Source organism: Salvelinus alpinus, chromosome 1 (genome assembly GCF_045679555.1).
Source record: "Salvelinus alpinus chromosome 1, SLU_Salpinus.1, whole genome shotgun sequence".
Lineage (NCBI taxonomy): Eukaryota > Metazoa > Chordata > Actinopteri > Salmoniformes > Salmonidae > Salvelinus > Salvelinus alpinus.
Genome location: NC_092086.1, coordinates 98,493,542 through 98,602,544, shown reverse-complemented (window position 1 = coordinate 98,602,544; position 109,003 = coordinate 98,493,542). Strand labels below are relative to the sequence as shown.

The following is a 109,003-nucleotide window of genomic DNA, read 5'->3' as shown; positions in this document are numbered from 1 at the left end:
CTACCTCATCCCCATACTGTATTTTTATTTTATTTATCTTGCTCCTTTGCACCCCAGTATCTCTACTTGCACATTCATCTTCTGCACACCCTACCATTCCAGTGTTTAATTGCTATATTGTAATTACTTCGCCACCATGGCCTATTTATTGCCTTACCTCTCTTATACTACCTCATTTGCACATGCTGTATATAGATTTTTCTACTGTATTATTGATTGTATGTTTGTTTATTCCATGTGTAACTCTGTGTTGTTGTATGTGTTGAACTGCTTTGCTTTATCTTGGCCAGGCTGCAGTTGTAAATTAGTTGTTCTCAACTAGCCTACCTGGTTAAATAAAGGTGAAATAAAACAAATAAAATAAACCTATGACCATTACCAAATGTGATATTTTAAAACATTTCCTAATTGATTTACAATGTTATATAACACAACTAAAATATATAAATACCAAAGTATTAAAGAAGTGGCTACAGTATGTCAAAATGTAACTTATCTATAGCATAATATACTTTTTTGTGTCTCTCTGCATTTATTTATTATTTGTATTGTTTTTGTTATGTGTGATATCTGTACATTGTTTTGTACAATGTTTGTGTAATGCATTAAAAAAATTAATACAAAACTCCCCCAAAAACAACGGGCAGACATCTTGGATGCAGTCTCCAGTTCTTAATATACCTCGGTTGTTCGAGAGGATCAAAACCACAATGTATCAAGGGTAAAATGTGACTGACTGATCTACCAATAATAATTAGTCATTATTTATGATGCAAGGTGATTTGTAGATTAGTCCGTTGGCAGCCTCTCTGCAGTCATTTTGATGCTCTCGTACACAGCCACCTTTGGGACTTTTGGGTCGCCTTGGTAACGGCCAAAAGCACAGTTTAGGACGAGATTTACCATTGAACTACCTGCTTTATGTATCTTTTTGGGGATCTGACAAAATTCACATGGAAATGTGAGTTATAAATCTGTCACTCTCATTGAAAGCAAGTCTGAACGATAGATCTGTGTTTCCTGTTTTTACGTTTTGCTCTTGTATATTTTACTTTCGGTTTTGTTCACCAGCTTCAAACAGCTGAAAATATAATATTTGGGATTATGGAAAAGATAATTCACAGCGGTTTAGATGGTACAAGTATTCTCTACACTATACTTGCTTGTTTTGTCACATAAACTGAAATTAGACGAACTATTCGAATTTTAGCAACTAGGAAATGCCGGAGCGATTTCTGCATTGGTCAGCTTTAATCATAGTTATCCTATCATGTAATCGCTTTTGCCACATTCCAATGGAGGCGGGAAATAAACTACAATGTAGGAAATTCATATTATTTGTAAATCAGTCAGTCACAATTTACCCATGATACATTGCGGTTTTGAGCCTCTCGAACACGGCCATTGGTAACCAATCGGCGTAGCAGCAGATACACAAGTAATCACCAAACAACTTCTGGACGCTAACTATAGTGATGATATCCGCTGAAACTTGAATTTAACTTGGTAACGTGAACGAATAGGTGGCTTTCTATCTAGATATCTGTACCCACGACACCGAAGATTTGTTTGAAAACGCAAGGAGGTAGTCAATTATGTGATTTGATGTTACGCCGATGACAGCTATGTAGCTCGCTAAACTAGTAGCAACATTTATTCTACCTAACGTGCAACGTTAGCATAAACGTTTTGTTTATCTTGTTAACGTTAGCAAGCTAAATTAGCCACACTGGATCTAGCTGCTACGTTAGTTCATGTGATAACTTTTCTAACGCCACTGGAGCATTGTTAAGCAACATTTATTGTAAATCATAACGCAAGTTTGACTTTGGTATATCTCGATTCTCATCTGTTTGGATTCATTTACACATACTAATCTACAGGCAAGGGGGGCGGCTAGATACATCACCCCACTCTACCTCCTGATCTGTGGAAACAATGGCTAGTGCTGCCCCTCCACCATCCGCTGTCTCGACCGCCACTGAGAACCCCAGCAGCTCGACTGCTGCTGGGGAGGGTGGCAATCAGGACAGCGCCTTCGAATGCAACATCTGCCTGGACACCTCCAAGGATGCGGTGATCAGTCTGTGTGGGCATCTCTTTTGGTAAACACCCTCTTGTCTTGAGACTGTTCTGTATTTGTGATTGATTGAGGGACATTCTTCCTTATCTGGTACTCAGGAGAGGGTTGTGCACATAATTCAATATAGTAATTTAATATCTGGTCTATCTCCCATCCTTTACATTCCCTGTATCATCTAGTTGGCCCTGTTTACATCAGGTAAGTCAATTGATACGTCATTTATTTTACACAACCACTGTCATCAGCTGCCACCTGACCCTGATGTTTTACTGCTACTCTGAATGTATCATGCAATCTTAACCCCCCTATGTTTATGCAGTGGTTAGAGACCAGACCTAACAGACAAGTGTGTCCAGTGTGCAAGGCAGGCATCAGTCGAGACAAAGTCATCCCACTATATGGCAGGGGGAGCACAAGCCAGCAGGACCCACGGTGGGTTGATGTACTCAACATGAAAGCAGGGAGCTCAGTTTGCATACAATCCTCAGTTATTTACTCTGAATTCCACATCCCAAACTACTGTTGTCAACAACCTGTCTCTCATTGTTAGGGAGCGAACTCCTCCTCGACCACAAGGACAGAGGCCAGAGCCTGAAAATCGTGTAAGTATTGTGTAATACAACCACTATCACCAAGCCATTACTCTCACTTTTCAGACTGTCCACAATTATTTAGCAAGGATGTTATTAGCAAAGCTCAATACAGATGGTTCTACTGTGTACCACCTGTGTTTGCAATGTTGGCTGCTGTATTGCACTACCCATTCATGATGAAACTATGACACGGGATGCTGTAGTGAACCTGCCCATAGCTGAATTCATTAGCAGAATTAACTGTCTCACTGGGACCTATTAAGCACTGCCTGAAGAGCTATATTTGACCCCTTGAGAAGGACGAAACTTATAGCACTAGTGATTGCGTCACATCATCTCTCCCTCGATACACCTGTTAAAGTCAAGTTTTTTGTACATATGGAATAGTCATGTTATAACCCTGGGTTGGTGCAATGTTATTGTACGGTTCTCTTTCTTCCCATCACAGGGATTTCAGAGGTTCGGCTTTGGAGATGGAGGATTCCAGATGTCTTTTGGCATTGGTGCCTTTCCATTTGGCATTTTCTCTACAGCTTTTAACATCAATGATGGAAGACCACACCCAGGTACTTTAGCTGTGCAGGTTGAGCATTGTGTATTGTAACAATGTTTCATCAAAAATGTATTGTGAATGGCCCCCTCTAGCTTGAAAAGCGTTGATTCATTCTCCACTGGTTACCCCACACAGCTGCCCCTGGGACCCCCCAGCACATGGATGAACAGTTCTTGTCCCAACTCTTTCTATTTGTGGCTCTGGTGATTGTGTTTTGGCTACTAATCGCATAAATGTCTGGCTGGCCAGGACTACGGCTCAAGTTGGACAGTTCTTAATAGTCTGTTTCCAGATACTTGTTTGATTTTGTACTTTTAAACTGTTTGATTACATCTGTACTATGAATCCTACAGAAGTCTTAAAATGGCCCTACCTCTTCATTTCCATCAATGTTGTGTTTTTTAATAGACATTAAGTTTCCTTGGTTGGCAATATAGAACCAGATTTTAAAAGAAAAAATGGCAAATCAGTAAATGTAAGGTATCGGATCTACCCTCTGTGTTTGTATGGATGTAGATTAGGAGCAGTATGTCCTGTTTCTGAACTGAATCTATCAATTCAGGAATAGATGTATCATTGGCGATAGACTTTTAAATTGTTGACACAATTGCCTTTTGAGTACCATTACCAGTATGCAGCCATATTAACAATACAGTAAGTAGTACATTGTGTGGTGTCAGCAAGGGAATAGTCCAAAAGAGCAGTATTGATATGGGTTTAGTTATTGAATGACATTAACTGGTATGTCCTCAGTTGCCATAGGAGTTATTTTGTTAAGACTATTTCTCATGTTTCAGAAAATTAGGTTACAATTTAAAGGAGCTATTTTTGGTTCAATGATACTGTCATTATCTGCCACTAGTAAGACTATTTTAGTACAAATGGAAATGTAGAATTCTAATGCATATGCTTATAAAATAAAGAACTTGGGGGGATGTGCAAAAGGTATAAAAGATTGATTTCTTCAACCTGACAACTATCAAGATGAATGTCATGAGTAACAAAAGCTGTTATTTTTGATAGTGTTCTCCCTCACTAATTGATTTTGTTTACTTCAACTTTCTCACTAAAAAAATGTATAATAAATGTATTATTAAAATAGCATAAGCATCTGTAATAGACTGCTTCATATCCTACTGAGAACTTTAAACAAACACCTTCATATGGGTAGTCAATGTTTTTCTAATCAGGCTGCAACCACTTAATGCCATTCAAAGAAACATTCAACATTAGAAACAGAATAACAGCCCATTGTATTTTCAATTTGGTTAACTTGGATTCATAAAAGCAAATGTTTTAAGATAATCTAGTAAAATAATTGATTTGGTTGTTAATCAACTATTCTGAAAAATATAAAAGTATACCTCTCAATATGACACCACCAAAAATGTGATTATTCTAAAAACATGATGAATAACTTGGCTCTTCATGTTTTAGGAGAGAGAAAAATATATTTTACAAAAAATACTTTCAGTCCAAAGAACAATATAACTTCCACTGAGAACAACCCCTGTAGACCCTACAAAAATGAATGAGTTATGTCTCTGGCTCTTGTGACTCTTGGTCTTCTTGAGGCACGGGCTCTAGCAGTTCATTGGACACTGTCACCAGTGGGTCTTTGACAGTCAATGGCTGAGCTACACTAAACTCTGCCTCATACATTATCTGTTGGATCTTAATTTTGGTCTCACATCTTTTTTGTGGAGCTAGCCTCTTCAAGGCAGGAACAAAGCTGAGAAGAAACATCTCATCCTCGTCACACTGTCGGTTAGGGATCATGGAATCTGATCTGTGATCTTTCTCTTTGGCCAGCAGCCTCCTGTTCTTTGTGGAGAGCTTGGCAGGAGTACTTGAGGAACATGGTGAAGCAGGGGACTCTTGTCGTGTCTGAGGCCTCTTCCTGGTTGTGTATGTTGATAGCTGGGGAGCTGAGGATGGCTGGGGCGCTGGGGATATCTGGGCACCTGGTGGTAGCTTGGCCAGGAAAGCCAGCTGGGCCATCTGGGTGCCTTGTTGCGCTGGGGACAGCTGGGTCACAAAGGCTAGCTGCGACATGGTCCCAACCTGGGTTGTAGGGGTTTTCATGTTGTTTACCAGGGCTGTATTGAGTGTTTTGATCTCACTCTGTGTGCTTTTATTGATTGTATCAGGGCTCTCCTGGTTGTCATGGTCTGCATTGCCATTTCTAGGTTTAATGAATGGTTGAAGAAAGTTCAGAAGTTGTCTGTATTTCCATCGACTGGTGGTGCGCTCCCCTGTCTCTTCCTTACTCCTTTTCTCCTGTCGTACTTCCTTGAAGTATCGGTCTCTTAGATTCTTCCATTTCCTTTTGCACTCTTCAGCTAAAGGGATAAATCAATGATATCGATTATGCAATATGGATTCATCATACTCAAGACTTAATTTGATGTATTTCATATTGAACAAGCTAAACATGGAGAATATTTGACTAAATGGAAGGAAACAAATATTTATAAGTAGCTAGAATGATTAACAATGTATTTTTGGCCATTGAGTCAGAAAAAAATGGGAGCATTCAAATTTTAGAGGTGATTGAACACATCTCTCCATCCCAATGAGGGGGTTCGATTAATCTCACCGGGGAGCCAGGGCTGCCTCCCGGGCTTGAGGTACGTGCCTCGCTCTGTCCGACCGCAAAGTCGGCAAAAAAATGGACGTGAGTAATTAGTAGGATTGTGTTTTCCCGTGCAAAAGTTATTGCTTTGGATAAAAACGCTTTATCTGCCTAAGTAACGAAAACGAGTTAATCATTTTATGGAAAATATGTTTCTGGACGATGTAACATATACTGCCCTGTTGAAAACATGACCAAGCCGACCCCGCTTTCGCACGATGATGTGACCGGCCATTGACCGGTCCAACCCCGGCCAACGTATAATAAATAACTCCCTAATTGATGGAACCTAATCAGGTTCCTACTTATAAACTGTAAATGTGAGGCTCTACCATTGAGTTGATCGGCAAAAAAGTGTGCAGTGCTCTCCATTTGATGGCATTTGTTAGTTAATTTCATTAATGCGTGGAAGATGTGATGCCAAGCTACTCGTGGCTCATTGCGCGGGTGGGGAACGGAACATTTTTTTCCCCTCGTGCCGCGGTGTCTGCAGTCTGCGCTGCGCTCACGAATTCGTCTGCCTCCCCATTGACGTAAATATGTTTCACGCGGTTCTTGCGGCGAGGTGCTATTAAAACTCACCGTATACAGATGCTATTCACGTGATAAAAAAAATACAACAAACGCCATAATTTCTAAACTTGCCCCATTTCGACAAACAAGTCAGATTGCTTACAACTAGCTAGCTCGCTAAGATTAGCTCAAACATTTGTATCAACGCAACTTGATGATTTGTAGAAATACCATAGCTTACCTGGAAGAGCTGTCAATGCGCTGATTCTCCGCCAAGCAAGGGATCTTGTCTCACCATTGCGGTAATCTGGCAAAGTTGTATTATACAGCTCAGGAAAATTAAAAACGGACAATATCAACTTTTCGTCCATCTTGACTTGAGAATGCAGTCGGTCGCGCGCGGAAGCGACGGTTCCCCGCCTTTCCGCGTGGTTACGTCAAAGCGGTATGTACAGACTATCGCGAGCCGATCCGCTACCGCATGCGTGTCCGTGCGCTGCCCGTCCTACTTATTCTGTCATATCCCTACTCATCACAAGAGGGCAGTACAATCCCGTGTTCTGAATAACCATCTCTGGAACACCTGTTCTGAAGGAGTGCTCATCAGGAACAACCTAACTCATAAATATATATAATATATACCAGACATTAGGCTATAGCTAAGCAAATGGGGATTATACATTAAGTGCAAACAAACTATGGAAAAAATCTGTGCAAATGCTGTGTCTCATTTCAAGTAGTACTGTTATTTGAATTTTCTAAATATCTGATTGTGTGACATGACAACTGGCATATCAGCCCAGACATTAGCGGAGCTACTGGAAAATTATATAAAATATAATGCGATGGGATGTTTAATTGATTAAGAAAGTATAGTTTTGTCAAAATCACAGGCACAAAAAGTAACAGTTGACCTAATATTGTAGGCCTCTACTAGCATTTATTCAACATATAGTAATAGCTATACCGCTGAAGAACCATAATTACACTCTGCGTAGATACATCTTCCATTGCTCCTACAACTCTTCATTGTGTGTAGTCAGTCCACTGCTGTCCTGAGACCTTTTCTGTACCATTCCCATTATTTGAGTCTCCACACATGGCATTTTAGTTTTTACATGCTGTGTTCAAAAACAGCATTTGAAAATGAAAGAGAAAGGGCATCATTCCACAAGACATCTATTTGTCCTGCTCCTCTCACACCTCTGGGGTACCTGCCAGGTCCATTAGGGGGTCCACACCCAACCTCCCTGTCCCCCTCCCCTTTCTTCTGCACCCTGTCCTCCTCTTCAGCAGGTGTCTGTTGGACACCACCGTATTCTCATCCATTATTTCACATGCCTGGTTGGAGAAACCAGAGAGAGGTAGGCAACTTTCGCTCACTTGCTTCTTGTTCCTGCTGCCTCTTGAGCTTCTGGTCCTTGGGTATAAAGACACAAGTCAGGCCGCTGTTTAATATCCATTCACATAATTGTTGAATAGATCATCTCAATTTGCTTAATTTGGCTCCAAACTGATGTTCACTGCCAATCCCTCTCTGAACTAATTGAATGATAACAACTGAATCCTTGTATATGAAATGCTGAACTACTAAACTTTGATGACCTAAGATCATAAACATGCAAACGGCTAATCAGATTGGCTGGCTAAATATAGATCTCCATGAACCGTGCAGTGATATCTTATAGCATAAAAATGTGCACTGGGACCGCCTCTATACCTGCTCAGTCGCAGTCATTTGTATCTCTGATTCCTTCCTTGTTCCTCTCCATTGCTATGCATGTGGAATGTCTGAGAAATTAATTTCCTGCCTTCTGCTGACCTCTTATAGAAGTAACCGGCTATTATGCCTGATCCCAGCTGTACGATGATTGCCATTAGGATGTTTGCTAAGACAACCTGGAATTTTGAGATACACATACACTAAATATCACGGTGAAAGACATTATCACTAAGACATATCTTACCAAGACTATGATCTATTCTAATATTAGATGTTGAAAGTGTATTTCTGTGCATTTTGACCAAGGAGAGTGATTGAGTGCTGCATCAGATGACCTGGCCTCCCCAATCACCTGACGTCAACCCAACTGAGATGGTTTAGGATGAGTTGGACCGCAGAGTGAAGGAAAAGCAGCCACTAGTGCTCAGAATATGTGGGAACTCCTTCAAGACTGTTGGAAAAGCATTCCAGGTGAAGCTAGTTGAGAGAATGCCAAGAGTGCGCAAAGCTGTCAAGGCAAAAGGTGACTACTTTGAAGAATCTAAAATATATTTTGATTTGTTTAACACTTTTTTTGTTACTACATGATTCCATACAGTTGTTGTCGGAAGTTTACATACACTTAGGTTGGAGTAATTGAAACTCATTTTTCAACCACTCCACAAATTCCTTCTTAACAAACTATAGTTTTGGCAAGTCGCTTAGGACATCTACTTTGTGCATGACAAGTCGTTTTCACGACAATTGTTTACAGACAGATTATTTCACTTATAATTCACTGTATCACAATTCCAGTGGGTCAGAAGTTTACATACACTAATTTGACTGTGCTTTTAAACAGCTTGGAAAATTCCAGAAAATGATGTCATGGCTTTAGAAGCTTCTGATAGGCTAATTGACATCATTTGAGTCAATTGGAGGTGTACCTGTGGATGTATTTCAAGGCATACAGTGAGGGAAAAAAGTATTTGATCCCCTGCTGATTTTGTACGTTTGCCCACTGACAAAGAAATTATCAGTCTATAATTTTAATGGAAGGTTTATTTGAACAGTGAGAGACAGAATAACAACAAAAAAATCCAGAAAAACGCATGTCAAAAATGTTATACATTTATTTGCATTTTAATGAGGGAAATAAGTATTTGACCCCCTCTCAATCAGAAAGATTTCTGTCTCCCAGGTGTCTTTTATACAGGTAACGAGCTGATTTTAGGAGCACACTCTTAAAGGGAGTGCTCCTAATCTCAGCTTGTTACCTGTATAAAAGACACCTGTCCACAGAAGCAATCAATCAATCAGATTCTAAACTCTCCACCATGGCCAAGACCAAAGAGCTCTCCAAGGATATCAGGGACAAGATTGTAGACCTACACAGGGCTGGAATGGGCTACAAGACCATCGCCAAGCAGCTTGGTGAGAAGGTGACAACAGTTGGTGCGATTATTCGCAAATGGAAGAATCACAAAAGAACTGTCAATCTCCCTCTGCCTGGGGCTCCATGCAAGAGCTCACCTCGTGGAGTTGCAATGGTCATGATTTTTTTGTTGTTATTCTGTCTCTCACTGTTCAAATAAACCTACCATTAAAATTATAGAATGATCATTTCTTTGTCAGTGGGCAAACGTACAAAATCAGCAGGGGATCAAATACTTTTTTCCCCTCACTGTACCTTCAAACTCAGTGCCTCTTTGCTTGACATCATGGGAAAATCTAAAGAAATCAGCAAAGACCTCCGGGAAAAAATTGTAGACCTCCACAAGTCTGGTTCATCCTTGGGAGCAATTTCCAAACGCCTGAAGGTACCACGTTCATCTGTACAAACAATAGTACGCAAGTATAAACACCATGGGATCACACAGCTATCATACCGCTTAGGAAGGAGACGCGTTCTGACTCCTGGAGATGAATGTACTTTGGTGGAAAAGTGCAAATCAATCACAGAACAGCAGCAAAGGACCTTGTGAAGATGCTGAAGGAAACAGGTACAAAAGTATCTATATCCACAGTAAAACAAGTCCTATATCGACATAACTTGAAAGGCTGCTCAGCAAGGAATAAGCCACTGCTCCAAAACCACCATTAAAAAAGCCAGACTATGGTTTGCAACTGCACAGGGGGACAAAGATCGTACTTTTTGGAGAAATGTCCTCTGGTCTGATAAAACAAAAATAGAACTGTTTGGCCATAATGACCATCGTTATGCTTGGAGGAAAAAGGGGGAGGCTTGCAAGCCCGAAGAACACCATGCCAACCGTGAAACACGGGGGTGGCAGCATAATGTTGTGGGGGTGCTTTACTGCAAGAGGGACTGGTGCACTTCACAAAATAGATGGCATCATGAGGCAGGGAAATTATATGGATATATTGAAGCAACATCTCAAGACATCAGTCAGGAAGTTAAAGCTTGGTCACAAATGGGTCTTCCAAATGGACAATGACCCCAAGCTTACTTCCAAAGTTGTGACAAAATGGCTTAAGGACAACAAAGTCAAGGTATTGGAGTGGCCATCACAAAGCCCTGACCTCGTACCTGTAGAAAATTTGTGGGCAGAACTGAAAAAGCGTGTGTGAGCAAGGAGGCCTACAAACCTGACTCAGTTACACCAGCTCTGTCACGAGGAATGGGCCAAAATTCACCCAACTTATTGTGAGAAGCTTGTGGAAGGCTACCCGAAACGTTTGACCCAAGTTAAACAATTTAAAGGCAATGCTACCAAGTACTAATTGAGTGTATGTAAACTCTGACCCACTGGGAATGTGATGAAAGAAATAAAAGCTGAAATAAATAATTCTCTCTACTATTATTCTGACATTTCACATTCTTAAAATAAAGTGGTGATCCAACTGACCTAAGACGGAATTTTTACTAGGATTAAATATCAGGAATTGTGAAAAACTGAGTTTAAATGTATTTGGCTAAGGTGTATGTAAACTTCAGACTTCAACTGTATGTGTTATTTCATAGTTTTGATGTCTTCACTATTATTCTACAATGTAGAAAATAGTAAAAATAAAGAAAAAATAGGTGTCCAAACTTTTGACTGGTACTGTAAGTTAATTTGTCCCAGTACATTTGCTACCCTAAAATGGGGGAACTATGTACACAAAGTGTTGTAATTTCTAAACAGTTCATCCGATATGGATGAAAATACCCTCAAATTAAAGCTGACCGCCTGCACCTTAACCTCATAGTCATTGTTTGATTTAGAGCCAAAAGAAGAAAAAATGCTTCACCGTCTCAATAATTACGGAGGGAACTGTACAACAGACATGACAGTTATTAGCTTATTTTTTTATTTTTTTTATTTAACCTTTATTTAACCAGGTAGGCAAATTGAGAACACGTTCTCATTTACAATTGCGACCTGGCCAAGATAAAGCAAAGCAGTTCGACACATACAACAACACATAGTTACACATGGAGTAAAACAAACATATAGTCAATGATACAGTGAAAAAAAATAAGTCTATATACAATGTGAGCAAGTGAGGTGAGATAAGGGAGGTGAAGGCAAACAAATATATGTATAAATAAATAAAAATATAAAAAGGCCATGGTGGCGAAGTAAATACAACACAGCAAGTAAAATAAAAACTAAAAAACACTGGAATGGTTGGTTTGCAGTGGAAGAAAGCGCAAAGTAGAGACAGAAATAATGGGGTGCAAAGGAGCAAAATAAATAAATAAATACAGTAGGTAAAGAGGTAGTTGTTTGGGCTAAATTATAGATGGGCTATGTACAGGTGCAGTAATCTATGAGCTGCTCTGAGAGCTGGTGCTTAAAGCTAGTGAGGGAGATAAGTGTTTCCAGTTTCAGAGATTTTTGTAGTTCGTTCCAGTCATTGGCAGCAGAGAACTGGAAGGAGAGGCGGCCAAAGGAAGAATTGGTTTTGGGGGTGACCAGAGAGATATACCTGCTGGAGCGCGTGCTACAGGTAGGTGTTGCTATGGTGACCAGCGAGCTGAGATAAGGGGGGACTTTACCTAGCAGGGTCTTGTAGATGACCTGGAACCAGTGGGTTTGGCGACGAGTATGAAGCGAGGGCCAGCCAACGAGAGTGTACAGGTCGCAGTGGTGGGTAGTATATGGGGCTTTGGTGACAAAACGGATGGCACTGTGATAGACTGCATCCAATTTATTGAGTAGGGTTTTGGAGGCTATTTTGTAAATGACATCACCGAAGTCGAGGATTGGTAGGATGGTCAGTTTTACAAGGGTATGTTTGGCAGCATGAGTGAAGGATGCTTTGTTGCGGAATAGGAAGCCAATTCTAGATTTAACTTTGGATTGGAGATGTTTGATGTGAGTCTGGAAGGAGAGTTTACAGTCTAACCAGACACCTAGGTATTTGTAGTTGTCCACATATTCTAAGTCAGAGCCGTCCAGAGTAGTGATGTTGGACAGGCGGGCAGGTGCAGGCAGCGATCGGTTGAAGAGCATGCATTTAGTTTTACTTGTATTTAAGAGCAATTGGAGGCCACGGAAGGAGAGTTGTATGGAATTGAAGCTCGCCTGGAGGGTTGTTAACACAGTGTCAAAAGAAGGGCCAGAAGTATACAGAATAGTGTCGTCTGCGTAGAGGTGGATCAGAGAATCACCAGCAGCAAGAGCGACATCATTGATGTATACAGAGAAGAGAGTCGGTCCAAGAATTGAACCCTGTGGCACCCCCATGGAGACTGCCAGAGGCCCTGACAACAGACCCTCCGATTTGACACACTGAACTCGATCAGAGAAGTAGTTGGTGAACCAGGCGAGGCAATCATTAGAGAAACCAAGGCTGTCGAGTCTGCCGATGAGGATGTGGTGATTGACAGAGTCAAAAGCCTTGGCCAGGTCAATGAATACGGCTGCACAGTATTGTTTCCTATCGATGGCGGTTAAGATATCGTTTATGACCTTGAGCGTGGCTGAGGTGCACCCATGACCAGCTCTGAAACCAGATTGCATAGCGGAGAAGGTATGGTGGGATTCGAAATGGTCGGTAATCTGTTTGTTGACTTGGCTTTCGAAGACCTTAGAAAGGCAGGGTAGGATAGATATAGGTCTGTAGCTGTTAGGGTCAAGAGTGTCCCCCCCTTTGAAGAGGGGGATAACCGCAGCTGCTTTCCAATCTTTGGGAATCTCAGACGACACGAAAGAGAGGTTGAAAAGGCTAGTAATAGGGGTGGCAACAATCTCAGCAGATAGTTTTAGAAAGAAAGGGTCCAGATTATCTAGCCCGGCTGATTTGTAAGGGTCCAGATTTTGCAGCTCTTTTAGAACATCAGCTGACTGTATTTGGGAGAAAGAGAAATGGGGAAGGCTTGGGCGAGTAGCAGAGGGGAGGGCAGTGCTGTTGTCTGGGGTAGGGGTAGCCAGGTGGAAAGCATGGCCAGCCGTAGAAAAATGCTTATTGAAATTCTCAATTATAGTGGATTTGTCGGTGGTGACAGTGTTTCCTATCTTCAGAGCAGTTGGAAGCTGGGAGGAGGTGTTCTTATTCTCCATGGACTTTACAGTGTCCCAGAACTTTTTTGAATTTGTGTTGCAGGAAGCAAATTTCTGCTTGAAAAAGCTAGCCTTGGCTTTTCTAACTGCCTGTGTATATTGGTTTCTAGCTTCCCTGAAAAGTTGCATATCACGGGGGCTGTTCGATGCTAATGCGGTGGCCCGTTCCTGTAGGTTCATGCTCTACAACATCCGCAGAGTACGACCCTGCCTCACACAGGAAGCGGCGCAGGTCCTAATCCAGGCACTTGTCATCTCCCGTCTGGATTACTGCAACTCGCTGTTGGCTGGGCTCCCTGCCTGTGCCATTAAACCCCTACAACTCATCCAGAACGCCGCAGCCCGTCTGGTGTTCAACCTTCCCAAGTTCTCTCACGTCACCCCGCTCCTCCGCTCTCTCCACTGGCTTCCAGTTGAAGCTCGCATCCGCTACAAGACCATGGTGCTTGCCTACGGAGCTGTGAGGGGAACGGCACCTCAGTACCTTCAGGCTCTGATCAGGCCCTACACCCAAACAAGGGCACTGCGTTCATCCACCTCTGGCCTGCTCGCCTCCCTACCACTGAGGAAGTACAGTTCCCGCTCAGCCCAGTCAAAACTGTTCGCTGCTCTGGCACCCCAATGGTGGAACAAACTCCCTCACGACGCCAGGACAGCGGAGTCAATCACCACCTTCCGGAGACACCTGAAACCCCACCTCTTCAAGGAATACCTAGGATAGGATAAAGTAATCCTTCTGACCCCCCCCCCCCCCCTTAAAAGATTTTGATGCACTATTGTAAAGTGGTTGTTCCACTGGATGTCATAAGGTGAATGCACCAATTTGTAAGTCGCTCTGGATAAGAGCGTCTGCTAAATGACTTAAATGTAAATGTAAATGTAATGCAGAACGCCATAGGATGTTTTTCTGTTGGTTAAGGGCAGTCAGGTCAGGAGAGAACCAAGGGCTATATCTGTTCCTGGTTCTAAATTTCTTGAATGGGGCATGCTTATTCAAGATGGTGAGGAAGGCATTTTAAAAAAATGTCCAGGCATCCTCTACTGACGGGATGAGATCAATATCCTTCCAGGATACCTCGGCCAGGTCGATTAGAAAGGCCTGCTCGCTGAAGTGTTTCAGGGAGCGTTTGACAGTGATGAGTGGAGGTCGTTTGACCGCTGACCCATTACGGATGCAGGCAATGAGGCAGTGATCGCTGAGATCTTGGTTGAAAACAGCAGAGGTGTATTTGGAGGGCAAGTTTGTTAGGATGATATCTATGAGGGTACCCGTGTTTACGGAATTGGGGTGGTACCTGGTAGGTTCATTGATAATTTGTGTGAGATTGAGGGCATCAAGCTTAGATTGTAGGGTGGCTGGGGTGTTAAGCATGTTCAAATTTAGGTCGCCTAGCAGCACGAGCTCTGAAGATAGATGGGGGGCAATCAGTTCACATATAGTGTCCAGAGCACAGCTGGGGGCAGAGGGTGGTCTATAGCAGGCGGCAACGGTGAGAGACTTGTTTTTAGAGAGGTGGATTTTTAAAAGTAGAAGTTCAAATTGTTTGGGAACAGACCTGGATAGTAAAACAGAACTCTGCAGGCAATCTTTGCAGTAGATTGCAACACCGCCCCCTTTGGCCGTTCTATCTTGTCTGAAAATCTTGTAGTTGGGGATGAAAATGTCAGAATTTTTGGTGGTCTTTCTAAGCCAGGATTCAGACACGGCTAAAACATCCGGGTTGGCAGAGTGTGCTAAAGCAGTGAACAAAACAAACTTAGGGAGGAGGCTTCTAATGTTAACATGCATGAAGCCAAGGCTATTACGGTTACAGAAGTCATCAAAAGAGAGCGCCTGGGGAATAGGAGTGGAGCTAGGTACTGCAGGGCCTGGATTCACCTCTACATCACCAGAGGAACAGAGGAGGAGTAGGATAAGGGTACGGCTAAAAGCTATGAGAATTGGTCGTCTAGAACTTCTAGAGCAGAGAGTAAAAGGAAGTTTCTGGGGGCGATAAAATAGCTTAAAGGAATAATGTACAGACAAAGGTATGGTAGGATGTGAATACAGTGGAGGTAAACCTAGGTATTGAGTGATGATGAGAGAGATATTGTCTCTAGAAACATCATTGAAACCAGGTGATGTCATCGCATATGTGGGTGGTGGAACTGAGAGGTTGGATATGGTATAGTGAGCAGGGCTAGAGGCTCTACAGTGAAATAAGCCAATAAACACTAACCAGAACAGCAATGGACAAGGCATATTTACATTAAGGAGAGGCATGCTTAATCGAGTGATCAATAAGGGTCCAGTGAGTAGAGGTTGGTTGGGGTCACGGCGATCCAGACAGCTGGCCGGGTAGATGGCTATCGGTAGCAAGATAGCATAGGATGGAGGTCTATTTGTAGATACCTCGTGCGTTTCCGTCGGTAGGTTAGTGGGGTTCCGTGTGGTAGAGGGGATCAAATCAAATTGGCAAAATAGATATAGTGACCCAAGAAAAAATAAAATAAATAAATAATAATGATAATTGTCCGATATACTTATTCAGATAGCAGCCGATAAGACAGCTAACGATTAGCGGGCCCCAGATGAGCGTTCAGGTAAAGTCGGGACGGAGGTGCCAGTTGGATAACTCCCTCGGGCAGATAACGTCGGCAGTCAGTCGTGAAGGCCCGGTGGGGCTCCGTATCTGCGGCAACAACAAAAAAAAAACGGGTCCGGATAGGTGACTGTAGCCCAGGAATGGCTGATGGAACTCCTCAGCTGGCTAGCTCCGGAATGATTTGAGTTTGCTCCGGGATCGACGTAAGCCAATAGTCACACGGTTTGCAGCTAGCTGGTGCTATCAAGGTGCAAATGTCCAGAGCCTGCAGCTGAAATCCGGGGAAACTGAGAGAAAAAAAGTCCCGGAATGCTCCGGTCCGAGTCGCGTTGCACAAAAGTGCCGGTAGATTATCGAGCTAAAGGAATAGCTGATGACCACAAAAGGTGGGCAGCTGAAACACCAACGCTAGCCAGCAAACCGGCTAATTTCTGGGCAGCTACAGATTAGCTTCTGGCTAGCTATCGGATAGCTTCTGGTTAGCTTTCTGGCTAGCTTCTGAATTAGCCCCTGGCTAGCTTCCACGGTGGATTTTCAGATTTGAGGTAAATAATACTTTTTTGTAATTGGTGAAGCGGGTTGCAGGAAAGCTTTTGCAGGAAAGCTTTTGTAGTTGAGTTCTTGGATAATAAAATATATAAAAGATATGCGAAGAAAGGTGTAAATATATATATATACAGGACACGACAATACGAAACAGAAATGACGTCTGAACTGCTAAGCCATCTTGGTGCCTTATGGGCATACAATTGACAAAACATAAGATTACAGTGTTACATTTACTGAAATAAATGTAATAATCCATATCACATTTAATGCCCACCTACAGTATATTTACAAAATATGAATTAGGTATTTTAAGTATCTTTATAGCCATAAATAAATGTATAGCCATAAATAATATAAACCAGGTCAAAACAGTTAAAATCTGAATGTGCTCATCAACGACAGATGATAAACACAACCATAATGGATTCAGAATAAATTATATTGCTATTCAATTTTGATTATGTAAATTACTTGTTGTCAAAATGTTTTATCTTTTTATCTTTTTTTATCTTGAGACAGTGCACCACCTGCTGGTGCAGCGATCATTAAAATAAAATGCTTCCAGACAGACATTTTCCAATAAGATGGAAATTCCACTGGGAAATGAACTAATAAACTATCTATGGTACATAAAATAGAGCTGTATGTTCACAAGTGTTTGTTTAAAAAAAATCATGAGCTCATTTTATTTCTAACAAACTCTCCAACTTCTCTGGTAAACAGCTCCTTTGCTATCTACTGTATGTTATCCTGTCTTCAAGGTCCTCTTGCTATAATGATTTGGTACTAAGAATTACTACTCCAGGCCGGTCTCCAGGCTAATGCCAGTTATCGGGTTAGAGTCCGGGCTCTGGCTGGGCCACTCAAGGACATTCAGAGAGTTGTCCCAAAGCCACTCCTGCATTGTCTTGGCTGTGTGCTTAGGGTCGTTGTCCTGTTGGAAGGTGAACCTTCGCCCCAATATGAGGTCCTGAGCGCTTTGGAGCAGGTTTTCATTAAGGATCTCTCTGTACTTTGCTCTGTTCATCTTTCCCTTGATCCTGACTAGTCTCCCAGTCCCTGCCGCTGAAAAACATCTCCACAGCATGATGCTGCCACCATCATTCTTCACCGTAGGGATGATATTGGCCAGGTGGCCAGGTGATGAGTGGTGCCTGGTTTCCTCTAGATGCTGCACTTGATGCATTTATCAAACTACTTATTCCAGTTACTAATAAGCACGCAACCATTAAGAAAATTAATGTAAAACTGTTTAATCCCCTTGGATTGATGAGGAATTGAAAAATTGTATGGTTGAGAGGGATGAGGCAAAATGTATGGCAATTAAGAAATCATGTGACTAAATAAAAAGAAACTACACTATGAAACAAAGATAAATTATATAAAGAATGACAGTAAAAAGCTTTGGGGCACCTTAAATGACATTTTGGGAAAAAAAGCCAACTCGGCTCCTTCATTCATTGAATCAGATGGCTCATTCATCACAAAGCCCACTAATATTGCAAACTACTTTAATTACTTTTTCATTGGCAAGATAAGCAAACTTAGGGAGTACATGCCAGCAACAAACGCTGACACTACACATGTCTAGGAGCCTTACTCTGAGCGCACACCGAACAGGAGGATACATAAAACCTCACGTCCTTAGCTAAAGTGGGCCACCAGTACTTCCTCCTAAGACCTCGCACCGTCCTCTCAATACCCGGATGACCCGAGGAGAGTAGCGTGTGGGCCCACCGGATCAATTTGTCACGAACACCAAGCGGCACGTACTTACGGCCCTCTGGACACTGTGGTGGCGTGGGTTCTAACCGTGATGCCTGCTCGATGTCCGCGTCCACCTCCCATACCACCGGTGCCACCAGACATGAGGCCGGGAGTATGGGAGTAGGATCGATGGACCGCTCCTCGGTATCATAAAGACGGGACAGTGCGTCGGCCTTAGTGTTACAGGAACCTGGTCTATAAGAGATGGTAAAACGAAATCTAGTGAAAAACATGGCCCACCTTGCCTGGCGAGGATTCAGTCTCCTCGCTGCCCGGATGTACTCCAGATTACGGTGGTCAGTCCAGATGAGAAAAGGGTGTTTAGCCCCCTCAAGCCAATGTCTCCACACCTTCAAAGCTTTAACCACAGACAGCAACTCCCGGTCCCCCACGTCATAGTTTCGCTCCGCCGGACTGAGCTTCCTTGAAAAGAAAGCGCAGGGGCGAAGCTTCGGTGGCGTACCCGAGCGCTGAGATAGCACGGCTCCAACCCCAGCCTCGGACGCGTCCACCTCCACCATGAATGCCAAACAAGGGTCCGGATGAGCCAATACGGGAGCATCGGTAAACAGCGCCTTCAGACGACTAAACGCTCTGTTCGTCTCCGCTGACCACCGCAAACGCATCGACCCCCCCCCTTCAGCAGTGAGGTAATGGGAGCAGCCACCTGACCAAAACCGCTGATAAACCTCCGGTAGTAATTGGCAAACACTAAAAACCGCTGCACCTCCTTTACCGTGGTCGGAGTCGGCCAATTACGCACGGCTGTAACGCGGTCACACTCCATCACCACCCCAGATGTGGAAATGCGATACCCCAGGAAAGAGACGGCTTGCTTGGAGAACACACATTTCTCAGCCTTGACGTACAGGTCATGCTCCAACAGTCGCCCAAGTACCTTGCGCACCAGAGACACATGCGCGGCGCGTGTGGCAGAATAGATCAGTATGTCATCGATGTAAACCACCACACCCTGCCCGTGCAGGTCCCTGAGAATCTCGTCTACAAAGGATTGAAAGACGGCTGGGGCATTCTTCAACCCATACGGCATGACGAAGTATTCATAATGGCCAGATGTGGTACTAAACGCGGTCTTCCACCCATCTCCCCCCCGGATACGCACCAAGTTATACGCGCTCCTGAGATCCAGTTTTGTGAAAAAGCGTGCTCCGTGAAATGATTCCACCGCCGTAGCGATGAGCGGTAGCGGGTAACTAAACCCTACTGTGATGGAATTTAGACCTCGATAATCAATGCACGGACGCAGACCTCCCTCCTTCTTTTTCACAAAAAATAAACCCGAGGAGACGGGTGACGTGGAGGGCCGAATGTACCCCTGTCCCAGAGATTCAGTGACATATGTCTCCATAGCCACCGTTTCCTCCTGTGACAGCGGGTACACGTGACTCCTGGGAAGTGCTGCGTTTACCTGGAGGTTTATCGCACAATCCCCTCGTCGATGAGGTGGTAATTGGGTCGCCCTATTTTTACAGAAAGCGATAGCCAAATCTGCATATTCTGAGGGAATGCGCACAGTGGAAACTTGTTCTGGACTCTCCACCGTCGTTGCACTGATGGAAACTCCTATACACCTACCTGAACACTCCTCTGACCACCCCTCTAGAGCCCCCTGTTTCCATGAAATCTTGGGGTTGTGAATAGCCAACCAGGGAATCCCCAGCACCACTGGAAACGCAGGAGAATCAATGAGGAAGAGACTAATCCGCTCCTTATGACCCCCCTGCGTTACCATGTCCAGTGGAACCGTGGCCTCCCTGACCAGCCCTGACCCTAACGGTCGACTATCTAGGGAGTGCACGGGGAAGGGTTGGCCTATCTGCACCAACGGAATCCCTAACCTATGCGCTAAACCGTGGTCCATAAAACTCCCAGCTGCACCTGAATCGACTAGCGCCTTATGCTGGGAAGAGGGGGAAAACTCAGGAAAAGAGATTAGAACATATGACCAACAGGGGGCTCTGGGTGAGTCTGGTGCTGACTCACCTGGGGTGTCCGAGCAGTGTTCTGCCTGCCCTCTCGACTCCCAGACGAGCTCCTACAGCACCGGTCAGCAGTGTGCCCTCTCCGACCACGAAGAGCGCTGGGTCCGGACGCCGCCGGAGAAGTAGATAGCGCAGGCTGAGGAGGAGCTGGAGACGAAGTAGGGAGGCCGCTCCTTTCCCATCTCTCCATTCTCTCCATCATCTGATCCATCGACGTCCCAATCTGGTGTAAGATGGCTGTGTGATGGAGGACACGCTCTTCCATGGAGGGAAGGGGGGGGCGCGGCTGCTCCTGCTGACTCCATATAGTGGTGCGGGCTTCTGTCACGTATTTCTAGGAGTGGTGGGTGTAGAGTCAACGCAGAGAGCAAACTTCCAAAGAAATGCATTTTATTTCACGTAGTCTAGCCAAACAAACAGGCAATGCCCACTGAACACGTATGTCTCCAAAACAGGGAAGAACATAATACGCAGGCGAAAAAAACAACAGCACCACTGACAGTAAAGATAAGCCCGCACAACAGCAAGCGAGCACTAGAAGTTTAAATAGACAAACTAATGAACCAAAATGAGCAACAGGTGAAAACAATCAGACAAAACCAACAGAAAGGAAAAAGGGATCGGTGGCAGCTAGTAGACCGGTGACGACGACCGCCGAGCACCGCCCGAACAGGGAGAGGAGCCACCTTCGGTGGATGTCGTGACAGTGTGCCCTCAGGCCTGGAGGGAAGCTAAAGTAATTCCGCTACCCAAGAATTGTAAAGCCTCCTTCAGCCTGTTACCAACCCTTAATAAACTTCTGGAAAAAATTGTGTTTGACCAGATAATGCTATTTCACAGTAAACAAATTGACAACAGAATTTCAGCATGCTTATAGGGAAGGACACTCAACAAGCACAGCACTTACACAAATGACTGATGATTGGCTGAGAGAAATTGATGATACAATTATTGTGGGGGCTGTCTTGTTAGACTTCAGTGCAGCTTTTGACATTATCGATCATAGTCTGCAGCTGGAAAACGTATATGTTATGGCTTTACACCCCCTGCTATTATATGGATAAAGAGTTACTTGTCTAACAGAAACAGAGGGTGTTCTTTAATGGAAGCCTCTCAAATATAATCCAGTTAGAATCAGGAATTCCCCAGGGTAGCTGTTTAGGCCCCTTGCTTTTTTCCGTTTTGACAAACAACATGCCACTGACTTTGAGTAAAGCCAGAGTGTCTATGTATGCGGATGACTCAACACGTCAGCTACAACAGCGACTGAAATGACTGCAACACTCAACAAAGAGCTGCAGTTAGTTTCAGAGTGGGTGGCAAGGAATAACTTATCCCTAAATATTTCTAAAACTAAAAGCACTGTATTTGGAACAAACCACTCACTAAACCCTAAACCTCAACTAAATCTTGTAATAAATAATGTGGAAATTGAGCAAGTTGAGATTACTAAACTGCTTGGAGTAACCCTAGATTGTAAGCTGTCATGGTTAAAACATATTGATGCAGTAGTAGCTAAGACGGGGAGAAGTCTGTCTATAATAAAGTGATGATATGCCTTCTTAACAACACTATCAACAAGGCAGGTCCTACAGGCCCTAGTTTTGTCGCACCTTGACTACTGTTCAGTCGTGTGGTCAGGTGCCACAAAAAAGGACTTAGGAAAATTGCATTTGGCTCAGAACAGGGCAGCACGGCTGGCCTTTGGATGCACACAGAGAGCTAATATTAATAATATGCATGTCAGTCTCTCCTGGCTGAAAGTGGAGAGATTGACTTCATCACTACTTTTATTTCTGAGAGGTATGGACATGTTGAATGCACTGAGCTGTTTGTCTAAACTACTGGCACAGCTATGACACCCATGCATACCCCACAAGACATGCCACAAGAGGTCTCTTCACAGTCCCCAAGTCTATGGTACTAAATAGAGCCATGACAACATGGAACTCTATTCCACATCAAGTAACTGACGCAAGCAGTAAAATTTGATTAAAAAAACGGATTAAAAAAACACTTTATGGAACAGCGGGGACTGTGAAGCAACACAAACATTGGCACAGACACATGCATACACACACACACACACACACACACACACACACACACACACACACACACACACACACACACACACACACACACACACACACACACACACACACACACACACACACACACACACACACACACACACACACACACACACACACACACACACACACACTATACATACACATGGATTTAGTACTGTAGATATGTCGTAGTGGTGGAGTAGGGGCCTGAGGGCACACAGTGTGCTGTGAAATCTGTGAATGTATTGTAATGTTTTTAAAATTGTATAAACTGCCTTAATTTTGCTGGACCCGAGGAAGAGTAGTTGCTGCCTTGGCAGCAGCTAATGGGGATACATAATAAATACAAATACAAATATGACGCTTGGGATTTAGGCCGAAGAGTTCAATCTTGGTTTCATCACACCAGAGAATCTTGTTTCTCATGGTCTGAGAGTCCTTTAGGTGCCTTTTGGCAAACTCCAAGCGGGCTGTCAAATGCCTTTTACTGAGGAGTGGCTTCCGTCTGGCCACTCTACCATAAAGGCCTGACTGGTCGAGTGCTGCAGAGATGGTTGTCCTTCTGGAAGGTTCTCCCATCTCCACAGAGGAACTCTGGTGCTCTGTCAGAGTGACCATCGGGTTCTTGGTCACCTCCCTGACCAAGGTCCTTCTCCCCCGATTGCTCTGTTTGGCCGGGCGGCCAGCTCTAGGAAGAGTCTTGGTGGTTCCAAACTTTTTCCATTTAAGAGTGGAGCCAACTGTGTTCTTGGGGAACTTAAATGCTGCAGAAATTATTTGGTACCTTCCCCAGATCTCTGGCTTGACACAATCCTGTCTCAGAGCTCTACGGACAATTCCTTCGACTTCATGGCTTGGTTTTTGCTCTGACATGCACTGTCAACTGTAGGACCTTCTATAGACAGGCGTGTGCCTTTCCAAATCATGTCTAATCAATTGCTTTTACCACAGGTGGACGCCAATCAAGTTGTAGAAACATCTCAAGGTGGCTCAATGGAAACAGGATGCACTTGAACTCAATTTCGAGTCTCATAGCAAAGGGTCTGAATACACATGTAAATAATCTGTTTTTTATTTCTAATAAATTTACAAACATTTCTAAAAAACTGTTTTCACTTTCTCATTATGGGGTATTGTGTGTAGATTGATGAGGAAAAAAACGAATTGAATCCATTTTAGAATAAGGCTGTAACGTAACAAAATGTGGAAAAAATCAAGGGATCTGAATACTTTCCGAAGATATATATATATATACAGTATATATATATATACACACACAGTAGCAGTCAATTGTTTGGACACACCTACTCATTCAAGGATTTTTCTTTATTTGTACTATTTTCTACATTGTAGAATAATAGTTAAGACATTACAACTATGAAATAACAAATATGGAATCATGTAGTAACCAAAAAAGTGTTAAACAAATCAAAATATATTTTATATTTGAGATTCTTCAAAGTAGCTACCATTTGACTTGATGACAGCTTTGCACACTCTTGACATTCTCTCAACTAGCTTCATGAGGAATGCTTTTCCAACTGTCTTGAAGGACTTCCCGCATATGCTGAGCACTTGTTGGCTGCTTTTCTTTCACTCTGCGGTCCAACTCATCCCAAACCATCTCAATTGGGTTGAGGTCAGGTGATTGTGGAGGCCATGTCATCTGACGCAGCACTCCATCAGTCTCCTTGGTCAAATAACCCTTACTCAGCCTGGAGCTGTGTTTTTGGGTCATTGTCCTTTTGAAAAACAAATGATAGTTCCACTAAGCGCATCCAGATGGGATGGATTATCGCTGCAGAATGCTGTGGTAGCCATGCTGGTTAAGTGTGCCTTGAATTCTAAATAAATCGCAGTGTCACCAGCAAAGCACCCCCACACCATCACACCTCCTCCTCCATGCTTCACCTACTATGCGTCTCACAAAGAAACGGCGGTTGGAACAGAAAATCTCAAATTTGGACTCATCAGACCAATGCTCGTGTTTCTTGGTCCAAGCAAGTCTATTCTTATTATTGGTGTCCTTTAGTAGTGGTTTCTTTGCAGGATTCAACCATTTTTATTTATTTATTTCATTTATTTTTTATTTATCCTTTATTTAATTAAGGATCTACAGGATCGGTGTTCCACCAACGGGACGGTTGAGCTAACGTGCGCTAATGTGATTAGCATGACGTTGTAAGTAACAAGAACATTTCCCAGGACATAGACATATCTTATATGGGCAGAAAGCTTAAATTCTTGTTAATCTAACTGCACTGTCCAATTTAGAGTAGCTATTACAGTGAAAACATACCATGCTATTGTTTGAGGAGAGTGCACAGTTATGTACTTGAAAATGTATAAATTGACCAATTAGGCACATTTAGGCAGACTTGATACAACATTTTGAACAGAAATACAATGGTTCATTGGATCAGTTTAAAACGTTGCACGTACACTGTTGCCATCTAGTGGCCAAAATCTAAATTGTGATAGAGTCCGAAGTCAGATAATGGCCTTTCTCTTGCATTTCATAGATGATGGAACAAACAAAACATGTTTTTGTCTTTGTATTATCTTTTACCAGATCTAATGTGTTATTCTCCTACATTAATTTCACATTTCCACAAACTTCAAAGTGTTTTCTTTCAAATGGTATCAAGACTATGCATATCCTTGCTTCAGGTCCTGAGCTACAGGCAGTTAGATTTGGGTATGTCATTTTAGATTTTTTTTTTTTAAAGAGTCAGATCCTTAAGAGGTTTTAACTAGGCAAGTCAGTTAACAACAAAGGCCAGCATTCCGGAGTCGCCTCTTCAATGTTGACGTTGAGACTGGTGTTTTGTGGGTACTATTTAATGAAGCTGCCAGTTGTGGACTTGTGAGGCGTCTGTTTCTCAATCTAGACACACTAATGTACTTGTCCTCTTGCTCAGTTGTCCTCTTTCTATTCTGGTTAGAGGCAGTTTGTGCTGTTTTGTGAAGGGAGTAGTACACAGCGTTGTACGAGATCTTCAGTTCCTTGGCAATTTCTCACATGGAAAAGCCTTCATTTCTCAGAACAAGAATAGACTGACGAGTTTCATTAGAAAGTACTTAGTTTCTGGCCATTTTGAGCCTGTAATCGAACCCACAAATGCTAATGCTCCAGATACTCACCTAGTCTAAAGAAGGCCAGTTGTATTGCTTCTTTAATCAGCACAACAGTTTTCAGCTGTGCTAACATAATTGCAAAAGGGTTTTATAACGATCAATTCTACTTTTAAAATTATAAACTTGGATTAGCTAACACAATGTACCGTTGGAACACAGGAGTGATGGTTGCTGATAATGGGCCTCTGTACACCTACAGTGGGGAGAACAAGTATTTGATACACTGCCGATTTTGCAGGTTTTCCTACTTACAAAGCATGTAGAGGTCTGTAATTTTTATCATAGGTACACTTCAACTATGAGAGACGGAATCTAAAACAAAAATCCAGAAAATCACATTGTATGATTTTTAAGTAATTAATTTGCATTTTATTGCATGACATAAGTATTTGATACATCAGAAAAGCAGAACTTAATATTTGGTACAGAAACCTTTGTTTTCAATTACAGAGATCATACGTTTCCTGTAGTTCTTGACTAGGTTTGCACACACTGCAGCAGGGATTTTGGCCCACTCCTCCCTACAGATCTTCTCCAGATCCTTCAGGTTTCGGGGCTGTCGCTGGGCAATACGGACTTTCAGCTCCCTCCAAAGATTTTCTATTGGGTTCAGGTCTGGAGACTGGCTAGGCCACTCCAGGACCTTGAGATGCTTCTTACGGAGCCACTCCTTAGTTGCCATGGCTGTGTGCTTCGTGTCGTTGTCATGCTGGAAGACCCAGCCACGACCCATCTTCAATGCTCTTACTGAGGGAAGGAGGTTGTTGGCCAAGATCTCGCGATACATGGCCCCATCCATCCTCCCCTCAATACGGTGCAGTCGTCCTGTCCCCTTTGCAGAAAAGCATCCCCAAAGAATGATGTTTCCACCTCCATGCTTCACGGTTGGGATGGTGTTCTTGGGGTTGTACTCATACTTCTTCTTCCTCCAAACACGGCGAGTGGAGTTAGACCAAAAAGCTCTATTTTTGTCTCATCAGATCACATGACCTTCTCCCATTCCTCCTCTGGATCATCCAGATGGTCATTGGCAAACTTCAGACGGGCCTGGACATGCACTGGCTTAAGCAGGGGGACCTTGCGTGCGCTGCAGGATTTTAATCCATGACGGCGTAGTGTGTTACTAATGGTTTTCTTTGAGACTGTGGTCCCAGCTCTCTTCAGGTCATTGACCAGGTCCTGCCGTGTAGTTCTGGGCTGATCCCTCACCTTCCTCATGATCATTGATGCCCCACGAGGTGAAATCTTGCATGGAGCCCCAGACCGAGGGTGATTGACCGTCATCTTGAACTTCTTCCATTTTCTAATAATTGCGCCAACAGTTGTTTCCTTCTCACCAAGCTGCTTGCCTATTGTCCTGAAGCCCATCCCAGCCTTGTGCAGGTCTACAATTTTATCCCTGATGTCCTTACACAGCTCTCTGGTCTTGGCCATTGTGGAGAGGTTGGAATCTGTTTGATTGAGTGTGTTGACAGGTGTCTTTTATACAGGTAACGAGTTCAAACAGGTGCAGTTAATACAGGTAATGAGTGGAGAACAGGAGGGCTTCTTAAAGAAAAACTAACAGGTCTGTGAGAGCCGGAATTCTTACTGGTTGGTAGGTGATCAAATACTTATGTCATGCAATAAAATGCAAATTAATTATTTAAAAATCATACAATGTGATTTTCTGGATTTTTGTTTTAGATTCCGTCTCTCACAGTTGAAGTGTACCTATGATAAAAATTACAGACCTCTACATGCTTTGTAAGTAGGAAAACCTGCAAAATCGGCAGTGTATCAAATACTTGTTCTCCCCACTGTATGTAGATATTCCATAAAATAATCTGCCGTTTCCAACTACAATAGTCATTTACAACATTAACAATGTCTACACTGTATTTCTGATCAATTTGATGTTATTTTAATGGACAAAAAATGTGCTTTTGTTACATAAACAAGGACATTTCTAAGTGACCCCAAACTTTTGAACGGCAGTGAAAATATATTTTTACTCAGACGGAGTCTCAAATTACTATTGAGAGTAAGATGAGTAGAATACACCAGCTGAAATTTCAAAATTTGGTTGTGGATCAGCAGTTTCTCTTGTTATGTCAGTCACTCAATTAGTCATGTCAGCTAACAATATTTTGATTTGTAGTTAGTCTAGCCTTTCCAAACTTGTAGTAGTTATGGCTGAATACCGACTGGGCACGCAGGGAACATCCCCAGGGGCCCTGACCTCCAGGGGAAACCTATTGATTAGTTTAGTCATTCTCTCTCAGATATTGTATTAACATGGCATAGGTAATTACAAAATGGGTAGAATTGCAGGGACTTTGCTGTAAAACTGCAAAAATAATCTCTCATTTTTTGGTATGTTTTCCGGATTCTATGTTTTTACACACCAATAATGCCTTTGACAACAACAATATAATGGGCTTTTATCATACTAATCCCTGGTAATGAACTTAACACCCTTGAACCAATGTGGATGTGATACAATGTCTTCCTTTGAAAAATCACAAAGACCAAAGATAGCTATCTCAACAGCTCAAAAAACTATACATCAACAATCTGCTGGCCATTAAACCCCCAGTGAAAGGGATGTGGTGGTGTTTATTGTTATCTGTTTTCAAACGCCCCTTATCTGAGGAGCTTAGGACAGATTCTGAAAATCCATTAATTCCTTGATAAAAAGGTGTGTTGCCTTATATAAAATCAAAGGATTTGTTGGAGAATAAATACAACCTGTAATAGATTCACCTCAGCAGTGCACATTGTCAGAGAAGTCAGACTGAATGACTGCACTTCATAGATAAGGCCCAGTACTCATGCTGTGAATACTAACAGAGAGATTGTCAGAAGCCTTGGCTATCCATACCTGTACATTTTGACTGATGTTTCATCTCTGAATATGCTCCCTTTGTGAATGGCTGTTATGCTGAAAAATGCAGAATGCTGGCTGCTCTGCAGCTGACCCTGTGCTATTCCCAGCCTGTCTTGTGTTTTGTGTGGTGAGATGGGTGCTGTGACAACAAATATGACCAAATTCAATTGTCTCTATATAAAGGATCAATAAGTCGTAGACCTTTGTATTGGAACTGTATGATTCAGAATGATTGAAATCTAGGGATATAAACTCTGCTGTTGTGTTTTTTATTTAAATGGTGAATCCCTCTAAATGTTTAGAAAATAAATAGAACTGTGTGAATTTTGTTGGTGAACTCAAACAAACGAGGACTGCAAGTGTTGTGAAGAAAGGAATTCAGGGGCAAATCCCAAATAGGTCCTTGGTCACACCAAAAGGTTCATCTATAAGTCCAGGTTTCTAATACCAAGCAATCTCTTTCTATAAAACCACAACAATAAGGATCATAGCTCTGTACCCCTAATTTAATACAGTGAAATCTGATTTATTTTTCAGAAAGCAAAGCAATGGGGCCAGATTAGCTGAATCTCCCATCCCCCCTAACACCCTCACCAAACTGCCCAGATTAGTTGGGAATTAAGTTTCAACCATTTTATATGTGTCTGGTCTATAGGCGGATTATGTTTTTTGCTTTCTCTTTTTCTTTGTTAAATTTCTCTTATAAAATGAGAACGAGTGTGTCTGTCATTGAGCACAGTGGAGAAGGGAGAGGATTACTGTATGGCATATGCTTTACCCAGAAGCATTAACTGGATGCCTTGGCTGGTACTTTAAACACTAGTTTGAATTTCAAGTGAATTCTTTGGGCAGAAAGCTTGTCATGGAGGGGTCAAGTAGGATGGAGAGACAGAAGTTTCCATTCACCATTGACAGTATACTGAACAGATTTCCAAGTAACAGTGTGGAGAGTAGGCAGTCTGGTGCCACCCACAACCCTGTACCAAGTGAGGATGGAGCAAGATCAGAGAGTATTACTGCTGGGAGCCACATAGAACATCCACAGCACACCTGTTCATGCTGCTGCTACTGCTCCCACTGTGGAGAGGTGTTCCAGGCTGACTATCCTCCTGAAAGTAAGATTTAAACCTATGACAATTTTGACACTATGATCACGCTTCATTTTTCTCTCGCAATATATGTTTGTTTAATGATGATGTTTAAAGCAGTTCAGTTGTTTTTCCCATTAGCCATGAAGGCCTATATGTTCATGCTTTGACCTGAAATCAATGTTCTTAAATCAATGTGCCTAAAACACTTAAATGTAAAGTTGTAAGTTGTTGTTCGTATGTGTATGTTTGTTGTGGGAAAAAATATAATTCAAAAATAAAAACACTTACATGTAAAGTTATTTTAATTCAGCATGCCAATATGCATGGTCCAGAAGAATGTGTCCGGAGCCATGCAGGTCAGGAGGAAATACCCACAGAGAGGAGCAGTCCTTCAGTCAGGTCCAGAGGCGCACCCGGCGACACCGCACCATATTCACCGAGGACCAGCTGGACGCTCTGGAAGAGCTGTTTCTTCAGAACCAGTATCCAGATGTGAAGACGCGGGAAAAACTAGCACTGAGTACTCATTTACACGAAGAGCGAGTAGAGGTAGGCAGCTACGTGTTTCTTTTTGTCCGCTTTTAAATCAGTTTGTTTTATTACGTTTATAACGTGTAGTCAATGTAGCTTAATTTTATTTTATTTCGATAGGTGTGGTTTAAAAACCGAAGAGCGAAGTGGAGGCGACAAAAAAGGACAGCATTTAGTGTGCGAAACCTGGAAAACTAGAAGATTATGCCGGATATGCCCATCTGAAGACATTTTTGGATAATTTGCATCCAATGCAATAATGAGGCTAGATTCATTCTAAAAACGTCACTGCCAGACATTTCTGGTGACGTCACCCGTGTACATTCTTCCAATGACGTTCCTTGATTAGCAAAACGTCATCTAAGAACTATTGATATAACTACGTGAATTAAATTAAGGTATTCATACGCTTCTATTTTCAGAGGCTCTTTTTAGTTTATAACGGGATTATTTACATTCAGCAAGGTTTTGTTTGGCTTGCTAGCTAGCTAACAGAGAAGTCAAGGCCACCAGAGACCATTTCGCTAACTTCTTCTAGCGACCGACAATGGAAGGATTTGGAAAGGCGCTGATGTTTGGAACCCTCCCAATTAATCCTGTCACAACAGTTGTTCTTCGACAGCCACCCGAGGAAACAAAGAAAACAAACCGAAAGGTTCTCGATGAAGAAAACTACATAGAGGTAACGTTAACGTTGTGGAACAGACAGCTAAGCTAGCTAGTTAGCCAGTGATCATTTTAGCCTACCTGCAGCTGTCTAATGATACAATAGGTTTACAGTGTTGCTGCAAATCTAAGTGTTAAGGTCAATACAGATAAATGTGATTTAACAAACATAGTGGTGATGTTATACATACAACCGCGTTGTTTAGTATGTGCTGTGTGTGTTGGGGCTAGGCCGTGTTGATAGTTGCCAATGTCTTCCTAACTTGTCTGTTTTGTATGACTTTCAACAGAGTTTAGAGAAGATCATCCAGAGGGACTTTTTCCCAGATGTGACCAAGTTACATGCACAGAAGGACTACCTCGAAGCTGAGGAAAATGGGGATCTTGGGAAGATGCGGGAAATATCCATTAAGTATGGGTCATCTTTAGCCAAGTCCACACCACGCTCCACTGCCCCATGTGAGTAAGGTGATAAGTAAACTGTGTCAAGGAAACTCTTTTCCACATAATGTACTGGTTGTCTATGAATGCAGCAGTGGTGCCATAATAATATGCCACCCACTGGTTTGTTTAGATGTTACTCCAGCTTCCTTTGAGACACCAGAGGGTCGTCCTGGATCTCCCTCTTCTGTACTGGGCAAAAACAAGAAAGGAACAGACGTGGGTAAGTTCCTGTTCACCAGGGTGACTGAGAATGGCACTACTCTGTCTAAAGTTTGCCATACATTTCACAATTTTCAATTGGGATTTTGCAATGATTTGCGATCCACAACTAATTTCTGGGATCACAGGTAAATCCTAAAAGTCGTAGGCTCCGACCAAGACGTTGTAGGTTGCATAATGTGAGCGAGTGAAAGATGTGCGATTTGGGTTCTTGCGCTTTCCTGATAAGCATATTAGGTCCTGTTTCATTTAATTTTTTTAAATACATTTTTTAATTTAAAAAATCTTAATAATTCTGACATACCAGACATTTTTGGTCGTATCTTGTGTAGTGAAGGGGTGCGCTGACCAGCTGTCAAGTCTCTATACTGATGTTTTCAACCTCTCCCAGACCCAGTCTGTAATACCTACATGTTTCAAGCAGACCACCATAGACTTTGTGCCCAAGAATGCCGAAGTAACCCATCTAAATTATCGCCCCGGAGTATGAAATTCTTTAAAAGGCTGGTCATGGCTCACATCAACACCATCATCCCAGACACTCTGGACCCACTCCAATTCCCATACCACCCCAACAGATCCACAGGTGACGCAATCTCTATTGCACGCCACACTGCCCTTTCCCACCTGGAAAAGAGGTACACCTACGTGAGAATTCTGTTATTTGACTACAGCTCAGGGTTCAACACCATAATGCCATTCAAGCTCATCACTAAGCTAAGGACCCTGGGACCAAAAAACCTCCTTCTGTAACTGGATCCTGGACTTCCTGACGGGCCGCCACCAGGTGGTGAGGGTAGGCAAGAACACATCCGCCACGCTGACCCTCAACACGGGGGCAACTTAGGGGTGCATGCTTAGACCCCTCCTGTAGTCCCTGTTCACCCACAACTGCGTGAACGTACGACTCCAACATCATCATTAAGTTTGCTGACGACACAACGGTGGTAGGCCTAATCACCGACGACGATGAGACCGCCTATAGGAAGTCAGAGACCTGGTATTGTGGTGCCAAGACAGCAACCTCTCCCTCCAATGTCAGCAAGACCAAGGAGCTGACCATGGACTATAGGAGAAAGAGGACAGAGCACGCCCCCATCCACATCGACGGGGCTGTAGTGGAGCGGGTCGAAAACTTAAAGTTCCTCTGTGTCCACATCACTAAGGATCTATCATGGTCCACACACACCAACGCAGTCGTGAAGAGAGCACGACAACACCTTTTCCCCCTCAGGAGGCTGAAAAGATTTGGCATGGATCCTCAAAAGGTTGTACAGCTACACCATTGAGAGCATCTTGACTGGCAGCATCACCGCTTGGTATGGCAACTGCAAGGCGCTACAGAGGGTAGTGTGTACGGCCCAGTACATCACTGAGCTACCTTCCATCCAGGACCTCTATACCAGGCGGTGTCAGAGGAAGCCCCTAAAAATTGTCACCGCACGGCAAGCGGTACCGATGCACCAAGGCTGGAACCAACAGGACAGCTTGTACTCCCAAGCCATCCCATAAGACTGCTAAATAGTTAGTTCGGGTAGCTATTTGGTTAACTATTTAACTTTCTGCATTAACCCTTTTAGCACTAACTTTTTTGATTCCTCACATATGCTGCTGCTACTTAATTATCTGCCACTTATTCCTAGTTATATGTACATATCTACCTCATTTACCTCGTACCCCAGCACATCGACTTGGTACTGGTACCCCTTGTATATAGCCAAGTTATCATTACTCGCTGTGTATTTATTGTTACTATTACGTGTTTTACTTTTCTATTATTTCTCTATTTTCTTTCTCTCTGCATTGTTGGAAAACGCCCGTAAGTAAGCAAACTCGTGTAATGATTTTTAACACCAATTGCAGACTTTAGGATTACAGGATTATGCAGAGAGTTCGCATAATGTAACTGCTCCCCCAATGTTAAGATTTTTGTTGTCGTATAATGCATGCTTAGCTTAAGGACACCGAACTTTACAATGGCTCTCAAGACTATTTAAAATATAGGTCTTCCAGCTGTTATGATCTAGTGGTAATTGGTCGTTGATTTCTTATATAGTGCTATGTAAAGAACTCAATTACAGCAGTAAGATGTATTCCCTGTGTTTGTTGTGTGTTTGTAGTGAACAAGGAAGGAGACGAGGAAGAGAAAGAGCTGCCCTGTCTTGATCGCTTCTTGGCTAAGAACACAAGCGAGGATAATGCATCCTTTGAGCAGATCATGGTTCTAGCAGAAGACAAGGAAAAGTTGAGGCATGCGTGGCTGTATGAGGCAGAGGCTGAATTTAAACAGGTACACTTGCCATAATCTCTCATTTGATCACATGTGAATTGCACACTACTCAAATGCTGTAGTATGTAATGCTCCTAGAGTGTTATTTCATGAGTTGAAAACAATTATATTTTCTCCTTCAATTAACAGATATGTTATAACAGCATGTTTCTGATTTTTAGCGGCATGAAGAAAACCTTGCACTTCCGTCATCTGAGAAGCAGGCCCTTGAGTGTGTAAAGGCAGGACTGGAGACCTGGGAGTACAAAGCAAAGAATGCCCTTATGTACTATCCAGAGGGTGAGGATGAGCCAAACAATTATTTTCCTGCATGATAAACGTGCCTGTTATCTTGCTTGATTATAATGTGGTTTGAATAGGGTGCATAAAGCCACACATACAAACACTATACTATAGACCAGGGTTCCTCAACTGGCGGCCCATGGGCCAAATTTGGCCCTGTGGGTGGTTTTATTTGGTCCCCCAAGTTTTCTGAGCAAAAAAAAACGATTGTGTTTTTTTGTTGGACGTAATAGATTCAGAACAACATAATCATAATCTGTGATTTTAATTCATGAAATCTGTTCCCAAGTATTCCCTCACATAAAAAAGACCGTATACAAATGTAAGCAAGGTTTGAAATTGATATCTGTTTCGGCTTCTTGTGGTCAATTTACCGTCGACAAATTATTTGTAATTATGTTCCGGCCCCCCGACCGTCCGCCCAAGAAAAATGTATTTAAAATGAAATACAGAAATATCTCATTTACATACACTACCGTTCAAAAGTTTAGGGTCACTTAGAGATGTCCTGGTTTTTGAAAGAAAAGCAAAAAAAAATGTGTCCATTTAAAATAACATCAAATTGATCAGAAATACAGTGTAGACATTGTTAATGTTGTAAATTACTATTGTAGCTGGAAACGTCAGATTTTTAATGGAATATCTAAATAGGTGTACAGAGGCCCATTATCAGCAACCATCACTCCTGTCTTCCAATGGCACGTTGTGTTAGCTAATCCAAGTTTATAATTTTAAAATTGATCATTTAGAAAACCCTTTTGCAATTATGTTAGCACAGCTGAAAACTGTTGTGCTGATTTAAGGAAGCAATAAAACTGGCTTTTTTTTTTTAGACTAGTTGAGTATCTGGAACATCAACATTTGTGGGTTCGATTACAGGCTCAAAATGGCCAGAAACCAAGTATTTTCTTCTGAAACTCGTCAGTCTATTCTTGTTCTGAGAAATTAAGGCTATTCCATGCGAGAAATTGCCAAGAAACTGAAAATCTCATACAACGCTGTGTACTACTCCCTTCACAGAACAGCGCAAACTGGCTCTGACCAGAATAGAAAGAGGAGTGGGAGGCCCCGGTGCAAAACTGAGCAAGAGGACAAGTACATTAGTGTCTAGGTTGAGAAACAGACGCCTCACAAGTCCTCAACTGGCAGCTTCATTAAATAGTACAAAATGTACAAAATATACAATGCCGTACCATGAAACACAACAGTGCAAGCAAAAAAAGCTAGAAGTAAAATCTACTGGATTAGAGGTGCTAGTGTCTGAGTTCAACCAAAAGGTTTTGTCTCACTCAGTTGTTGCTTGACCAGTACAAATAAAAACATAGCTTCAAAGAGAACTATCAGGACAATTCAAGTTGTTTTAGCAATAAAATACCACAGTAGGAGTCATAATACCTATAAAACCTAGCGGTCAAACAGGGAAATGGTTCCAATTGTTTTTTCACCATTCATTTTTCCCATAGGGGATTTTAAGAAACACTTAAAATAAGGGCTGTGTTTTGTTTAGGCTAACCCCGGCGTGACGTTTTGATAACCGTGTAAATCTCTCTAAGACAAGGTGACTTTTCAATATATTCGCCTGTATTTACATCCCAAAAATGAAATGATAATTAGCTGCTACTGTGGCTATCATAAAGAACTACAAATGCCATGACGAGCTGGGCGAGACTGCCGAATCAAGGCAAAGGGAATAATCTCTTGATTAACTATCTAATGTTAGTTAAAAGTAGTAATGATTCAATTGGCTACATTTCTTTAAATGGATAATTCTGTTAAGAGGATCAGACCCATTTTTCCCAATTTTCACCTAAAATGACCCAAATCTAACTGCCTGTAGCTCAGGCCCTGAAGCAAGGATATGCATTTTCTTGGTACCATTTGAAAGGAAACACTTTGAAGTTTGTGGAAATGTGAATGTAGGAGAATATAACACACTAGATCTGGTAAAAGATAATACAAAGGAAAAAAACAAATGTATTTTTTTTTGTATTTTTTTTTTGTACCATCTTTGAAATGCAAGAGAGGGCATTAATGTATTATTCCAGCCCAGGTGCAATTTAGATTTTGGCCATTAGATGGCAGCAGTGTGTGTGCAACGTTTAAGCCTGATCCAATGAACCATTGCATTTCTGTTCAAAATGTATCAAGACTACCCAAATGTGCCTAATTTGTTTATTATTAACTTTTCATGTTCAAAACTGTGCATTCTATTCAAACAATAGCATGGTATTCTTTCACTGTAATAGCTACTGTAAATTGGACAGTGCAGTTAGAGTAACAAGAATTTAAGCTTTATGCCAATATCAGATATGTCTATGTCCTGGGAAACGTTCAACCTCATGCTAATTGCATTAGCCTACATTAGCTCAACCGTCCCACAGGGGACCCACCAATCCTGGAGAAGTTTTAACTGTCTTGTGCACTTTTAAAAAATTGACACAATACCTGTTAGCAAAGGTGTCAGCAAGAGATGACGTGCAGAGATGTGTAGTTTTGCATGGTGTTTACTCTGATGCTAATTAGCAGTTTCGAATCTGAGAGTAAATAAAGTCGAATATATTGGTAAAACGATTGGAAACATTTCCGTGTTTGACCACTAGATTTTATGGGTATTATGACACATGCACTGTGGGGCTCTATGGCAAATATACTTCAAATGAATAGGCAACACTCACCAATAAGCCATCCATCCTCTATCGCTCCCTCCTGTAGGTGTATAGGCCAACATTGCTGTTTTGCAGAATGAACGAGTCGTGCGTTCCACCTGGCCACATTGCCACAACATGTGAATGTGGTGGCAATGTTATGTTCAAGTATAGATCACCTGCACATTAAGAGTGAAAGCCTTTTCTGTTCACATAGCCTAGTTGAAGTCGTTTTGGGATGGTGCTTTTATGGCGATGTGGGTGCCGTCTATTGCGCTGTTGGTATTTGGGAACCCATTTATGGCAAAGAAACCCCTCTTGACTTCAACCTCTTTTGCGATGGTGTATGGAAATTGTATGTTACAATTTGTCTGATTATTGCATCCATCGAGGGATGTGAGATGCAGATTGGCAAGCTCCCACTGAAAAGTGCCCATTGTCAAAAACCAGAGGGTGGATAACACTTTAATGTGCAGCGCAATGGCATGTGTTTGCTTTTCTAAAGTAGGTCTTAAATCCTCGCAAAGATCCTATAAGATTGGTTTTGGGAAACGATATCTGATGAGCAAAATCAGTACTTTCTGAAGAAAAAAAACGTCCCACTTGTCTCTAAAAACGCGCTCTTTGAAATGCAGTGTGTGCCAAATCTTCCAACAGTGCAAGATCAGCCATCTCTCATTCAGTTTCCTATTATCTCAGTCTTTTATAGTATTTCAACAATGGTTTCACTTTCACACATACCTTTAATTTAACAAATTACTGTACTTGAATTAGTATTTGGAGCATGTGACAAATACAATTTCATGACTTTATATGGATTATCATAACAAATGCATGAGTTCACAATGGTAATACAATTAAATCAAAACATTTTAAATTATTACTTTCACACATTTTCAACGTGTGTTTTCCCAATTGTACACTTGAAAATCAGTTCCCTTGTTCCACCACATGACACTGTGCGTACGCCTGGTCATGGCAGTGCGTAAATGTATGCATACTCAAAAAAAACGTTCATATTGATAAATCTCACACTTTGTGTGGAAATGATTGCACGGTTTGCGCACAGATTTATACCTACACATGATTGATAAATGAGGCCCCAGGATTATACGATATTTGCACAGTCTTTTTAAAATTCTTCAAGCTTTGAAGTTGGTTGTTGATCATTGCTAGACATTTCAAGTCTTGCCACAGATTTTCAAGCTAATTTAAGTCAAAACTCTAACTACTACTGTAGGCCACTCAGGAACATTTAGTGTCATCTTGGTAAGCAACTCGTGTATATTGTGCCTTCTGTTTTAGATTATTGTCCTGCTGGAAGGTGAATTTTTGTCTCCCGGTGTCTTTCGGAAAGCAGACAGAACCAGGTTATCCTCTAGGATTTTGCCTGTGCTTAGCTCTATTCCTTTGTATCAACAAAAAAAACTCCCTAGTCCTTGCTGATGATAAACATATCCAGAACATGATGCAGCCACCACCATACTTGAAAATATGAAGAGGGGTACTCGGTGATGTTGAGTTGGATCTTCCCTAAACAGAACGCTTTGTATTCAGGACATAAAGTTAATTTCTTTGCCACATTTTTTGCAGTTTAATTCAGTGCCTTAAGGCAAACAGGATGCATGTTTTGGAATGTGTTTTATTCTTTACAGGCTTCCTTCTTTTAACTTTGTCAATTAAGTTAGTATTGTGGAGTAACTACTATGTTGTTGATTCATCCTCAGTTTTCTCCTTTACAGGCTTCCTTCTTTTAACTTTGTCAATTAAGTTAGTATTGTGGAGTAACTACTATGTTGTTGATTCATCCTCAGTTTTCTCCTATCACAGCCACTAAACTCTTAACTGTTTTAAAGGCTCTGGCAACTACATTAGGAAGGACGCCTGTATCCTTGTAGTGACTGGGTGTATTGATACACCCTCCAAAGTGTAATTAATAACTTCACCTTGCTCAAAGGGATATTCATTGTCTGTTTATTTACATTTTACCCATCTACCAATAGGTGCCCTTCTTTGCGAGGCATTGGAAAACGTCCCTGGTCTTCGTGGTTGAATCTGTGTTTGAAATTCACTGCTCGACTGAGGGACCTTACATATAATTGTAATTGTGTGGGGTACAGAGATGAGGTAGTCATTCAAAAATAATGTTAAACACTATTATTGCAAATTTTTACTCCTGAACTTATTTAAGCTTGCCATAACAAAGGGGTTGAATACTTGTTGACTCAAGACATTTAAACTTTTCATTTTAAATTAATTTGTAGAAATGTCTAAAAGCATAATTCCACGTTGACATTATGGGGTATTGTGTGTAGGCCAGTGATGGCAAATCTCAATTTAATTATTTTAAAATTCAGGCTGCACAACAAAATGTGGAAAAAGTCAAGGGCTGTGAATACTTTCTGAAGGCACTGTACATGATGAATTGTTTGATGTTGTATAAGTTGAGTTGAACACCTTCATGATCTTATTTAATAAGGTGTCCAGGATGATGACACACTCTTCAAGAAACCCAGGGAGGTGATTCACAAGAACACTCGCTTTGTGGGAGACCCCTTCAGCAAAGCCCTTAACAAATGCCAGCTTCAACAGGCTGCAGCCCTCAATGCACAGGTAAAGTGCTTTCCTGACAAATTATTGGTTTTAAGTAAATGGTTGTATCCTATTTTTAGTCAAGGGATTTTAAAGTAGAGGAAGGTCAAGGTATCTAAAGATCAAATTAAATGGATTGATCCTGAATGATTTATCTGACAGAGTGTTTATCTCCAGTTCAAACAGGGTAAAGTAGGCCCAGATGGCAAAGAACTTAATGCCCAGGATTCCCCTAACGTGAATGGATATGGGTTTGAAGGAACTCCCTGCCCTTCCCCAGGTAAGTAGTTATATTCAAGTATAGATCACTTTCAATATTCTCAACTAAATAACTATCAGAAATACTTAGTTATTGGGTAAGAATAGATGTTTTTCCAACATTTGGTGCTGTTAGAGAGGCTTCCATAAAACTTTCCCAACTGCATAAAAACTAAACTCCCCTAACCTGATATTGTCCTACCAGGTATGGCTGAGTCCCCCCTGATGACCTGGGGTGAGATAGAGAGCACCCCCTTTCGCCTGGATGGGTCTGACTCACCGTTTCAAGAGAGGAACATCGGCCCATCATTTAAGGTACAAGCCAATGGCTGGCAGCCGCCCCCAAAAAAACATGTTTTTTTCAGAGTAGTTTCTTAACCTGAGATAATCTGACACACAGATTCCAGAACCAGGAAGAAGAGAGAGGTTGGGTTTGAAAATGGCCAATGAGGCTGCCGCCAAAAACCGGGCAAAGAAGCAAGAAGCATTGCGAAAGGTCACAGAAAACCTGGCAAGGTAAAAACTGATTGACGATTTATTTAACTAAATATGCCCTAGATCTTTCTTTTTGCAAAACCGCATGTTTTTTCATAGCTCAATTCTATGACCTCTTGTTATACAAAATTCTTAGTCCTTTAAAAATGCTTTTTATTATTTTGAACCTAATTTCTGTCTTTCAGTCTCACCCCAAAAGGCCTGAGCCCAGCATTGACCCCTGCCCTTCAGAGGCTTGTAAACCGCACCTCCAGCAAATACACAGACAAAGCTCTAAGGGCAAGCTACACACCATCACCCACACACAGAGGAGCAGGCTCCAAGACCCCCCTGGGTGGTCCAGCCACTCCCTCAGGCACTCCGACACCAAGCAAAGCTAGGACCCCCGCCTCCCAGGACCCAGCATCCATCACAGACGACTTACTGCAGCTTCCCAAGAGGAGGAAAGCATCTGACTTCTTCTGACTGGAGTAAAGCAAAACTGAGAAAGAACGGTTATCTTGAGGAAGTGAACTCTTACATGTTTAAAGCAAGTTGTCATCAAGCAAATTACCGGCCATGTTTCTCTCTACCCCACCTCATGCCCTCCCCCTGGATTTTATGGACTTGCCTTTTATGGCTGGAACAGTCTGTGCACAATGAAGGGCAGAGTCAAAATACCAACTCTGAATTCAAGGATAGTTGGAAAACTCAGGTCATTACTGTTTTTAGGGTGTTGGACAGAAATGCATAGTATGTACTGTGTTAGAAACCTTCCAAGACTGGATAACTTACAATATGTGGGTTCCAAAGAGATTCTATAATTGTACATAGCCTAGGCTGATGTTATTTTAATCTTGGTGAATGTTACGAGGCTTTGTTGATTTTTTTGTTTTGTTAATATGTTCAAATGTAAGCCTCTATTGTATGCCTTTTTTTGCAATCTAAACTTTCAGTCCTCAACCTAAAAATTGCCTTGTTGTAAATCCCAAATGTTGACACTCACCTTTGTCATAGCAGACTCGATTTCTAAAAATGTAACGAAGGCTATATGGTTCATCTTGACAAATATGTATGTTCCATTTATTATGAACTATTCAGGTGGAATAAATCCAGGACTTCAACATCAGGAATCAGCAGGGATGTTGTTCATTGCATCAGGGAATTATTTTTTCTTGGTGTGCTTAGATGTTCCAGCTGCCTCTTTGCTCTACACTGAAGGTTTTGGATCTGATTTGGCCTCAGCCTCTGCTTTCACCCCTTTCTTGTTCTCATTGCCATGAGGATTCTTACTACTTTCACCCTTCCTTTCCTTTTTGGAGCAAGCTGCTTCCGATGTGGAAGGCCCATCTTCCCGTCTCATACTACCATGTGATTTGGACTGCACCCATACATGCTCAAGGATATTGTCAATCTCTACCCTCTGGGCCACATCGGGGTTATGTATGTGATATATCAAGTCTTTGTACTCTGTCAGGACAGCTTTGCTGCGTGGGAAATCAATGTGATGCTCCTTCTGAATCTTCAGCATCTTCTTGATATTGGAGTCATCATAGGGCATAGACCCACAGGGCATAATGAATTGAATGACCCCCCCATACTCCAAACGTCATACACTTTGGGGTTGTATGGGACCCCCTGTAATACCTCTGGTGATGCATAGGCTGCAGAGCCACAGAACGTTTTGCTGAGAATCATTTGTCCATCCTCATCATATTTGATCCACCTGGCGAAACCAAAGTCTGACACTTTGAGGTTAAAGTTTTGGTCCAATAGCAGGTTTTCACATTTCAAGTCTCTATGAACAACATCTAGGGCGTGTGCGAATTTTATTGCAAGTGACAGCTGTTTGAACAGTGTTCTGGTGAAATCTTCGGGCAAGGCACCCCTGAATTTGATGAACTCCAGTAGGTCCCTTTGCACACCAAGCTCCATAATGTACTCCTTGCCTTCTGAAGTCTCGAAGATTTCGAATGTCTTGACGATGTTGCGGTGGTTTAGGGATGCAAGAATGTCCAGTTCCCGGGGCAAGAACTTCTCCAAAAAATCCGGCGGCGCCCTTTTTCTGTTAATAATTTTGATTGCCACATTGGTCTTCAGACGCTCGGAATAAGCGGATTTTACTTTGGCGTATGACCCCTCGCCTAAACTGATGCCCAATGTATAGCCCCGTTTCTTAAGCACCAGTGAGTCATCCATGGCTAAATAGGACGACCCGAACTATTTTGGTGAATGTTATAATTCACTATTATTGACACCATGTTGAACTCAGTTCACAGTTGGATATCAAAGATAGTAACAAATACCCTATGTGTGACTAACATTCTATAATTTATCACTAACTTGGGAAATGACGTGAAGTTTATTTCTATTACATGTTAATTTGCGTAATAATGGAATGTTTAATTCCTCAATAGCAGTCATTGACGTATGCCATTAGGCACATGGCTCATTTCCCAGTCATAGCATGTTATCTAAAAGGATGTTATAACATGAGTGAATTGTACATGATGCCTACATGTATACATTAAGAAGAAAACGATTATAATTAATGTGTGAATTGATAAAAAATTACTTGCATTACATTTCATGAAACGTTTCAATACCCATGCTTAAGATTTTTAGAACATTATTTAAAAAAAGCTGTTGTCCATGAAGTTCTGTTGAAATTCAAGTATAGCCTAATTTGCAATCAATCAAAACCAACCAATTAATCAAAAATGAATGCTTTTTCACTCCGGACACAATTCTGTTAGCTACTATAACACATGTATACAATAACCTTAACTCCGCCCAAACTCCCAATCTGAACGGCTGTGTGGCGTGTTTTGGATTGTTGTGACTGGAGAATGGAGCCATCTTGTTTTATTTCTGTCCTGGAATACATTGGGCAGGCCGAACGAAAAACAGGGCTTTCGAATAATGATGTAGCTAGTTAGCGCGCTTGCTAACATTATTGCATATATTTGTATGGTTAGTGCTTCCACCACCTTGAATGACTAGGTACTGTCTTTGGCGTTTATAGGGTCGAAGCAAACGCGTTGGTTCAGGTGTCAGTTTATTTTATTTCTGAGTAGAGGAGTTACTATGAATGGAGGATAAATGTTGCCAAAGGCTGACAGCAGCAGTTACGTTCTCCTCTCTCTTCTCTTCGTCCTCACATTAACAGACCCACCACTGGCAGGTAAGAGTGGTGAAATGCAATTGGTTGTAATTTGTCACAATGTCGATCTTAGTATACGTATTATACCTATACTTAGTATATGGTAGGCCTATTTGCACGGGAATTTAGTTAGTGTAGGTGGCGTTTGTAAGCTTATCACGGGTCTCAATTTATGCTGCTGGCTAGCCACTTACTGCGGAGCTAACAAACGTTAACGTAAATTATTTTAGCAAAAAAATGTATTATATGGGGATATAGTTCAATATTGAGCTGTAAGTTAGCTACATTTTGCAGTTCCAGCGTCGGTGTGGCTCGAAAGATACGTTGTAGCTAGCCTGCTGAAGGTTTTTAGTATTGTGCAGCTTTAGCTAGCTAACATTACTAGTTACGTGAAATTGGGATGCTCCACGTTATTTATAGAACCCAGTACTACTAATGTTAGTTACTAGCTAGTTCACCAGTAATTTAGCCGATTAAACTCAACTCCAGGATGCGATGGAGTTGAGCGGCGACTAGTGTTGGCGGACTGGAGCTCCAACGTTACATACAATTACGTTTTTATCCAAAACGACTGATTTCAGCATCCGAAGAATAGCCCACAATTACACACGACATTGATCGGTAGTGCATGTGACCATTAGTGGGGGTTACTCGACAAGCCCTTTTGGGCCTTTCCCCCCTACACCTTTTTTTTTACTGTTACAAACTGTCATACTATTTGTGCAACTAAACAGTCAACTGCATTGCAGTTAAAAACGACTGACTACCACCACCGATTTCTGTATACCACTAGTTTAATACGCCTATTGACGGTAGTATCTTCTGACCAGGAAGGAGTGTTTTGTTAAGAGCCCTGACTCTTGCGCTAAACATTAACACGCATTGCTTGCGGTGCGGTTTTGTAAACATAAGGAACGTATCCTTTATATAAGCGAGAATTTGGAGGGGGGGGGTTACATTACTACACCTTGTTTAGGTTTCCCACATGGCCTTATTTCCACGTTTACAGCGCTTGTTAATGGAAGACAGAGTGGACTACCTTTGCTAATGAGCTATCTGCTTCTCCGAACACCTGTGTGTAAACGTAAGACGGACACCACAAACGGGTTGTCACTGAAAAATACTTGTCTGTAACCTTTAAATCTCGTTAAAACGGTGTACGGTGAGTGCGTATTTTGCATTTGTGAAATTATATCGATGTGATATGAAAGTAGAGGGATTTATGTTTTTAGAACCGTACCACAATAGAGTCGATTCATGTTTAGATGGTTGTTTGGCTGTTTTTTTACGTTAGGAGCCAATTCGCCTTTAAACAGAACATGTTAGCAAGCTGCATTTCAGCTAGAAAACAGATGGGTTAGTTGACAACGTCATAACGTTGTGAGCGCTTCCATTGGGCAGACGTCAGCATGTTGTGATTCTGTATGGCGGATTGCTAGCAAAAAATGACAAACTACCACGTGGGGAATCGTAAGTGGCTAGTTTCATAATGTTATTGAAACCATGTCTTGAGGTTTTTTTGACTGATTTCATGTCAATGCTAATATTGCTAAAATTCGCTAGCTAACCAGCAAATCAAATTGTACTAGTCACATGCGCCGAATACAACAGGAGTAGTAGACCTTAGTGAAATGCTTACTTACGAGCCCTTAACCAACAATGCAGTTAAAAAATATACAGATAAGAATAAGAGAAAAGTAACAGGTAATTAAATAGCAGCAGTGAAATAGCAATGTCTTTGAGACAAGTGGTCATTGTGCAAATTATTTTTTTCAATAAACATTGGAGACGAATTATTTTACACGTTGTCAACAATCTAAGCAAACCCTGTCTGTTTTGTCATAGTTGCGTGCGTGTCGGTTTTGTTGCTAAACAACCAATCGATCTACATGCACGAAGTTTCACCAGAGAGCTAGGTAGCCAGCTAACGTTAACTTGCTACGTCGCAGGAGCAACAAAAGACTGGGCCAAATGTTGTTTTATGTTAGATATAGCTATCTAATGTTGTGGCGTTAGTTAGTTAGTTAATCGGATTTTAAATCTACCTGAAATACGAAGAAGCATTGTATTAGCTGCTACGTCAACTTGCTATTCAATTTGCATTGACCTTAAGTTTGCATCAACCTTCCGGTTACTGTCCCAGCGCTCTAACCACAAGGCTACTGCTCCTCCAAGCTGTGTTGTCTCCCTGAACCTATGCACTGATTTGGGGTATTATTGCCTTTTGCACACCTGATCATGATCCTCATGAAATGCCTAGTTTGTGTAGTTGAATAAAAGCAATGGGACAAATGGTTTAACTTTTGAGTATTGTTGGCCCAGAGTGCATCTATGGTCATTGACTGGAGATTAGCCTCCTCTGTCAGAATAACACGTGTTCAGATGGCAATGGGTCCGCCCTGTGTGGGGTTTAACCTCTAAAAGCCGGGTGGTTCTACTAAGCTAACATGGAATTGTTTTAGGATGGTCATACCATGCATCATTTAGCTATTTGATTTGGAATTTTAGGACCCCTTTTAAGTATAAAAGAAAATGTCAATATTTTTGGATAAAATATTGAATTTGGCATTTACTACTATAGCCCATAGAAATGCATTGAATAACACATTCATGCATTTTCTGTACTGTATTTATCTTTACTGTACTGTCTAAACTTGTGAACCCAATTGTGGTTTGTGACTACTGTGATTTCCCATTGCAGAAATGCTGCTACAGATTTTGAATCCCTTAAAAATACTTAATAAACAAAGGTGATGTCATTAAAGACACTAACTAATTGTCTTCACCTTAGGAGGTAGAGGATTTATAAAATACCTTAAAGATACAGTGCATTTGGAAAATTTCCTTTTTCCTCATTTTTTTAACGTTACAGCCTTTTTCTAAAATTGATAAAATACATGTTTACCTTCAATCTACACCCAATACCCCATAATGACAAAGCAAAAACAGGTTTTAGACATTTTTGAGAATTTATAAAAAAATAACACATGCCTTATTTACATAAGTATTCAGACCCTTTGCTATGAGACTCAAAATTGAGCTCAGGTGCATCCTGTTTCCATTTATCCTCCTTGAGATGTTTCTACAACTTGATTGGAGTCCACCTGTGGTGAATTCAATTGATTGGACATGATTTGGAAAGGCACACACCTGTCTATATAAGGTCCAACAGTTGACAGTTCATGTCAGAGCAAAAACCAAGCTGTGAGGTCAAAGGAATTGGCTGTAGATCTCCAAGACAGGATTGTGTCGAGGCACAGATCTGGGGAAGGGTGCCAAAAAAATTCTGCAGTATTGAAGGTCTCCAAGAACACAGTGGCCTCCATCATTCTTAAATGGAAGAAGTTTGGAACCACCAAGACTCTTCTTAGAGCTGGCCGCCCGGCCCAACTGAACAATCAGGGGAGAAGAGCCTTGGTCAGAGAGGTAACCAAGAACCCAATGGTCACTCTGACAGAGCTCTAGAGTTCCTCTGTGGAGATGGGTGAACCTTCCAGAAGAACAACCATCTCTCAGCACTCCACCAATAAGGCCTTTATGGTAGAGTGGCCAGATGGAAGCCACTCCTCAGTAAAAGGTACATGACAGCCTGCTTGGAGTTTGCCAAAAGGCACCTAAAGGACTCTCAGACCATGAGAAACAAGATTCTCTGGTCTGATGAAACCAAGATTGAACTCTTTGGCATGAATGCCAAGTGTCATGTTTGGAGGAAACCTGGCATCATCCCTACGGTGAAGCATGGTGGTGGCAGCATCATGCTGTGGGGGTGTTTTTCAGCGGCAGGGACTGGGAGACTAGTCAGGATCGAGGGAGAGATAAACGGAGCAAAGTGCAGAGAGAGCCTTGATGAAAACCTGCTTCAGAGCGCTCAGGGCCTGAGACTGGGGCGACGGTTCACTTTCCAACAGGACAACGACCCTAAGCACACAGCCAAGACAACACAGGAGTGGTCTCTGAATGTCCTTGAGTGGCCCAGCTCAATCAAACATCTCTGGAGAGACCTGAAAATAGCTTTGCAGCGACGCTCCCCATCCAACCTGACAGAGTTTGAGAAGATTGGCAGAGAAGAATGGGAGAAACTCCCCAAATACAGGTGTGCTACGCTTGTAGTGTCATACCCAAGAAGACTCGATGCTGTAATCGCTGCCAAAGGTGCGTCAACAAAGTACTGAGTACTCATGTTAATGTGATATTTAAGTTTTTTTATATACATTTGCAAATGTAAAAAATAAAAGTTATTTGTCATTGGGTTTTGTGTGTTGATTGAGGATTTAAAAAACTAAACTATTTAATCCATTTTACAATAAGGCTGTGTAACAATAAAATGTGGAAAAAGTCAAGGGTTCTGAATACTTTTCGAATGCACTGTATATGCCTTAATTAAAAAGTAGACTCATCTTTCATTTCTCATGGGTCCTTTTACATGGAAATGATCATACATTTTTAAATTGAAAAATCTGCATCTCAGTGTAATTCTGTTTATGTAGACTTGCCCTGTAGCGTAAAGTTGCACTGGTCAGGCTTTTGGCCAATGTACTTTTTTGTTGTTGTCATATGTGGAGATGAGCTCAGCTATATCTTTTGCAAAGTGTTTTTTTGATTGGGTTATAAAATAAATCACCAAGTAGCCTAAAGATGACTTAGGTTACCTTTTGTTGCCTTGAAACATTATTTTCTTTTCAACCACATAAATCATCACCTGTTTAATTTGCAAGTGGTGTAAGAAGCTATTCTTTACTTACAAAACCTCAATGTTTTCATTCAGGAGCTGGGTGAGAGAAGGGTGGTATTGGCTGACTTTCTTAGTTGTGAATAGCCTACATCCCAACCCAGGCTACATTCTATGCTTGCATTTAAACTGGCTGTTTTTGCAAACGGACAAAAAAAAAAGTTATACTTTTTTTAAAGCAAACATTATTGGAACGGTGGGTGGTCCCAAATTGTCCTGGTTCCATTTCTGTCAACTCAAACATATTTTTTTAGAAAAGATGGTTGAATACCCAGAATTTCCCATGGGCTGGTACCATTGTTCATTGCTGAGCAAAGACAACTGTTTCTAGTGAGATGTGTGACTCCTTTTCATTTTATAAAGCTCCTAATGCTAGCAGTATCTCGTGCGAACTTTGGTCATTTTCACACTTCAAAACCGCAATAGCCACTACAATGTGAAAACATGATTTTGTCATGAGTTCAGTTCCATTTGCTTGATTTTGCAGACCCACAACTGGATCACCTTTAGCTAGCTAACATTAGCATGCTAGCGACGTTAGCTAGCTAGCCAATGGAAACCGATGCAACCCTTCTGGCTATGTGACTAGCTGGATGTTCTGTGCTGATAATGAGGTCCATTTTTAAGATTCAATGCTCTAGTAAGTGCCATCGTGCAGAAATGGCAAAGAAAATACTTTGATGAGCTAGCTAAGTTAGCTAGCAAGGTATACCAGTTATCAAAGCTGATACTAGCTAGCTTTGTGTTGTCAACATTACAACCAGGACAGACTGTCATGGGACGCAAAACGCAGGCACCTACAGATGCAGCTCTCATGCAATGAAATTATCTTTTATTAGCTGTAGTTAATAAGTCAGTACACAAATTCACTTAGCTACTGTATGAGCAAACAGTTTACAACATGCAAAGTAGCTAGCTAGATGTCATCTCTGTAATATTCATATGTGTAAACATACTGAATTATAATTGGATGCATTTTACCGCCATATCATACTGTGCTATGATTGGTTAAGACCACCCAAATGGTTAGGTCATGGTCAGTTTGATCCTGGTTGGCGATACGTGAACATGCCAGTTATAGCTAGCTAATAAAGAGCTACGTTAAGAAATATCCTGTAGTACTGCATTTTATTATTTTGTACAAAGCGTGCAAAACAAGACAATCTCCATTAGCTATACATCTTTCTTTCGCATTTAAAAATGCATATGACAAAATATCTCTCAGTACATTGCATATTAGTCCACAACTTCTCTGGCATTTGGCTTGTAGGTCTTGCACAGGAAAGAAGTGGAGACAGTTTTCAGGGGCCTCCCAGAGCACGAAAAAAGAGTGAACAGTGAGGGGGAGAGAAGTTAAGGATAGGGAGAAATCAACCATATGACCACTAGGTGTCATCGTATACCCAAAGTACTTGATAGAGTCCACTAGCTTGCTGCACTGGTGTAAAAGTTCACTATTGCATATGATTTGTATATTAACATACCTGTGACATTTTGGAGGACACTTATGGATCTCTAAGACGCATAAATACATGCGTACATGTATTTTCTCTGTAAACTGATTTGCATTTTGGGGTTGAGGTGGGCCTAATTAAATGAGAAATGGAAATACAGCATACTTGGTGATATCTAATGCCTTCTTACACTTTAAGATGGGGGTGCAACCAAGCTCACATGAAACCATTCATGGAGACAAATCATCTGAAGTATGTAGGCCCTACCTGCTGAGTATAAGAAACCATTGATGAATATAGGTATCCCAAAATAGCTTGAATGGGCTTGTCATTCACAAAGTACTGATGAAAAGTCAAGTACATTTGATCGAAATATGGGTATACGAGGACATCTAGTGGTTACCTTGTTATCCATCCTCTGTCACTAGCTATCATAGATGTGTATACCCCTTCACAAGATTGATGTTGGGTGAGTCCCCTTTCCTATGCAAACAAACACAATTAGAGATGTTATGCACTAGCATGCAATGTCAATGAGATATATTTGATGCAACATGTATTGTCATTGACTAGAAAAAAATGTTTGTACCCTTATACTAGCTAGCTGGGAGGAGTCCAGTCCCAGAGGCAGTCTGTTCTGCATGCCTTCTTGACTTAGATACAATGTGTTGTCATGCATTTGTGCATGCACACTAGTTACTGTCACAGTTACCTTGCTAGCGAAATTAGCTAGCTCATCAACCAGAATTTACTTTGCGATTTCCACACAATGGCACTAATTAAGCCTTGAATCTCAGTGACCTCCCTGTCACCATTGGTCATCTAGCTAGCCGTTAGCCATCTTAGTTGCATCGGTTTCCATTGGACTAGAGCTTGCTAGCTAGTTATCATGTAGGTGCCTATGCTGATTAGCGTCGCTAGCATGCTAACGTTAGCAAGCTGGCTAATGTCAATACACCTAGTCGTGGGTCTGCAAAATCAAGGCAAATGGTACTGAACTCATGACATGTTTCGACATTGTAGTGGCTATTGATGTTTTGGCTCATCCTTTATAACTACTGCTGTATACCTTTTTTTAATAATATACTGTCCATACTGTCTTAACACCATTTATATAGTGTACCAGTCAAAAGTTTGGACACCTGCTCATTCCAGAGTTTTTCTTTATTCTTACTATTTTCTACATTGTAGAATAATACTGAAGACATCAAAACTATGAAATAACACACAGAATCATGTACAGTCGTGGCCAAAAGTTGAGAATGACAAAAATATAAATTTTCAAAGTCTGCTGCCTCAGTGTCTTTTAGATATTTTTGTCAGATGTTACTATGGAATACTGAAGTCTAATTACAAGCATTTCATAAGTGTCAAAGGCTTTTATTGACAGTTACATGAAGTTGATGCAAAGAGTCAATATTTTTCAAGACCTCTGCAATCTTCCCTGGCATGCTGTCAATTAACTTCTGGGCCACATCCTGACTGATGGCAGCCCATTCTTGCATAATCAATGCTTGGAGTTTGTCAGAATTTGTGGGGTTTTGTTTGTCCACCCGCCTCTTGAGGATTGACCACAAGTTCTCAATGGGATTAAGGTCTGGGGAGTTTCCTGGCCATGGACCCAAAATATCGATGTTTTGTTCCCCGAGCCACTTAGTTATCACTTTTGCCTTATGGCAAGGTGCTCCATCATGCTGGAAAATACATTGTTCGTCTCCAAACTGTTCCTGGATGGTTGGGAGAAGTTGCTCTCGGAGGATGTGTTGGTACCATTCTTTATTCATGGCTGTGTTCTTAGGCAAAATTGTGAGTGAGCTCACTCCCCTGGCTGAGAAGCAACCCCACACATGAATGGTCTCAGGATGCTTTACTGTTGGCATGACACAGGACTGATGGTAGCGCTCACCTTGTCTTCTCCAGACAAGCTTTTTTCCGGATGCCCCAAACAATCGGAAAGGGGATTCATCAGAGAAAATTACTTTAACCCAGTCCTCAGCAGTCCAATCCCTGTACCTTTTGCAGAATATCAGTCTGTCCCTGATGTTTTTCCTGGAGAGAAGTGGCTTCTTTGCTGCCCTTCTTGACACCAGGCCATCCTCCAAAAGTCTTCACCTCACTGTGCGTGCAGATGCACTCACACCTGCCTGCTGCCATTCCTGAGCAAGCTCTGTACTGGTGGTGCCCCGATCCCGCAGCTGAATCAACTTTAGGAGACGGTCCTGGCGCTTTCTGGATTTTCTTGGGCGCCCTGAAGCCTTCTTCACAACAATTGAACCGCTCGCCTTGAAGTTCTTGATGATCTGATAAATGGTTGATTTTAGGTGCAATCTTACTGGCAGCAATATCCTTGCCTGTGAAGCCCTTTTTGTGCAAAGCAATGATGACGGCACGTGTTTCCTTGCAGGTAACCGTGGATGACAGAGGAAGAACAATGATTCCAAGCACCACCCTCCTTTTTGAAGCTTCCAGTATGTTATTTGAACTCAATCAGCATGACAGAGTGATCTCCAACCTTGTCCTCATCAACACTCGCACCTGTGTTAACGAGAGAATCACTGACATGATGTCAGCTGGTCCTTTTGTGGCAGGGCTGAAATGCAGTGGAAATGTTTTTTGGGGATTCAGTGCATTTGCATGGCAAAGAGGGAATTTGCAATTAATTGCAATTCATCTGATCACTCTTCATAACATTCTGGAGTATATGCAAATTGCCATCATACAAACTGAGGCAGCAGTCTTTGAAAATGAATATTTGTCATTCTCAACTTTTGGCCACGACTGTAGTAACCAAAAAAAGTGTTAAATCAAAATATATTTTAGATTCTTCAAAGTAGCCACCCTTTGCCTTGATGACAGCTTTGTACACTCTTGGCATTCACTCAACCAGCTTCATGAGATAGTCCACCTGGAATGCATTTTAATTTAAAGGTGTGCCTTGTTAATTTGTGGAATTTCTTTACTGAATGCATTTGAGCCAATCAGTTGTTGTGACAAGGTAGGGGTGGTATACAGAAGATAGCCCTATTTGGTAAATCATGGCAAGAACAGCTCAAATAATCAAAGAGAAATGACAGTCCATTACTTTAAGACATTAAGGTCAGTCAATCTGGAAAATTTCAAGAACTTTGAAGGTTTCTTCAAGTGCAGTCGAAAAACCATCAAGCGCTATGATGAAACTGGCTCTCATGAGGACCCAGAGTTACCTCTGCTGCAGAGGATGAGCTCATTAGTTACTAGCCTCAGAAATTGCAGCCCAAATAAATGCTTCACGGAGTTCAAGTAACAGATACATCTCAACAACTGTTCATAGCAGACTGTGTGAATCAGGCCTTCAAGGTCAAATTGCTGCAATGAAACCACTACTAAAGGACACCAATAAGGAGAAGAGACTTGCTTGGGCCAAGAAACATAAGCAATCGACATTAGACCAGTAATCTGTCCTTTGGACTCATGAGTCCAAATTTGAGATTTTTTGTTCCAACCGCTGTGTCTTTGTGAGACGCAGAGTAGGTGAACGGATGATCTCTGCATGTGTGGTTCCCACCGTGAAGCCTGGATGAGGCGTTGTGGGGGTGTGTTGCTTGTGACACTGTCTGTGATTTATTTAGAATTGAAGGCACACTTAACCAGCATGGCTACCACAGCATTCTGCAGCGATACGCCATCCCATCTGGTTTGGGCTTAGTCCCACTGTCATTTTGTTTTTCAACAGGACAATGACCCAACACACCTCCTGGCTGTGTAAGGGCTATTTGACCAAGAAGGAGAGTGATGGAGTTGTGCATCAGATGATCTGGTCTCCACAATCACCCGACCTCAACCCAATTGAGATGGTTTGGGATGAGTTGGACCGCAGAGTGAAGGAAAAGCAGCCAACAAGTGTTCACAATATGTGGGAACTCCTTCAAGACCTGTTGAATAGCATTCCAGGTGAAGCTGGTTGAGAGCATGCCAAGAGTGCAAAGCTGTCAAGGCCAAGGGTGGTTACTTTGAAGAATCTCAAATATAAAAAAAAACACATTTTGATTCAACACTTTCTTGGTTACTACATGATTTCATAGTTTTGATGTCTAACCCATTATTCTAGAATCTATGCCCTCACGAACCATCAAACAAGCAAAGCGTCAATAGAGGATTAAGATCGAATCCTACTGTACCGGCTTTGACGCATGTCAGATGTGGCAGGGCTTGAAAACTATTACGGACTACAAAGGGAAACCCAGACGCGAGCTGCCCTGCCCAGTAATGCGAGCCTACCAGACTTTTTATGCTCGCTTCGAGGCAAGCAACACTGAAGCAAGCATGAGCGCACCAGCTGTTCTGGATGACTGTGTGATAACACTCTCGGTAGCCGATGTGAGCAAAACCTTTTAAACAGGTCAACATTCACAAAGCCGCTGGGCCAGATGGATTACCAGTATGTGTACTCAAAGCATGCGCTGACCAACTGTCAAGTGTCTTCACTGACATTTTCAACCTCTCCCTGACCGAGTCTGTAATACATACATGTTTCAAGCAGACCACCATAGTGCCCAAGGAAGCGAAGGTAACCTGCCTAAATGATTACCGCCCCGTGGCACTCACGTCGGTAGCCATGAAGTGCTTTGAAAGGCTGGTCATGGCTCACAACAACAGCTTCCTCCCCTACACCCTAGACCCACTCCAATTCGCATACAGCCTCCACAGATGACGCAATCTCAATCACACTCCACACTGCCCTTTCTCACCTGGACAAAAGGAACACCTATGTGAGAATGCTGTTAATTGACGACAGCTCAGCGTTCAACACCATAGTGCCCACGAAGCTCCTAACTAAACACCTCCCTCTGCAACTGGATCCTGGGCTGCCCCCAGGTGGTAAGAGTAGGCAACAACACATCTGGCACGCTGATCCTTAACACTGGGGCCCCTCAGGGGTGTGTACTTCGTCCCCTCCTGTATTTCCTGTTCACCCACGACTGCGTGGCCACCCACAACTCCAATACCATCATTAAGTTTGCTGACGACACAACAGTGGATGCCTGATCAACGACGGCCTATAGGGAGGAGGTCAGTGAACTGGCAGTGTGGTGCCAGGATAACAACTTCTCCCTCAATGTGAGCAAGACAAAGGAGCTGATCGTGGACTACAGGAAAAGGTGGGCCGAACAGGCCACCATTAACATCGACGGGACTGTAGTGGAGCAGGTTGAGAGCTGCAAGTTCCTTGGCGTCCACATCACCAATGAACTATCATGGTTCAAACACACCAAGACAGTCGTGAATAGGGCACAACAAAACCTTTTCCCCCTTAGGAGACTGAAAAGATTTGTCATGGGTCCTCAGATCCTCAAAGTTATACAGCTGCACCATCGAGAGCATCCTGGACCGGTTGCATCACCACCTGGTATGGCAACTGCTCGGCATCTGACCGTAAGGCACTACAAAGGGTAGTCCATCTGGCCCATTACATCACTGGGGCCAAGCTTCCTGCCATCCAGGACCTATATAATAGGTGGTGTCAGAGGAAAGCCCATAAAATTGTCAGATACTCCAGACACCCAAGTTATAGACTGTTTTCTCTGCTACCGCACGGCAAGCGGTACCGATGCACCAAGTCTGGAACCAACAGGACCCTGAACAGCTTGTACTCCCAAGACATAAGACTGCTGAACAATTCATAAAATCGCCACTGGACAATTTACATTGACTCCCCTCTCCCTTTTGTACACTGCTGCTACTCGCTGTTTGTTTGTTTGTTACCTGTACATAGTCACTTCCGCCCCACTTACATGTACAGATTACCTCAACTAGCCTGTACCCCCGCACACTGACTGCCCCCTGTATATAGCCTTGTTATTATTATTGTGTTACGTTTATTACTTTTTATTTTAGTCTACTTGGTAAATAATTTATTCTTCTTGAACTGCACTGTTGGTTAAGGGCTTGTAAGTAAGCATTTCACGGTAAAGTCTACACTTGTTGTATTCGGCACATGTGGCACAAAGAAAAACCCTTAAATGAGTAGACGTATCCAAACTTTTGACTGGTACTGTATGTGTACACCCCTTCAAATTAGTGGATTCAGCTATTTCAGCCACGTCTGTTGCTGACGGGAGTTTTCTTTTCATGGTTCGGGCTAGGTGCCTTAGTTCCAGTGAAGGGAATTCTTAATTCTACTTCATACAATGACATGCTAGATGATTCTGTGCTTCCAACTTTAACAGTTTGAAGGACCTTTCCTGTTTCAGTGTGACAATGCACCCGTGCACATAGCAAGGTCCATACAGAAATGGTTTGTCTAGATCGATGTGGAATAACTTGACTGGCCTGCACAGAGCCCTGACCTCAACCCCATCGAACACCTTTGGGATGAATTGGAACACCAACTGCGAGCCAGACCTAATCGCCCAACATCAGTACCCGACCTTACTAATGCTCTTGTGGCTGAATGGAAGCAAGTCCCCGCGCAATATCCAACTTCTAGTGGAAAGCCTTCCCAGAAGAGTGGAGGCTGTTTATTGCAGCAAAGGGGGGACCAACTCCATATTAATGCCCATGATTTTGGAATGAGATGTTCGATGAGGTGTCCATACTTTTGTACATGTAGTGTATATGGACTCTGACATTGCTCGTTCTGATGTTTCTTTCTTTTGTATTTGTGTGTATTGTTTTGTATTACTGTAATGTTGGAGCTAGAAACATAAGCATTTCACCGCACCTGTGATAACATCTGCAAAATATGTGTACTCGACCAATACATTTTGATTTGTGGTCCTTTGTAGCTCAGTTGGTAGAGCATGGAGCTTTTAACGCCAATACCACCAATATGTAAAATGTATGCACCCGTGACTGTAAGTCGCTTTGCTAAATAGCTTAATATATTATGTGGTAGAACATTCCCAACTAGGAATGTGTTGAGATTTAAGGGGTTGGTTCATCAGAAATTGCTTTTTGTTTTGTTTCAGGTCCAAGGCTAGCTCTGGCAAGATTATTGTCAGGTAAGCAGCGTCTCCTCTGTTAGTGCAGTGTATCTGTAGGCCTGCCAGTCTCCAGCGATTTTGGGTTACTTTGTTCTATTCTCAGCTTGTGCCTATTTAATATTCCCATTCACAGCAGTGCTTTGTTTTTCCATTAACTTAGGTATTTTCTCAAACCAGTTTTTATGCAACTGCTCGTTCAACAATACCGAGCTACTTTCAAAGAATCCTGTTAGTCCAGTGTCTAGACTATCTGTTCAGTGCCATAGAGGGAAGAGTTTTTTTTTTCTGCGTTCTTAGACAGCTGGGCCTTATACTCCCTCCTCACTGGAGAAGCCCTGACAGGCAGTTCCTATGCTGTCTCATGTTAATCACACATGCCACAGAGACGCTGACCCACTTAATACTGCCCCTGTGTTGCTAATGGGTATAGGGGTAGACACTAAAGTAAAATAAGGTTAGGTCTTGTTTTATTCTGATATATGGCCCCTTTAGGCTGTTTTTGTTCTGGCCCTTTTAGGCTAACTGTTTTTGTTCTGGCCCCTTTAGGCTAACTGTTTTATTTTATGGAGGCCTTTTTTTAGATATTGGTTAGGCCCTAATGTATGTCCCTCATTTCTATTGTTTCTCAGGTTCTTGTGAGTCCGTTTAAGTTGTTTCTAAGCGCAGGTCTCAAAAACACTCAATGAATACCCCTGTTTGTTTCAGTGATAATGATATGAGTTGTTTTAGATGTAGCTAATCTGTTTTATTTTAAGCACCAGACCTGAATTGAACTAAGTCAAAACACCTGAGGTATTGCTGCATTCCCTTCCAGTTTTTCCCTTAATGCTTTATTTTATTCATTTGTTTCCTGGGAAGTTTTTATTCTAGAAAGCATCAGGTGCATTGTTAATGTAATGTGCATGATAAATGGTGAAAACCTTTTTTTCTTATTTGTCTGTCAGTGACATGTCTCTGTAATGATACTAAAAGCTGGAAATGCTAAATCTTTCATTGACTTGTCTTTCAGTTCTTTACAATTGGTAAGCAGGTATGGGAGAGAATAAAAGCTGTGTTGCAGTGACCATGTCATAACTACAGGGGGCACTGTGTGGTGTCTTTAGCTTTCCTCTGTGCTGTGTTTCAGAACTGCGCTGCAGCCCTGGACAGTTTGCCTGCCGCAGTGGGAAGATGCAATGCATCCCCATGTCCTGGCAGTGTGACGGCTGGGCGGCTTGTGAGGACAAGAGCGATGAGTTGGACTGCCCCCGTGAGTGAAACATCTTTTACCCAGACTCCAACCTGAACTCTGGTCCCCTTTCCAAACAATTAGGGCTGGGAATTGCCAGGGACCTCATGATACTTGGGTGCCAATACGATAAGTATTGCGATTCTCACGGTTCTATATTTATTGCGATTCGATACTGCAATTTGATGTTGCAAAAATATTACTTACTATACAGTGCCTTCAGAAAATATTCACACATCTTGACTTTTTCCACATTTTGTTGAGTTACAGATTGCCACAAAATCGAATCAATTTTAAATTATATGGCCTACATACAATACCCCATAATGTCAGTGGAATAGTTTTTTTATTATTCATTAAAAATTAAGTTAATAAATATTCAAACCCTTTGTTATGGCAACCCTAAATAAGTTCAGGAGAAAAAATTGTCTGAACATGTCATGTAATAAGTTGCATGGTCTAAATTATTATTATTTAAAACAAATACAAATTCGAGTCAAAGTATCAATACAGTATCTGCCCAAATAATATTGCGATATGTAACTATCGATTGATTTAGAAAACAACTTTCTAAATGTCAGGGGAAACACCAAACTCAATCTGAGTAAACATTTTCTCAACGCCTTTTATTGTGAGCTTCGTTTGTTGATCTCTCTTGCGGAGATGGTTTGATATTGCAGTAGTAAGCGGTTGAAGGAAATCTTATTGTTTCCATGACTTAATTCCTGAATGAGCGCTGGTCCCTTGATCTCTGGCTGCATAATAGGAATTATTACATTTACATTTTAGTCATTTAGCAGACGCTCTTATCCAGAGCGACTTACAGTAGAGTGCATACATTTTATTACTTTTTTTTTTTTTTTTTTTTTTTTTTTACATACTGAGACAAGGATATCCCTACCGGCCAAGAGCAGACGCTCTTATCCAGAGCGACTTACAGTAGAGTGCATACATTTTTATTACATTTTTACATACTGAGACAAGGATATCCCTACCGGCCAAACCCTCCCTAACCCGGACGACGCTATGCCAATTGTGCGTCGCCCCACGGATCTCCCGGTTGCGGCCGGCTGCGACAGAGCCTGGGCGCGAACCCAGCCCAGCCTGGGCGCGAACCCAGAGACTCTGGTTGCGCAGCTAGCACTGCGATGCAGTGCCCTAGACCACTGCGCCACCCGGGAGACTAATCTTTAATAATTATGGAAAGGATTGGGTTCACACACAGCATGTGACCTTCTATAACACGGCCATTTTATTTCAACTTGACTGTGTGCATATTACATTATTTGATAAATGGTGGCAAAAGCAGTCACCAAAGCAGTCAGAAATGGTTTTGTGTATTTATTGTCATGAGAAAGAACTAGATGTTTTTGCCATTGATGACCTGTGAATGGACTAAATAAACAGTTTTCTTCCCCTTAATGAGAAGTCCCTTGTCAACAAACAAAGCTGTCTTCAGGTTTGTTATGAACTGCAGCCAGTCACCACAGTACATTCCTTCTATTTAAATACGGCCTCTTCCTTCTCTCCCGTCCTCCCTTTCAGCCATGAAAGAGGAGACGTTTCACTTTACCAATGGGTTTGACCAAGTGGAAGATGTCATCGGTGTGGCCCAACCTGTGCGCTTTAACAGTAAGACCCACGTTTAACTCTCCCTCCAGCTTTGTTACTGGACATATTGTAGGAGCTCTAAAGCACCTTTCCCTTCCACAGAGAAGTGCCCTAGTGGGTGGCATCACTACGAGAAGACAGCCAGCTGTTACAAAGTGTACCTGAGGAATGAGAACTACTGGCAGGCTGTGGACACGTGTCAGAAAGTCAATGGCTCTTTGGCGACATTCGTCACCAACGAGGAACTGCAGTTCATCCTCAAGATTGAGGTGGATTTCGACGAGGAAGTGTGCGAGCGCAGAGACCAGTGCAAGTGAGTGTTTGCTAAGGATGTGTTACATGAAGTAATAATGTTGAAATGAATGCCTGAAGGCTGAAGCAGATTTTTTTTTTACTGTACAGACTAATTTATTATTATTTAATCCACTTTCTCTCTGTTTCAGGTTCTGGGTGGGTTACCAGTATGTCATTACCAATCAGAACCATTCACTGGAGGGCCATTGGGAAGTGTCATATAAAGGTGGGTGTGGACTTTGTTCATTTAATTAAAGTATATTGTGCTTGAATCCCACTGAAAATGAGCTAAAGGGAGCAGATGCAACTCATTGTCATGCTCAAACAGCTACGATCAGTCAAAGCATTAAACCTGTATTTGGCTTACGATTCATCTTGTTCCTTTCTCTCTCGGTTCCCTTACAGGGTCAATGCAGGTGTTCCTGCCGCCAGAGGGCCTGACTAACTTTGGAGAGGCATCTCCGACCCAGGACAACATCTTCTGTGCCCAGCTGCAGCGCTTTCAGATCAAGAGTATGAACGAGCGCGGCCTTCACAGCTGGCATGCCGAGAACTGCTACAAGAAGTTCCCCTTCCTGTGCAAGAGGAGTATGTCTGCTCTCATCAAAACCAAATGACCTATGCAGCTTCACAGGAGGTCAAAGTAGCTTGATTGTAACAAGTGTAGATGCTCAGCTGAAACCTGGTTGTTTGAGTCATAAGATTCATGTAATTCTGTATCTAAAGCCTTGTGTGCTGTAATGCATACCCAAGTCAGGGAAGTCCAGCATCCTTTGTTGTGTTAGTGTAGTTATTGGTTGGTTTTGGTCTTAAACCTTTGATTGTCTTTAACAGGGCAGACATGTGTGGACATAAAGGACCAGGTGGTGACTGAGGGGTACTACTTCACCCCTAAGGGGGAAGACCCGTGCCTGAGCTGCACATGTCACAACGGCGAGCCAGAGATGTGTGTGGCTGCGCTGTGTAATCGCCCGGAGGGCTGCAAGAACTTCGGCAAGGACCCCAAGGAGTGCTGCAAGTTCACCTGCCTGGACCGGGGTACTATCCAACTACTCACACAATTCCCTAAACAAAAACTATAAACTATGGGTGTTGTGAATGTTTCACAAGGTGGAGCTCGAAATGTTGATCTCTTGTCCTGTCATGTTGTTCAACAATATTTGGCACTGTAATTTCAGGAGAGAGAATTCAGAAACACTTGAAATGTATAAAAATGTGGACCCTGTCTGTCTTTTAGAAGGCAGCAGCTTGTTTGACTCTATGGCCAGTGGGATGCGTCTGATCGTCAGCTGTATCTCCTCCTTCCTCATCCTCTCTCTGCTGCTCTTCATGGTGCACAGGCTCCGGCAGCGCAGACGCCAGCGCATCCAAACACTCCTTGGAGGTAACCATACGCATCATATAATCACACTCATACAAACAACAGGTGGCACCAAGTTTGCTTTTTTTTAACCTTTCATTTAACCAGGCAAGTCAGTTAAGAACAAATTCTTATTTACAATGACGGCCTACACCAGCCAAACTCGGACGATGCTGGGCCAATTGTGCTCCGCCCTATGGGACTCCCAATCACGGCCGGCACCGCCATCCCTTCTGGAAAAGCCCTGTTTGGTCTTTAAACAAACACAGGGAACGGAACGCCTCTCCTAATCAGTCTGTACTTGCCTCTAGCCTGTCTCTGGTACTTCAGTGTATTCAAAAGTGTATGCATTTTAGTAGTAAAACTTAATCAACTGCATTGAATGATGATTGGTTGGTTTCAATTGGTCTCACTCAGCCTTTCTTTGCTCTCAGTTCACCATTTCAACCTTGGGCGGCGAGTCCCAGGCTTTGACTACGGCCCGGACGCTTTTGGCACTGGCCTCACTCCCCTGCACCTCTCTGATGATGGAGAGAGAGGCGCATTTCATTTCCAGGAACCTCCCCCTCCCTACGCTGCCTATAAATACCCTGACATCCAGCACCCAGATGACCCCCCTCCTCCCTACGAAGCCTCCATCAACCCCGACAGCGTCCTCTATGTGGACCTCGGTAGGACCACCCTGTGCTGTTAATGTTAACGTGTTTTCCTCACTTTCTGTGATATCAGTTGATTTTTTTTCTAGACTTACATACTAGGTTGAGTATCTAACTGTTTCTGAACCCTGTCATCACTGTTCTCGTTGTTCTCCACAGCACGCCATGCCGTTCAGATGATCCCTAGTCAGATGAGGGACGTGGTAGATGCCATGACAGACGCCCCAGCGCCACCTGTCCCTGTGCAAATGTCCTTCCAGGAGCGGGAAGACTCCATGGACAGCAGCACCCTACTGGTGGGGCCTGACACCCCCACAGACAGCCACGCCCCTGACTCCATGCCTGTAGACGGCAGCAACAGCTCCTCCCTCAGCACCGTGGTATAGGACTGGGGGAGGGGGCTGCTCCCGTCTGGACCCACGCCCCTGACTCCATGCCTGTAGACTGCAGCAACAGCTGCTCCCTCAGCACCGTGGTATAGGACTGGGGGAGGGGGCTGCTCCCGTCTGGACCCACGCCCCTGACTCCATGCCTGTAGACTGCAGCAACAGCTGCTCCCTCAGCACCGTGGTATAGGACTAAGGGGGGCGGGGAGCTGCTCCTATCTGGACCCACACTTTGAGAGAGGAAGGCAGTGGCAGACTGGTCTATCACATGGGGTCTGTTAGTTAGAAGAGACTGGGATGGGATGGAAAAAGACAGTGTAGAAACAGTATCAGGGTAGACTGAAGGACCAGTCCACTTCTTGAGGTGTGAGGAAAATCGGACTGGTGTGTTTCTTGAACAGGTGAACTGAAACCAAGTGGGTGTTTGTCAGAAACGTAACCTCTACAGTTTAACTTAAATGCAGTGGATCAGACCGCTTTCGTATAGGTGAACACAGATGGACGAGTAAGACAATCAAATGGATCTGGAAGACTGATTCTGTACAGAGAAGACAAACACTACACCAGGATGAGCTACTGCTTTTAGTTTTCATTGGACAAAGCTTTTGAATTATTTGGTTTGTTTGAGCTTCATGCTCAAGATTTCCCCCAATATAAACACTCCCTCAGGCCTTACACAAGGTACATTTACATTTAAGTCATTTAGCAGACGCTCTTATCCAGAGTGACAGGGGGAGGTAGATGGATCCACTTCAGCTTAAGTCCTTTGCACTTCTTAATTTGCATCCTACTGCTTATGTCCTGGAGGCCGAGGCAGAACTTGGATTTTCAGTTATTGACAATGACTCGCATGACTCTGCTTTCTCTCCCAAGTCTCCTCCATGAATTAAATACATCGTTTTCCTATCCCAAGCATCGCCTCTGAACTTGGATTTTTGCCCTCTAATCAATCTGATATACTAAGACGTCTTCGAGATTGATAGCACAATGGTAAATAGAACAATGAGAGGTTCTTCTACAAGAGGTTTTTCAACTTTGCAGAAATATTTAGGCATGGTTATTGTTAGCTCCAGCTAACACACTGCTGTGTGTTGATGATGAGGTAAATGTTACAACTTTTACAAGAATCTTGCTACAATATTGCATTTTGTTTATACATTTTTGTTGATGTCCATTGGTTGAGTATTGTCCTTTTCTTGGGTAAGAAATAGGCTGGGAATTGTTGGGACCTGAACATAGATGATGGGTCCCTCATGTTAGTCAATGAGTTCACCACAAGAAAGAGAATGTCACTGGTGAGTGTGAATTAAGGTTAGAGCTTCATGTGTAGCTTGTAGCAATGGTTACTTGCTGTTTTGTACCCAATGAAATGTGTAAAAGTAAACTTATTTAGATAGTGTTCTTTTCATTAAATCATATTAACGATTTAATACTAAATTCATTGGTAAAACAATCTGTTACTTGACTATGTGTGAGTGTATGTATGCACACGTATATAAAAACCAAACTTTGTTTTTTAACATTTTGCACATCACCTGTTTGCCAAGTAGCTCTGTGCATTTGCTTTCAATGTCATTAAGTATTTTAAAACTGAATATATTTTGCAAGCATAACTGATAATGTGGGGAAGTGTAACAAACATCAATTGTGTCATTTTTGGAAGCTGCCACTGGATCCACTGTAATATATTTTCTTGTCAATGTACATTGTCAGCTCAGTGTATTTTAGTTTGACTATAACAAAGGTGATATGACATTGGAGGTTTACCTGGTTAGGTTCTAACGGTAGCCTATATGGCATTGGGTGGCCAACCCCCTTTCTCATGTTTCATGATAATGACAGACAAAGAAAGTCTAATGTAGTAAACAAAAAAACTACTAGGAAAGCCACATAATTTGACCCCATTGTGACTCAAGGTGTAAAGACCTGTGAGAGCCCTGTTCAGTTCTTCTGTCGTGCTTGTTCACCTGTAGAGTTGAAAGGCCAAAGGAGATAGAAGGCTACGATGGCAGGCCTATGAAAGCACAAACACCCCTATGAGGGTTTTGGAACTACTTTGGTCTAAGCCCTTACCAGCCAGGATCTACAAAGCATGGTCATCTATTTGGCTGAAGTCTATCACCAGCAGCACTGAAATGGGGGGAAGATCCGCCTTGAGAATCACAGCTGTGTGTGTGTGTACACTGTGTTTATGTACAGATGTATGTAGCATTGCATCGTCATTTTTTAAAATGTTCTTCGGTAGGTCTCAAGTTTAGTATTTTTTTTTCAGCATAGACAATCCTTTTGTGGATTATCCAAGGAAATTATGCTATGATTTGTAAAAAAACAAATGTATTGTAAACTTGGTGTGCATGTATGGGGGATGGTGTTTGGGAATCAGATCTCCATCTTTGGACTCCCGAGTGACGCAGTGGTCTAAGGCACTGCATCTCAGTGCTTGAGGCATCACTACAGACACCCTGGTTCGATTCCAGGCTGTATCACAACCGGCCGTGATTGGGAGTCCCAAAGGGCGGCGCACAGTTGGCCCAACGTCGTCCGCGTTTGGCCGGTGTAGGCCGTCAGTAAAGAATAGATTCTTATTTACAATGACTTGCCTAGTTAAATTGAATAAATAATCATCTTTGGTGTGAGTGTGTTTTCAGCTTGTAGGACCTGCAGTGCATGTTTTAGTAGAGGCATGATGAGAGAACAGAATTCTAATTTTCATCTTGGCCCAGGTTTAGCTTACAGATGCTTGCCTACAGGTTGATGTAGATGAATGCATTGGAACCCCTGCTGCATTTACACAAGTTGATTTGCTATTGAAAGTCACAATGGTGGTGTGAAAAAAATAACTTTCAATGTGTTATAAAATGCAATAGCTGATATTTTAATTCATAGCTTTTAAATTGTAATTGTTTGCTTCTTTTGCAGGCGTCTGTGTGTTTTTCTGAGGTAGAGGTATATCTAATTAAATGCCAAATAAATTGTACCATGAAGGATAGCTGCCTGTTGTGTGTTAGGCCTGTAGTGGTAGCAGAGAACTTGAGACCATAGGATAAATAGGCCTAGGCAATACATGCTTCATCAGTCTTGGCATATGTCAAGGAAATCCCTCAGCCATTGTGACCAAATATCAGGGGATTAAGATGAGATGTGTGTTGCTGATGAAGAAGGGGAGCCCTGGAAGTTGTTAAGGAATTGAAATCTACATCTTGGCAGTGATGCTGAAACAAAAGATGTAAGATTTATTAGTCAGACCATATCAAGCATCAGTAGCCTATTACATCATACATCTGCATCTGAGAGCGACAGCAGGTGGATTTTAGGCCTATTCACATACTGTATACCTGTCTCTTCGACAGGTGCCCTTTTATAGGCAGACCACTTGACAAGGATATATAGTACAAAAATACATTGGAAAAATGAACAGTGCTAACGTTTCACTCAGATACTGTACATTTTAACTTGTTACTTGTTTTCTAAATAAAAGGATTGACCTTGCCATTTGAGGGCATTTGTGCTCAGCTGTGAGATGCCATGCTCTCCTCGCATCAATGTCCCGTTATGTGACATTCATCATTAAAGACCACTGGCAATGACACTCCACTGACCAAACAGAAGGGGAAAAAAGCTTGACATTCACTTTCCCAGTCCTTTTTAAGCTTGGCATTTGCACAGAACCCTAAGCCCTGCCTCTTAGATTTTTATTTTGACTTTAATTAGACCTATTGAGGTGCTGTGCTTGTTTATTGGAAAATTATTTCCTGTTTATTACAGGTTCTCACACTGGTGAGTAACAGGTTTGTTTTAAATGTCCTTTATATTTTACAAGGTACACTACCGTTCAAAAGTTTATACCACTTAGAAATGTCCTTGTTTTTGAAAGAAAAGCATTGTTAAACATTGTTAATGTCGTAAATTACTATTGTAGCTGGAAACAGAGGCCCATTATCAGCAACCATCACTCCTGTGTTCCAATGGCACGTTGTGTTAGCTAATATGAGTTTATCATCTTAAAAGGCTAATTGATCATTAGAAAACCCTTTTGCAATTATGTTAGCACAGCTGAAAACTGTTGTGCTGATTAAAGAAGCAATAAAACTGGCCAGTCTCAATGTCAACAGTAAAGAGGCAACTCTGTGATGCTGGCCTTCTAGGCAGAGTTCCTCTGTCCAGTGTCTGTGTTCTTTTGCCCAGTGTCTGTGTTCTTTTGCCCAGTGTCTGTGTTCTTTTGCCCATCTTAATCTTTTCGGACAGTCTGAGATATGGCTTTTTCTTTGCAACTCTGCCTAGAAGGCCAGCGTCCCGGAGTCGCCTCTTCACTGTTGATGTTGAGACTGGTGTTTTGCGGGTACTATTTAATGAAGTTGCCAGTTGAGGACTTGAGGCGTCTGTTTCTCAAACTAGACACTCTAATGTACTTGTCCTCTTGCTCAGTTGTGCACCGGGGCCTCCCACTCCTTTCTATTCTGGTTAAAGCCAGTTTGCTCTGTTCTGTGAAGGGAGTAGTACACAGCGTTGTACGAGAGCTTCAGTTTCTTGGCAATTTCTCGCATGGAATAGCCTTCATTTCTCAGAACAAGAATAGACTGACGAGTTTCATTAGAAAGTACTTAGTTTCTGGCCATTTTGAGCCTGTAATCGAACCCACAAATGCTGATGCTCCAGATACTCAACTAGTCTAAAGAAGGCCGGTTTTATTGCTTCTTTACTCAGAACAACAGTTTTCAGCTGTGCTAACATAATTGCAAAAGGGTTTTCTCATGATCAATTAGCCTTTTAAAATGATAAACTTATATTAGCTAACACGAAGTGCCATTGGAACACAGGAGTGATGGATGCTGATAATGGGCCTCTACGCCTATGTAGATATTCCATAAAAAATATTTTTCCAGCTACAATAGTAATTTACAACATTAACTGTCTACACTGTATTTCTGATCAATTTTATGTTATTTTAAATGGACAAAAAAAAAGCTTTTCCTTCAAAACAAGGACATTTCTAAGTGACTCCAAACTTTTGAACGGTAGTGTAGGTAAATGTGTATTATGTCATGGAAGATAAGAATGTACCCCTGCACCTTGACTCGGTACTGGTACTCCTTGTATATAGCCTCGTTTTTGTTTTACTATTTCCTTTTATTTAGCAAATATGTATTTTTAACTCAGCAATGTTGGTAAGTAAGCATTTCACTGTAAAGTCTACACCTGTTGTATTCGGTGCATGTGACCAATAAAATTTGATTTGTATTGATGTTCTTTACTGACCATACCATGATGCTATTGATAATATAAAGTGACTGATGTCATACTCAGTCGAAGTTCCTAGCATCCTGGTTGACACTGCCTGACTGCTTGAAATGGGGGAGAAATCACATAATTTGGTCCTGAACTAAACTGTAGCTGACACAGACACAGACAGAAGGCCATTGTTTATCCAAGGACAGTGTCTCCTCATTTCTGAATGTTGGTTTATTCATGTTGCTCATCATGGGTGAAGTTATACATGTTCTCCATTGAGGTTTCCAACATGAAGGAACCTGTATCCAACATCCTGTGTCAGTTTACTGTACATAAACTGGATCATCCAGTAATTGCTCTGTCCGAACACTGAAATGTAATGTATTCAATTTAGTTAAATTAACTCGTAATCGTTTGAAAAAAAATGCCTTTATTTCCCATTATTCTTTTTCATACATTTTTTGTGTAATAGACATGAGAAACAGGCTGATGATTCCACCCTATTCCTATGCCATTTCTGCACCATAATGTTTTTTCCCCTTCTCCACACTGCAAACAAGTTTTCATAGAATTTACAACAGAAAATAAAAATAAAGCTTGACACAAGCTGAAAATACTGCCACCAGCTCCACATTCACCAGCTCTGTCTGACACAGATCTCTCAGAGTTGTATTTCTGTAGCAAATCCCCAGGAACAAAAATATATATATATATATATTCACAGTTAAAGTATTTATATATTTTAAGATTACAAAAGAAATGGGCAGAGAAAATGAAGACGTTTCTACAAGAAACAATCTTTCAAAGGGAAGTGGAGATCTTTTTTTCTGTACAAGATGCACCTTTGCTTTAAATAAACAATTCAACCCTTGAAAAAAAATTTTTTATACGGATCCCTGAAAATACAACATTAAATACTCAGTCTTTTTTGTTTAAAAAAGAAAAGATGCATCATTACGTATTCTCCATGTGATGAAAAAAAAAAAACTTCAGATCCTCTATACAAGTGATCCTGTACAATATAAACATCACGGTTGTTAAACAAATGTATAAGCTATCCAACTGAATGAGAAGCAATGAATGACTTGGTCTTCAGAGTTCTGATTGGCTAGGAGGGCGTATGCAGAAGTGCAAGCCTCTAGTGCATTCACAAACATTAATGATTCATGAAACTGAATGACAAGAGACAATAACCACGTGACAAACATACACAAACAGAAGATTGGAGGTTGTTAGTGTGGTGATGATTTGATAGAGTGAGGTCTGATGAATTGTTTTAGATTAGAAACACTTCTGTATGGTGAGTAGAATACTGAGCTAACTGTACAGTGAGGGCTGATAAAGCACCATGAGGTGAGGACACCTAAACCTGTCATCAACACCACCAACCAGTGAGGGAAAACAACACACGTACACATTCATGTCACACAATACAAACACATTCACACGGGTGAAAATAGACAGCATTTCATAAGTGGATGCGCATTAACACAGTTGCAAGCGGCAGCTTTCAGAAACACTTTTGCCTTGTAGTCATGAACACCCCAGACGCGTACACATGGATATGGCACTTACAATAAACTTCAATTCATAAACTGACTTATTTTCTAGCCACATCCCATTCCAAGGCTTTTGTCAAAGTCTCTATAATGTAAATAATTCCTGTTAATTGCAGTCTGTGTGCTTTCATAGAGAACATTGGAGTTCCATTTAGATAGGTTTCACCTATATTTACAATTATTGTCATGTTGTCATCTTTATAGCGCATTGAGTAAATGCTTTTCTCAAGATATAACACTGGAAATGCAGTGGGGATCGGTTTGGTTTCCAGACAGCATTGGATGAGCTTCAGGAAGAAAAGTATGCAAACCTAAAAAGTACTCGAGTTTGAATCGCTATTCTGTACTGTACAGCTGTACTGATCTGAACCGTTTCCTAGGACAGGCAGTCTTTTAAGTGGTGAATCCGTTTTATAACCCTTCTACATGTGAACCTCAACAAGCAGTCTGGTCGTGGATGGATGTCATGTTGGAGATGTGAAGGCATCATAAAGTCAAAGCGTTTCAATAAAATCTGTATACTTCGATCAGCAGTCTCACTGTGCAGTGATAACTAAGTTTGTTATGGAAGGAATTATGTGCCCATGGTCGCTTTTGGAAACACTATACTACATGACAATACGGTGCAAAGGTTAAACTGTGTAAATACATTTCTACGGTACCCATCTTGCGTTCTTTTCCCCATTCCCTATTTCCACAATATGACCTACAGAGGGCAACATGTAGTGTTTTTGGGGAAGACAAGACGGTAAGAAGAGTGAAAACAGAAATTATGGAAAAACTACTTGGATAAACCTTAATACCATTTGTAAATCTCTGAAAGCATATTCCTTGATTTTGCATAAAGTAACAGACAGCAGCATACTCTATATTATTTGCTGGTATGAGCAGGTGTGGATTAATCTCCAGTGATATCCACGTTTGTGGATGACAGAATTAACCATTCTGTAGCTTAAATTATGTTTTTTGCATTTACTATAAAAACAAAGGGATGTTAAGCAAGTGAAGGCATCCACACAGGTTTCTCCTTGGGCAGCAAACCCATTTCTCAGGGCCCCAATCCTACTTCCTGTCTGTGCCACTATGACCACCACATGGTGAAAATAGTGTCATCTCCCATGGGGAGGCTGTGTCCCTCCCACAGCGACAAGTGTTTTCATTGTGCGTGTCAACAGTATCAATGAGCAGCTTAATGTAGGTGTGGGGGGGGGGGTTACATACCACGTGGTCTCCATAAAGCTTATGAAAAGAGTAGGTAAAACTGTACAAGCTAAGACCAGAAAGGGGAACCATGCTAAATGGAAGAGGGACAATTAAGAGTGCTGCACCAGGAAGCCAGATGGTACAGCGTTGTGAAAATTCAAGGGTCACTGGGAGACTATTAGAAAACCCATGTTTAGTTCTGTTTTAAAGAGCATCTGGAATCGTAAACAATCTTGAGTTAATATCTGTGCGTATAAAAAGAGTCCCAGACAGGTAGCTGCACCGTAGCCAGAAGATGGGTTGGTTTTCATCCCTGGTTCTTCCAACACTCCTCTTCTGTCCGTGTGTTTTTAGCATGGCGTCTCTGTGTGTGTGTCCAGGGAATGGGGACAACGTTTGTTGGGACAGTGCTTGTTGTTTTCTGGGAGGTTTGCCCCTTGGCCAGGGGCTAACGTTAGTTCAACGTTCCCCTACAGTTCTCTGCCCCACACAAGCAGGGGATCTTCTCGTCCTCGATGGGGAACTTGTAGTCGTAGGTGATCTCCTCGTTGACATTGATGGGTTGTCGGGAGTAGATGACAATCTTTTTCTGTGACTCCACTGTGATCACCTTAGCGTAGCAGTTGGGCTGAGAAGAACAACACAGTGGTGTTAGCATCCATGTGTTTGCTAGCCTAGCACTGTGAAACTGGGTTGATTCATTGACATTGACTTGATTACGATTTGCTCCAGCTCTTGAGAGGAGAAGAGACACTTACATTGCAGCTGTGGTTGATGAAGCGTGCGAAGTTGCCACACTTGGTAGCGTCTATGATGGTGTCATGGTCGACACGGAACATGTAGCTGCTCCCGATGCCCTCGTCCTCGTAACGCTTCTCCCTCATGTCAGCAATCACCTAGACACAGGATTGGATGGGTTTATACTCAGCCTGCTTAACACTCACCTGCATGGCATGATGTTTTGCAGCCGGCACAAAGTGCATGTTAGTGGTGTTGGATCATTCGTAGAATGCTTCCCATCTGTACATAACCTGTTCTACTCACCTGTCTGATGTTCTGCCCCACATACTCAATCACCATCTCATCAGCAGCAATTGGCTCCATTGCGAACAAGCCCCAGTCGTGGATGTGCGATTTACAGAACCGAATCTTCTTCTTACGGAACTGGGGAAGAGTGTTAAAAAGGACAAATTGAAGTGACACAGTATTGCATTGACACACGTACAGTGTAAAATAACAGTAGTTGTGTATGGGCTGTGTTTGGCCTTTGGTACCTTCAGCTGGTTGAACTTGAGCAGGTCGCTGTCACAGCTGAAAGAGGACAGCAGGCGGCGCTGTTCAGACCTCCGCTCAGAGCCAGCTCTGGTGGAGACTAGGGGCTGTGCGGGAATACTCATGCCCTGCAGAGAGAGATGGAGGAAGGGAGAGAAAGAGATGAGCTTCTACTTCACAAGCTCCTACTTCACCTTTAGACAAACACAGACCCATCAAGACACAAACAGATGAACAGAGACACCATTGATGATTTGAACTCAAGCCCACCAGCCCACCCTCTGCTAAAACCCACCCTCTGCTAAAACCCACCTGCATGTCTACAGGCCCCTCCTCCAGTAGGTGCTTGTTGCTGTTGAGATATTTGATCTTGTCCTTCTTGTCAATCTTGTAGTAGCCCTCGCTACGGGCACAGCCAGTCATGTGATCCCTCATGCCATCGTCCCTCCTCTTCCTCTTCACCGCCGGGATGTTGGTAGGTACAGGAAGAGTCAAGGGAATAAAAAGGCTTTTGGAGAAGGTAAGACCTTGTGTTGGTAAAACCATGTGCAAGCATTTCTAATTTACTACTTAAAAAAAAATGCATGATGACTGAGCAAAACAGACCAGTAACAAAGGGACACTAAGGGACAGCACTTAGTAATGCACTAGCAGTAACTGGCAGTAATATTAGTACCGGCCAGTAGTAAAGGATATGAGGGTGCTGGACCCACAGCGTGTCGTTGAGCCAGTCGTTGCCGTTGTCCTGCTGCAGCATCTTGTCGTAGGTGACCTGCAGGTGCCGGATGTCCTCCTCATCGATGCCGTCGTTCCAGATGTCGTACAGGATGGTCATCTCCTCAAACTCTGAGCGTGGAAAGTAGTGGGGCCACGGCGGCGTGGTCACGGGGGAGTGGCTGGCCAGCAGCAGCTCTTCCCACCCTCGCCGCACCTTACGGGCAGGCTTCTGCACACGCTCCTCTTCTTCATAGGGGAGGAACCGGTCGTCAGGGGGCAGAACCGTATGCAGCTTCGTCTCCCCTTCCCTGAAGTCCAGGCCCACCGTGGAGGAGTCTAGCCCAGCGCGGCTGGGGATGTCAGGAAGAGCGGCTGCAGCAGCCATGTCTGCAGAGAACTCTCTGAGCTGGGCATCATGAGGCAACGATCGGGGCATGGAGGTAGGAGTCACCAAGAGCTCCATAAACTCAGTCTGAGGAGAGGTCAGTCCTGCAGCCTTTTTACTCTTGGGTCGCCCAGGCTTCCTCTTAGGTGGGGTTGCGTCAGGGGGCACGGGGAGGTCTAAGACTGGGACAGCAGGCAGGTCTTTTGGCACGCTGGTTAAGGCCTCTCCCTGGAGGGAGTCGGGGGGCAGGGTCTGGTTGACCAGGGTGCTGAGTGGAGGCTCCTTGAAAAGTGGGCTTTCTGAAGAGGCTTTCCAGTGGATGGGCAGGCCAACAGCCAGGGCTGTGTGGTCTGGGAAGACAGGAGTGAAGGTCAGATCTCTGCCGGGGGTTCGGGGGATACCTGCACTCAGGACAGGAGACTGGGCAGGGTAGGAGAAGGGGCTGCCGGATATGCGGGGAGAGCTGAGGCTGGCCAGGCTGCTGCCAGTCAGAGGAGCATCACCGTCAGGTGTGACGGGCACGTTCTCTGTGCTGATCTGGGACTTATCCAGGCCTCTTGCCCGGACCATCAGGTCCCTGCCAGGGGTGCGGGGCACATCCTCGTCTGTGGACAGCCTGGCCCGAAATGGGAGGGGGAGGTCCGGCAGGGGGCCGGGAGGAGGCAGCAGGAGGGAGTGGCCCTCCATGGCTGGGGTAGGGGGAAGGTGCATAGATGGGACTACTAGGGATCTAGGGAGGGCTGTGTCGGGCTCCAGGGATGCAGGAGCCCCTCTACCTGGCGTACAGGGGAGATCCTCGTCCTCTGTGTGGGCCTTGGGTCGAGTGTCCTGGTCGCTGTCAGCCAGGGAGCCTGTTGGCGTGGGCGGCCGCAGGTTAGTAACATCGTCCTGGGGATCCATCTTAAATACAGGGATGGCGACTCCCAGGTCAATGTCTGGCTCCTCAGCTGAAAGACAACCAACATGTCAAGACAAACTGTCAGTTAAAAACAATATGCAGTGCAACATCTGAAATGGAAACGGAAACATGAAGCTTCTGTGGTTAGGTAATAGGAGAGGGTTAAGACCTGGGACTCCTTTGGGTGAAGGGGGCCGGAGGTCCTCCAGGCTGGTCCGGCCAGGCTCCGCTGCCTCCTCCCCCTCACTGAGGGCTCTGTGGTTGGGCTTGAGCTTCAGCCCCTCCCTAGGCCTCTGGTCCTCATCTAAACCAGCCAGCTCTGAGGGCTCATCCTCTGGGGGGGGAACTAGGGGCGTGCTGGGGGCCTTGGGCTCCACCTCCACCTCATGCTCAGATGAGGACGATGAAGAGGAGGAGGACGAAGAAGTCCGAACACGGTCCTCTTGTTTATCCGGTAGACTCTCCACATCTACCGCCGCCTCCTCCTCCTCTGCCTCCTCCTCTGAACTGGAATCATATTCGGAGGAGTCCCCAGTCGCAGACGAGTCAGAGTCGACTTTAGAGGATGCAGAACTGGCAAGTTCTGAAGGAGTGAGGAGGAGAAAGACACACAGAGATAGGACATTTACAGAGGCAGCGTTTACACATAGAGAACCAAATAACTAACTACGGTCATTGACATCAGCGTGTATTTACCCTCATCCGACGACTCAGATGATTCACCGTCACTGGATGAGGCTGCCTCATCTTCGTCCTCATCCTCTTCACTCTCCTGAAAGGTTCAATTCCAGAGGTTAAAAGCTCTTATAAAAAAATGGTTCTACAGTATGATGCCTCAGGTTGCCTTCTCCCAATGAGATGAAGCACCTGTTGAAGGTTGTAGTAGTCAACACTTCATCTCCCATTCTAGGCCATTTTTAGGTAATTTGACTGACAGCTCACCTTGGCCGACGACAACATGTCAGAGACCTCCGTCTCGTCAGGCTCCTCCTCCCTGTCGGAGAGGGACTCCTCCTTTCCAGAGGTCTCTACCTTCTCCTCCCCCTCACTGTCCAGCTCCAGTGGCCGGGCATGTCGTCTCCGAGAAGCTGCGCTGTCCTCGTCCACACTGGCCACATCTTCTGGGAGCTCTGCTATGTCCTCAAGCTCATCATCCACAGGCGTGGAGGGCCGCGCTCGCTTAGTGTCCCCAGTGGAGGCAGCATCAGGAGGGTCCTTCCTCTTCACCTGAACACACACAAACACATTAATAGTCTCTCCCACGGATGTGGCAAATGCACTTTGCCAAACATAAAATTATATAACTATTTTCCAAAGTAACAGAGACCTTTAGACATATTCTTAGTCAATCCTAAAAGTGTCTGGAGGTACCTTGAATGAGGGCAGGCGGATGGCTCCTCGGAGGCCGATGCCCAGGCCCATACCCTCGTAGCCAAGGCCCTCACCCTTGTTCCAGTTCTCCAGTAGACTGGAGCCCATGGTCTCTTTGGGCTTGGGCTTTTCCTTCTCCTCCTCCTTTCCCTCGCCAGCCTTCACCGGGGTCAGGGACGCCTGGAGGATGAACAACAACATGGACTCATATGAAAGACTGTTAGCTATCTGGCTCAATAATTCAATAATGCAGGAGAATCATTGGCTAGAATAGTCATGTCATTACAATTAAATTGTTAACAACTTAGCCAGTTAACACAGCATTGTCCTTTGCACTCAAATATTTTATCCATTTCAATTAACCAAACTCATTCAATTAACCAAACTCTAAATATATCGCTCTGATATGCCTACCTTGTTTTCACCAGTGTCCATCATTTCAACACATTCAAATAAATCTTCACTCATTATATAGCTAGTGTGCATTCAACTTCAAGGTTAAATTCAAGGTTAGCTGAGCTTTTCTTATTCAAAACATTCCAGGAGTTTTAAATGAGGCCTTCCTCCAAAACATTCTTCTGTATCCAAGCAACAATGGCCACATTCTACCATTAGAATAAAGTTTTAGGGAGATACAGTATATTTTAGGTAACCCAAAGTTTACAGGCCCATTGAGAGCATCCTGTTGGGCTGTATCACCGCCCGGTATGGCAAATGCACCGCCCGCAAACTTAGGGCTCTCCAGAGGGTGGTGCGGTCTGCCTAACGCATTACCGGGGACACACTGCCTGCCCTCTAGGATAACTACAGCACCCGATGTCACAGGAAGGCCAAAAAGATCATCTATATTATTGCACCCACACTGTTCGCGAGCATCTGCATTGCCAAGGGCTAAAATAGAAGTCAGTTCTATTTGTGGCGCAGATCGCGGTGCAAGTCCTGCCTCTCCCATCTCCTCATTGGTTTATAGAAGCAGATACCCACGTGCCATCTCCTCATTGGTTATACCCACGTGGTTGATTGAAAGACGAACTGTGTTGTCGGTCGTCGTAGTAATACTATGAAAGTTTAGATGCCAATCACCATATCAGTTCAAAGAAGAAAAAGTCTGGAAGGAGGGGAGATGACTAGAAACGATTCGGTTGACCGTTTTATGTGTGGATTCATTGTCGGAGAAGAGGACCTTGTTATTTTACCTGAAATGCACAACTCCAATGTTCATATCCCAGGACAAATTAGCTAGCAACAGCAAGCTAGCAAAATAGGACAAATTAGCTAGCAAGTGCAAGCTAGCTAGCTAAATTGCCATAAATGTTTAATACTTTTCGACCTGTCCCCAAATGAATACAATTGGTTCAGAGTTTGTTTTGATATTTTAACCTGTGTGTCATGATCGCGTTTGGTGTGGGGGGACAAAATAAATGTATGCACGATGGCGCATGCACACAGCCGGTTTGGGTTCCGTGTAATAGTGAAGACATCAAAACTATGAAATAACACATATGGAATCATGTAGTAACCGAAAAAGTTAAACAAATCAAAATGTATTTTATATTCTTCAAATAGCCACCCTTTGCCTTGATGACAGCTTTGCACACTCTTTGCATTCTGTCAACCAGCTTCATGAGATAGACACCAGGAATGCATTTCAATTAACAGGTGTTCCTTCTTAAAAGTTCATTTGTGGAATTTCTTTCCTTCTTACTGCGTTTTAGCCAATCAGTTATGTTGTGACAAGGTATGGGGATATACAGAAGATAGCCTTATTTGGTAAAAGACCAAGTCCATATTATGGCAAGAACAGCTCAAATAAGCAAAGAGAAATTACAGTCCATCATTACTTTAAGACATGAAGGTCAGTCAATACAGAACATTTCAAGAACTTTGAAAGTTTCTTCAAGTGCAGTCGAAAAGCCATCAAGCGCTGTGATGAAACTGGCTGTCATGAGGACCGCCACAGGAATGGAAGACCCAGAGTTACCTCTGCTGCAGAGGAGAAGTTCATTAGATTTACCAGCCTCAGAAATTGCAGCCCAAATAAATGCTTCAGAGTTCAAGTAACAGACACATCACAATATCAACTGTTCAGAGGAGACTGCGTGAACCAGGCCTTCATGGTTGATTTGCTGCAAAGAAACCACTACTAAAGGACACCAATAAAAAGAAGAGACTTGTTTTGGGCCAAGAAATACGAGCAATGGACATCAGACCGGTGGAAATTTGTACTTTGGTCTGGAGTCCAAATTGGAGATTTTTGGTTCCAACCATGTCTTTGTGTGACACGGTGTGGGTGAACAGAGAATCTCCACATGTGTATTTCCCACCGTAAAGCATGGAGGAGAAGGTGCTATTGTGTGGCGGTGCTTTGCTTGTGACCCTGTTTGTGATTTATTTACAATTCAAGGCACACTTAACCAGCATGGCTACCACAGCATTCTGCAGCGATATGCCATCCCATCTGGTTTGTGCTTAGTGGGACTATCATTTGTTTTTCAACAGGACAATGACCCAACACACCTCCAGGCTTTGTAAGGGCTATTTGACCAAGAGGGAGAGTGATGGAGTGCTGTATCAGATGACCTGTCCTCCACAATCCCCTGACCTCAACCAAATTGAGATGTTTTGAGATAAGTCGGGCCGTGAAGGAAAAGCAGCCAACAAGTGCTCAGCATATGTGGAAACTCCTTCAAGACGGTTGGAAAAGCATTCCAGATGAAGCTGGTTGAAAGACTGCCAAGAGTGTGCAAAGCTGTCATCAAGGCAAAGGGTGGCTATTTGAAGAACATAAAATATAAAATATATTTTGATTTGTTTAACACTTTTTTGGTTACTACATGATTCCATATGTTATTTCATAGTTGTGATGTCTTCACTATTATTCTACAATTCTACAAAAAATAAAGAAAAACCCTTGAATAAGTAGGTGTGTTCAAACTTTTGACTGGTACTGTGTATATATTTATACTCCGGACTCCAACATTGCTCATCCTAATATTTATATATTTCTTCATTACATTCTTGTGAGTATTGTTAGATATTACTACACTGTTGGAGCTAGGAACTTAAGCATTTCGCTACACCCATAATAACATCTGCTAAAAATGTTCATGCAATGAAAAAATTGGATTCGATTTGTGCTTCATGAAATATTCCACATAATCTCAGAATTGACAAACACGCTCACATGAGACTGTAGTGAGACTAGATAGGAGAATGACTCACCTTGGCTGAGTGTTCTTTCTTATCCCACCACTCGTCAAAGGCCCTAAAGGCCACCACCTCCACCATCTTACGGTTGAGGTCCCTCTTCATGATGGCCTTCAGCTCCTTGACGATGACCAGCAGCACCCCTTCCACGGTGGCCTTGTGAGGGTCTTCCTTAGCCTCGTAGCCCGGTGGAGGAACAGCAGGGTTGAACTTGGGGATGCTGGGGTGGGGCCAGGGTTGCTGCCTGTGGCCCCCTGCACTGGCAGCTGGGGTGCTACTCATTGACAAGGGTGGGTAGGGACCGCCAAACTGCATGGCTGCTGACCCGGCTGCAGCCGCCCCTCCTGCGGTCATGAAGTGTGGGTAGGGGTAGGGACCCCGGGTCTGGGCCATGCGACTCAGCATTTGGGTCTGCATCTGGAAGGACATGTGAACGCTGCCCCACTGAGGCAGGCAGCTCATCAGCTCCATCTGCATCATAGGCACCATGCCATGTGGGTAGAGGTGAGGCAGCATGGGGTGTGGAACTCCAGGTGCCAGGTGTGAGCCTGGGACAGCAGAGAGGTGGTGTGGAAGACCGAAGCCCGCTTGAGGAGGTAGAGGGGGGAAGCCGGGGGGTGGGAGGGGCATGGACTGCATGGGGGACACAGCAGAGTTGACCACAATTCCCTTGACACAGTCGCCACCGTGCGTGGGCGTGCCTGGCATGTCGTCCTCGTCCGAGATCTCCATGTCTTCCCCAGAGGACTGATGGCTCTGTGTGGGAGAGAGAGGACAAGGTGTCAGGACATCTCTCTACACTACATGACCTGATAGTCATATAGGAAGCATCCACATAATGAGCAAAGTTTCTAGCTTCTGTACAAATCCCTATAATATCATAATAAATAGCAAACTCTGCCAGCCCCTTCTTTAAATTCCAAACACAGGCTGTCTAACACTAACCTTGATATTAGTGTCTAAAAAGGCACTATTAGAATTTAGCAGCATGTGGTTATTTCCTAATCTTTCAAATCATGAACAGTTAATTACACCGACATACACCGGGTTTGGCCGATGTAGGCCGTCATTGTAAATAAGAATTTGTTCTTAATTGACCTGCTTAGTTAAATATAATTGTAAAAAAAAATAATAATTATTATTATTATTATTTGAAGGATGAGCCAAGTCTAAATGCTTTCAGCTCAAGTGTTAGCACAAGTTTAATCAAATATATACATGATTCTTGGCTACAAAAAACACAACTGTTGATTTAATGTCCTTGAATAGCTGTGTGAAACTAACAAAAAAAACTATATCGCAGACAACCAGGTTATGGTCATAGATTCAGTAACAACTTAGCTTTCATTGATAAATCATATCTGGGTGGCAATGAAATCAGGATTCATAAAACAATCAAAACCACAAAGACTGAAAAAGCCTGGGGAGCAGCCTGTGTGTGCCAAACTGCCCATATTATTGAAATGTTTGCTTTGTGATAACATAAAATATACAGGGATGTGTGCCAATCCGGATTGTCAGGCTCAACAGAACCAGGAAGTGGTGAGTTGAGTGTTGAATGGAGCTAACAGCCACCCTGGTAACTCCTCCCATGAGTGTTAGAAAGAGGAAGTGAAAGTGTTTTCTATTCCCCAACAGAAGAATGAGTCAGGTTTCCCAGTCACAGCCCTGGGTGTGGGCCTCCTATTACCAGGGCACAGGCTAGTTACAAACAGTGAGTAGTACCAAACATGAGGAAAATAACCATTTACACATCAACAGAAGAGTTACTTCCAAAAGTATGTTTTTTAATCAAATACTATCAAATATTATTTGAAACAACAGAGGTAGCCTATTATGCCCTAAAATTGTACTGCCACTTACTTTGCCTGTCAAATTGATCTGGGGTCAGGTTAAAACTTTGCTTGATGTTTCTCTGATGCATGTCCCCAGTTTGGAGATTTGGATGAAATTTGTTATTGTGCCAGGTAGAGAATTAACTAGCAACTACGAGCTTTGAATCTATTGCAAAATGATTAATACATGGCTTGCAAACACAAAGCCATTCAAACAAAAAGACCATGGAAACAGATTTCAAAGTACATGACGAGTGTATAAAGTGTATATCTTTATGAGGCAACTAGTTCTGATGGCAGGGGGAAAACACTATGTTCTGTGTCACTCACGGTATGTTGTTGATAACGTCACCATGTTTGGAACAGACCCATAACAACTGTCACTGTTTTGGTCACTGTTTGCTGTGAAACCAGAATAAACCATTTCCTCTTGTAGTATACAGACAGAAGAATGAAACAAAAGGGAAAGTGCAGGCTTACTATCAGACACTGAAGCCTGTTTACTTCCGGTGCCCCCTCTGTAGCTGCCAAATAGATCCGGCTGCAAGCAGACATCTCCACAGCAATACTACTAATGTGTCATGTATGGAATGGAGTATCTGTTCCCTGTTTCCATCTCCCACTTTTTAAACATAGCATCTACCCAAAGTAAGGATGATACTGTTGGTTCTTACCTCCATTTTGTCTGTGGGTGTGTGGTTTCCGAGGCGACCATCCTTCAAGTCACTGGCGTTCTTCCCATGGAGATGGTCTGGAGAGCTGACTCCCTTGAGGAGCGAGCCTGTTACAAGGATGGGCTCCTCATCATCGGAGTCAGGCAGGGGCGTAGGGCTGACGTCCTCCAGGCCCGTGCTAGAGGGTCGAGAGGTGTGGGTGCCCCCATAAGGAGGGATGGGGGACAGCTGAGAGGAAGAGGAGGAGATGGGGCTGCAGACCATACGCACATCAGTGTCTGATGAGTCGCCTCCAGGAAGGAAGGGAAGCTTTGTCCTTTTCTCCTTCAGAAGCATCTCAATACGGGAGTCCAGGCTATTTCGCTCTGACTCCAGGGTGGGGGTGCCAGGGGAGGGGGGGCAGTGCTTTGGTGTCAGGGCAGGGGGGGTGCTGGGGTGGGCCTTGGGTTCAGGTGGGGGTTCTGGAATGGGTGGAGTAGCTGGCTTGTTCTTGACTGGCTTGAAGTCAGTGGCAGGGGCCATGGTGTGCCTCCGGTACTCTGCCTCCCGCTGGACAGGCTGGTGGAACAGAGATTCTGAGGGGGGGAACGCAAGGGGCATTGAGGCCTGCTGGTAGGGGGAAAAGGCAGACTTAAAGCTGGCACTGCTAGGGGGAGGTGGTGTGTGGGCAAAGGATGAGGCAGAGGGAGGGGGTTCAGGTGGGGCAGGTTGGTGCTGCTTGAAGGCAGACTGTTCAGAGTTGCCTCGGTAGGAGGAGGATCCTGATCCCCCAGTGCCATGGACATAACGTCTCTCCGGTCTCCGGTTATAGGCATCCTGGAACTTGCTCTCGTGTCTGCGAGACTTGTAGCCTCCAGAGCCTTCGGCCCGGCTAGACTGGTAGGCTGGGGTGGCCTGCCTGCTGGAATAGTTGGAGTCCTGAGAGAAGGGTGTACTGGTCTGGCGCGGGGTGTGAGGGGTGCCCTGGGACTGCGGAGTGTCTTGCCTTAGGCTAGAGTAGGCCGTATCCTGGGACAGAGGGGTGGTGTTGGAGGCGGTGCTGCTGGGGGTCACTATGCCTCCCACTGCAGCAGACGAGCTGCTTTCAGAGAGCCAGCGCAGGGGCTCACAGGCCTGGGGAGGGACACACCAAACTCTGCTTAGGAAACACACTCATAGAAGGCACTTCATACATTCAACTGCTGAAACCTATATAACATCCATCAGCATGGCTACATTGCCCATTTAATGTCACAATCAAGTTCAGGTTTTAAAATGAAAATAATGCAACCTCATGCATCTTGAGCACACAGCAACTGTTATGATTTAACTTAATTAACAGGCCAATAATTATATCTAAAAATGTAGGGTCAGATTTTAGTTTTTGCGACACTTCCCAATATGCATGAATTCAAACCGCTGAAGACAGCCGAGTATTGCTTGCAGGAGAAGCTGTGCAGTAAGGCTATGGCTCAAAGGCAGGCTTACAACAGCTCTGCCCCTTTCCTCTGCAGGCAGGCAGAGGTTCTAGACAACATTCCTTCCTGGGCCCCATTTTACCACCTGCTGCACTAATAAACTGGATTAGAGATAAGGGTGTCAGCTTATATTGGCTGGGGGTCACAGAGACTCACTGGAGTACAGCGCAGTAACAATGATTCAGGAATGGGGCAACATTTTTCACCAAACAAACCTTTGAAGCTGGAAAAACTACTAACTTAACTATGTCTTCATCTGAAATACCTTTCTGATGACATACAATAAACTCATAATGGCTGGTCTGCAGTTGACTATGGGACACTTTTCATTTTCAATAATGCAAAGCTCCTTAAAGCCGAGAGAACCAGGCTTATGCGCAGAACTTTACAATCTGTTCAAGGGACTAGGCCAGGGCCTTGACTATCAGTTGGCACTGCAGAAAGAGTAGTTATGCAAACATGAAAAGGTAAATCAAATAGAATGTTCAGACAAATTAAACACGCTTACCTTTCCTGTGAGCCTGTTTTGGAACACTTGCAAATTGTCTCAAATACAACATAACATAGTGCTACTAAACATCCAACATAAAAGTGGTGGTCTTACCAGAAGAGCCTCTGCAAGGCTACGAGGGGACACTTGTCTGGCCTCCTCTCCTCCCACCGGAAGTGTCCGAGGGGTGAAGGTGCCATTCAACAGTAGCTGGAAGTACCTAAGGCGATTCTCACCTGGATGGATAAGGTTAAGATATGGTTCAATAAGTGAAATATATAATAACTAGACTCATAGTAAATGCAAATCCGGGGCACTAAAATTTGTATGATATGGTTGTGTGAAATTTGTGGATGTCCATCATCTATTTCGTATGATACTGTATGTTAAGAACATAGAGAATGATAGAGGTCTCTAGTGGCCAAAAGGCAGTATTTGCATGGGCAGCGTAATGGAGGGCTTCCACCATTTTAATGTAGTCAATTGGGTGAGACTCCCAAACTCATTGGCTGGTCCCTCTTGGTGACCATGTTGGATTCATGTCCAACCGGGTCATCAGGCAGGATCAGCCAATTGTGAAGAAGAAAATGTACTACTTCAAAATGGAGATTGCCTCAATGGCACTGCCCATGCTGTCACAGAAGCAATAATGAATTATAATTCATATGATATGTTACAAATTACAATTTGTATTATGTTACAAATGCAATTCGTACAATATGTTACGAATTTGCAATATGTATGGTATGTTACAAATTCCAACTTGTTGTGGCTAACGTTAGCTAGGTTGCTAACATGCTAAGTAGGTGCAAAGTTGCTAATTAGCTAAAATACTAATGTTGTCGGTGATGAGGTTCAAACACGCAACCTTTGGATTGCTAGACCTTCGCATTTTACGCCCAACCAACCACCCTCCTTTCGTTTTTGCCTTAAGTAACCTCCTGTCTTATGTAACCATACCAAAAGTAACATATTATACTAATTTGAGTGTCCTGGATTTTCATTTACTGTGTTATGTCTAGTCTATGAGGCCAGGCTGACCTTAGAGGTGTGTAAGAACATCATTCACAGCAATAAATACACAATAATGTGTGGTATATTATTAAATATAAAATAAAACTGCATGTGGAGTTTTCCACAAGGCAAATGTTCTAGTGACATTTAATTTAAGTTGTACATTTAAAATCTGCATATGGTAAATCAATGTCACCGATATATGCGTACTATTGCAGGCAGGTGAAATTATAATGATAAATTGGTACTCAGTAGGCCTTAGATTTTCTGCTTGATCTCCAGCCTCTCATTATATAGGCTACCAGTTTAAATGAAATGCGGCACTGAGCACTTTCCCTATGCCCCTCTGCTGATGTAAGAGGAACCACTGTCTATTTAAGAGATTAAGAGAATAGTGGTGCTTCCAAGACAATTAGGAACTCATGAAGTCAGTGATCTTCAGGTCGGAAAGTCAGAGCTCTAGAAAGATGACCATTCAAATATATTAACATGGTAAATATTAACATGGTAAAATGCAGCCAATGTCAACAAGTAAAATATTGTTTAATGATAGGCTGAAATCAAGAAAAAATATATTTCGGATATAAAGTTGCTATAGAATTATAAAAAAAAATCCTAAGTAATTCAAGCATAATTCTATTATAGGCGTTTATTACAGGCACATAAATAATTAAACAGCTATAACTAATTCAATGATGACTGCCATAATTGGATATAAATCAAATAAACCAAACCAAACCGCGTTTTATCCTTATTCATGTCGGGAAAACCCCGTTCTGCAGTTTGCACACGCTATTGATGCTTGTGGGCTCGTGGGTAAATCGCACTTACATTCAGATGAAAGTGCTCTGGTTACCAAGCAACCACCGTAAACGTAGGCTATACACGTGACTAAATGTTGTCCTCCAAAAATGAAATCAGGGACGTTTTATAAATAAAAGATCAAGTTTTCAAGTATGCATAAATGTTGTTTCTACAACTGAGAATGAATTGCACATTATTTATAAATACTCACACATATATATATATATATATAGCCCATGTAAAGATGTATTACCTTTAGGATCCAGCTCCAGGTGGATGATGTTGCCCATAACTGACGTGTTGTGAAGAGTCTGGACAGCATCCTTGGCTGCTTTTACAGTTCCAAAAACAACTTTGGCTATTCCCAAATGCTTTTTGTTCTTCGGATTGTATAGAATTTCCACCTCTTCTATGTCCCCAAATTTCTTGCACATGTCAGTCAAAAAACCTTCTCTGATGTTATCGTTCAGCCTCGCAAACGTCACCTCCTTGGGAGGCACGCGGCCGATGTAACATTCATCAATCTGGAGAAAGAAAATAGTTACATTAAATGATGAATGTTACATGTATTTAGACTACATCACATTTATCCAGAAGCCGTTGAAACCTGAATTCCAGGCTGCAATGTGACCAACAAAAATGTTTTTACGTAGCCTATGCCCGATTAAATATAATATTTTTGGACATCTGCAGTTTACATTTTGAGAAACCAAATAACCACGATAGAATAGTCTTGACATACAACATCCAAACTGTGTTCATGCTGTAAGGGATAATAGCTTAGCATGTGTTGCCTGTCTGGAGAACTACATCCTAAATAAAAAGCATGACACTCCATCAACAATGTCGAGGGGGTGTGTCAGGCTACTTAAAACTTCGGAACCTTAGAAAAGGCTATAACCCCAAAACATAAAAAGCATGGCACATTTTGTTAAGATCTGAGAGGGGGTGTGACTGATTACCCTACCTTAAACTTCGGAACTGGGAGATCCGTCTCCTTGTACTTCGTCCATAGACGACCGATTCTCGGGTCTCGGACGATATCCACTGGTGGCATCCCAGGGTTCTGTAGAACGATAAAATGTAACTATTCCAGAAGTTCTGACAAGCAGGAAGAATATGACGCCCCGAATGCCGATCAAGACGGGGTTTACACCAGACACCAACCACTACATTCATGAAAAAGGTTCGTTTTGGGAATTGTTTGGATAAACCTTTGACTGCGTTTAACGACGGGATAGTGACACTTCTGATGCACTGTGTCATGTGCAGAAAGTAACGTATCAATCGTTGAGGCAAACACTGCAACAATGTAGCTAAGTGTTTCTCTTTTCGAATACGGATGTAACACTTACCGGCATGTTAAAAGTCGTTCCATCATAGCGATACAATTTGTGCGATCCCTTTTTCAACGCTGGGTCAATAATCAACTTGTAACTTCTACAATGGTGACTTCGTTTCTCCCCCGAACTGCAAACGGGATGGTGGTTGTCCATGCCGTTTGCCAAACCTGTGTAGAAATGTCAAGAAGATGAGAGCAACACAGACTTGCGCACAAACACTCGTTAGGTTACATTGTAGCGATAGCTTTGCAAATACTATGAGGAGGAAAACGGGGATTACAAGCGTATCCCAGTTACAGAAACAGACATTACAGAGGAATGAAAAAAAGAGCAAGCTTACTTGAACTCTGCTTTCTGCCATGGTCTTCGTTTAGTCTGTTTCTTTCCCCTGGCTTGGACATGTTTTGTCCGATCGAACTTTATTTTAATAATCAAACGGCGAGATAATTTATCTTACTGATTACATTACATGATTCAAAGAATACTGCCTCCCTTTTTGCGAGCCAACACATATTGTGCCTCCAGTCTGGGGTTTCTGTCTCTCTCACAATAGTATTGAGCTTCGCTACCCCTCATACCATTCGCACTTTCGATTTGAGGTTCTTTACATATGCGTACATTTTGTAATATTATTGGACCATTTTAAACACACAACACATTAATAAATCAAGATATGTATTGCATTTAAATGTAAATATTTGAAGTTGTTGTATAGTGGCTTTTTAGCTCGCACATTGGGCATGAAATAAGTGTTGAATCTACCGCTTACTTTTACTCAAAGAGCAAACAAGATGGACATAGGTCGACGCAAGTTCTGTCTAAGCACAGATCTAGGGTCATTATAACGTTTTAATTCCTGATTGAAAACGTTAGCCTTAGGATATTAAACCTGACCCTAGAGCTGTGCTTATGGGAAATTCTCAGGAAATATGTTGGGTCTGTTTACAATATATTACATAAATAAAACATAAATTAAATACATTTTGAGACTATAGACTAGGCCTACATTATAACTTATACACACATTGTCTGTAATACCCGTATAATATTCAACGGCCAAATATGGGTACATTTTAAAGTAACTGTTTATTTTAACCGACATGTTTTGCATTATTAATCGGTTTCATTGTCTTTTTGATATTTTGTGTTATGTTGGCTGAGGAGATGTGCCATCCATTGCTTGATATATTTTGCAGTGCTTGGGTAATTGGCTGGTTAACGTTAGCAGTTCCACCGGCCAATCAGAGCGAAGCACCATTTTAGCTTCTGCTATTAGAGGCACGGCTGAGGAATCTTTCAACAGAGAGCAGAGAGAGGGGGCTGGGCGCGCTCTCAGCAGCCATTTTCATGAAATGGGACTCAATGGCCAATATGGGTTTCCTTTGTTTCAAAGGGATCTTATACTTTATTTCCTCATCTCTTTCTGGACTATGATAAATAACAATGATTCCCCATTGACAGGATGGAGAAGAAGGAAGATAAAATACTGGATGTTATCCCTTTGACATTTTTAACCTTTTTCCTCCTCTGCTTGGAATCCATCTTTGTCCTAACTAGGTCATGGCACACCCATATAAAATTATTTTGTATTCTAAAGTAAAAAGAAAAACGTATAGTGAATAAACAGCTTGTAGTTTGAAGTTGTTATGAAGAAAAGCACAGTAAATGTATAATGAAATTGTGTAATGGCATTTTGTTGACATTGCACTGTAAATGGCCATGTATGATTTATAGCATGTATAAGTTAAATTGTGTTACCTTTTGTATATGTAGGAAATGTGAACTTATTGTTATTAAAGTATCACTATTCTGTTATTTTTATTGACTTGATCATTTTGGAGTAATGGTGTCAGTAGAATTGCCAACTCTTTTCAATACATTAATTTGCATTACTGTTTTAACTATATCCATCAGAGGCTAAGTATATTTGCTCATCTAATGTCAGCACATAAAGCAGGCCAGAGAGCAAATGGCCTTTAGCAAAACTGCTGAATCATTTATAACTGGAAATTGGCTGTTGGTACTCAACTAACCCCCTTCACTTGTTCTACATTAAAGAGTGGTTGCTTCTCATCTTTCACATGGTACACCATCTAGTTACACAACAGAGACGTTTAATACCATGAAGGTCAGTAAGTATTCTTCTTTCAAATGATGGCTCGTGCACTAAATGTGTCAAATTATGCATGTTTTGTAATAGCTCATAGTAAGCAGTAGGCTATACATTTGGACAATAGACAGAACAAATGTGAGGGTATAATGTACCTGATGTTGTTTCATGGACATATTTAAATTTCTGTAGAATTCCAGAAACAATCCTACACTTATTGGTATCCTCAAAGGCTCACTACATAGACATTGAATCCAACTGGAAGAAGATGAAAAATGAAACTCTAATGAAAATATTTACCTTAATATTGTGAGGAAATACATTTATCAGGCCTAAATGCAGGGGGAAATTGAACATTCTTATTCCCATCTTCGGATCCTCTTATAGTGGTTTAAAGGATGAGTGGGGATGCAACTCCTAAAAAGGAAGAAAACAATTAGCCCAAAACCATGTCTATTGAAGGCTTTTGATTTAGTCTTGACTGCTATTTGACCAACGAATAACAAATGCTGAAAATCTTCAAGCAGCATCAGTAAGTGCATTATGCAAACCAGCTCCCCTTTCTCTTCCTGATGACAGGATTGCAGTCAAATCCCTCACCCTCGAATTTAAGATATCAAAAATAAACCTAAACGACATAACCTACTGCCATGGAAATCTTGTCATTTTAAAGGTAATGGATTTTGATCTGTCTCAATGTATTAGTTCTACACAACAGTAATGTTACATTTGATTGTTTTAGGACAGGTTCACCAAAGAGGGATTTGCCTAAATTGATCTCATTAACAACTATTATATTGTAACATTAAATTGTGACATGTTGTTGGAATTAGATGCTAATAATAAACTTACAGTTAATTAAAACATGTAATCCAAGAGAAAGATGTCTTATAGGGAACAAATGCTTTTAGGGGTAAAATTTATCTGGTAGACCTCTCATTGCTCCCCCTTGTCCAAAAACGACCTTTCATATGTACTTTCGTTTAATGGCTTCTGTCTGCTGTTGTTCTCAATTTCAAAATGGCTTCTTCACAGACAAAGGAGATCACTGTGTGTTGGTTAAGTTGCTTCGCCATTGCTGGGCGAGGTAGTCATTCGCAAGAAAGAGCTGCAGTTTCCCACACACAGGTCTCTGTTTACACACTGGAAATGTATCAATGGTGCGCAAGAAATATGACTTCAACTGGTGTGTTTGTAAAAGTGTAGGCTACAGCAAAATTGAAACGACAGAGCGAAGAAACATGGCACATTCAGTCCAGTCGTCTAGTTGCAGGGCTACAGTTGATAGACTTTAAACGGGTTGGCAAACATCAGTAATCTGAGGATCTGGCCAGTTGCCAAATGTATGAGAGAACTGCACCCACACAGCCATATAAGGTCAGAAGAAACGATTTCGAACAGTGCTGTATTTCTTTCAGGATACTCAAAGGGGATTTCAGACTTCTTCGTACTCTGTCTCCCCTTCAAGATAATGATTCGATGTTGTATTTCGAAGTGTTGATCAGCTACACACGAAGATTTTAGGAGATGTCATACAAGCAAGATGTAATCCATCCTATAGGTAAAGGAGAAAAATAGGAACAAACCTGTCTCTGTGTGTACACTGTATGTATGTTTTCCTGCGTATTAAAGTGTCTCGAGTTGAACTCTTCTGGTTACAGTTGCAATGAATATGCCATGGATTATGTTGATCAATTTTAATCGCATGATCAACACAGCGGCTAAACAGCCTCATTTATGTTTCAGAAACAGAGAAATAGTCTACATGTCGGAAATGTTTTAGTTAACTGTAGAGGAGCTTGTATTTCCAGGCAGGGCTCAATTCCTATTGCACAATTGCTGCGTAAATGGCCAAGGGTAAAAGGAGTGTCGAACCATAAGGTCACGAGGCTCCATGCAACGCCGTGAACCATGCATCCAACAAACTGTTGTTTACACCCTCTGAAAACAAAATAGACGCGTTGGGCAAGCCAGATACCGGCAATCGATGGGCCTTTCTTGTAGAGAATAGAACATGCAGGCCATTCCATCCGCTCCCTCAGTGCTCAAATTATTGAAGACCATGTTTTTGCTATTATTGAAGCAGCTAGAGCGGAAGTAATGTGAAAATAAAAAAGTGTTATCCAAATGTCTTATTCTATGACCGACAGAGCACTGTTAAATCCGACTGAATCATAGTATAAAGGCTTGTTGTATGGCAAAGCCGACCAGCTGTTATTACGCAAGCAGAGAAGGAACACATTAAAGCACACCCAGAAAAAAGGGAATGGGCCTCTTGTGTAGAAGACCGACTGCTCGCAGCACAGTAGGGTATATTTATTTGTCTATACTCTCGGACCATTGTATGTCAAGCTGTTATATTTAGGCAAGCTATTTAGGCCTTAAAAAAGTTAATAGTTCAAATGATTAGTGTTTTCAATGACAGCATAACTAAATTCGTTGGTTTTCAGTTAATCGATACTGCTGTTTTCGATGGGTTTTTTGTCAGGATGTTTGAAAGCGTACTCCAAATCCCATTTTGAGTATTTAATTTAGAATAATGAATTCAAACCTTATTCAACCAACAATTAAAGCCTATAACCTATAGACAAAATTAAACGTACCTACAAATAAATCGACCCGGTGTAATTGAGATAATCTCATGTTTTTTAAAGCACTGTTAAATGTTACACAATCTATTGTCCAACAAACATTTAAATCGGCAATAATTTAAACACGTCTTTTTATAATCGCATGCTTTTTGTACTTTCGAATCTGGTTTTCAGTTCCATAGAAATATAAAATATTATATGGAGGGTTTTTCATTTATCAAAATAGTAGGAGTCCTGTTGATTTATGTTGGATGCACGACGACATTTTAGCTCATGAATTGTAATTAAGTATGTTACAGGAAAATAAAGATCAAATTTTAAGAGTTACATTTTGTTGCATAAACAATTGATTTCCATCTCCAACACTATCCAAATCACAATGATGCATGGAATTAATGTTGTAATCGTTCTGTGGAGGCTGTCAACATGTCCACTGTTACAGCGTGACCAATCACACACAGTCCAAAATGGACAGGAGAGAGAGGCCATAGTGGCCTATTAGGATTTTAAACATTATTTTACTCCAATTTATTGTGAATATTGAAGGTTTATTGACGCAATAACAGAAAAGCCAACGCTATTATTCATATAGGCTAACATTCCACTTCACATAAATCCCATTCGTTGTTCCATGATTCGTTGATCTGTTATTTAGATTAGAAAAATATGCTGATATAAATGTACATACAGTATATAGATAGACCTATTGTGTGTATTTTGCTTTTATTTTCTCTGGGTTTGTATTTATTTTTCCATGAACTGTATATGCTATCTAAACTAAATAGATGTTTTATTGGGTTTTTCTCTTTGTATTGCTTTTCACACACATTTGCATGTCGGGAAGCCTACATGACAGACATACTTGAAATAGTTATTTTGATGGCATTTCTGTAGGTGACAATGACGCAATAGTTTGATTGTTACATACAATTATACATTTTTTAAACATTTACATAAAAAACAACCCAATGGTAGGCTATTTCTCTTATTAAATGTGAATCAAAATATCATTGTTATCCTGCTACCATTTTAAAGAAATTGTGTTTCAAATGTACTTGCTCCTTCGAAATGTTAATTGAAATATAATTTTGAACGGCAAATAAATATAAATTAATCAGATGTCTGTTATGTTTTCTTTTGAGTTTTTGACATTGATGGTTTTGATATCTGAGACAATTAAGAAGACTCAGAGATTATGATTTTAAAATACATTGTAGCTTTACTCTAAGAAAAATATGATGCCAATTTACTATTGGTCTAGTGGTCACATTTTCAGTATAATTTCAAGGGGCTCAGTGGAACCACAGTCTGTGTAGCAGTCTGTTTAGCTATAATTCTCTCCTTGCCACTCCTGTCATGCTAAACTTTGGCATGTAACATGGAATACAATTCATGGAATGTCAGCAAAACTAACTGGGACCCAGACTAGAACCACACAGGGTGATATACTGTATGAATCAACACAAAGAAGAGCCTTTTCTTCCATGGTGGTAAATTACAAAAAAAAAATATATATATAAACACAACATGTAAAGTGTAGGTTTCATTAGCTGAATAAAATATCCCAGAAATGTTCCATGCGCACAAAAAGTTTATTTCTCTAAAATTTTGTGCACTAATTAGTTTACATCGCTATTAGTGAGCATTTCTCCTTTGCCAAGATAATCCATCCACCTGACAGGTGTGGCATATAAAGAAGCTTATTAAACAGCATGATCATTACACAGGTGTACCTTGTGCTGGGGACAAAAGGCCACACTAAAATGTGCAGTTTTGTCACACAACACAATGCCACAGATGTCTCAAGTTTTGAGGGAGCATGCAATTGGCATGCTGACTAGGAATGTCCACCAGAGCTGTTGCCAGAGAATTTAGTGTTCACTTTTCTACCATAAGCCACTTCAGTCGTTTTAGAGAATTTGGAGTACGTCCAACTGGCCTCACAACCGCAGACCACGTGTAAACTCGCCAGCCCAGGACCTCCACATCTGGCTTCTTCACCTGCGGGATCGTCTGAGACCAGCCACCCGGACAGCTGATGAAACTGTGGGTTTGCACAGCCAAAGAACTTCTGCACAAACTGTCAGAAACCGTCTCAGGGAAGCTCATCTGCGTGTTTGTTGTCCTCACCAGGGTCTTGACCGGACTGCAGTTCGGCGTCATAACCGACTTCAGTGGGCAAATGCTCAACTTCGATGGCCACTGGCGCGCTGGAGAAGTGTGCCCTTCACGGATTGTGTACAGAGTGCCCCATGGTAGAGGTGGGGTTATGGTACGGGCAGGCATAAACTACGGACAACGAACAGAATTGCATTTTATTGACGTCAATTTGAATGCACAGAGATACCGTGACGAGATCATGGGACCCATTGTTGTGCCATTCATTCACCGCCATCACCTCATGTTTCAGCATGATAATGTACGGCCCAATGTCACAAGGATCTGTGACCAACAGATGCATATCTGCATTCCCAGTCATGTGAAATCCATAGATTAGGGTCTAATTCATTTATTTTGACTGATTTCCTTATATGAACTGTAACTCAGTAAACTCTTTGAAATTGTTGCATGTTGCATTTATATTTTTGTTCAGTAGAAAATAAGAGCGCTCTTAAGGTATAGGCACAGGTTACTAGGTCAAGTCAAATGTTACTAGGCCTGTGTGTGATCCTAACCCCCCAGAGTCCACTCAGTTATAGCTCTCTATATCACAGAGCACAAATACTTCAGATACCACTGATCATTATTGGCTCCCGAGTGGCACAGTGGTCTAAGGCACTGCATCTCAGTGCTAGAGGCTATATCACAACCGGCCGTGATTGGGAGTCGCATAGGGCAGCGCACAATTGGCCCAGCGCTGTCCGGGTTAGGGGAGGGTTTGGCCGGGGTAGACCGTCATTGTAAAATAAGAATTTGTTCTTAACTGACTTTCCTAGTTAAATAAAAGTAAAAAAATAAAAATACATTGCTTTCTGCTCTGAGAGGGAAGGGGAGGGCACAGAGCAGAGTGAACTACTCAGAACTCTTCTACAGCACACTCAACACACCTTTCTAAATAGAGGAAGTGCCTCAGTGTGATCCTCAGCCCCACCCAGTGATGTGACGGGACAGGCCAGATGACTACAGAGCGGTAGAGAGAGAGCGAGCAGCTGTAGACTGACTCTATTGCGTGACTGAGCTTTTACCACAGAGACGCTTCCAGTGAACAAATTGATTAGGAAGAGAAGGGTGTTCAGGGTCACTAGGAAATAACTGAAGTTGGAAAGGACCATTAAGTGGTGAACAGAGCAGAGTGAGACACCTGTTCAAGATGAGACTGAGCTTGGTTTGTTCCTCTTGTTGACACTCATTCTTCCCACTTAGCCAGGTTCTCTTTATAAATTCATTGGGTAGAACTGACATGTGTTCAGACTCAGTTGGGAGGGACTGACTTTATCGTGACTTCTGTCTGACTGCGACCTGTTGGACTCTAGATATGACACAGAATGGTACTGTGACTAGCAATGGCAACGCTAAGAAGGGAGAAGAACTAAAAATTGTTATTGTGGGTGATGGGGGATGTGGGAAAACATCCCTTCTAATGGTGTATGCCAAAGGAGACTTTCCAGAGGTAAGGATAACATGGCATCTAGTGGCATCTTTTGAGATGTTTGCATATTAGAGTAAGGAAGTAAATGTGTTCATGAACATAATTGTTTTAGATTAATGTAATCACTCTTTAACATTTTTGATTTATTTATGGAGTCATTATTAATTTGTGCCCTTTTGAGGGTGACATCACCAAGCCATACTCAGAGTTTTGTTCCTGTCAGGAAAGTAGCCTCATGATTATCTCCACTATATCATGAAATGAATGTAAAAGTATATTGTTTATATCACTAATCTTACTAACTTATTTCTTAATACAAATAAAACAAGTTATTTTCTTGCCATCTCCATTATTGGTCAGCAGATTTATGCTTAGTTCATTATTCAAGTTAAGACTAATACCAACCCTGTCAGTTCCAGCATAAACAACCTTTTGAATAAACAGTTTAGACTATGCAAATATATTCATTTTTCACTAAATTAACTCTCCCAAAAAAAGTAATGGTAAGTTAGCACAAATAAGTAACACTATTCTAAATATAGGCTTCCTTCTCCAAAGATAATGATTTGTTACATAATTAAGGAATTCTCCTAGACAGAGCATTACATGTATTCAAGATCTATGGCACTGTATCCAGTTTTGGTTGAATTACATTGTCTCAATTATGTGCATTTACAGTATCCCGTGGATGAAATGCAAAATGATTGAAATACTGAATTTCTTTCTCCCTTTGTCATTTCTGTTTAACAGAAGTATGCTCCGTCTGTGTTTGAGAAATATGTCTCCACTGTCACGTATGGAGGGAAAGAGATTCGGCTCAACCTCTATGACACAGCTGGTAAGGTCCCCTATGCAACATAATCATTATTAAGAATCTATAGATCAAGAAGAGGGTTCTGTTCCTGCACAATGGGCAGGTATGTAGGGTGTGGATCGTTGTTCTGTGGGTGTGGAGTCATCTTGCCTGTAATGCTGGAGCAGATATATTCTGATAGCATATCTTTGATCAGCTAGGTGGAACATAAAGCTAGATAGAAGGATAGAATTGTGTCAGGTCAGTGCAATCCAAGCATTGGGTTCAGAACAGAGATTCTGAAATGCTTTCAATTATTGACTAATATAGCCATCAGTTAAAAATATTGTTATCCTATATTATTATCCTCTTGTTTTCTGGAGAATAAACAGTAAAAACAAACATGGGACTAGTTTGCTGGAGGATGAGAACTGAAAATGTGTCTTATGACTTTCTCTATAACTGGAAACTTTTTCTCCAAGCAATGTGTTTCGTTGAAATGTCATAATGGAGTATTGTAGATTTACTGTCTGACTGTAGTAGATTACATTGTTTTTGTAAACGATGAGTATGACGCGACATCTCACTGAGTATTACACCTTGCCCTCTCACAGCACTGATGCAATGACAAGCAGCAGTGTTGCAGAAAGCTGCTGTGACAGAGGATGTGGTGGAGGCTCATCTATAGAAATAATGTTTGTAACTGTATTTGCATCTGAGTGGTCCTTTGATACTTTAAACTAGACATTGCCAGTGAAACCTCAGATTATCAGCTCAAATGGCTAGATATTGAATTGAAAATCTTAATAGCTTCTAAATAATAACTTTATTCTGTTGAATTGTTTACTATTTGATTAAGATCATGTCAAACTTGATTTTCTAGTTTTTCAGCTCGTTGTTATGGATATTGTAAATCACAAATAGAGTACCACAGTATGAGTCATATTACCCATAAAACCTAGCGGTCAAAAAAGGAAATGGTTCCAATCGTTTTTCCACCATAAATGTTTCCCATAGGGGATTTTAGAAACACTTTTAGAAACACCTTCTTTAACCTGTCTCCTCCCCTTCATACACACTGATTGAAGTGGATTTAGCAGGTGACTTCAGTAAGAGATCACAAAACACAGCCATTATTTTAAGTGTTTCTAAAATCCCCTATGGGAAAAATGAATGGTAGAAAAATTATTGGAACCATTTCCCTGTTTTGACCGCCAGGTTTTATGGGTATTTTGACACCTCCACTATGTGGCTCTATACCAGCATACACTGAGTGCACAAAACATTAGGAACACCTGACTTTCCATGACATAGACTGACCAGGTGAAAGCTGTGATCCCTTACTGATGTCACCTGTTAAATCCACTTCAATCAGGGTAAATGAAGGGGAAGAGACCGGTTAAAGAAGGATTTTTAAGTCTTGAGACAATTGAGACATGTCTTGTGTATGTGTGCCATTCAGAGGGTGAATGGGCAAGACAAAAGATTTAAGTCTCTTTGAATGGGGAATGGTAGTAGGTGCCAGGCTCACCGGTTTGAGTGTGTCAAGAACTGCAACACTGCTGGGTTTTTCACACTCAACAGTTTCCCGTGTATATCAAGAATGGTCCACCACCCAAAGGACATCCAGCCAACTTGACACAACTGTGAGAAGCATTGGAGTCAACATGGGCCAGCATCCCTGTGGAAGGCTTTCGACACCTTGCAGAGTCCATGCCTCAACGAATTGAGGCTGCTCTGAGGACAAAAGGGGGTGTAACACAATATTAGGAAGGTGTTCCTAATGTTTTGTACACTGTGTATTTTATGGTTTTATCAAGACTTGTGGAATAGTTGGCTTCCTGAGAAGTTAGTTTCAGAAATTACTTTATACTTGTTCTCTATCAATACTGGATATTGCAAACCACTCCCCTCTAGAAATGTAAGTTACACATATTGACTAATAACAGTGGCAGAATGATCTACTTACTATGTTGGGGGCTGATTTTGGTGTTTCCAAGGACAACCTTTCACGTGTCCTAGTGCAGTGTCTCCACTGTGAGTCACCGGCTTATCTTAGCCTAACTGCCGCAACAGCCACTTTATTTGACAGGAAAAGGAAGTTAAAGCCAGGATGTGGTTTTATAACTGGTTATAACATGGTTCAGTATCAACTCATTCCATTACTAGAGGTTGTTAGGGGGGGTGTAATATTGTCTCTTTTTTCCTTCTATAAGTTCACCAAACACTTTACATTGAGTGCATTTGTGTCTCCATTTTTTTCAGGCCAAGATGATTACGATCGTTTGAGGCCACTCTCCTACCAGAATGCCAACCTGGTGTTAGTTTGTTATGATGTGACCAACCCCACCAGTTTTGAAAATGTCTTAATCAAGGTAAGCTCATTGATCATGATTCATCTACGATATTACATTATCCAGTGACAGCCAATGACATTCATATTCTTCCCAACAACAGCCAACGCTAAATAAGCAGCTAACCACAGTGAATTTAAGGGCCTGCATGTTTTGCTAGGATCCCGGTACAGTGCATAATAGATCTAGTGAGTATTGTCTGTACAAATAAACAAGCACAACATTAGTCACCATAGAGTGGTGGGAAAGGGATTGCGAGTTCACCACTTATAAGTGGTTAGACATCACATCTAGGCAGGAATTTGATGAATGATTATTGGAGATTGACTTTGATGTGACTGTGTACATTCTTTTGACTTTGCTCGCTATTTGTGACTCAACCAGAGCACATGAACTTTGACCCCAGTGGCTTGGCCTGAAAAACAAACAGGACTGTGCTGGAAGCCTCCCTCAATGAGCAGGGAAATGTCAATAAAGAGCCATGAATGCATACCATGTGATAAAGTCAAGGGGAATGCAGTCAGAGTGAGACTTTGTAAGCACAAAACATTACAGCAAGGGAGGGGGTAAACACGCCTACTTGTAGAACCGATACCTGGGTGGACGTAGAGCCAAACCAAACAACCTGTCAATGTAGTATTTTTGTAGGCTATTTTATAAGTATCTGTTTCCTCTGTTGGGTCATTGATGAAACTTATTGCTAATTGTTTATGGGTCCAGTCAATGAAAATATGAAAACAGCGCACACACACAGTATGCAAACACCATGATCCCGAGTGTAATCCCAATGTGACAGTTTGAGCTCCTTCCTACCTTGACCTCTTACCTCTACATTCACTATTGTGTTCTGCTGTCTCACGCAGTGGTACCCGGAAGTGAACCACTTCTGTCGCGATGTTCCTGTCATTCTGATTGGCTGTAAGACTGACCTGAGGAAGGATAAGGAGCGTACCAGGAGACTCAAAGCCATGGATCAGGCTCCCATCACTTACACACAGGTGAGGATCAACCTGTCCTCCTGATGACAGGGTTTATACACATAACTTGAGGTGTGGTGCTTTGACTTTAACCATTTAATTTGAATTATGGATAATGGCCTTCAAATGCTTGATCCTAGAAAACCTTCTCTGATTTGCCCTGTTTACCAGTCTCCAATTCTGGTCCAGTACTCCCTGTCATCCAGTGACTGCTCATTGTTTGGTTCCACAGGGTGAGGAGACCAGGCGGCATATGAGTGCTGAGCTTTATCTAGAGTGTTCAGCCAAATACCGGGAGAACGTAGAGGACATTTTCAGAGATGCCACCAAAAAAGCCCTGGCATCAAGCCGCAGAGCAAGACACCGTACGAAGAAGAGGCATTGTGTCATCCTGTGACCTCGTTCTAGTGAAAGGACAGAGGCTTGAAGTCCATTGACACAACGGGACACTCTGTCCTCTGGTCTTACATGCCAAAGCTACCCAATCTGCTGCTTGTCTATTATAAACAACTGCTTGCCACATCCTGGGTCATCTTAATTCAATTTCAAGAAGAGCCTGTTCCATCCCCAACCAATTCATGCCTTTGGGATCTGGACAATGATATTGAACACTGAACTAATATCTGCTAAGATCTGCTAGGATAGAGATGGAATTCCTGCTAGTTCTATGGGCGCAAGGTCTATCCTGGGATTCTAGAGTGGTTTTGTTATTGACTAGCTACGTTAGACCAGGGTGTAAATTGGCATATAAAATCAAATCAAATGTATTTATATAGCCCTTCTTACATTAGCTGATATCTCAAAGTGCTGTACAGAAACCCAGCCTAAAACCCCAAACAGCAAGTAATGCAGGTGTAAAAGCAGATTGAGATTGTGCTTCATATACTTTTTTCAAATATCCTGTTATTACTGAATTATACTGAATTTCTATTTTTACTTTTATAAAGAACTTGTTATGCCTATTGCTGGCCTTTTGTGGTGTTGATTTTTTAACATTTCTCACGATCATTGAGTGGTTGATTTGTAAAACATTTTTTGTAGCAGTTCCATTTCTAGGGCGAGGCACTGACCTACTTAATGTACTGTGTTACCTTGAATAACTCTTCCTTGATACAATCACAGCTCTGGTCCACTGATCACCTGGCAAGATTTGTTTCAGGAAGTTGTCTGTTAATGGATACCTACTCAGGGCAAATATCCCTATTACATATGTTCATGTAAGTGGCTTACCCTTTCTGCAGAGGATGATAAGTACTAATCAGTGACCGTGCTTACTAAGCATGTTGGTAAACAGTGCACCATCTTCTGAATACAATGTGATGCTGCACCTTTTATATTGTCAGGGCAATTTACTACTGTGGTTGAAAGCTGTTAGAAATGAGCTCCTTTCAAAGCTGGAGTCTGGACCAATATTTATTGCAGGTCACTAAGTTAAATGACAGTGCCCACTAGTGGTGGTTGCTATGAAAAAACAGACAAGGCAGTGTTTCCTACTTAGATAACTGAATAATATGGACATGCTGATTGATAAATGTATGTTTAGATAAGAAACACATCACATGATTTTCTAGTTGTAAAATGACATTACACAGATCCATGTATGTAAATAAATGGCTCTGACATAAGTATGTTCCCCCAAGAGGGAACAGCTACCATCATGCAAAGCTGATTCAACATTAACATAAGTCATATGTTGAAAATAAATCAGCCCAATCAATTAATCAAATGCCACAACTAAACATGAAAAGACATTACACAATCTTTGAATCAGATGTTTTATTTCTTTTACAGCCATGTATAGTGTGAAAAAGCAGTAAGAGACAGCATAAATTAAATGATTTTGTCCAGTGTCTCGTTGTTACAGGTGTACGTTCAGGCACAAGTTAGTCTTATGACAGGACAATCCATGACATGAACATTAAACCAAACTAACAATACATGAGGAAATAGGATCTGTTGTGTACTGCATTGTAGCAGATTTGACAGACTGACCATTAGACCAAAATGTTAAATTCAATAACATGCTTTAGCTTTTTCCCACAAGTGTAATAAAAATAGTGGTTCCCTTCGAGAGTACAATAGATTTTTTTTAAATGAAAACAAGACAAAGTCCAAGACCTTACATTTTCCCCAATAACAACACTTCATTCCAAATGGAACAAAAACATACATCACGCAATTGTGACAGGCTACAGTGAGAGATAAGGCATTTAGAAAGCCCTGTCACTAAGTAATAAAGTTGTTGAGACCAATCCCTTTGTTCAAATGCACATCTAATAACAGTAAAAAATTAAATAATGCTGAAAATGGGTACAAATGCTCTTGAGATCTGTACATAATTCAGAGTGGACAAATTACTATACATACCATGTATGTCAGCAGAGTTATATACACTTGATCACTCCCGCACATTTGTGCTCAAGACATTATTGCCAATCATTTGTTCACAGTACCAGTGCTCATAGCAGCAATTGTTTGTTGTGGACCTTAACAGCATATTGTGATCAAGGTGAACTCAAACAACCAGCATCTTCTTGCACAACCTGAATTGGACAAGTCTCTCAAATAATAATTAATTGAAAGGGTTATCATTTTGAACCAGATTACAGGATTTAAAAAATATGGACTTTTGTCTATGCCGAATCCACTGTGTCTGAAATGATACAACACCAGGCACTCAGATAAGCAAGGTGCAGACCATTACAGAAAAGAAACCCTTGTATACTCAAACTTGGTCAGTATCATTAGTATATGCATCATTTAAAAATTGAACGCCTGTGTCATTTATGGTTGCCAAATCAACCCAAACAATGGTAGTAAACTGCTGCTGTTAAAATGTGTAAATGTCTATGATCAGTTAAGTCCAGGCTGAAAGAAGAAGCAGGCTTTAGTTTATATAATATAGACATGTTACTATCCAGAAATAAGCAAATGGGTTTACTTTCAACAGCACACCGGGGAGAAATATATAGTTCAATGCATCTTTACTGAAAAACATCAAAACGACAGACACTTGTAGTTACAAATAACAGTGAAAAAATGGCTGTGCCTTGGACGTATTCGAATATGCCATACCGATAACAGTTATGTGAAGTAGTGACATGACCACACAGTACATATACTTTGTAGGTAAACTCACCTTTTCTCATGACCTAATGCAGGGTTTCTCAAACTCAGTCCTGGGCCCCCCCCAGGTACACATTTGCTTTTTACCCTAGCACTACACAGCTGACTCAAATACCCAACTAATCCTCATCAAGCTTTGATTATTTGATTCAGCTGTGTAATGCTAGGGCAAACACTCAAACGTGCACCTAGGGGGGCCCAAGACCGAGTTTGGGAAACCCTGACCTAATGCTACTTGTCTTTGTTGAGTTGCATATAGTTTGAAGAGTGGCTCTCTGTACATGTAGTTCATGCTCCGACCTAAAAACATCAACACCATAATTAATCAGTCTGTCCACTCACTAAATCTATAAGGCTCAAGCCTCAAACGGTCCAGGATCGCAGTAGTTCATCTGCCAGACGAAAGCTGCTCTGTGTTGTGATTGCATGTGTAGTAAGGACAATGACAGGTTATCGGAAACAAAAGCACACTCAGCCAAGATTATTGGTTAATGTTGCAGCTGTCATCACGGTCCGAGACACATTGGTCTCTCTGCTCTGTCTTTTCCTGGCACAAACCCTCTGCCGTCCATCTTTCCATCGGCTGTGCGTGTCAAAGTGCCCTTTTGCTTAATGGTTACTGGCCACTTGGAGGTCTGAGCTGTAGTCAGACTCGTTCACTCCTGCTTTTGCACCTTTTCTGGGTTTTCCTGGATCTTTTGGTGAACAACTTTTAATGTGGTGAGAAAATTACCCAGGAATAGGACAAGAAATGTCAGTGCCAACATAAATACCTGAAAAGATACAAACAAAGGCATTAGGAATGACATGTATTCATGACATTTAGTATAATGACATCACATCATGACATCATTTAGTATAATGACATCCCAAGGTTAAACTTCAGGCGTCTTGTAACGAGCATAGGCTACAAGAAAATTCTAGACGAGCTTGCACAAGACGGGCTGGGAGTAGAGACATGTTGTACTGTATTGTATTTGAAAACAAGGGACTTAGAGATTGTAGGGTAGTATTTCTGTCCTTACCTGCCACTCTTTACAGTCTTCATGTCCTGCCAACCGAAACAGAGTCATAGCATTGTACAGCTGCCAGAACTGTGAAGGGGATTGGAGAGAGAGAGAGAGAGAGAGAGAGAGAGAGAAAAGCTCAGTCCAAGAACTGCAACCTTACTCAAGCACACAAGCATGGAAGCTTACCCTGGAGTGTGTACATGTAAATGTATAAACAGCAGAAATAACCATCTTATTCACTGGAATAAGTAACACAATTAAAGCCTTGCAATCATGTTGGGCAAGACTTTATTTACAATAGTGACAGATTTTGCAATAACATCTTTTTACTTCCAGTTGACCGTCTCCCCACCCCACTCTCATCCCAGTCTGTGTGAAACACACTGGCACACACCCAGACTAACCTGACCTCATCCCTGGATGACCATTCAATACAATTGTGTTTAAGTTCCTCACTGTTGAGAAAAGATATTAAGCCTGATATGTCAATGTCTTGAGTTGAAAGTAGTAGAAAGGTGGAATAAATGTTAAACAACCTCTGAACTAAACCCATATTTAGGAGCTGTGTGGTGGTCTGGTGTTTGACTTACATGGCCAAAAAAGAGAAATGGCAAGAGGAAGGTGAGCCCTCTCCACATCCATGACTGAAACCCCTCTGAAAAACAGATATGCATACATTACTAATGGTGGAAAATTAACATTCACTAAGGCACAAACTACAGAAAGTTTACATCCAGTTTAAAAAGCTTTGTCAAGGGTACAGGTTAATCATTAGACACATTATGGTAAGGAGAATACAGTAAGCTATATCAAAAACAGAGCTAAACATTCTGTATGTCAGAACCAATACTCTGTTCAAGGGGCAGCTGCAGACTGATTGTGAGATGTTATCCATCAGCTCACTATTGTCAGCAAGATAGAAATACACTAGAAGAATTTATATCATAATTTCAATTTTGGGCAGTAGAAAGGAAAACTTGAGATTCAAAGAGTGTGATGTTCTGCAAGGTATTCCGACAATTGGGATTTCACTCAACATGGAAGAGAAACAACTTGCTTAAGGGTAAAACCCCACCTTCGTCCCATTTTTGCAGTCACGGGGTTGCTTGTGGCCCACTTCATTGTAACAACTATTGACACACACAAATGTCTTGTAAATGGTTCAAAAGCCCACAGGGGGTTTCCCAAGTCATAACCAATAAGCAAGCCTTAGACACTTTCCTAACTGAAAAGGAGCTCATCTTACCCACTGTGAGGTCCAACTGATTTCTCTCCCCCAAAGCTCGTAACCGGTATAAGCAGCCACTTTGGTAGTAATATTGAAGAAAATGCACAAAGCCTGAAAACCAAAAGGATGGATAAAAAAATAATATGTGTCAAACACCTTTACAACCAATAATGTATGAGCAATGACATGCACTTACATTTCAGTAATTTAGGCTATATTGTGCAGCTTGTGATTTTTTTTCTCATCCCCTTAACACAATATCTACTTAACAAAACTATTAAACGCAACACACAAAAATGTCAACTATTTTATTGAGTTACAGTTCATATAAGGAAATCAGTCAATTGAAATAAATTCAGCAGGTCCTAATCAATGGATTTCACATGACTGGGCAGGGGCCCACCCAATCAGGAATAGTTTCTCTCCACAAAAGTTCATTTTTACAGACAGAAATACTCCTCAGTTTTATTATCTGGTCGGGTGACTGGTCTCAGACGATCCCGCAGGTGAAGAAGCCGGATGTGGAGGTCCTGGGCTGACGTGGTTACACGTGGTCTGCGGTTGGTCGTACTGCCAAATTCTCTAAAATTATGTTGGAGGTGGCTTATTGTAGAGAAAGGACTATTAAATTCTCTGGCAACAGATCTGGTGGACATTCCTACAGTCAGCATGCCAATTGCGCGCTCCCTCAAAACTTGAGACATCTGTGGCATTGTGTTGTGACAAAACTGCACATTTTAGAGTGGCCTTTTATTGTCCCCAGCACAAGGTGCACATGTGTAATGATCATGAGGTATAATTCTTGATATGCCACACCTGTCAGCTGGATGGATTATCTTGGCAAAGGAGAAATGATCCCTAATAGGGATGTAAACAAATTTGTGGAAAATAAGCTTTTTGTGCATATGGAATATTTCTAGGATATTTTATTTCAGCTCATGAAACATAGGACCAACACTTTACATGTTGCGTTTATATTTTTGTTCAGTATAAATAGAAAAAGTAGATGCTTACTCTGGTAAATGGAGAATGCAAGGAATTGACTTCTAAACATCTGATACATGGACCCCTCTGGCCTTTGAGAAGAAGCAAACAGAGGAACCAATCAATACAAGTAATGGGATAACGTTTCACAAACTGCTTGTCAGAAAACCTTTGAGGGCAACTGCCAACAGATGTTTTGCTTTTGACCAACAGCAATTCAAAGAAAGTGTTCAAAGTTAAAAATAAATAAAGCACTTACCAGGTAAGCATTACACCTGATAGGAAGGTAGAGACATAATGATGGGAGACCCACCACCCTTTGATCCTGAAAAGACACATGGAGTGGAATTAAAATAAAGAAGCATAACTTGGTAGGCACACTGGTAAAGTATTTTGATCTCACTGAGTTAATAATCACATAAAAAGCTTAGTAGCTCACCGGGACCCATTGCTCATGAGGATGCTTTCCCTTATGGTCAAAGTGCAGTAGTACCAAACCAGCAAGAAGTTGAAGATTTCATCTGTGACACTGCAACAACAAAACACAGACATTTACAACTACTTTGCTTTGATGAAACATTAAAAGATGCTACAAGGAAACATCAAATGCATAACATAACCAACTCACCGGTAATTGAGCAAAAAGAGACAGGTTATGGCCCCAAACATCAAGATTATTGTCATAAAAAGCTTGAACTTCTCATATTCATCTTTATAGGCAAATCTGCTCCAGAGAATAGAACAAACAGGGGGTCATAAGCAGAAACCATGCGGATGTGACTGAATACAGATATTTTGTTAAAGCACACTTACTTTGCCTGGTTGCTGAGAAGTGTTACATTCACATTGCCAAGCACCAAATTTAAGTACAATCTGAAAAGAGACAAACATTTTACAATATGCTTTGACACCCTCATATGGTAACATCTGTAACCAAAATATGTAATAAGCATGTCCTCAAATACACTGACCCATTCTTCTTTGGCAAATAGGCTTCCATATCAAAGAAGAAATTCTCTTTGTCTTTAATTTGCATTTGGATGTCTTTGATCAGTTCCATTTCTTTCTCACCACTTGTTTTTGTGCACCTGTAGAAGAAAATGAAACCTTTAAATGCTCAGGTCCTACTTATGGGGACCTTTGGAACAGGAAAATAAGACTGAACCATTCCGTGTCAACTGACAGCACTAAGAGTAGGCTACTTACTTGCACAGACTGTGCCCGAGGTCTTTTAGACCCTTCCGCTGTTTACTAATGGCACTGCTGCATGTTGCCTGGAGGTTGGTGAGCTCATCGAGCTTCTGTCTGTACACTTTGTGAGTTTCCTATAAATAAAATGTAAATAAATAAGCGAAGGATGTTTCATCTGTACTCAAATATGTTGATAGTAGAGACTGTCAAATCGGCAATTATTTTCACCAAAGAGAGTTTAGGCATGCAGTCTAGGACAGATCCCTCCCTTTAATTTCTAAGGAGTTTGAGGCTGATCCCTGATCTGGCAGAATATAACAGGTGGATGGAAGACAGCATTGCATTTGCAGTATCATTGAACTTATCCTGTCCTTTCAAGTGGTGTCAAGAAGGAAATGAGAGGGAAAGAAGCCACTGCACCCTGGTTAAAGTGACCCTTATTTGCTACATACCTGCATTGGTTGACTGATTTGGGGGATTTCACTATAAAAAAAAAACAACTAGCTAGGTACTAATCATTGTTATCAAACTGAGCTAGCTAGTTTGCTTGCTGGTTATAATGACTTCAACAGGCTATTATTGCTAGTTAACGAGCTAACATTTGCCATTCACTGGCCAAATTTCCATATATTAAATCTAGCTAGCTGCACCAATTCAAGTAAACCTGACTCGCATACCCCAGGTCACTATACTGAACAAAAATATAAAATGCAACAATTGCAAAGATTTTACTGAGTTACAGTTCATAAGGAAATCAGTAATTTGAAATAAATTCATTAGGCACTTAAGGATTGGAAATACAGATATGCATCTGTTGATCACAGATAACTTTTATTTTATTTTTTTAAGTAGGGGCATGGATCAGAAAACCAGTGTTTTCTGACCACCATTTGTCTCATGCAGCGAGACATCTCCGTCGCATAGAGTTGATCAGGCTGTTGATTGTCTCCAATGGCTGTACGGAGTTGATGGATAATGGCGGGAACTGGAACACACTGTCTAACACGTCGATCCAGAGCATCCCAAACGTACTCAATGGGTGACATGTCTGGTGAGTATGCAGGCCATGGAAGAACTGCGACATTTTCAGCCGTCAGGAATTGTGTACAGATCTTGGGGCCGTGCACTTTCAGGCTGAAGGATGAGGTGATGGCGGCGGATGAATGGCACAACAATGGGCATCAGAATCTCAACACATATCTCTGTGCATTCAAATTGCCATCGATAAAATGCAATTGTGTTCAGTGTCCATAGCTTATGCCTGCCCATACCATAAACCCACCGCCCCATGGGGCACTGGGGGTTATGGTTCACAACGTTAACTTCAACAAACCGCTTGCCCACACAAAACCAGACACATGGCCTGCGGTGGAGAGGCCGGTTGGATGTACTGCAAATTCTCTAAAACGACAGAGGTGGCTTATGGTATAGAAAGGAATATTAAATTCTCTGGTAACAGCTCTGGTGGACATTCCCGCAGTCAGCATGCCAATTGTACGCTCCCTCAAAACTTGAGACATCTGTAGCATTGTGTTGTGTGACAAAACTGCACATTTTAGAGTGGCCTTTTATTGTCCCCAGCACAAGGTGCACATGTGTAATGATCATGCTATATAATTTTTGATATGCCACATTGTCTTGGCAAAGGAAAAATGCTCACTAATAGGGATGTAAACAAATTTGTAGACAATGAGAGAAATAAGCTTTTTGTGCACATGTAAGATTTCTGGGATCTTTCATTTCAGCTCATGAAACGAACACTTTACATGTTGCGTTTATATTTTTGTTCAGCATAATTATATTGGAAAGCTCCTGAATACAAAATATTGTGTACAATTATAACGTTACCCGATAACCTTTTGTAAAATTAGTATACTGGGTTAACTAAGCTATCTAGCAAACTAACTAACAGGCTAGCTAGCAATCTACCAAACTGAGTTGACAATCGTAGCTATATCATCCTCCTCTCTTGCCGAACTGACGGTAATACACGTCACGCTACGCACTAACGTTAGCTAGCTGTCAAACAGGCTTCACATAGGCCTACCTGTAATTGTTGATATTCTTGGTCAATTTCTTCCCAATCAGTTTGACACCTTTGCAGGGACATTGTGCCAGTTAGCGGCACGAGCTAGCTATTTCGCTTCCTCCGACTCCCTGTACAGAACCTCCAGATGGCTACAATACAGCCGCAGACAGTTACTAGTATTTTTTGGTAGCAACCACTGAGGTATAATAAGAATGGTAGCTACAGCTGTTCAAGATTATTTTTCCATGTCACGCTGTGCGCATGCGTCAGACCGCCCACTCCTGTCAAATGTATCTATGTGACGTCACAGTTCTAAAAGTGCTGAAATATTAATACTCGACAGGAACGCCTACTACAATAACAGCTTCACATTACTGTTTGAGAAAAATGTTTTGGATAATGATTTGAAGAGCAATATAATACATTTACAAGAACTGAAAAATGTTTCTGACTCAGCGCAAACGCTGACAGGAAAATGTGTACGTCTATGCAAATTGGTTGCTATGGGGATATAACGTTTCGTCACTGACTGTAGCCACAGTTCATTATAGACAGGTTGGTTGTTTAGCAACTTAATCGACGAGTGCACAACAGACGGGGTTAGTGTAAATCGGGAATATGCAACCCTGGTCCTGGAGTAACCGAACTGGAAGACTAGGTGTGTTGAATTTAGGCAATCATTGAAATGATCAATTAGCTCAGTTGGTCCGGTGCGGTGCCTAGTTGGAACAAAATCCTGCAGTATCTGCAGCACTCCAGGAAGAAGCAGACAGGAACTTTCTGGGGGAGGCGTAAACTTGGACGCGCAAGGTTCGACTTCAAACAAGGAAGCGAAATACACTGCTCAAAAAAATAAAGGGAACACTAAAATAACACATCCTAGATCTGAATGAATGAAATATTCTTATTAAATACTTTTTTTTTTTACATAGTTGAATGTGCTGACAACAAAATCACACAAAAATTATCAATGGAAATCAAATTTATCAACCCATGGAGGTCTGGATTTGGAGTCACACTCAAAATTAAAGTGGAAAACCACACTACAGGCTGATCCAACTTTGATGTAATGTCCTTAAAACAAGTCAAAATGAGGCTCAGTAGTGTGTGTGGCCTCCACGTGCCTGTATGACCTCCCTACAACGCCTGGGCATGCTCCTGATGAGGTGGCGGATGGTCTCCTGAGGGATCTCCTCCCAGACCTGGACTAAAGCATCCGCCAACTCCTGGACAGTCTGTGGTGCAACGTGGCGTTGGTGGATGGAGCGAGACATGATGTCCCAGATGTGCTCAATTGGATTCAGGTCTGGGGAACGGGTGGGCCAGTCCATAGCATCAATGCCTTCCTCTTGCAGGAACTGCTGACACTCCAGCCACATGAGGTCTAGCATTGTCTTGCATTAGGAGGAACCCAGGGCCAACCGCACCAGCATATGGTCTCACAAGGGGTCTGAGGATCTCATCTCGGTACCTAATGGCAGTCAGGCTACCTCTGGCGAGCACACGGAGGGCTGTGCAGCCCCCCAAAGAAATGCCACCCCACACCATGACTGACCCACTGCCAAACCGGTCATGCTGGAGGATGTTGCAGGCAGCAGAACGTTCTCCACGGCGTCTCCAGACTCTGTCACGGCACATGTCACATGTGCG

At 42.1% G+C, this 109,003-nt stretch overlaps 8 protein-coding genes and 1 pseudogene across 18 annotated transcripts; 5 read left to right on the top strand and 4 right to left on the bottom strand.

The window, feature by feature from the left end:
• The first annotated feature begins 812 nt into the window (after window positions 1-812).
• LOC139536378 (E3 ubiquitin-protein ligase RNF185-like) lies at window positions 813-4,173 on the top strand. 3 transcript variants are annotated; one of them, XM_071336882.1, is made up of 7 exons: window positions 813-961; window positions 1,884-2,105; window positions 2,263-2,281; window positions 2,403-2,515; window positions 2,634-2,685; window positions 3,125-3,242; window positions 3,365-4,173. In XM_071336882.1, exons 2-7 carry the CDS (start codon window positions 1,939-1,941, stop codon window positions 3,460-3,462), a joined length of 567 nt encoding a protein of 188 aa, XP_071192983.1. In that variant the 5' UTR covers window positions 813-961; window positions 1,884-1,938; the 3' UTR covers window positions 3,463-4,173. The 3 variants fall into 3 exon arrangements, with proteins under 3 accessions (XP_071192983.1, XP_071192974.1, XP_071192990.1); XM_071336873.1 differs by lacking the exon at window positions 813-961 and adding an exon at window positions 1,371-1,585; XM_071336889.1 differs by lacking the exon at window positions 813-961 and adding an exon at window positions 1,373-1,506.
• A 290-nt stretch (window positions 4,174-4,463) lies between these two features.
• LOC139536328 (uncharacterized) lies at window positions 4,464-6,941 on the bottom strand. The gene is made up of 2 exons (XM_071336778.1): window positions 6,619-6,941; window positions 4,464-5,571 (listed from the first exon to the last, which is right to left on the bottom strand). Exons 1-2 carry the CDS (start codon window positions 6,746-6,748, stop codon window positions 4,766-4,768), a joined length of 936 nt encoding a protein of 311 aa, XP_071192879.1. The 5' UTR covers window positions 6,749-6,941; the 3' UTR covers window positions 4,464-4,765.
• Window positions 6,942-29,241: 22,300 nt separating this feature from the next.
• On the top strand, window positions 29,242-30,827 carry LOC139536396 (homeobox protein goosecoid-2). The gene is made up of 3 exons (XM_071336902.1): window positions 29,242-29,693; window positions 29,980-30,218; window positions 30,321-30,827. The coding sequence occupies exons 1-3, from the start codon at window positions 29,441-29,443 to the stop codon at window positions 30,396-30,398; spliced, it is 570 nt and encodes a 189-aa protein (XP_071193003.1). The 5' UTR covers window positions 29,242-29,440; the 3' UTR covers window positions 30,399-30,827.
• On the top strand, window positions 30,748-41,203 carry LOC139536260 (splicing factor ESS-2 homolog). Its single transcript, XM_071336635.1, has 10 exons — window positions 30,748-30,882; window positions 31,157-31,325; window positions 31,441-31,530; window positions 33,650-33,819; window positions 33,981-34,098; window positions 39,226-39,359; window positions 39,516-39,618; window positions 39,802-39,911; window positions 39,997-40,112; window positions 40,277-41,203. The coding sequence occupies exons 1-10, from the start codon at window positions 30,748-30,750 to the stop codon at window positions 40,554-40,556; spliced, it is 1,425 nt and encodes a 474-aa protein (XP_071192736.1). The 3' UTR covers window positions 40,557-41,203.
• On the bottom strand, window positions 41,197-42,654 carry LOC139567465 (testis-specific serine/threonine-protein kinase 1-like; annotated as a pseudogene).
• Window positions 42,655-42,892: 238 nt separating this feature from the next.
• Window positions 42,893-67,151, top strand: LOC139536221 (integral membrane protein DGCR2/IDD-like). 3 transcript variants are annotated; one of them, XM_071336553.1, is made up of 11 exons: window positions 42,893-43,254; window positions 56,364-56,396; window positions 57,505-57,627; window positions 59,152-59,238; window positions 59,320-59,530; window positions 59,661-59,737; window positions 59,917-60,099; window positions 60,346-60,549; window positions 60,749-60,895; window positions 61,306-61,542; window positions 61,687-67,151. In XM_071336553.1, the coding sequence occupies exons 1-11, from the start codon at window positions 43,173-43,175 to the stop codon at window positions 61,911-61,913; spliced, it is 1,611 nt and encodes a 536-aa protein (XP_071192654.1). In that variant the 5' UTR covers window positions 42,893-43,172; the 3' UTR covers window positions 61,914-67,151. The 3 variants fall into 3 exon arrangements, with proteins under 3 accessions (XP_071192654.1, XP_071192662.1, XP_071192672.1); XM_071336571.1 differs by lacking the exon at window positions 42,893-43,254 and adding an exon at window positions 44,639-44,703; XM_071336561.1 differs by lacking the exon at window positions 56,364-56,396 and having other exon boundaries at window positions 42,894-43,254.
• A 401-nt stretch (window positions 67,152-67,552) lies between these two features.
• On the bottom strand, window positions 67,553-89,206 carry LOC139536146 (histone-lysine N-methyltransferase SETD1B-A-like). Of its 3 annotated transcripts, none has more exons than XM_071336395.1 (18): window positions 89,068-89,206; window positions 87,782-87,898; window positions 85,384-85,538; window positions 84,996-85,094; window positions 84,282-84,552; window positions 82,325-82,446; window positions 80,264-81,376; window positions 77,770-78,510; window positions 74,548-74,727; window positions 74,119-74,403; window positions 73,873-73,948; window positions 73,346-73,759; window positions 71,874-73,225; window positions 71,489-71,656; window positions 71,179-71,304; window positions 70,949-71,068; window positions 70,663-70,800; window positions 67,553-70,532 (listed from the first exon to the last, which is right to left on the bottom strand). In XM_071336395.1, the coding sequence occupies exons 3-18, from the start codon at window positions 85,522-85,524 to the stop codon at window positions 70,359-70,361; spliced, it is 5,520 nt and encodes a 1,839-aa protein (XP_071192496.1). In that variant the 5' UTR covers window positions 85,525-85,538; window positions 87,782-87,898; window positions 89,068-89,206; the 3' UTR covers window positions 67,553-70,358. The 3 variants fall into 3 exon arrangements, with proteins under 3 accessions (XP_071192496.1, XP_071192488.1, XP_071192481.1); XM_071336387.1 differs by lacking the exon at window positions 89,068-89,206 and adding an exon at window positions 88,334-89,049; XM_071336380.1 differs by lacking the exons at window positions 87,782-87,898; window positions 89,068-89,206 and adding an exon at window positions 85,712-86,271.
• Window positions 89,207-89,667: 461 nt separating this feature from the next.
• LOC139536348 (rho-related GTP-binding protein RhoF-like) lies at window positions 89,668-98,747 on the top strand. 2 transcript variants are annotated; one of them, XM_071336823.1, is made up of 5 exons: window positions 89,668-89,786; window positions 94,412-94,499; window positions 96,720-96,829; window positions 97,672-97,806; window positions 98,018-98,747. In XM_071336823.1, exons 1-5 carry the CDS (start codon window positions 89,748-89,750, stop codon window positions 98,180-98,182), a joined length of 537 nt encoding a protein of 178 aa, XP_071192924.1. In that variant the 5' UTR covers window positions 89,668-89,747; the 3' UTR covers window positions 98,183-98,747. The 2 variants fall into 2 exon arrangements, with proteins under 2 accessions (XP_071192924.1, XP_071192914.1); XM_071336813.1 differs by lacking the exon at window positions 89,668-89,786 and adding an exon at window positions 93,036-93,682.
• Window positions 98,748-99,546: 799 nt separating this feature from the next.
• On the bottom strand, window positions 99,547-107,630 carry LOC139536310 (transmembrane protein 120B-like). 4 transcript variants are annotated; one of them, XM_071336752.1, is made up of 14 exons: window positions 107,372-107,630; window positions 105,340-105,458; window positions 105,105-105,221; window positions 104,947-105,006; window positions 104,762-104,857; window positions 104,573-104,662; window positions 104,393-104,458; window positions 104,164-104,225; window positions 103,168-103,260; window positions 102,997-103,051; window positions 102,512-102,576; window positions 102,326-102,376; window positions 101,937-102,005; window positions 99,547-101,684 (listed from the first exon to the last, which is right to left on the bottom strand). In XM_071336752.1, the coding sequence occupies exons 1-13, from the start codon at window positions 107,432-107,434 to the stop codon at window positions 101,956-101,958; spliced, it is 987 nt and encodes a 328-aa protein (XP_071192853.1). In that variant the 5' UTR covers window positions 107,435-107,630; the 3' UTR covers window positions 99,547-101,684; window positions 101,937-101,955. The 4 variants fall into 4 exon arrangements, 3 of the variants coding, with proteins under 3 accessions (XP_071192853.1, XP_071192860.1, XP_071192844.1); XR_011667289.1 differs by lacking the exon at window positions 102,997-103,051; XM_071336759.1 differs by lacking the exon at window positions 102,326-102,376.
• Window positions 107,631-109,003: the final 1,373 nt, after the last annotated feature.

What these genes read in the sequence shown, in the direction of transcription:
- LOC139536260 (XM_071336635.1), top strand. Translation starts at nt 30,748, where the DNA reads ATGGAAGGATTTGGAAAGGCGCTGATGTTTGGAACCCTCCCAATTAAT. An exon ending in CTGCAGCCCTCAATGCACAG is followed by an intron (nt 39,360 to 39,515) that starts GTAAAGTGCTTT and finishes GTTTATCTCCAG; the next exon opens with TTCAAACAGGGTAAAGTAGG. An exon ending in GTCACAGAAAACCTGGCAAG is followed by an intron (nt 40,113 to 40,276) that starts GTAAAAACTGAT and finishes TCTGTCTTTCAG; the next exon opens with TCTCACCCCAAAAGGCCTGA.
- LOC139536328 (XM_071336778.1), bottom strand. Translation starts at nt 6,748, where the DNA reads ATGGACGAAAAGTTGATATTGTCCGTTTTTAATTTTCCTGAGCTGTAT. An exon ending in CGCATTGACAGCTCTTCCAG is followed by an intron (nt 5,572 to 6,618) that starts GTAAGCTATGGT and finishes TTATCCCTTTAG; the next exon opens with CTGAAGAGTGCAAAAGGAAA.
- LOC139536146 (XM_071336380.1), bottom strand. Translation starts at nt 85,772, where the DNA reads ATGTCCAAGCCAGGGGAAAGAAACAGACTAAACGAAGACCATGGCAGA. An exon ending in CACCCACAGACAAAATGGAG is followed by an intron (nt 78,511 to 80,263) that starts GTAAGAACCAAC and finishes TCTCCCACACAG; the next exon opens with AGCCATCAGTCCTCTGGGGA. An exon ending in TCCGCCTGCCCTCATTCAAG is followed by an intron (nt 74,404 to 74,547) that starts GTACCTCCAGAC and finishes GTGTGTGTTCAG; the next exon opens with GTGAAGAGGAAGGACCCTCC.
- LOC139536221 (XM_071336553.1), top strand. Translation starts at nt 43,173, where the DNA reads ATGTTGCCAAAGGCTGACAGCAGCAGTTACGTTCTCCTCTCTCTTCTC. An exon ending in CCAACCTGTGCGCTTTAACA is followed by an intron (nt 59,239 to 59,319) that starts GTAAGACCCACG and finishes TCCCTTCCACAG; the next exon opens with AGAAGTGCCCTAGTGGGTGG. An exon ending in CATCCAAACACTCCTTGGAG is followed by an intron (nt 60,896 to 61,305) that starts GTAACCATACGC and finishes CTTTGCTCTCAG; the next exon opens with TTCACCATTTCAACCTTGGG.
- LOC139536378 (XM_071336882.1), top strand. Translation starts at nt 1,939, where the DNA reads ATGGCTAGTGCTGCCCCTCCACCATCCGCTGTCTCGACCGCCACTGAG. An exon ending in ACAAGCCAGCAGGACCCACG is followed by an intron (nt 2,516 to 2,633) that starts GTGGGTTGATGT and finishes TCTCATTGTTAG; the next exon opens with GGAGCGAACTCCTCCTCGAC. An exon ending in TGATGGAAGACCACACCCAG is followed by an intron (nt 3,243 to 3,364) that starts GTACTTTAGCTG and finishes TACCCCACACAG; the next exon opens with CTGCCCCTGGGACCCCCCAG.
- LOC139536348 (XM_071336813.1), top strand. Translation starts at nt 93,548, where the DNA reads ATGACACAGAATGGTACTGTGACTAGCAATGGCAACGCTAAGAAGGGA. An exon ending in CAACCTCTATGACACAGCTG is followed by an intron (nt 94,500 to 96,719) that starts GTAAGGTCCCCT and finishes CATTTTTTTCAG; the next exon opens with GCCAAGATGATTACGATCGT. An exon ending in CTCCCATCACTTACACACAG is followed by an intron (nt 97,807 to 98,017) that starts GTGAGGATCAAC and finishes TTGGTTCCACAG; the next exon opens with GGTGAGGAGACCAGGCGGCA.
- LOC139536310 (XM_071336743.1), bottom strand. Translation starts at nt 107,434, where the DNA reads ATGTCCCTGCAAAGGTGTCAAACTGATTGGGAAGAAATTGACCAAGAA. An exon ending in CTCATGAGCAATGGGTCCCG is followed by an intron (nt 104,459 to 104,572) that starts GTGAGCTACTAA and finishes GTGTCTTTTCAG; the next exon opens with GATCAAAGGGTGGTGGGTCT. An exon ending in TGCATTCTCCATTTACCAGA is followed by an intron (nt 103,261 to 104,163) that starts GTAAGCATCTAC and finishes TTTGGTTTTCAG; the next exon opens with GCTTTGTGCATTTTCTTCAA.
- LOC139536396 (XM_071336902.1), top strand. Translation starts at nt 29,441, where the DNA reads ATGGAGGGGTCAAGTAGGATGGAGAGACAGAAGTTTCCATTCACCATT. An exon ending in GGCTGACTATCCTCCTGAAA is followed by an intron (nt 29,694 to 29,979) that starts GTAAGATTTAAA and finishes ATTTTAATTCAG; the next exon opens with CATGCCAATATGCATGGTCC. An exon ending in TACACGAAGAGCGAGTAGAG is followed by an intron (nt 30,219 to 30,320) that starts GTAGGCAGCTAC and finishes TTATTTCGATAG; the next exon opens with GTGTGGTTTAAAAACCGAAG.